Source organism: Ursus maritimus, unplaced genomic scaffold (assembly GCF_017311325.1).
Source record: "Ursus maritimus isolate PB19 unplaced genomic scaffold, ASM1731132v1 scaffold_14, whole genome shotgun sequence".
Lineage (NCBI taxonomy): Eukaryota > Metazoa > Chordata > Mammalia > Carnivora > Ursidae > Ursus > Ursus maritimus.
In genome coordinates this window covers 39425365-39548675 of record NW_024423786.1, presented here as the reverse complement: position 1 = coordinate 39548675, position 123311 = coordinate 39425365, and the positions used below count along the sequence as shown (strand labels likewise).

At 47.5% G+C, this 123311-nt stretch overlaps 5 protein-coding genes, 1 long non-coding RNA gene and 1 other non-coding gene across 14 annotated transcripts in view; 2 read left to right on the top strand and 5 right to left on the bottom strand.

The window, feature by feature from the left end:
- RHOA (ras homolog family member A) overlaps window positions 1–14586 on the bottom strand; it is a 56411-nt gene extending 41825 nt beyond the window's left edge. The window contains exons 1-2 of one of the 2 annotated variants that reach the window (XM_040628815.1): window positions 14394–14586; window positions 9942–10019 (exon numbers count right to left, since the gene is read on the bottom strand). The gene's annotated coding sequence lies outside the window, so the exon portion shown is untranslated. The remainder of the gene's footprint in view (window positions 1–9941; window positions 10020–14393) is intronic. The other variant, XM_040628816.1, reaches the window with a different exon arrangement.
- A 173-nt stretch (window positions 14587–14759) lies between these two features.
- On the top strand, window positions 14760–18076 carry TCTA (T cell leukemia translocation altered). Of its 3 annotated transcripts, XR_571716.2 has the most exons (4): window positions 14760–15217; window positions 15492–15594; window positions 16702–16842; window positions 17218–18076. XR_571716.2 is itself a non-coding variant. In XM_008703787.2 (3 exons), the coding sequence occupies exons 1-3, from the start codon at window positions 14995–14997 to the stop codon at window positions 16742–16744; spliced, it is 369 nt and encodes a 122-aa protein (XP_008702009.1). In that variant the 5' UTR covers window positions 14760–14994; the 3' UTR covers window positions 16745–18076. The 3 variants fall into 3 exon arrangements, 2 of the variants coding, with proteins under 2 accessions (XP_008702009.1, XP_008702010.1); XM_008703787.2 differs by having other exon boundaries at window positions 16702–18076; XM_008703788.2 differs by having other exon boundaries at window positions 14762–15217; window positions 15540–15594; window positions 16702–18076.
- A 319-nt stretch (window positions 18077–18395) lies between these two features.
- Window positions 18396–23536, bottom strand: AMT (aminomethyltransferase). Its single transcript, XM_008703786.2, has 9 exons — window positions 23014–23536; window positions 22745–22912; window positions 22152–22232; window positions 21133–21264; window positions 20656–20734; window positions 20206–20351; window positions 19942–20122; window positions 19443–19598; window positions 18396–19342 (listed from the first exon to the last, which is right to left on the bottom strand). Exons 1-9 carry the CDS (start codon window positions 23101–23103, stop codon window positions 19164–19166), a joined length of 1212 nt encoding a protein of 403 aa, XP_008702008.2. The 5' UTR covers window positions 23104–23536; the 3' UTR covers window positions 18396–19163.
- A 102-nt stretch (window positions 23537–23638) lies between these two features.
- On the bottom strand, window positions 23639–28103 carry NICN1 (nicolin 1). Its single transcript, XM_008703784.2, has 6 exons — window positions 27886–28103; window positions 26431–26607; window positions 26063–26176; window positions 25538–25609; window positions 25097–25201; window positions 23639–25022 (listed from the first exon to the last, which is right to left on the bottom strand). The coding sequence occupies exons 1-6, from the start codon at window positions 28015–28017 to the stop codon at window positions 24981–24983; spliced, it is 642 nt and encodes a 213-aa protein (XP_008702006.1). The 5' UTR covers window positions 28018–28103; the 3' UTR covers window positions 23639–24980.
- Window positions 28104–53781: 25678 nt separating this feature from the next.
- On the top strand, window positions 53782–119155 carry DAG1 (dystroglycan 1). 4 transcript variants are annotated; one of them, XM_040628811.1, is made up of 4 exons: window positions 53782–53929; window positions 60500–60556; window positions 100035–100416; window positions 114333–119155. In XM_040628811.1, exons 3-4 carry the CDS (start codon window positions 100141–100143, stop codon window positions 116733–116735), a joined length of 2679 nt encoding a protein of 892 aa, XP_040484745.1. In that variant the 5' UTR covers window positions 53782–53929; window positions 60500–60556; window positions 100035–100140; the 3' UTR covers window positions 116736–119155. The 4 variants fall into 4 exon arrangements, with proteins under 4 accessions (XP_040484745.1, XP_040484746.1, XP_040484747.1 ...); XM_040628812.1 differs by lacking the exon at window positions 60500–60556 and having other exon boundaries at window positions 53785–53929; XM_040628813.1 differs by lacking the exons at window positions 53782–53929; window positions 60500–60556 and adding an exon at window positions 54081–54099.
- Window positions 60208–60281, bottom strand: TRNAK-UUU. The gene has a single exon. It is a non-coding gene; the product is annotated as a tRNA-Lys (tRNA).
- LOC121102505 lies at window positions 81107–83197 on the bottom strand. Of its 2 annotated transcripts, XR_005834556.1 has the most exons (4): window positions 83083–83170; window positions 82807–82906; window positions 81883–82059; window positions 81107–81788 (listed from the first exon to the last, which is right to left on the bottom strand). It is a non-coding gene; the product is annotated as an uncharacterized LOC121102505 (long non-coding RNA). The 2 variants fall into 2 exon arrangements; XR_005834557.1 differs by lacking the exon at window positions 82807–82906 and having other exon boundaries at window positions 81107–82059; window positions 83083–83197.
- Window positions 119156–123311: the final 4156 nt, after the last annotated feature.

The window sequence follows — 123311 nt, the reverse complement described above, 5'->3', positions numbered from 1 at the left end:
AAAATCCATGCTTGGGTGAGAAAGAGGTGCAGCCTATGACAAGACACAGGAGACAGAAAACCCTGTAAATCAGGCTCAGAAATATAAAATGGGGAGCAAGAGAAGTGCCATTCTGGCCAGTCCTAAAGCACGCCAACATACTCCACAGATAGAACTCAAAAACTCTTTCCCTTAGGAGGAAAGACCTCAATTATTACACAGGGAAGCTTAAGTCTCAGATACTGCAAGACAGGAAAAAGACATCCACTACAGAAACAAAACAAAATTTAAAGCTTAAGAAAGCAAGCTTCAGTTATTTAGAACACAATGATACTATTTCAGTGGTTTAAGATCTCAATTTTCCCACATGAGCCATACTGTACCTAAACACACATGAATCCCATAAAAACTTAAAAGACGCCCTACAATGCATTCTCTGGAAGCAAAGCTATTAGAATTATGAAACTGAAAATAACGGTCAAAACACAGCCTTTTCTCCACTCAGTCCTAAAAGTAACAACCAAATTAGACCCAAATTTTTGTTCAAACAATAAACCTGGTTTAAAGTGTAGATTTTCACAGGCACTCCCTTCTCTAATACCTTCCATTCTACTGCTTTTGTCCTTTGTTAGAGTACACATGTAAAATGAATAGAATACACAGTACTTCATTAAGTCAAAGAAAATCACTACATTGAAACTGTTTCAGAGCAGTGAGCAGAAACCTGTCCTATCAACTCCAGGTTCACCCACAGCGGGTCTGTGCCTGGCACACACCATTAAACACCGGGAAATTAAATTGAAAACAGAAAGCCATTTATTTTATCTGCAGACAACATAGGAGACCTCTAGCAAAAAGGCTCAAACCATCTGTCCATTTGTTCATAATGCCCTTGAGCCTGGTATTGTCGTTATTTTGCCATCTTGATCAAGCAGCTGTCAAGGGTCGATGTCAGTTCAAGGGCCCTTAGATACGAAGAGCACCAGGCCTAAAACACATAAAGGCAAGCAGAGGAGAAGCCCACAAAGCCTGTAATATAAGGCCAAACGAGAACAACCCCAGGTTTAAATTCTTCTTTGGGGCTAGAGGAAAGAAACACTTCCTTCTGGCGTCCTACGTTAAGCACATCTTATCATTTACTTCAAAATGTAAATATTCCAGGGTTAACCTTAAATGGATGGGCAGAATCAGGACTTGACTTTGTGCAGCCTAATTCTCCACTTACATTGCCCACAAGACAATGCTTGTCTGGAGAACTGCCATACAGAGAAGAATAAACCAGGAGGTAGCTCCAGTGAGCTGCCTAGGTGTTTCAGCAACGACAATACACAGCCAGAAACCCTGCATTCTGGCACAAACATCTCTATTCCTCTCAAGGCTCCACAATTAGCAGATGAAAACTCTTCAGGATGAGGCCTCAATCTATTTAAAAATCTTTTTTTTTTAATTAAGGTTAAATATACATAATATAAAGTTCACTCTTTTAAAGTGTACAGTTCAGTGATATTTAGCACATTCACAATGTTGCACAACAACCAAGTCTATCTAGTTCCAAAATAGTTTCATTACCACAAAAGAAAGCCCCATACCTATTAAGCAGTTGGTCTTCAGTTTCCCCTCTCCTAGCACCTGGCGACCACCAAATTTGCTTTGTGTCTCTATAGATTTACTATTCTAGATATTTCATATACATGAAATCATACAATATGTGACCTGTGACCTTCTGTGTTTGGCTTCTTTCATTTAGCATAACACTTTTTAAAAAATTTTTTTTAAGATTTTACTTATTTATTTGACACAGTGAGAGAGCACACAAGCAGGGAGAGCAGCAGGCAGGGGGAGAGGGAGAAGCAGGCTCCGCACTGAGCAGGGAGCTCTAAGAGGGGCTCAATCCCAGGACCCCGGGATCAGACCTCAGCCTAAGGCAGACACTTAACGGACTGAGCCACCCAGAAGCCCCTAGCACAACACTTTTAAAGTTCATCCCTTTTGTAGCAGGGACTTCATCTTTTTAAACAGCTGAATAATATTCTATTCTATGTACATAACCACATTTATTTATCCACTCATCTGCTGGTGGACATTTGGATTGTTTCCACCTTTTGGCTATATGAATAGTGATGCTATGAACATTTATACGCAAGCATTTGTCTGAGTACCTGTTTTCAATTCTTCTGAGTATAGATCTAGGAATGGAATTGCTGGGTTCCAAATTAACTCTCTATAATATAAACTATATGAGGAACTGCCAAACTATTTTCCACAGTGTATGCTATTAAATATCTTGCCGTATAATCACCCAGACCTACTGTTACGGAGAAAGAATAACATCCTTAACACTGTGATGTGCAACAGTATGTATCTAAAAAAAGGAAAAATATGTAACATATAGACACAGTATCTCTAGAAGGATACACAGGAAACAGTTACAAGGTTTTCTCTAAAGGAGGACTTTGGGAGCCTAAAATGGGAGAAAGGCTTACTTTTCATGCATACCCCTTTTGCACTGTTTCATACACATGCTTCATCAACTTCCCTGCTCTAATATAATAAAAAAAAATTTTTTTAGGGGCACCTGGGTCGGTTAAGCATCTGCCTTCAGCTCAGGTCATGATCCCAGGGTCCTGGAATCAAGTCCCCCATCAGGCTCCTTGATGGGCAGGGAGTCTGCTTCTCCCTCTGCCTGCCACTCCCCCTGCTTGTGCTCTCCTTCACTCTCACTCACTCCCCTCTCTGTCAAATAAATTTAAAAAATCTTAAAAAAAAAAAAAAATCAAGGGGTGCCTGGGTGGCTCAGTCAGTTAAGCATCTGCTTTCAAGCTCAGGGTCCTGGGACTGATCCCCAAGTCCGGCTCCCAGCTTAGCAGGGAGCCGCCTTCTCCCTCTCCCCATGCTTGTGTGATCTTTCACACCTCTCTCTTGCTCTCTCTCTCAAATAAATAAAATTTAAAAATATAAAAATTAAAAAAATTAAAAAAATTTAAAAATTAAAAATTAAAAAATAATAATTAAAAAATTAAAAATTAAAAAAAATTTTTTTATTTTTAAAAGTAATCTTGGGGCATGTGGGTGGCTCAGTTTAGCATCTGCCTTTGGATCTAGCCCCACACTGGGAATTCCTGCTCAGCAGGCAGTCAGCTTCTCTCTCTCTCCCTCTGCCCCTCCCCACTGCTCCTTCTCTCTCTCTCCCTTTCTCTAAAATAAATAAAAATCTTAAAAAAAAAAAAGGTAATCTCTACACGTGGGGCTCAAGCTCACAACCCCAAGATCAAGAGTTGAATGTTCATGGGGTGCCTGGGTGGCACAGCAGTTAAGCGTCTGCCTTCGGCTCAGGGCATGATCCCAGCGTTATGGGATCAAGCCCCACATCAGGCTCCTCCTCTATGAGCCTGCTTCTTCCTCTCCCACTCCCCCTGCTTGTGCTCCCTCTCTCGCTGGCTGTCTCTGTCAAATAAATAAGTAAAATCCTTAAAAAAAAAAAAAAAAAAGAGTTGAATGTTCCAACTAACCCAGCCAGGTGCCCCAATAAAATATTTTTAAAGCCCCAAAGGAAGCAATACAATGAGAGAGGACTATGCTCTGGAATAAGAATACACATTTTTTTTTAAAAAGTAAACTCCACCCCCAACGTGGAGCTTGAATTCACAACCCCAAGATCAAAAATCACCTGCTCTACCAACTGAGCCAGCCAGGCACTCCCATCTTTTATTATAAACTTTTTTCTTTCTTTAAGATTTTATTTATTTATTTGAGAGAGAGAGAGAAAGCACGAGCAGGGGGAGGAGCAGATGGAGAGGGACAAGCAGACTCTGCGCTGAGTCCGGGCCCCTACATGACCCTGAGATTATGACCTGAGAGGAAACTAAGAGAGAGCTGCTTAACTGATTGAACTACCCAGACACCCCTTCTCTTTTTTTATTGCGGTAAAATACACATAATATAAGCAGCTAACTATGGATTTCAGCTCAGGTCTTGATCTCAGGGTCTGTGAGTTCAAGTCCATGTTCAAGCCTGGTACTGGGCCCCATGCTGGGTGTGGAGCCTACTTAAAAAAGAAAACTTTGGGCACTTGGCTGGCTCAGTTGGTAGAGCGTGCAACTCTTGACCTCGGAGTTGTGTGTTCAAGCCCCACTCAGGATGTAGAGATTACTTAAAAATAAAATTTTAAAGTATATTTATTTAAAAAAACAAAAACAAAAACTTTAAAGCTTTCAAAGAAATCTTTTGTATATTGATTGGGTGGCAATTACACGTGTACGTATGTACCAAAACTTGTCTCTTAAATAGATGCATTTTACTATGTGTAAATTTATATCTAAACAAAGGTGATTAGGAAAAAAAAAACAAAAAACAAAAAAACCCCACAAAAAACAGAAACAAAAAAACCCTCCCAAACTGACTCCAATTTTGAGACTTGGATCCCAAGTTTGGGATATACCGAGTTTGGGAGCTACTGTTCCCAAGCATAAGAGCCCTGCTGTATTTCCCTAAGAATTACATCTTAGGATGCTATCCCCCCCTTTCCTCCCCCCAAAAATCTCTTCCACATTGGGGTGCCTTGCTGGCTCAGTCAATAAAGCATGCAACTCCTGATCTCGGGGTTGTGAGTTCAAGCCCCACACTGGGTGCAGAATATTAAAACAAAACAAAACAAAACAAAACAAAAAAACCAACCAACCAAACAAAACACTTAAAATAACAATTTCTTCCACGTTCAATTAGTGTGATTATTGGAAGTACTACAAACCGTGGCCTGAATAGTGAAAGTTAAAGGGCTGCACATCTGGCACTGGAGCTAAGTGCTTCTCTCTCACTGAACTCTCATAGCACTCCGATACTAACCCTATATACATACTAAGATATATAGATACACACCTCTACAGAAGAGGAAACTGAGCTTCAAAGGGGTCATATTACTGTCCAGAGTCGTAAAGTGTAAGAACTAGGGGCACCTGGCTGGTTCAGCTGGTAGAGTATGTGACTCTTGATCTCAGGGTTATGAGTTCGAGCCCCATGCTGGGGGCAGAGTTTACTTTAAAAAAAAAAAAAAAGTGTTAAGAACTAGTACTTAACTGTCACAGCATCTCTCCAGACCCATGTTCTTACCCAACATATTCTACTGCCTTCCTTTTCTGAACTTAAGACCTTCAAGAGATAAACAGGAATTTCCTTCCAAGTAACTAGAAAAGCTAAAGAGACTTCATCCAGAAAAGAACTTTTCCACAAAAAATTAAATGCAGTATTTCCAACAAAACTGCCAAATCATGTAATAAAATTATCTCCTGGCAAAAACTGTATAGCTACAGTATTAAATATCCACCTTAAATATACTTCCTTAGGCTCTCAAAACCTAAATACCGAAAAACACAGTTACATAAAAGTACACCAGAAAAGTGACATAGCATTTGCTCTATGGATTCATGAGAGAGACATTAAGTGACCAACTGCTCTGCACCAGAGAGACTTGGACACAATGAGAAAAAGGTAAAAATATATATAAAAGCAAAAGTAGAATTCTCAACCATATGCTTAAAGTCTAAACAATTTTTGAAAGTAACAGAATTAAATCTCTGTGTTTTAAAATAGCTACGAGCTGGGCGCCTGGGTGGCTCAATTGGTTAAGTGACTGCTTTAGGCTCAAGTCATGATCTCATGGTCCTGCAACTGAGCCCCACATCAGGGTCCCTGCTCAGTGGGGACCCTGCTTCTCCTTCTCCTGCTACCCCTGCTTGTGTTCTTGTGCTCTCTGTCAAATAAATAAATCTTAAAAACAAAACACCAAAAAAACATTTTCCCATACGTTTTAGAAATTTGTTTTAGGTACACCTGGCTGGCTCAGTTGGAAAAGCATGTGACTCTTGATCTCAGGGTCATAAATATGAGCCCCATGATGGACGTAGAGATTACTTAAATAAATAAAACTTGAAAAAAAATAGTTTTAGTGACTATGGCCAGGATGCAGCATTACTAAAATTGGAAAACTTAATTAATGAAAAATCTAACTTCTAAAGAATAAGCCTAAAAGATAAATGAAGTGTGCACATAGCAGGTACATGATAAATAAATGGCTTCATGATTGAACCCTCTTAAGCCGCAGCTCAACACACGTGTACGAGTTAGCACGGGTTAGAAATTGTCCAAGAATCCTTTACTTATAAAAGGTAGTCTCAGCAGAAAAAAATCTTCACCCCACCATCTACTTTTCTGTCCACCTGTTGGAGGGTGCCATCTCTACCGCTAAAGAGTGGAACTAAATGACCCCAGAATTAAATAAAGGCAGAATCCTTACTACAACCCAAGAATGAATCAAGACAATTTGTGATTTATAGTCTCATGTTATCAAACTATTATTTATAATGTCAAGCAACATTTATAAAAATGATGGCAAAATCCTAGGACCTAAGTGCCAACATACTAACTCCTACAGTTAACCAAAAGACAAGAAAATGCAAACACCAAACATGTGCTTCTCCTGATTCAGTCAGGTGGCAGTAAAGAAATTCACATAACTTTTTGCTTTCTACCAATAAAATCCCTGTCACTCTGAAAGCAAATGGTCACTATATAAATACAATCCACTAATAACCTGAAAGCAAAATATCCTTAAAGAATCTATTAGAGTCAGAACAAGTATTTCCACCAAGGGAGAAAACTAGTATGCACTGAGCATTGTGCTCTTCATTATTATTTCATCTAAAATTCCTATAAAATGGGGGCACCTGGATGGGTCTGTCAGTTAAGCGTCTGACTCTTGATCTCAGCTCAGGTCTTAATCCTAGGGTCTTGAGTTCAAGCCCTGCATTGGGCTCCACGCTGGGTGTGGAGCCTACTTAAAAAAAAAAAAAAATTCCACAAAACTCCTATAAAATGAATGTAATCTTCATTTTATAAACTGGTCCCAAGGCTCACAGAAATGATCTGGTTTGGGGTGCCTGGGTGGTTCAGTTGTTAAGCGTCTGCCTTCGGCTCAGGTCATGATCCCAGGGTCCTGGGATCGAGCCCGGCATTGGGCACCCTACTCAGCCGGAAGCCTGCTTCTCCCTCCCTGCCCCCCGCCCCCCCCACTTGTGTTCCCTCTCTCACTGTCTCTGTCAAATAAATAAATAAAATCTTAAATAAACAAATAAATAATCTGGTTAAAATATCTGTGTGTGTGTATATATGTACACACACACCTCTTCTACGCCAATATGTACACACACACCTCTCCTATGGCAGAACTTCTTTGTAATTACAGGGCCATCAGCATTTTTGGTAAAGAATCTGATAAGCATAACCTTCCTTCCTTTTGTTTTGTTTTTACATACAATAATGTAGAAATACACAATTGAGAAAACAACTTTGAAACATAGTCTCCCCTCTTACAGGGGAGGCCATCAATCAAACCACTCTAATGCATTACTCAAAGTACTTAAAGGAGAAGGGGCGCTGGGCTAGTTGTCTTCCTATCTTGCCACGGATCAGAGATTCAGGAAGCCACATCTTTCAATTTATGAGCAAAACCTATGAGCACTCCTTTACAATATACTGTGAATCCCTTCACTTCCATGTTACCATTCTTGTCCAAGCTACTATCATCTGTCACTAGATTTAAAGAGCCTCCAATAGGGGTGCCTGGGTAGCACAGTTAAGCATCTGACTCTTGGTTTCACCTCAGGTCATGATCTCAGGGTCGTGAGATGGACCCCGCATCAGGCTCCACGCTCAGTACAAAGTCTGCTTGAGATTCTCTCTCCCTCTCCCATCCAACTGTGCGTGAGAGCACGCACTCTCTCTCTCTAATAAATAAATAGCTTCCACCAGAGCTCCCTGCTTCCATTTTTGCCACCCTACAGTTTATTCTCCATACACGAGCTAAAAATATAAATAAATCAGATCACACTACTCCCATTATAAAAACCCTTTAATAGCTTTCCAACACAATCTGAATAAACTCTAAATTCCCAGTTCCTACAACATCTGGCCCCTGCCTACCTGTTAAGACTTTATTTCTTCCTCTCTTCCCACTTGTTCTTTAGGTTCCAACCATTCAAGTTTTTTTGCTGTTCCCTAAAAAAAGGCAAGCCCATCCCTTACCTATCATCAGACTTCCCTACTATAACAGTAACTCTGAAAGCAGGACTATTAATATTTTTGTGATTATTAACACCTGATGTGCTTTCTACTTTCTTGTCAACAATATTGAGAAAAGTAGGTAAGATTCAAAATCAACAAACTTTTTAGTTCCAAACCAACTGTTCATATTTTTAGGAATGAAGATATCCTAAAACGAACAACTTCTTAAGGGTAGGGACCTTTTCTTTTCTTTTTTTTTTTTTTTTTTAAAGATTTTATTTATTTATTCAACAGAGATAGAGACAGCCAGTGAGAGAGGGAACACAAGCAGGGGGAGTGGGAGAGGAAGAAGCAGGCTCATAGCAGAGGAGCCTGATGTGGGGCTCGATCCCATAACGCCGGGATCACGCCCTGAGCCGAAGGCAGATGCTTAACCGCTGTGCCACCCAGGCGCCCTTTTTTTTTTTTTTTAAATGTGAGACTTACAGTTTATTTTCTTAAGTAAGCCCTATGCCCAAAGTGGGGCGTGATTTCATGACCCCAAGATCAAGAGTAGCACACTCTACCAACTGAGCCAGCCAGACACCTGGAAAGCAAGGACCTTTTTCTTCACATTGTCCCAGAACAGCATCTGACATACAGTAGCTATTCAGTAACTACTTGTTCAATGAATTAATGACAAAACCACAACCTAGCTTGGCCATTCTTTCTACCATGACATGGAGGAGTTCAAAGCCAACCAAAACCACTACCATTATATGCCTTCACTGCCAGGTAGCCCATCTCACCAAAAAATATTCATCCTCTTCACAGCTCACTTCTCCATATACAGAGTTCCCTCAGACCCAAAGAGAACTAGGAAAGGTGATTAAAAAGTACTAGACCAAGATATTTATCATGGTATCAATTAAGATACTTCCATTTCCTTTATTTGTAATTAGTTTAAATATTTAAACAACTCCTGGACAGGCTATTACACCAGCTGTTAATATTGCTCCCACCTAAGCCAATATGTCTCTGACCCCCTCTGGTAAGAGGAAAGACTGTCCTCTGATCTTCTTTCTCTAACTGGCTCATTTGTTATTGATAATTTGATATACCCAAAGCACAAGCTCTGGATAAACTATATTACAACCAAACTATTGAAAAAATGAAAGCTTAAAGATGAAAAACAGAAGGAGTAAGATGGGAATGGCCCAGAAGTAAAAGAATATGTGTGTAACACAGGGAGTCCAGTCCATCTCCTTAGGAAATATATCCTCATCTAAAAAAGAAATATCTTGGGAGGCCTGGGTGGCTTAGTTGGTTAAGCATCTCCCTTAGCTCAGGTCATGACTCCAGTCCTGGGATCAAGTCCCGCATTGGGCTCCTTGCTCAGCAGTAAGCCTATTTCTCCTCATGCTTGTGCTCTCTCTCTCAACCTGACAAATAAATAAAATCTTTCAATAAAATAAGAAAAAAGGAAATATCTTAGGGTGCCTGGGTGGCTCAATTGGTTGAGCGTCTGACTCCTGGTTTCAGCTCAGGTCATTGTCTCAGGTCATCATCTTGAGGTTGTGGGATCAAAACTCGTGTCAGGCTCTGTGTTGGGCATGGAGCCTGCTTGGGGTGTTCTCTCTCCCTCTGCTCCTCCCCCCCCCCATCAAGAAAGGAAAGGAAAGGAAAGGAAAGGAAAGGAAAGGAAAGGAAGATCACTTAGAAGTAAAAAGGGAAATTAGAAGAGTACCTTATGGAGACATAAGAAAATAAGACCAGAGAGCTTGGTATGGAATAAGATAAAGAATTCAAGATTGGTGAAGAGACTCATTAACAATAATGCACTCACATTTCCCTAGAACTTAACGTTAATATACAATAATCTGTCTTCCATGGGAAAAGGGGAGTAAAAGAGGTTTCTACTTACATACCTTACGAATGTGCTGCAAGACCCACAGCCTGTGTGGCAGAAGTTCTACAAGTGCCTTGAACTTCTCAAATGAAAGGCACTATAAAAATATAAAAATATCAGGAATTATGTCCATTCATTTTACAAGGAAAAAACAAAACAAAACACAGGATGTAAACAGGCTTGCCCAAAGTTCCGTTAAGTAATTTAGAATCCAGGAGAGCAAAAAAGTGTAGAATTTAATCTTTGATTGATATACCACCAAATTAATCACATTTATACAAGTCTTAACCTCCTTCAGTTAATAAAATGCTCACAATCAACATTATCTCGTGAATATTATAATACTGCCCTTTTAAAAGCAAAAATCAAAAGCAAATGAATCCTTTGCAAATTAATTTTCCAACATTATAAAGATTTTCAAACACATAGCAAAGTTAAAAGAATCTTACCATGAACACCTCTAATCCTACCACCTAGACTACCATGAACATTTGAATAACTTGCTCTATCTAATTACACATTCTTCTTAATATGGCATTACAGAGAAATTACAGGCTGAAAGGCAACTGTCAGAAAATCAATGGCTTCAAAAAATCAGGGTGAAGTCCTTAGGTCAAGGAAAATATTAGGAAATCTTTCTGATATTTTTGTCAGAAATGATCAATATTAGCTTACTACTTGGGACACAGTCAGGTTAAGCATCTGCCTTGGGCTCAGGTCATGATCACATCATCCTGGGATCAAGTCCTACATCAGGTCCCTTGCTCAACAGGGAGTCTGCTTCTCCCTCTGCCTGCCCCTCCCCCTGCTTGTGCTCTTTCTCTGATAAATTAAATATTAAATAAATATATATATATATATTAGTTTACTATTTGAAGTCAGAATGGATTCAGATCTACTCCTACTCTTGGGGAGTGATTCTAGTTATTTAATATCAGATCGTATCATTCTCCTGCTAACAAACATCTAATAAGGGGTGTCTGGGTGGCTCAGTCGATTAAACATCTGCCTTCAGCTCAGGTCATGATCCCAGGGTCCTGGGTTCAAGTCCTGGGATCAAGCCCCGCATCACGTCGGGCTCTCTGCTCAGCGAGGAGCCTGCTTCGCCCTCTCTCTGCCGCTCCCCATGCTTGTGTGCTCTCTCGCAAATAAATAAAATCTTTAAAAAAAAAAATCTAATGATTTCTCATTTCAGAACAAACCCAAAGGACTTCCCATTTCCTAAAGGCCCTACATGATCTGGTCCCTACCCACCTCTCTCATTTTACCTTCCACTTCTCCCTTTACTCCACTCCAAACAGTTCAGTTGCTTATGTTCTCCTCTTTCCCTTCACCTGAATAGTAAGATACTAGTATAAACATGCTTAAACATATTTACTTTACCCACGCTCTTCATTTAAAAAAAAAAAAAGCTCAATTTGGGACAAACTGCAAACTGGCTGCAATGTAACAGAGTGTATCTCATATTTTGATCATTATTAACTACAAAATGTTAACCAGGATCATCTGGAGGAAGCACCAATAAATTCAGACCAACACCCAGAATGAGCAGCTTCAATGCCTATCTGATTTTCTGTCACATGACTACCATAATTATGAGTATACAAGGCCTTCACTTAATACTACAGCACCACAGATTAAAAATGAGTCATTTGAAATAGAAACACTTGAAATAGGAATTTTACAGTAATTACGAACTTTAAACTGTCTTGGAAATTTTAATTTATTAATCTCCTAAGTACTTAGCAGTGAGCATATCCCCAAAGAGCACGTTAACACGTTTAAAATTTAGTTACATTTAAAGTGAAGGTGCAGGCAAACTAGGTTCCACTGGCCAGGGATAAAGGGATAAACTTAAGAGGTAAGGGAAGGTAAAATAACTTTCAGGTACCTTTTACAAGTACAAATGTATGTGATTAAAATTCAGTGATTATGTACCATTTATCATTATCACTAGTGCAATTAAACCCAAAGTGCTGTCTATAGAAGCTCAGCAAGCCCAAATTAGTTCTTTTCGAAGTTGAAGTATCAGTCTTTCTTCTGACAGAGTTAACATAAATCTCTCAGCTCTAGGACAACTAAGTCCCAAAGTAGCAACTCCTCCTCCTGTCACTGCTTGAACTCTACTCCATGGACAGGAAACACCTCAAGATCTACCTGTTTTCACTCTCCTAGTAAGAATCAGGACAACGAGAACACTCTACTACCACCACACACATATACACAGGGAACTATGTACTTGATATGCGCAGTTTCTCTCCATTTCACCTCAAATCAATAGGCAAAAGAGCCCTCAGTCACATGGTAACATCTTGGCCTGACCTAATTAAGTTGGATTTGGAACAGGGGAGTCTGGGCCTCCCTTTGGAAGAAGTTCTTCCCCCAAGAAGACCCAAACACCCAGGGGCCCCAGCTGGTGCAGTCAGTTAAGCATCTGACTCTCTGTTTTGGCTCAGATCATGATCTTGGGGTCGTGGGACTGGGCCCGGAGTTGGCCCGAGCTCAGGGAGGAGTCTGCTATGGTTTCTCTCTCCCTCTCCCTCAACCCCTCCCCACACTCACACACGCGTGTGCGCGTGCTCTCTCTCTCTCTCTAATGGATAAATAAATCTTACAATAGAAAAAAAAAAGAACCCAAACACCTAAAGCTAAAACTAGGCCAACCAAGGACCCTGTATATTTATTTATGTATTTCAATCAACTTCTGCAGGACCATCCAGTTTCAGGGAGGCTAATGTTGTGAAGCTAAAGAACTGAAATTTGTTTAGAAAATGAATTTTTCAGATTCTCACAACATATATAAAATCAGTAACACATAAAAGGAAAAAAAACACTGGAAATAAGTTACGTTCCGAATTTTACCTAACTCTAAGCAAGCTGTTTGAGAGCACAAGGAGAATACAGTAAGAGAAAATGGTTCTGGCCTGCACCTGACTGGACAAATAACCTTAGGAAATTTACATAAGTCTCTGGGACTCAGTTTCCTCATCTACAAATGGGGTTGAACCATATTAAGTCCTGAAGATTCCTTTTGGGTCTAAAATCCTGGATCTACGAAAAAGCTGGTGGATTCCTATTCTCTTCTTCCATCTAGTACAGATTTTTATGAGAACAGAAGCCATAACTCTAGGAGTAGACTCTGACTTACAAAGCAAGTTTTCTTCTATTTTGTTGGGTTCCTCAAGAGCCACCACTGCTCTACAAAAGTAGATGGAACTACTCTCCGGACAACTTATCAAGAGATCTTTAAGTAAGTTACCCTTCACAATTAAGAATTAGTCTTGTATTTTCAGGCCAAGCAATGTCACTTGTGCCCAATGCTCGTACCAGTATCTCTACCAACTTAGCCATACCTAAAGTGACAATCATGCAATGGTATATACATGTTACACATTTGGGTATCTGACACTAAGTGACTGAAAAATTCTCACCAAATTTAACATTTTTAAGAATTTTTTAAAAGTATTTTTTCCCTTCAAATCTGGCAGGGAGGACTATAATCTGACCGCACACCTGCAAGAAACATTTACTTCAAACACAAACTTAAAAATAACACAAAAAGAAGGAAACAAGTCGCCAATACTGGTAAAAATTTTAAATCAGGACCATTAAAAAACACAAGTGAAACCAACTCAGGCAAAAAGGATGCCAATTTTCCACCATAAACTACTAAACATTCTTTTGACCAAATCGGAGTGCAAACAGTGCTATTTAATAAAGACGGGTTGTAACTGGGTTCAATCGGTAACGAAGGACAGCTGTTTAGATGATTCCTATCAAGGCAGTAACTTAAACTAAGCAAAATTGCAAATTAATACTCTATTTCGATGCAACACAGTTTAAATCATGAAAAAAATGTTTTCAACTGGAAAATTCCCTTTTCAATACCCAAGAATCCTAAGCCATAAGATTTCAACAGTACTTTACTTACACAATCTCCGAGAATACTGCATTTAAAAAGAAAATCTACCCAAAACATAACTGGACTTCACCCTGTATAAAACGGTGATTCATGTTTCATATTCAATGTAAAAGCCAAGATGGAGTTGTAAAGAGTTTTTCTTTCCCATTTCAACTCCCCGACAGCCACGCGCGCTTCGCCGGGGCCGGCTGCACGGCGCGGTGCCCGGGCCCGGCTCGAAGCCCCCGCCCTGCCCGGCACAGCCGTGAGAGAGGAAGAGCCGGGGACCGCGGGCGGGCGGCTTGGGCTCCACCAGGCCTGGCCGGGCGGGGGAAGGGGCGCGGGAGGCCGCGGGGCGCGCTTCCGGGGACTGCGCGGGCGGGGCCGCCGCTTTGGGGAGCGGGGCCCGGGCCGGGAGGCAGGGGCAGAGGCCGGGACCCAGGGGCAGCCGGCTGAGAGCAGCAGGTGGGGCGCGGCCGCGGCGGGGCGGCGGGCCGGCGGGCGGCCGGAAGAGTGCCGGGCGGGCGGGCCCGGGGCGCCGCGGCGCCAGGAGGGAACCCTCTCGCTCACCTCAGGCGACGACTCGCAGTCCGGCCTCTCTGCGCCGAGGACGCCTGTCCGCGAGTCGCAAGCTCGGAGACGGGCGGGTGGCTGAGGAGACGGCAGCAGACTAACGAGAGAACCGACCGAGGACGGCGGGCGGCGGGCGGGGAGCGCGAGCGAGCGAGGGCGGTCGGCGGCGGGAGGGCGGGGAGCGACGTGCGCGCCCCCGTGTGCCAGCGGGCTCGAGCCAGCCCCAGCCGCGGCCTCGCGCGCGCGCGCGCACTCACAGCTCAGCCACGATTGCTCAGGAGCGCGTCCACGCCCTAACAGCAAGGCGCTTAACCAATCACTGTAGCCGCGTGGGGCATCACGGGAACTCCGGGGCTATAAAAGACCCGGTTGCTATTTTATGCTCCTCGACTCACTCATCCTTTAAGTAAGCAGGGTGGGGCTAGTGCGCGTGCGCGGTTTTAGTACTCCGCCCCAAACTGCCAACTCTTCGCGCAAGCGAAGTAGGCCCGCCTTGCCTGGTTTACGCGTGCGCACTAACGGGCCTGGCCCCGGAAGACCAGACGCCTGCGCAGTGGGGACTACAGTGACAGTCCCCGGGGTGGGGCATGGACCAGTCATGGCGGAGCCTTGGTCTGGGCAGTCCTTACAGGCTCTGCCGACTACGGTGCTGGGCGCGCTGGGCACCCTGGGCAGCGAGTTCCTGCGGGAGTGGGAGGCGCAGGACATGCGCGTGACTCTCTTCAAGCTGCTGCTACTGTGGTTGGTGTTAAGTCTCCTGGGCATCCAGCTGGCGTGGGGGTTCTACGGGAGCACGGTGACAGGGCTGTATCACCGCCCAGGTGAGGCTCCCCACCCCCACCGGACTGTACCATTGGGCTCCCCGGAACCCCGTAGACTCCCACTGATCCCCTAAGAACCTTATCACTACTTAACGCTGTACCCTGACCCATGCCAAGATACCATTTCATGCCAGAAACCCCGGTCCACCCATTACATTTTCATTGTTCCCTTGAACCTCCATCAGACACTACTATAGTCCCTTTAGGGCCCCCACGAGACTCCACCAGACAACACCACTGGCCTCTAACCTGACCTGGGCTGATACCTGCTCAGATCCCCACCCCCAGCCTGCTGCAGCTCTGGATGTGTTCCTGCCCCCAGGTCTGGGCGGCCAGAACGGATCCACACCTGATGGCTCCACGCATTTCACTTCGTGGTGAGTAAATCTGTGCCCATGGCAACCCCATGCTTGGCAGGCAGAGGACACGCCTGTGCTGGGACCAGGGAAAGGGGCAAGAAGTTCTCAGGGCAGGAGTCCACCAGTTTAGTGGCCTTTGCAGAAAGCTCCAAGGCCTGCAAGTAGAACTCAGGCTTCAAGTGACACCAATTTCTGAACAGCCCGTCAATAGGCTGTTCAGCAACCTGTGAGGCTGGTGGTGATTTCAGAGTTGAAGTGGCAAGTCTGTTGGATTCCACTCTACTGCAAGCCCCTCAATTAAGAAGGCAGGAGCCTCTGTCCTTATTGCACTGACTGGCCTCATCTGGGTCAGCCTCCTCATTTCTAAAACATCAAATCACTAATCACAGCATTCACTCAACTAATCTCTGAGCTCCTACCATATGACAGAGGCCACACTAGGTCCAGAGAACAAGAACTGAGTCCCTGTTTACAGGGGGAGCCAGAGATTTAAAAGGGAGGGCAGCAAAAAAATTAAAAAAAAAAAAAAAAGGGAAGAGCAGCAGAGCAGAGGGTGAGGGCAGTCAGAGTTTTCTCCCCAAACAGCTAAGCTGAGGGCAAAGGCTAGGGAGTGGTCAAGTGTACCAGGCTGAGAATGGATAGCACAAGAGCCAGGGCAAGAACAAGAGTGTCATGTTGGAAGACTAGACAAGGCTGTGACACTGCAGCTCAAACATGAAGGCATGGAGGGACCATGAAACCCTATCCTAAATCTCAGGAAACTATTGAAGGACTCAGCCAGGCTATGGCCTGATCTAATTTGTCTTTGTAACTGCCTGCTTCATGGCAAGAAGATAAAGGGTCCAATAGAGAAGGCAAGAAGCCAGTTAGGAGGCCTGCCACTGCCCAGATCCTGGGCAACTGGGGAAAGACAGGAACACCATGATAAGGCGAGGAACCAGGAGGAAGAATTTGTCAACAGGATAAAGGTGGGGGACCCAGTGTGGGCTGTGGGAACTCAGTAGAGCGGTCTAGGTTGTAGTGTGGCCTTACTGAGCCCACCTCAGCCCCTAAAGGGCTAGAGAGAGCCAATCAGAGACTGTTGGGCTGCCGGTGGAATAACCCCTCTCTTCTCTCCATTTTTAGGGAAACAACAGCAAACGAACCTCTCAAAACCCACAGAGAATAAGGGAAGGCAGCAGAGGGATCTCCAGGGACATCACCGGGTCTGCTGGTTCTCACACTGGGTTCTGCTGCTGCCCAGACCCCAGAGACAACGGCCGGGAGGTCAGGGTTGGGGGCAGGGAGTACCCCAGTGCTTGCAGGCCTGGGCCTCCACTGCTCTTGGCCTTGCCTCCAGCAGCCCCAAGCATTGGGCCAGTAAAATTTGCCTCTACCTTGATCTGGGTGCCTTAAGGAGAAGGCATGCTCCTCCCTCCTCTCTCAGGGGTCAGCTCAGGAGAAGCCTCTGGGTTGGGGAGGCCAACAGTCCATTTTCTGCTCTGGCTTTTTCCTGTCCCTCTTGCCACCCCCCTGGGATGTGACCCCATAGAAATTTATCCTGAGAGGAAACTTGAGGTTGACCAGCTCTGGGATTTGTAAGAGAAGTCTGTTGACCCCTAAGCTCTAGGTCTCTTGACTTTGTTTTTGCTTTGTGGGCAGGGAGCCAGGGAATTCTGGATCGGACATGGCCTTTCACTCTGTAGTTACTTAGCCGGCCATTCAAGTGTAAGGCAGGGGGAGCTGGACCATCCGGACTTGGAGGCACCAAACACCCACCTCCCTGGCCCATCCAGAGCTTTCCAGGTATGAGCCAGGCTATGGAATGAGCCACCTCATTCATACTCCTCTCAGTCGTTCTTGTTGGGAAGCTGGGTACCTGAAAGAGACTGAGCCCCGGGGGGTGACCTTCCACCCCCACCGTTTTAAGTGCCCATGGGGTTGTACCCTGCCCCTTCATAGGGAGACAGTTAATGTGGAGTGGCGCTGCCCCACCATGCCCTGCAGCTTCATCACTTCCCATCTTGACCGGGAACCACAGGAGCTTCATCCTAAGAGGCCACAGGCTCCCCACTAGCACCATCTCAGCCCCCAAGAACCCTCAACCGGGAAGAGCCACAGGCCTGCCACCTACACAGTGGGCCAGGGGAGCTTCCAAAGGTGTGGGTGGCATGTGCCATTTCTGAAAGCAGCGTACCGCTAGAACCGCCTCGTTTCCTGAAGGCCGTACTCCTACCCGCTTCTGCTGGGCTACCTCAGTGTCCCGCCGCCTGCTTCCTCTATTAGAGGTCACATTTCCAACCAGCAGCCTTTGGCTAGGCCACCTTGGCAGCAGAGGTGCACTGGGAGTAGGACCACACTGCACTGATGGACGTGTACCTACTCCGGAGCTACCTTCTGGCTGGTAGGATGACGGTTTTGCAGCCCCAGCCCCACCCACTGACACCACCACACAGAATCAGGGTCTCACGTTTCACCCCAGGTTCAACTGAGGATGTGGCTTATTAAATGTGTAAGTGCATCAGCTGTGTGATTATTCAGACAGGACAAGGGTGTGCATGCACAGGGGAAACTGGAGAGGGAACATGGGGGGCTACTGCCCCTCAGCGCCCAGAATGCAACGACTTGCAGAGGTGGAGAGGTGATGCCAGCCCCCTGGAGGAGCAGTAGTGAGTGCCCGACAGGAAGGGGCTTTATCCTCATTAGTTTTTATAGACCTGCCCCTCTCAGGGGGAACCCACTCTGAGCCTGCCTCAGAGGCCAGGCAAACTGGCATTGGGCTGGCACCCCAGGAACCATGTGGACAAAACACAATGAAGCTAGAGGCTGGCAAGCAAGAAGAAAAGAAAGCTCATTTAATGTTATTTTAGAAGTCAGTGGAGTCCAGTAATGGGCCCCAGGGGCAAAGGTCAGCCAGGGTAAGTCAAGTCCAGGAGGAGGCCCAGCCTGTCCTACAACAGCCCTGGGGCTCAGAACAGGTGGTGAGCCTGGCATGGTCTGCTACTGGGCAGTAGGCTGGGCTAACTCGGGAATGTGGACGAGTGAGTCTGTGCCTCCTCAGCTGTCCCCGAGTTTACACAGGCACAGCAGGCCTACAGGGCCAGCCCTCAGTGAGTCAGGAATCATTCCGACCCAGGGAGAGGCAGCAGTTTGCATTCATGGAAAGTAAACTGAAGGAGATGGCTGGCACTGCCCAAGGTAATAACCCTTTTGCAGTGTGAGAAACCCTGGTGAGGTAGGTTGGGCAGGCTTTATTCCCTAAATGTAAGCCTCTGCTCCACGGCCAGCACCTGGCCGAGTGGAAGGGATGGATGCCAGAACTAAAGCTTTCCACAGCCCTCCGGGAGGCAGACAAGAATGAGGTCGGTGGGGGCACAGGCTGACATTGCATGAGCTGGTCCCTTGCTCAAAAATGGGGTCTTGAAGTTGGAAAGGCACAGGAGGGGGGTGGGAATAAGTGGCATGGGCCCCCCCTCAACCAGACAACCAGAACCAACCTCCACCCTAGCCACCTACCCCCAGTGTATTCAGCCTTAGCTTCCTAACCCTTGTAGAATGCCCTCCAGGTCCAGGCTCCTGGATGGGAGGGGCCCTGCCCCAAGCCAATTTCACTTGAGGGTATAGTAATTTGTGGTCACAAAGGGCATCTTGCTGACCACAGCCATTTGCTGCTTCCGCCGCACCTCTACCAGCAGTGGGGTACCTGGCCGACTATACTCATAGGGCACATAACCCATGGCCACGTTCTTCTTCAGGCAGGGAGAGGGGCAGCCACTGGTCACAGTACCTGTGTGAGCAGAGGCCGTATGTCAGCATCACCTTGCCAGTCCAATGCCCACCTTCCTGGGGAAAGGACAAGGGCCCTCCAACTTCTCTGGTTCACCTACCAATCACGGTGCCCTCCGTATTCAGGATGGGGCTGTGCGCCCGCATGGGCGCCCCCTCGCACATTAACCCCACACGTCTCCGCTGCACCCTGCCCTTCAGCTGGGCAACAATGACCGAGGCTCCAGGGAAGTCCATGGCGGCTCGGCGGCGCTTCCCTGAAGCATGACACACAAGGATTAAGCCACAGTCCATAAGGCTCCTGGCCACAGCAGGTCCTAGTTAGTGGGACCCCAAGTAACATCCATCCAGAAGCCCCATTCCTCCCTTGCAATGCAGTCAGCCACCCACCGCCCATCCTCAGCTCTTAGAGGCTGTGCTGCCCACCTCAGCCAGCTGAAGATCCTCAGCGTCTAATGGGCAAAGCCACAGTGGCAACTTCAGGGATAGGAGGCTTAGGGAGGCTGAGTCACTTGCTCCGGGGTACACAGCCTTGGGAGCAGTCATGGGCTGGCCACTCCAGCCTTCAGGATTCTATCCCTGAGTACTAGCCCAACTCACCCAATGTCCAGCTGAGGCTGCCTTCCACAGGCGTGGTGTGTTCATCGATGTCACTCCCATACAGGCAGAGGCCTGCCTCCAGGCGCAGGCTGTCCCGGGCCGCCAGCCCTGCCAGCTTCACCTCTGGGTTTTCCAGCAGAGCTGTGGCCAGATGGACTGCCGTCGCAGCTGGCACGGAGATCTGCATGGGACACCAGAGAGCTGATGGGCAACTGGGTCCAGAGTGGATGCCCTGCACTACCCTACACCCACTTCTTGACATACCTCCACACCGTCCTCTCCTGTGTAGCCGCAGCGGGTCACACGGCAGCCAGACACACCGAACACCTCCATCACAGCACTGGTCATGAAGGGCAATTTCCTCAGGTCATCTGCCACGCCGGCCTGCAACACCTGCGCTGCAGTGGGGCCTGGGCCCAGGGAGCCAGTGACCCAGTGTCCAGGTCCCAGTTTCCCCTAAAACCTGGACCCAGCCCCTACTCAGGGGCCAGAGTAAGGACTGAGCAAGTCCTACTCTGCAGGTGAGTGAAGATGCTCTTGCCCACAGCCCCTGAACCTTATAGCAGGTAGAGGGAGGGCGTAATTCCAAACTTAGAATTAGGGCACACAAATACCACACCGTCCACACCTTCCTCCTGGAATGGTTCCTATGCTAAGCAGTCAAAAAAGCCAGCAAGGCAAAGGTCGACTCCAACCCTAGCCTGTCCTGCTCACCTTGCAGGGCTAGCAAGGCATTATCTACCACCTCCAGGCTCACATCACTGCCCTCGTTCTGAAGCTCCCCGACCTTGTCCTGAAAGGAAAGACAGAAACACCTCATCAGCTTCTGGGACCGCTTACTGAGCACCTACTGCGGGCTGAGAGCTGAAGAGCTGGGCAGAGTAGGCTTGTTCCCATCTTACAAGGTCATATAACTAAGTGGTAGGAATGACCCAAGCCCAGGTCCGCCAATACTCACATCGGGCTCCAGCCTCCACCTTCACCAGAGGATGCTTGCTTGGGAGCGGGGGCCAGTCTCATCTTCCCTACTCCCCCATCACTGAAACCTGGCATTCTCCATGGAGGGCCTGCTGTTCATTCACTCAAAAGAGCCATTGTCTGAGCCCCTTGTCCCTGCCAGGTCTGTCCTGGACAACAAGGATGCTGCTCTGTGAGCAAAGACAGGGTACTTAGAACACAAAGGGTGTGTACCTGCATGAGAGCCAAGTCCTTGTCTCGGCAGCCAGCGTTGGACACCACATACAGGTACCCCTCAGATGTGCTGGTCACAATCAAGTCATCTAAGATGCCTCCGGCCTCATTGGTAAACAGCGACAGTGTCCCCTAGTGCCAAAGTGGAACATCTTTGCCTCCAGGTCCAGGAGGCCCAGTTCAAGTATGAGTCAGACACACCCCTGGGCCCACTCAGCCACCAGAAATCCACGAACCCTCAAGCAAAGGGCTAGGAGGGGAGGAGGGGCAAGGAGCTAGGCTAGGTAAGCCCAGGCCCCCCGCCCAAGCCCAGGGCTTTTGATCCTCATGCGCTGAGAAAGTTTTTTATGCCTTCCCCATCTTGGGTCTGAGACCTCCCTGATCTGGTGGAGCCTCTGTACTTCTCCCCACTCAGTACTGACAGCCCCACTTCACACTTTATCCAGGGCATCTAGGACTTGCTTCATCCCACCCAGACCTGAGACAACTCAGTCCATGCCCCAAACCCCAAGACAGAGACTTCAAAGTCCATCTTGATGATCCCGAGAGTGCCACAGCAATACTCCAGAATACCATGAGGCTGGCCTCACAGCCTCCCCACTGGATGGACAGAGCCTGAGGTTGACGGATCACACGAATCACCTGGGGATCTTGTTAAAACGCAGGTTCTGATTCAGCACATCTGGAGCAGGGCCTGAGAGTGTATTCCTAACAAGCTCTTCGTGATGATGAGGCTGCTGGTTTAGGGACTACCTTTGCATTGCAAGGGGTTTGACAGCATGGAAGGTTACAAAACAGGTCATAGGTTTCTGGCTTCCCAGCCTGATGTGGTAAGGATGGAATAAGCCCCCTCCCTGCAGATAACTGGACATCTGGACTTGACTCAGGGACCCCATTCCCCAAGACTGCAAGCCCTGAGAAGCTGTGTCTGAGCCACCACTGTGTCCGCACCCTTCCCATTTGCTGGCTGAAGACTAAGAACACCCACTGAGCAGAAATGGGAGAGAACAGGGGCCCACCTGGTTTGGTCTTAGCTCTGCAATATCTCCAACCACTAGACTCTCCATCAGCTTCACCCGGTCACAACCAAGTATCTTGGTCTGGGAAAGAGATCAAAAACCTCAGGCCACTGATCAAGGAGGTATCCTCCCTGCTGTCCACAGTCCAGTCCAACCCAGCCAAAATGCCTGAGCAGTCCCTTGATTCCACAGGTGGCAGAGCCCCATCCTCTGATTCCCCCACATCTGCCAATACAGGAGAGGGTGCAATGGGGGAGGTTAGGGAACTTGAAAGGGCCCAGCACCATCCTGAAATACCCCCTTTTCCAAACCAACACCCAGGAGAGCCAATGGGAATGGGCGCCAGCCCCGGGGGAACCCAGGACACAGAGGCACACCACTGAGTGGGAGCAGGCTGAGGAGATTAAAGAGGAGACAACCAAGAGCCCTCTGAGGTAATGTCCTGGGGGCCATAGTCTATGCCACCGGAGACCTCTACCTCGTCTGCGAGGGTGGTGGCCCCTGGAACCCAGCTCCCCACAAAGCCAAGGGTTGCACCACTGTAGATGGGGAAGAAGCCTTGATTAGGCAGCCAGGGTGCTCCCCTGACTCACCTGCAGCATGTGGGACACGTCAAAGAGCGAGCAGTGCCGGCGTGTGTGCAGGTGTGAGTCAACGTGGCTGTCCCGGTACTGCACAGGCAGACTCCAGCCTGCAAACGCCACCATCTTCCCGCCATGAGCCAGGTGGAAGTCATAGAGTGGTGTCCTGCGGAGTACGTCCTGCGGGTGGCTGGGTTCAGGGCCACCAGTGTCCCGGCCTCCACCCTCCTCCCTCCCCCACCTCCAAAATTGGCACCATGCCCCGGCACCCTCGATCCCACCTGTGCGCAGCTGAGTGGACGGCGGAGGGCGGACGGGAGCGCCTGCAGCCGCAAGCCCAGCTGGGCCACCATGCTCACTGCCCGCTGCATTGTTGCCCGCAGCCAGTGCAGCCGGCACTCAGAGGCCACCACTCTGCCAGGCACGCTGGGAGATGTAGTCCCGGCTCTGCTTGGACAGGTCTGTCTCCCACAAAGGGGATCAGAAGGGGCGGGCAGCCCCAAAGGAGGGCAGCCCCAAAGGAAGGCAGCCCAAAGGGCAGGCGGGGCTTTCAAGCAGTGTGCAGTGACTCCAATCTGTAGGGAAACAGCCCCAGGCAGTTCCAGCTGATCTTCCAGGGTAGATTAGGCAATCCAAACCAGTTAAGCGGCTCAGAGACAGAGCTAGGGGCTAGACCTCCCCTTGCTGACAGCCCTGCCTCCAAAAGATCAAAGTTCTATAAAAGGCCAAAAGGCCTGAATTGCGCATTCAGGACATCAGCAGTGTAAGGTCACATGGGGGGAGGGGAGGGGGCGGAGAGGACGCAGGAGGGTGGAGCCGGCCTGGTGGGCTGAGCGCATCAGTAATCCCGCCTCTAGTGAGGGTCTCTGGCTCTCCCACTGGGAGGACACAGGCAACCAGCAGTCATGCATTCCACAAGTGTTTATTGATCTTGCTGCACACTACGCCCTATGCCGGGCATGAATGAAGCACGGTCCCTGCCACCGCCCCAGACACCAGCCCCCACTCTCTTACACACTACACCCCCAGGGACCTCCCCCCACTCTCTTACACACACACACACACACACACACACACACACTCCCTCTCTGAGGGCTGCTACTCCCTGAGCACAGGATCGTGGTCATTACCCTCGTAGCAAAAGCTGAATGGGGCTAAGTAAATGACCCTGCAGGCACGTGCAAGATAACTGCAAGACCCTGCAGATAACACCTGCAAGAACTCTGGTAAGAGCAGAGGGTGGCCACCAAAAGGGGGCTGACCTTCCTCCAGAAAGCTGTTGAGCCGCACAAATGTCCAATTTTCCAGGTCTAGCACAAGTTATAGAGTACTGCTGCATCATAGCCCCTGGGGGCAAAGCCAGAAAAAAACGGAGAAGGAAGATTTTCCCTTAAGAGCAGCCTGCCCTATTCAGCAGCAGGCCTGGGGTTGTAGCAGACCTCAGCCTCTTAGACACCAATAAGAGCGCTCACCTGGACCCACACCCTACCTAGGTTGATCTTTCATCACACTGAGCATAACTCTTGGAAGGGGGCAGCTGGGAGAACGGACAAGGAAGTACTTTGGGCACCAAGGTCCCAGAACTCATTCTCAGACCCCGGCCTTGCCGGAGACACCTGCCGGGGCTGGATGGGAAGACCCATTTGAACACACATCCAGGAGCCAGCTCAGGGACCAAGGGGTTCAGGCTGCCCAAATCTCCAGCTTTGCTCACTAGGTAGGCAGCAAGAGTTAAGAAAGGAAATTTCTTCTTACAGGCATAACACAAAGGGAAAGAAGACCACTAGAGGGCGCAGAAAGAAGAAATGGGCTCCTGTTTTTCCCTCAAGCTTCCAAACTAGGAGTGTGATGGCTACAGCAGCCTTTCAGCTGTAGTTAGAGCAGGTTTACTAGGTCACCCCAACCCACTGCACTCAGGGTGAAGCAGCAGGCAGGAGACTGGAGTGTGCATGTTGGCAGAAGGAGCAGAGGGCACAAGGGGATTCTTAGCAAATAGAACTGAAGTGTTTTTAGGGTAGAAAAAGGAGTTTCAGGTTGCAGTCGGATGAGGACAGAGTACACCCCTGCCGAGAGCTCATGCTGAAGCAACACAGTGAGCCCCAGGAATCCTGAATGGGTGAGCGCGGCCCAGACCCAGTGGGCATGCAGGCAGCACTCAGAATGCACGGGGAAAGCACTTCAGCCTCTGGTGGCCCAAACTGGGTCTGGGTGGGCACGGAAGGCCAACATCTTGGCTAACAGCCACGGTTCAAGTGTAGGAGAGCAAGTTCAGGTCATAACAGCCATCCACCTGCAAAACAAAAGACCATCATATCTGACGTGCTCAGGGCAATGGGAGCAAGGCAGAGGGAAGCGATCACTCACATCAAAGCGGCCGATCCTTGTGGAGGTGTGACTGGCCCGGATCATCTCTGTCAGCGCCCACATCTGCTGCACCTCGGAGGAGACCCTGCTGGGGTCTGGGAGACCCTGCTCCAGAAGGAGGGGTCAGTGGCCATGGGTATCTCCCCAGCAGTGCCCTTGAAGCTCCAGAGAGGCCAAGTTGGGCTATGGGGCCCTCCAACTGAGACCAGTAACATTCCCAGATGCCTTGTGAAACATGAGGTTGGTGCCTGATGTGCAGGAAGCAGCCCAGTCCCACTCAGAGACGTCTCAAATCCCATGGACCACCCAAGAGGAAGATGGCACAGAGTGAACAAAGGGCCCTGGGTCCAGCCCCAGATTCTTGCAGAAAGAGGCCCACCTGGGCCTGTGCTGGACACAAGAGCTGTCCACACATGGTTCTGACCCACGATGAGGGCTTACCTCAATGAGGGGAGCAGGCTGCTCACAAGGCACTGGGTGGGAGAGCCACTTGGGGAAGGTCATGGAGGGGCTCTGCAAAGCAAAGGCATACTGCCCTGAAGGAGGCAGAGTGGAAAAGCCCTAGGACCAGATTCCAAGGTCCTCAGAGAAGAGAAAAGGGCACCAGGGCCTCAGACACTGAGAAAACCCTGTCCAGGGGTCCATGAGGTCCACAGGGCAGTCAGACTACCTAAGAACCTAGAGACTACCTAAGCTCTTCTGGTATGCAGGAGCCCCCGGGAATACAAGGAACAGAAGTATCTCCCAGCACCTGAAGGCTCAAGCTCTGAGAGGGGCAGGTGGCCTCAAAGGTCAGGGGATACGAGGACATGACCTCACCTCTCACCCTTAGCTTCCAGCATTCTCTCCTGGCTAATTTCCTTCTGAGTCTTACTGTCCACTCCCAGCCCCCACCCAGCTCTCCTACCCATAGCTAAGAGCCTCCTAGCAAAAGGGCCAACCAACAGCTCTGAGCTGGTCACTTACCTTTGGTCCCTGCTGGTAAATCTGCAGTTCCTCCACTGTGAAAGACAGCCACAGTGGTGATGGCTGTCGCAGAATCAGGCGCAGCTCCAGTACTCTGGCCATGTCACACAGCATCTGACATAGATACACACACACACACACAAGGACCCAGCAAGGCCCTAGCTCACTGCCCAAGAGCCTGTCAACCAGCAATGAGCCAAGACGCTGCCTCCCCAGAACTTTAGGAAGGAAAGAACAGTAATCCCTCCAGGGCACAAGCCCAGGCCAGCCTTGCCTCCCCTCTTCCCTCCAGGTATCCTAGCCCAATCCCCAGACCCCCTGTTGAGCCCTCATTTGGACTTCCCTAGCCATGCTGAGTCCCAGCTGACCTGGTGCTTGAACAACGATACATACTCCTGGGCTCCCTCCTCACTGTGCGGGTCGGGCATGAGGCAATAGTCCCGCAAGCAGGTCACCCACTTGGCCGGTGTGTGCGTTGAGGTGTGTTGGCGAACACGGATGCTCAGAAAGGCTGTGTAGTAATTCTTAAACATGATCTCCTGTAACTAGAGCACACACAACCCACCGTGACAAATCAGACCCAGGCCCAGGGCTGGAGAGGCTCAAACATACCATCTCCTCCTCCCCTTAGGAATGTACTCTTCTACCAATCTAACAATTTCAATAAGCATCTACTGGGGCCCAAAGACAATTTCACTTTCCTAGAAGAGCTCACAGTCCAAATGAGCAGGTCATGCAAATAAACCATGACCGCATATCTGGTCACAAGTCTAAGATGCTGCCAGAATCCTAACTCTGGAGGAGGCAGAAAATGTACAAAATGAGGCCTCAAGAAGGAGGAGTTCAGGGGCTCCTGGCTGTCTCAGTCAGTAAAGCATGCAACTCTTGATCTTGGGGTTGTAAGTTCGAGTCCCACATTGGGCGTAGAGATTACTTAAAAAGAAGGAGTTCACCAAGTGGACTGGGAAAGAGACAGTGTAAAAGTAACATAAGCAAAGGGTCACCAAAGGGTGAGAAAACCTGGCACACTCCTGAAACAGCAGTGATTCAGCCTGGCTACAGCAATTCTCATCACTGGACACTCATCAGAATCACCTGAATAAGTTTTGTTTTTTTAGATATAAATGTACAGGCTCCACCCCAGACCTACTGAATCAGTATTTACAGGGCTGGGCCTTTTAGTGAAGTTTCCCAGCTTACGTAAGGAATTGCTTGTTAGAGGACCACATGCTACGGGACAAAGTGCATGGGGTCAAGAGGCAGGCGGGGCACAGACACAGAGTGGCTCCAAAGGCCAAGCCATTAGAAAGTGGGCTTTGTCCTGTGTGCTGAGGTCTTGTAGTGTCAGTCACTCTGCCAGCAGATGTGGACGGGCAACTGGAGATTGGAGACTGGAGCCACTGGGGGGATCCTGATGAGGAATGCGCTGAACCTGACCTCCAGCAGGGACGATAGGGAATGGGCAGGAGGCAGGTGTCGGAGTAACTCATTGTCTAATGATCCCCCGCCCAGTGGCCAGGAACAAAATTTCACCTTTCACCTCTGTTTGGTTCACAATTGTATTTCCAGCATCACTCTACTATCTTGGCACTTCTACGCCTGCCCTGTCCTGGACATTGGGGAGAGATGTTGAAGACAACAGGACAGAAAACTGCATTCCGGTAAACATGTGTTAACTGAAGTAATAAATAAATGGTTAACTGATTTGCAAGGGCGAGGACACTGCAGAGGCTTTCGGTAAAAAATTAAATGCCTGGGACACGCCCGAGTTCCCAGGGCAGCCCCGCCCAGGAGCCCCGGTCGCGCCCACGGGGCTTGCTCACCTCGAAGGGCGCGACGCTGGGGAAGGTGACATCGATGACCAGCACACCTGGCCGGCCTTGGGAGGTTCGCACGTCGCCCACCTGCAGGGCCACGGTGCCTTTCACATGGCAGGGCACCGACACGCGGGACATAGTGTCAACAGCCACGACCAAGCCCAACTGCCGCTCCCGGCCTCTGACCACCGGCCCTTCCCGGCGTCCCCAGCAGAGCCCCAAGAACTACAACTCCCGCGAAGACTCGCGCTGGGCCAGCCCAGCCAATTACTGATGTTTCGGGCCGGCCGGGAGTCGGAAGTGCCTGAGGAAGTGCTCCTTCGGCCAATCATGGCGCGAGCCTTCAGGAGCTGTGGTCCCTGCCCAGATTGGTTCGAGCCATTCCGTATCGGAGCGATCCCGTCCGTACTCCGCGGCCAAGCCTTGCACCGTTACTATCTCTGTACAGGGCGGTGGTTAGTTAAAACATATAAAGCCACGAGCAATAATGAGCATAGTGCCCGGCAGACATTAATTGCAAAAATAGGTATGAACACCCCCCCTTTTTTTAATGGACAAAGGATTTGAACAGATCATTCACAAAAGAATATAAATAGCGAATAAACCTGTGAAAAGATGTTTAATATGATTATTCATCAGGGCCGTTCTAATCAGAACTCCCACAACCCCACCGAACAGGCTAAAATTAAAGACTGGCGAGGATGTGGAGTGCTTGGAACCTTAATCCATTGATAATTTTCAGCCATTTTGAAAAAGTTTGGCGTTTCTTTAAAAACTAAATTCATACCTACAATGTGATCCAGCCGTTGTACTCCTCTAAGTATTTACCCAAGAGAAATGGATGTATAGGCCCGCTCAAGGACTGTTCTTAATAGCCAGAAATTGGAAATAATCCAAAGGTCCATGAGATGAACAGATGAACTAATTGTGGTGTATCCATACAATGGAATACTGCTTAGCAATAAAAAGAAATGAACAAATCCATGTATCTGTCAACATATGGATGGATAAACAAATCGTGGTATATACATACAATGGAATTACTCAGCCTTAAAGGTGAATGAAACTGATAAATGCTTTAGTGTGAACATTGAAAATATGCTAAGTGAAAAAAGAAAACAGACATGAAGGACAAATATTGTATTATGATTCCACTTACATGAGGTACTTAGAATAGGCAAATTCATAGAGACAGAAAGTAAAATAGAGGTCGCCAGGGACTGGGGGTAAGGGGAAATAGAGTTATTAACAGATACAAAGTTTCTGTTTAGGATGATGATAAAAATTTCTGTAAATAGTGGCGTTGGTTGTACAACACTACGAATATACTTAATGCCACTGACTTATACACTTAAAATGAGTAAAATGGTAAATATTATGTATATTTTACCAAAAAATTTTTAAAAAGGAATGAACAATTATATGCACACCACCACCACTAAATCTCAAATGTACTATGTTAAACAAAAAAAGTCATACCCAAAAGAGTACATACTGTATAATTCCACTTACGTGAAATTCTAAAAAAAGCAAAACTAATCTATAGTAATACAAATCAGGGCAGTTTTTCCTGGGGCAGGGAGAGAAGGGAAGAGATTGACTATGAAGAAGCACAAGGGAATACTTTGGGGGTGATGAAAAGGTTCTATAATTTGATTGTGGTGATAGTTGTATTTGTCTAGACAATTGTCAAAAATTTTTAAACTGAATGCTTAAGATTTGTGAATTTTTTTAAAGATTTTATTTTTAAGTAATCTCTACACCCAGCCCAGGGCTCAGACAACCCCGAGATCAAGAATCACGTGTTCTGTGAGCCAAGTGAGCCAGCTAGATGCCCCAAAATTTGTGCATTTTTATTATATCTATGTTATACCTCAATAAACATGATTTTAAAAGGAAAAAAAGAAAGGGCGCCTGGGTGGCTCAGTCAGTAAAGTGTCTGCCTTTGGCTCAGGGCATGGTCTCAGGGTCCTGGGATGGAGCCCTGCATCGGGCTCCCTGCTCAGGGGGGAGCCTGCTTCTCCCTCTTACTCTCCCTCTGTGCTCTCTCTCTCTCTCTCTCTCTCTCAAATAAATAAAAATCTTTTTAAAAAAATAATAAAAAAATAAAAGAAAAAATAAGCAAAGCAAAAAATGAATGTTAACCATTATGTTTATTGTCATTACCATCCTTCCAGGCACTTGTGGAAACAATGCTTCGGAGATCATTCATTAGTTACGTCTGTTTTATTGATAACAAAGCTGAGGCCAGAAGTGGTCTGGTGATTTCCTAAGACAATAAAGCAGTATGCAGTAGAGCTGGAATAAGGGCCTCTTTGGGGCTCCTTCCTCATAGGTCAGAACCCTCCGGGTAATGGCCAGCTTTGGTGACCTGGGCCTATTGAGGAACCCAAAGACACAGGCCCAGTATAACCCACAGGGCTCTCAGAGGGGTGTATCAGACAGACACAAAACCAGGATTCCAGGCTAGCCCAAGGAACAGCCTGGAAGACTTATGCCTTCCCAGTCCAGGTGCCCCCAGAGACTTCTAGTGACAGAAAACATTCCCTGTCTTTTCATTGGCTGTTGTCAAGGGAAAATAATTTGTGTCCTTGGGTCTCCTGGACTGGCCATTGCTGTCTCCATTTGGACTCAGACTAATGATCCACTGCCTGGGTCTCTCCAGGTTCCTGAGAGTTTCCTCTTTATGAAGACCACCCCATGCTAGAGCAGAGGCTTTCTCAAATCCCACAAGATTATAGGCCCCCTGGAAATCAGGAGGATACACACAAGTTCTGGGCTTTAGGACTCAGCTCTGAGAGCATAGTCCTAGTGTCACCAGCTAGAACTCAAGACTTGACCTTTACTGCTCGCCTGTTAGTATCCATCAACTTTTGTCCCACATTTTTCTCTAAGCTTTCCTTTCCAGCTTATCTTTTAACTCAGGCAAAAGACCCCATGGACACAGCATCCTGTGATGGAAACCAAAACTACCCCTCAAGCAATAACGACTGCCTGGATGAAGAGCTCTGGCAGCCCAGATCACCCAGACCAGTTTGAGCTTAACCTCTGACTCATGCCTGGGTGGATGGACCATGGAGTGACCCATGGAGTCACTGACAGTTACCCTTACCTCATCATAATACTAACGTCTCCACCCAAGGAGAAGCACAAACCTCATTTACATAACATATAAGATATGTATAGGCATGTTTCCTTAAGGCACATGCATGAGCTTATGCCTACTTCTACATGCAATGACAAGGCTCCCATTTCTTTATCTTCTTCTTTTTTTTAAATTTATTTATTTATTTATTTATTTTTAGTAATCTTTACACACCCACTGTGGGGCTCAAACACACAACCCTGAGATCAAGAGTCACATGCTCTTCTAAGCCAGCCAGGCACCCCAAGGCTCCTATTTCTATGCATCCTAACCCCAGGGGGCACCTGGTTGGCTCAGTCAGAAGAGCATGCAACTCTTGATCTCAAAGTCGTGTGTTTGAGCCCCACAGTGGGTGTAGAGATTACTTAAAAATAAAATCTTTAAAAAAATACATGAAATAAGTGAGTAAACAAATATTTATCCTAACCCTAAATAAAAGGAACCCATTCACACTTGCTCTGGGAGTCAAGGTTGGAAGTTATTCCCGGTGATCTCCTTCTTTACTGCAAGTAAATTTTCTTTGTATGACAATTCCACCTGGATAGTTTCCATGACTCACCAAGGAGGGAACTCATGTAGTTCAGTTACAATGGCAGACACAGAGCCGTGTGGCCCCTCACTGCAGATGATGAGTCTCACCTCATATTTCCCTGGTAGACAGCCACCTCCACTCCAGCCCCTCCAATCCATTACTTACTCTGTGGCAAGACAACCTTTTCAGTGTGAAATCCTCATGGAATTCTTCTGCTTCAAGGTAAAAGCCAAAAGCTCTGGGTAAGTCCATGAGCCCAAAGCATGAATGGCCCCTGCCACAGGCCACTCAAAACCTGCTCCCTAGCTCCCTAGCTCCCTAGCTCCCTGACTCGCTCATTCAGAAGAGCATGTGACTCTTGATCTTGGGGTTGTAAATTTGAGCCTCAAGTTGGACATAGAGATTACAAAACAAACAAATAAACAAACAAAAATAACTTAAAAAATAAACAATGAACCTGCCCCCTTCCACATCCCTGGCACCTTCACTCCAGTTCCTCCCACATGGTGCCCGCTCTCTTCTTCTAGCCTGCTCACAGAACACTCATTAGATCACTTCTGCCCTACCACCAACCACCTATCTACTCTTCAGTTCTTGGTTTAGATTTTGATTTTTCAGGGAGTACTTTCTTGATCTCTGGGACTAAGTTAGATCATGGTACATTGTCAGAGCCTCTCCACATTTTATTGTAATCATCCCCCCAAAGCCTGTCTCCCACACTGGGCTACATGGGGTAGGAATTTAGTCTGTTGGCTTGTATCTCACATCTCCTAGCATCATGCTGGACATAGATGGCGCTCAATGAATACATTCCAAATGAACAAATTGTTCGATTTTAGATACTTCTACTTCCAGCTAAGATGGAGTAAATAGGAAAAGATTTACCCTCCCACCTGACCCAACCAAAGGACCAGACAAAATATACAAAACAATCACTTTCAGACACTGTCCATCAGGCAGCACAGAACAGCGATCCCTAAAAGAGGAGAAACAAAATAAGCTCAATGATTGTCTCAGTTTACTGTCTGGAAAGAGTTTCCAAATACAGTGAGGAGGAACCCAGGTGGAGTGGCAGGCTCCTTGAGTTGAGGAGACAAAACTGGGAGTTTGGGGAGCAAAGATGGCTAGAAGCTAGACAGAACAGAGCTGCACAGAGAGATGACTCCAGAGATCTCTAGGGGGATCCCCTTGAGGCTTCAGCTTAGTAATAACCAGCCCATGCATGTAAGGAAACTACCCAAAGCCAAAGAAAGAACTACCCTAAAGAAAAAAAGGTGATAACACCAAATCTTACTTAGAGCCAGAAAGTTTGTGTTCCCATCAGCCATTAGTAAAAAACAAAACAAACAAAAACAAAACACTAATGAGATGGAAACTGAAGGAACCCCACAAAAATAGCCATTTTTTTCTTTTGCTCGGGCTTCTTTTTTTTAAATTTAAACTCAATTAATTAATGTATAATGTGATATTTGTTTCAGGGGTATAGCTCTGTGATACATCAGTCTTATATAATACCCAGTGCTCATGACAACACATATCCTGCCCAATGTCCATTACCAAGTTACTCTATCCCCCACCCCCCTCCAGCAACCTTCAGCTTGTTTCCTAATATTAAGAGTCTCTTGTGGTTTGTCTCCCTCTCTGGCTTCGTCTTGTTTCATTTTTTCCTCTCTTCCCCTATGATCCTCTGCTATGTTTCTTAAATTCCACATATCAGTGAGATCATGTAATAATTGTCTTTTCTCTAATTGACTTATTTTGCTTAGCATAATACTCTCTAATTCCATCCACGTTGTTGCAAATGGCAAGATTTCATTTTTGATGGCTGCATAATATTCCATAGTTCATATATACCACATCTTCTTTATCCATTAGTCTGTCAAAGGACATCTGGGCTCTTTCCATAGTTTGTCTATTGTGGACATCGCTGCTGTAAACATTGGGTTGCAGGTGCCCCTTCAGATCACTACATTTGTATCTTTGGGACCTTTGCCCTGGCTTCTAATCTTACTAGGACCAGCACCCTCACCCCACTCTACACATACCTGGTAATGCAAAAAGCGTATGTCTTCCTTGTAAGGAATAAAGAGATAGTGATATCTTTCGAGTCTTCTTTTTTTTTTTTTTAAGATTTTATTTATTTATTCGACAGATATAGAGACAGCCAGCGAGAGAGGGAACACAAGCAGGGGGAGTGGGAGAGGAAGAAGCAGGCTCATAGCGGAAGAGCCTGATGTGGGGCTCGATCCCATAACGCCGGGATCACGCCCTGAGCCGAAGGCAGACGCTTAACCGCTGTGCCACCCAGGCGCCCCTCGAGTCTTCTAGCACAATAGATCACATCTAAGGAGTGATGGGGCAGGATCATCATGAACGTTCTCCAAGACCACTGACTCCAAACACCTTCACATCAAGGACCTTGATTTCAGGAAATGAATGACTTCTGAAGAGCACCTGGACCCTCTCCTTGTTCTGACCAGATCCTGATGTCTAAGAGGACATGTGCACCAGACCACAATCTCCAATAAAAACCCCAGGCCTCAAGCAAAAACGAAACTCATGCTTTTTCCAGGTCTCCTAGACATTCTGTCCGTATCATTCTGTATACATATATCTTCAATAAACTCTGCTTTCACCTTCTGCTGGCTCGCATCTGATTTCCATCCTTCATGAAGCCAAGACCCTCTTAGCTAAATTCAAGAAAGTAGAAGACAATATTAATGTAGTTTTTTTGAATGTTGCTGTATTGTGTTGGTGAGGTTTGGAGCCAATGGCCAAGAAAGAATTCTTGAGACCTCTTCAATGCAAAATGGTTTTATTAAAGCACAGGGACAGGACCCATAGGCAGAAAGAGCTTCTGCGTGCTGCTGCCTACTGCTCCCTGCTGCCCCAGGATTGTGAGGAGCAAATGATTATATACCTTGGGGTTGGGAGAAGTAAAGATAACGGAAGTTCCAAAAGGTGAGGTAGCAGCAAGCAGAGGGAGAAGCAGGCTTCCTGCTAAGTAAGGAGCCCGACGTGGGATTTGATCCGAGGCGCCTGGGATCATGAGTTGAGCTGAAGGCAGATGCTTAACCGACTGGGCCACCTAGGTGGCCCATCTTTTTTTTTTTAAGATTTTATATATTTATTTGTCAGAGAGAGACCGCACAAGCACAAGCAGGGGGAGCAGCAGAAGCAGGCTCCTTGCTGAGCAGGGAGCCTGACGCTGGCACGATCCCAGGACCGTGGGATTATGACCTGAGCCGAAGGCAGTTGTTTAACGCGGACTGAGCCGCACACGCACCCCCTACCTTTGTTTCCTACACCAAATAGAACACTGTATGTTAGCTACACTGGAATTAAAATTGAAAAAAGTAATTTAAAAAATTAAAAGTTAAAGAGAAATGTTGAGCATATTTGTTTTTAAAGATTTTATTTTTAAGTAATCTCTATACCCAACATGGGGCTAGAACTTACAACCCCAAGATCAAGAGTCATATGTTCTACTGACTGAGCTAGCCAAGCACCCCATGGTTTGTTTTTGTTTTTTGAGCATGTTGTATTTTACACAGATGGAGAGAGAGAGAATAAGGAATTGGCTCATGCAGTTTTGGAGCGTGAGAACTCCCTAAGACTCGCAAGATGGTAAGCTGGAAACCCAGGAGAGCCAATGTTCAGTTCAAGTTCAAGTCTGAAAGCCTAAGAATGAGGAAAGTTGATTGCATAAATTCTAGTCCAAAGCTAGCAGGCTTGAGACCCAAGAAAAGCTGATGTTTCAGTCCCAGTCGAAAGGCTGGAAAACCAATGTTTTGGCTCAAGCAACCAAGCAGGAGGAGTTTCCCCTTACTAAACTTGTCTGTTCTTTTCAGGTTTTCAATTGATTGGATGAAGCCCACCATATTAGGGAGGGAAATGTGCTTTATTCAGTCTATTTGAATGCTAATCTCACCCAGAAACACCCTCACAAACACACTTATCCAGAACAATATTTAGCTAAATGTGTAGATATTCTGTGGTCCACATAAAAATTAACCATCACAGAGTATGTTTTTTGTTGTTGTTTTTTGTTTGCTAAGATTTTATTTTACTATTTTTTAAATTTATTATTATTTTCTAAACAGGCTCCACCTCCAGCATGGAGCCCAATGCGGGGTGAAGTCACAACTCCCAGATCAAGACCTGAGCTGAGAGCAAGAGTCAGACACGTGACTTGATCTCGGGGTTGTGAGTTCAAGCCCCATGTTGGGTGTAGAGATTACTTAAATAAATAAACACTAAAATATATTTCTTTGTCTCTTGTAAGCTGTTTTGATTTAAGTCTATATTGTCTTATAATAACGTAGCTGCCCAGCTTTCTTTTGGTTACTATTTGCTTGGAGTATATTTTTCTACCTTTTTTTACTTTCAACCTCTCTGTGTCCTTGTATCTAAAGTGAGTCCCTTATTGATAGCATATAGATAGATCTGGGCTTTTATTTTTTATTTTTATTTTTTTATAGATCTGGGCTTTTAAAATCCGATCTTCCAAACTTTTACTAGTAAAGTTTAATTCATTTACATTTGTTGTGATTACTGATAAAGGATTTCTTATGACACTTAGTTTAGCTATATGCATTCAGTATGTTGTTGTTGTTGTTCCTCAATTCCTCCATTTCTGCCTTTTAAAATTTAGTTAATTTTTTTGTAGTGTACTACTTTGTTTTCCTTCTTTCCTTTTTTGTATTTATTTTCATCTTTTTTGTATATTTGTTCTGTTTCATTTTAAGTAAGCTCTACACCCAATGTGGGGCTCGAACTCACAACCACAAGATCGAGTCTCACACTCTACCGACTGAGCCAGCCAGGTGCTCCTTGTATATATATTTTTTTAATTTTTTTTTTAAGATTTTATTTATTTGACAGAAACAGACAGCCAGTGAGAGAGGGAACAGAAGCAGGGGGAATGGGAAAGGAAGAAGCAGGCTCCCAGCGGAGGAGCCTGACGTGGGGCTTGATCCCAGGAACCGGGGATCATGCCCTGAGCCGAAGGCAGACTCTTAACGACTGAGCCACCCAGGCGCCCCCCCTTGTATATTTTTAAACTATTTTCTTGATGGCTAACTTGGGATTACAACTGACATCTTAAATTTATAAGAAGTTAATTTAAATAATACCAACTTAGTTTCAGCAAGTTTATAAGCACTCTATGCCCATACATCTGTTCCTCCCCCTTCATATTGTTATTGTCAAAAATAATATCTTTATACACTTTATGGCTACTGACATAAATTTATAATTGTTCTATGCATTTGTTTAAAAAAATTTTTTTAAAAGATTTATTTATTTGAGAGAGAGAGAGCACTTGCACAAGTGTAAGTAGGGGGAGGGGCAAAGGAAGAGACTCTCAAGCAGACTCCCCCTTGAGTGTAGAGTCAACCCGGGGCTCAATCTCATGACCCATGAGATCATGACCTTAGATGAAATCACGTGTGGGACCCCCTAATTGACTGAGCCACCCAGGTGCCCCAAGATTTTATTTCTAAGTAATCTCTTAAACCCAATGTGGGCTCGAACTCACAATCCTTAGATCAAGAGTTGCATGCTCTACCAACTGAGTCAGCCAGGCGCCTTTTATTTATTTATTTATTTATTTATTTATCTTCCAAGTATTTAAATTCAAGTTATTTAACATATAGTGTAGTATTGGTTTTAGGAGTAGAATTCAGTGATTCATCACTTACATATAACACCCAGTCCTTATCACAATAAGTGCCCTCCTTAATGCCTATCACCCATTTAGGCCATCCCCCCCCTCCAGCAACCCTCAGTTTGTCCTCTATAGTTAAGAGTCTCTTATGGTTTGCCTCCTTCTCTGTTTTTATCTTATTTTACTTTTCCTTCCTACCCCTATGTCCATCTGTTTTGTTTCTTAAATTCCACATACAAAGAAATCGTATGATATTTGTCTTTCTCTGACTGACTTATTTCGCTTAACATAATACCCTCTAGTTCCATCCATGTCATTGCAAATGGCAAGATTTCAATTTTTTTATGGCTGAGTAATATTCCACTGTATATATATACTACATCTTTATCTATTCATCAGTCGATGGACATTTGGGCTCTTTTTGTAATTTAGCTATTGATGATAATGCTGCTATAAACTTTGGGGTATATGTGTCCCTTTGAATCAGTATTTTTGTATCCTTTGGGTAAATACCTAGTAGTGCAATTGCTGGGCAATAGTTTTATTTTTAACTTTTTGAGGAACTTCCACACTGTTTTCCAGAGTGGCCACACCAATTTGCATTCCCACCAACAGTGTAAGAGGGTTCCCCTTTCTCTGCACCCTCGCCAAGATCTGTTGTTTCCTGAGTTGCTAATGTTAGCCATTCGACAGGAGTGAGGTGGTATCTCATTGTGGTTTTGATTTGTATTTCCCTGATGATGAGTATGGTTGAGCATACTCAACTCAACTTAGCCAATTTGTGTGTCTTCTTTGGTGAAACATCTGTTCATGTCTTCTGCCCATTTCTTGACTGGATTATTTATTTTTTGGGTGTTGAGTTTGGTAAGTTCTTTATAGATATTGGGTACTAGCCCTTTATTCCACATGTCATTTGTAAATACCTTCTCCATCCCATAGGTTGCCTTTTAGTTTTGTTGATTGTTTTCGTGCCTGTGCAGAAGCTTTTTATCTTGATGAAGTCCCAATAATTCATTTTCGCTTTTGTGTCCCTTGCTCTGGAGACGTGTCTAGTAAGAAGTTGCTGTAGCCACGGTGAAAGAGGTTGTTGCCTGTGTTCTCCTCCAGGATTTTGATGGTTTCCTATCTCACATTCAGGTCTTTCATCCATTTTGAGTCTATTTTTATGTATGGTGTAACAAACTGGTCCAGCTTCATTCTTCTGCATGTTGCTGTCCAGTTTTCCCAACACCATTTGTTGGAGAGACTATTTTTTTTCCCATCAGACATTCTCTCTTGTTTTATCAAAGATGAGTTGACCAAAGCGCCCCCACCTTTTAAATCATATAGAAAAAAAAGAGAAGTTACAAACTAAACCAAAAAATACAACGATACAGGCTTTCATATTTACTGAGTTGCCTTTATGAGTGTTCTTTTTTATTTTATTTTATTTTTAGAGAGAGTGTGCTCTAAGAAAATTTAAATTAAATTTTAAAAACAAATTTAATTTTAAAATAATAAAATAAAAATAAACAAGCAAATAGTTTAAATTTTCTCAGTTTTAATTTCTAATAAACATCCATAGATATCACTCACATAAAATCTCTCTTAAGTCCTCAGTAATTTTAAGAGTGTAATGTTGTTCTGTGATTAAAAACTTTGCAACTCACTACTGTAGGTTTATTTCATTTTTTAAAAGTTATTTATTTATGGGACACCTGGGTGCCTCAGTCGGTTAAGTGTCTGCCTTTGGGTCAGGTCATGATCCCAGGGTCCTGGGGTAGAGCCATGTATCAGGCTCTCTGCTTTGTGGAGAGCCTGCTTCTCCCTTTGGCTCTGACTACTTGTGATCTCTCTCTCTCTGTCAAATAAATTTTTAAAAAATCTTTTAAAAACTATTTGTCTATCTATCTATCTATCTATCTATCATCTATCTATTTAAGTAATCTCTACTACATCTAACATGGGGCTTGAACTCTGGATCCCAAGATCAAAAGCCACATGCTCCTGTGACCAAGCCAGCCAGGCGCCCCTCTGGGATTTATTTGAGTCAATCAAATTGCTGGATACGCTTATAGGAGAAAGCATATCCTTAAGTTTTTTTAAAATATATATTTTTAAAGATTTTATTTATTTATTTATTGACAGAGAGAGAGAGCACAAGAGGGGGAGTGGTAGGCAGAGGGAGAAGCAGGCTCCCCACTGAGCAGGGAGCCCAATGTGGGACTGGAGCCCAATGTGGGACTCGACCCCAGGACCTGGGATCATGACCTGAGCCAAAGGCAAGATGCTTAACCACTGAGACACCCAGGGGTTCCTTTTTTAAAAAAGATTTTATTGATTTGTTTGAGGGGGAGGGGCAGAGGGAGAGGAGAAGAAGACTCCCTGCTGAGCAGGGAGACCAAAGTGGGACTCAATCCCAGGACCCCAGGATCATGACCTGAGCCGAAGGCAGATGCTTAATGGACAGCCACCCAGGTGCCCCTGCATGTCCTTAAATTTATCAATAACATCATACTTCTTCCCAAATGATCATACAGCAATAATCTTTTTTTTTAAGATTTATTTGTTTATTTGAGAGAGTGCACAGTGCAAGCAGGGGGGAGGGGCAGAGGGAGAAGGAGAGAGAATCTTTAGGAGGTTCCCCGCTGAGCACCAAGCCTGCAGTGGGGCTCCGCTCTATCTCACCACCCTGAGATCACAACCTGAGCCAAAATCAACAATCGGATGCTTAATCGACTAAGCCACCAGGTGTCCCAGCAATAATCTTTTAAACTGTGCCACTGGCCCTCTTCTCCTTACACTCCTCACTCCCCTACTCTGAGCACACTGGCCTCCACGCTATCTCCAGGCTCATGTGTTTATTTCTACCCGTTTGTTCACTCATTTCTGTCACTTCTCGGCCCCGACAGTTCCCCAGCTGACATCGTATTGCACATTTATTAATTTGTATGTTGTCTGATTCACCTTCTACAACAGAGGGTGTCTGTTCAATGGAAATACAATGCAGGGGCACGGCCCTTGCTCAGTCAGTGGCACATGTGACTCTTGATTTCATGGTTGTGAGTTTGAGCCCCATGGGGGCTCAAGAGTACTTAAAAATAAAGTCTTAAAAAAAAATAGGGTTGCCTGGGTGGCTCAGTCAGTTAAGTGTCTGCCTTTGGCTCAAGTCGTGATCCCAGGGTCCAGGTGGTGTCGGGCTCCCTGCTCAGCAGGGTGTCTGCTTCTCCCACTCCCTCTGCCCCTGTCTTGTGCTCTCTCTTCCTCTCTCTCAAATAAATAAATAAAATCTTTTTAAATCTTTTTTTTTTTTAATCAATGTTTGCTCAATTCATGAACGAATGAAATGGCGTTGCCCTCCTTGGTGCTATCTCCTGGGCCTCGTGTAGGCTCCAGCCTTAGGAAACAGCTCCAAGCTGGCAACCCTTACACATAGTCAGGACAGCAGCGCCACCTGCTGGGAAATGGAGTCATTCTTCCATTAGAATTCGGCTTTCTCCCTTCAAGGCTGGTGGGACTGGCACAGGCTGGAGGTGGACACTGGAGGTCCAGAATGGAATTCTTCACTTGAGCCTTGGACCCTCAACTTGCCAAAGGTCTTTTCCAGACGTTATCAATATCACCAGGGCAACTATTTGTTTTAACTTCATTTATTATTTTTTAGTAATCTCTACACCTAATGTGGGGCTCAAACTCAAAACCCTGAGATCAAGAGTCTCATGCTCTTCTTCTTTTTTTTTTTTTAAGATTTTATTTATTTATTTGACAGAGACAGCCAGAGAGAGAGGGAGCACAGCAGGGGGAGTGGGAGAGAAAGAAGCAGGCTCCCAGTGGAGGAGCCCGATGTGGGACTTGATCCCGGAACGCCGGGATCACGCCCTGAGCCGAAGGCAGACGCATAACGACTGCGCTACCCAGGCACCCCAAAGAGTCTCATGCTCTTCTGACTGAGCCAGCCAGGTGCCCCCCAACACAGCTATTGTATTGAGAATCTCATGCATAACTAGAAACAAGACCACGACAGGGTTCTCATTGCATAGCCTCCTCCAAGATTGTGCTGTGTGTGTATGTGTGCACCCTCTCTCTCTCTCTCTCTCTCTCTCTCACACACACACACACACACACACACACTCTTTCTCCCTCTCTCTCACGTACACAGTTGTTCTTGCTCGTAATGTTTGGGGATCCAGAAAGAGTAAGTCTGTCTAAACTTGGACTGAGTGAATGGCACTGCAGTCCAATGGCATAGTGGGTCTCTAACAGCAACCAACTTTCTGATCCAGGTGGGGAAAGCTCCTGGCAACGTTAAAGGAACAAATCAGGATAAGAATAGTAATGATAATAATCATCACTAACGCGTACCTAGCATTTACTCTGCGCCAGGCACTGCTCTCCTGATGCTCGCGTTCTTCACTCCAACCACTCCACTTTAAGGTAGAAATCGTAATGATTCTCACATTGCAGGTAAGAAAACTGAGTGGAGGGGCGCCTGAGTAGCTCAGTCGGGTAAGCGTCTGTCTTTGGCTCCGGTCATGATCCTGGAATCCGGGGACTGAGCTCTGCATTGGGCTTCCCGCTTAGCGGAGAAACTTCTTCTCCCTCTCCCTCTGCCCCTCCCCCCACTCATGCTCTCTCTCTCTCTCTCTCTCTCTCTCTCAGCCTCTCTCTCAAATAAATAAATAAAAATCTTAAAAAAAAACTGAGTGGAAAGGTGAATAACTTGCCCAAGGCCATACTGCCAGTGAGCTGCCATGCTGGGGTTCAACTCTGGCAGACGTATACCTCGTTGCATAGAGAATCTGGTCTCAACCTTGTGAATTTTCTTATTTAGCAAATATTTACTGAGCATTCTTTTCACAGAGACATACAGCAGTAAACAGTCTCTGCCCTCATAGAGATTTCATTCTAGTAGAGAAGATAAGACAAATAAAACAGTTTACATATAATGTCTAGTAGTGATAAGCACTCTGAACAAAACAGCAAGAAACGCATCCAACATACTCTTGCCAGGATTCAGCCAGGGCACTTTGTTAAAGGTCCCTGGATCCTAGGGCAGACAGAAGTTCTTTCCTCATTTCCTACTGTGGGTTCAAAGTTGCTGGTCGGCAGTAAGAGGTCATAAGAAATGAAAGAAGGGGCAGGCTCTGCCTAGAGGTGACCACTTGGGCAGCCCCCCAAAGCCCCAGATGAGTGGAAGAAGGATTCGGTTTCAAAATGAAACCAATTGGGAGGGCTGCACCGGGGCAGGGATGGGGTGGGGGGTAGTGGTCAAAAGTTGGGAGGACACGAGATTCGGGCAGGACCCAGAAGTATGGGCATGATTGGGACTTGTGTCTCTTGGAGCCCCAGGCCTGATACCTAGTAGGTGCTCAGTAAACGTGGTGAATGACTGTTAGAGACAATAAATGCAAAGAAAAATAGAAGATGTGTTAAGTGTATACGGGAATGAGAGCCCAGAACCTCAAAAGCTCCCAGAGGCCCACATATTGGCAGCCAGACTCATCTGGATGGGTAGAAGGAAGGCGGGCAGCAAATACTGCTGGGAATCTGGGGAAGCCTAGTGTGAGTGGGACAGCCCACCTCTGATAGTGAAGGTCTAGATTCTCAGCCGGGTTTAAAGCTGTTCTTTCTTTTATAGTCTCCAATTGGACGGTTTGAAATAGCTCCAAGGTGATGGCAGAGCCAGTGGGCCCCTTGAGGCTCCCTAGCCCAACCCCTCAGGCTCTAGAGGGCAGTGCAAGTCAAGATGGCCAGGAGATGGCCCATGACTCACAGCCAGTAGAGGCAGAAACAGCCTGGAATTTCACCGACCTTAAGCACACTCCAGAGGCTCCTAGCCTGGAGTCCCTCCAAGCACTGCCAGATGTTTAGGACCGTTTTAAATTATAGGCAAGATGGTGTGTGTGGGGCGTGTTTGTCTGGGACAAGTGTTAATAACTTTCTCAGATTATGGAGGTAAGGAAAGTTGGGGACTCTTGCCACAGGGAATGAAATCCATGGTACCCCCTTCCCAGGCTCTGTCCCAGACAGGACCTAGGCTGCCTCTCCAAATGTTGACTGGCAGGCCCACCTTCTCCCTCGGGGTTGAGTACTCAGCCTCCCCATCCAGGACTCTCTCTGTGTCCAGTCAGAGGGATGGTAAGAAACAAGACTTTCTCCTGTCCATGGGGGCTGCTGGGCACAGCTGGGAGCTTGGAGCAGCTTTCTGCAGCTGCTGGGGACAAGAAGCCAAGGAATGTGTGTGCTTCCCTGGCTTTCCTGGGACCCAACTGTCCTGCCACTGCAGTCCCTGGGCTCTACCAGGCCCCACTCTGGGCCTCACTGTGGGTACATTTTATCCCATTATGAAAGGAATCTGGAACAGATGACTCTAGTGTTGGGCAATGCAGGTCCAGCTGCCTATCTCGTTAGTGCCCCTATCTCCTTCCCTGGGCTCCCCTTACTTGGCCCTCACTCCAGACCATTCTGCTCCGAGCCAGGCAAGTTCCAGCAAAGTCTAGGAGGCCTGGTCAGGGCCTGCTCGGGCAGGGCAGTCACCTTTGCCCCTTTCTTGTCCATCTGGCCAGGCCTAGACAGGCTCTGCTACTGCTGAACCCCTCCTGGGAATTTACCAAGCCAGCAAAGCCAACAGGAAACTCAGCGGCTCCCCTCCCCAAAGACTCAGCTGCAGCGACCCCTCCTCCAGGTGGCCCCCTCAGCCCAGGCAGGCTGCTTGACTCCCCTCCACACACCTTGATTCCTGTGTGTAACTTTCCCCACTGCCGAGTGGAAACACGTGCTTCTTAGTTGTCCCAGCTGTGACTTCTACTTTTCTACTTTGGGCCTTCTCGTGTATCTGGGGACAGACCAGATACTCAGTAGAGAGGGCTTTGTGATTCGACTTGCCTACTTCCCTGCCCTCCACCCAGTTCCTTACCCTTTAGAATTCAGAACTGAAGTGAGCTTAGATTCAATGCCAGAACTGCATAATCCTATAATCCTGCAGAAATTTATAATCGGGGTATCCTGAGAATACCTCTGTCCAAACACTGGCCCCCAGGCCTTTTTGCTGCTTTTTGAAAAAGGCTGGCTGACCTGGAGGCCTCTGCCTTTCCTTCTTCACTGAGGTTGTCCTGCAGCCTCTTCCCTCCCTTACTGGTTCGTGACTTACTCTCACGGCTCAACAGTGTCAAGACCTTAATGAGGTGAGGCCGAGTGGCCACTGGCTATGTGCCCAAGTGGGGAGGGAAGACAGGGACCTGGTCATGTTTCTTCCATGTCTGGAAGCCCCTCTCCTGAGTCCAAGGTCTCTGGGTCCTGGGCTCCAGGGTCATGCTACTTGAAGTTTTGATGTAACTGTATCCATTTGTTCACTCATTCGGCAAGTACTAGTGGAGTCCCTTCCTCTGGGCCAGGCACAGTGAAGGCTGTAAAAGTGAACACAGATCCATGGCTTGGCTACTTCCTGTGTAACGTTTGGTAAAGTGACTTAAATCTTGGGCCTCCGTTTCCTCATCTGCAACATGGGGCCAATAACTGCCACGGAGGGTTGTTGGGAGGCATGGAGAAATTCTGTGTGTCCTGGGGTGCCAGACAGAGCCCAATGATGGCAGATATTATTATCAAGGGCCATCTTCCCCCTCTAGGAGCTTGGGGTCTCCTAGAGACCATGGGAAGTCAGGTGCTGGGAAGGCTTGTGGGTGTTGTTCTTGAGTAGGATAAGCAGGACTTGGGTGGGTGGAGGGAGAGGGCCCCTCACAGGTGGTACTCTGCAGGGAGTTGGGGAGAGGGGATGAGACTGGTGGGTTTCGACTAGCCTGGGGCAGGTCCCTACTGCCCGCAGTAGTGTAGGGTGGGGCTTAAATTTATTCTGCAGGTGGCTGGAATTCCTGAAGGTGTATTGGCTTCTGGAGTTTGGGCTCCAAAATGCCAATTGGATTCTCTGGCAGATCTCTCCAGAAGGCTCTAGGAAGCCTCATTTTCAATCAAATATTCATTCACTCATTCATTCATTCATTCATTCATTCATTCCAATTTTATTAGATTCATTCTAAGTGCCGGGCACCGCCTCAAGTTCTAAAGGCTCTGGGGATAGAGGGGTGGGGAGTAGACAGACGCAGATCATCCAGTCTGTGCAAGGGATAAATTGTAAATCTGACATACTATTATGGTGGGCTCAGCAGGGATCCAGAGCAGGGACACCTGCCCAGTCCAGAAACTGAGACCGGGATGAGCAGGAACGAGGTAGGCCAAGTGGGTGAAGAATGCTGGGGGCAGAAGTGTTGCACGTGGGAGGGCTTGAGAGGAGCTGGCAGATGCCTGGCGTGTTTGTAGCAACTGAAAGAGGCTCCATGTGACTCGGGTCATGCGCAAAGAAAAAACTGGGGTAGGGGGTGCCTGGCTGGTTCAGTCAGTAGAGCAGGGGACTTTTGAGCTCAGGGAGGTGGGTTCATGCCCCACGTTGGGCATAGAACCTACTTTTTTGGGGGGGTAATATTTATTTAAGTAATCTCTACACCCAACATGGGGCGTGAACTCACCACCCTGAGATCAAGAGTCCCCTGCACTTCTGAGTCAGCCAGGCACCCCTGGGCATAGAGCTTACTTAAAAAATAAAAATAAGGGGCGCATGGGTGGCTCAGTCGTTGGGTGTCTGCCTTCAGCTCAGGTCCTGATACCGGGACTCTGGGATTGAGCCCCACATTGGGCTCCCTGCTCCGTGGGAAGCCTGCTTCTCCCTCTCCCACTCCGCCTGCTTGTATTCCCTCTCTCGCTGTATCTCTCCCTATCAAATAAATAAAATCTTAAAAATAAATAAATAAAAAATAAAAATAAAAACTGGGATACAAAAGAACTGGGGGTAGTATTGAGAGAAGCGGAATTGGAGATGTATGGGGAGGATGCAGGGTGGAGAGGTGAGAGGGAAGGTATTGGAGGGGAAGGGCCAAGCTGGGCAGGTGAGGGGGTTGTGAGGGGAGAGTGAGGAGTCCCTGTCCTCCAGCAGCAGGAAGTCAGGCAGAGCCTTGAGTAGGACAGGTAGGTTGGAAGTTGGCCCTGGCTGCTCCCACATGGGGACTGGGTCAGTGGGTAGTGCAAAGGCAGCCTCCAGCAGAGGACAGGGCCCCACAGTCCTTCCTCCCCGAAGCCCCTGTGTTTTATGGGAGAGGATGCTCAGAAGACCAAGGCCCGAGAAGACAAGGGAGATCTGCAGGGTAGGGGCAGGCACCTCACCCTCAGGCTGACAGGAGGCAAGGGGACCTTGGCCCTGGAGGAGCCTGGGAGAAAAGGCAGCTGTCGCTTCTTGCAAAGGTGCAGGTGGCCCACAGCTGTGGCAGGTCTCCAGGACTGGGGGTCAGGACGTTTGAAAGACAGGGCTGTGGGTGGGCCTTGGGGCCATCAAGACAGGGGAGGAGAAGGTCCTGGCAGTTCAGCCTGAGGCAGTGCCTCACAGAGGTCCAGCTGTCAAGGAACAGCTGCAGGCCCCGGAAGGGGGAGGGAGCCCGGGCAGCAGCAGGTGAGGAAGCTCCCTGGTTGCTGGGCCGTGGGAATGGAGAATGGCAGCCAGTGAAGAGATGGGGGTTGGGGTGGGGTTGGGAAGGGGAGCATCTGCTTGCTCCCTTGCCTTCAGATGCAGCTGGAATTCCTCAGGGAAGCAAATGCTAGGGTGGAGAAGGGAGCTAGGGAGGCAGGCAACCTCTTCCAGAGGTTCCCCCAAAGTCCGTCCTTCTGGGGTGCATTGCCTCCTTTGGGACCCCTCTGGACCCCTAGCCCACACTAGTCCCTGGGTTGCTTTTTCCCTCTCCTCCCCTGCTCGGCTCTCCGGCTCTTCGTATGCACCTGTGTCTGGGCCCTTCTAGGAAGGAGAGGAAACAACCATGGGCCTTTTGTAAAACCTTGGCCCACAAGGGTCAGAAAGGGAAAGGGTTTGGAGAGGGAAAGGGGTTTACTCAAGTGCCCAGTCAGTCAGAGGCAGGCACCAGGGCCCCTGCCTGCAGGTGTGCACACAGCCCTCAGGGCCTCAACCCTGGACTGCCCACTAGTACCCACCGGCCTTAAGTGCAAGGAAGACTGGGGTACCCTCAGGCCCTGCCTCCTGTGAGCTGAGGAGACTCACTGAGGGTGAGATTGGTCCCAGTGTTTGTGGGTGCAGCAAAGAGGCCTGTAAAAAGGCCCAGTGTTCTGCTTACCTCAACACTAGGGCCACTGATGTTGAACCAATCACCAAGGGTCCCAGGCAGCAGGGTACAAGGAAGTTTCAGGCAGAAGGAGGGTAGGGGTCAACTGAGGTCAGCCTTCTTTCCTGGGGCCCCTCCAACATGGAAGAGCAGCTGCTGGGCCCTGGCTCTGAGGTCCAGGATATCCCTTTCAGGAGCAGCCTTCCCTCCACACCCCCTCCCGCCTTTGTATTACACCACTGATGTGCCTGGGGGCATGGGGATGGGCTGGGGGAGGCAGAGAGGAAAGGTTTCTTAAAAAAAAAAAAAAAGAAAGAAAGAAAGAAAAAGAAAGAAATGTTTTCTTTTCACCTTTTCTGGAAAAACTCTCCACCCATCATGAATGGGTCTTTTTGTATAGGACTTGTCAATGCCTCCGCAGCCATCACCATGCTTGCCGCCAGGCATGCCCACACCCAGAGGTTCAGAGCTCTAGCTTCAAGCCGGGGTATCTCTACCTCAAGGGCCCATACTGAACCCAACTTCCAATGCTTCCCACTCCAGGCCTTCCTGGTCTCTGGGGTCCCTTGTCAGGTTCAGCCTACTGATGGAAATAGACCCTCTTTTCCTCATTCACGGGTGACCCCAGCCAGGACTTCAGTCCAGCTTGGGTAAATGGCAACTGCAGGGAGGGACGTTTGAAGGTCATCGGCCTTCAGCAGTAAGCTTGAGGGAGATAGATGGGTCAGCTGATCAAGGCCTCCCTTACCTGCCAGATGACACCCTACCTGCCACCCTACCTGCCTTCTTTGCACCTGTGTCTGGCAGCAGCCTCCTCAGGGAGTTGACCCTGTCTTGGAGCAGGACCCTTCCCCTACTCCACACTTCCTAACCCGCCCTCCACTCTCTCCCACCTCCACCTTGGCCCAACGCATGGACCTCCCTCCAACCAGGAGTTGGTGCTAGGTGCTCTGTGCTCCGGGTGGGCTCTGCAGGGTCTCTCCTAAAGCCCTGACCCGTAGCACCCACTCGGAGCTGCCCAAGCCCAAGGGAATGGATGTTTCTCCCTTCTCCTTCCTCCTCTGGAGCTGGGAGGAGGGGTGCCACCTCTCTGCATTCCAGGCGAAGGTGGAGGCAGGGAAAGTGAGAAATGTTGTCTCTAAATGCTTGTTCTGGCTTGACTTCTCTGGTGCCTGATGCCCCTCCCCCGCAAGACCCCATCTCTGCCCCTACCCCTGCCTGCTCTCCCACCTCTCTTTCCCCACCTACCAGAGGCAGGAGCGGCTCTGGGGCTGGGGCCAAGCTGCTGCCCTCTAGTTCCTCACCCCACCACATTCCTTCCAGGAGGCCTGAGGGCACCATCCCCGCTCCCCTCCTTCTTGCTCCCACCCTTCAGCTTCCATGCCCCTGCTCTTGGGACCCTATACTCCTGGCAAACCCCAGCCCGGTTAAATCCAGCTTTGGCGCCTTCCCTCCCACCAGTTGTTCTTTGTCCTTTGTTCACTGTTCCATTCACTGTTCGGTCCATGGCTACCTCCGAGATTCCTCAGACCTGCCTGTCCACTTCTTCCCCTGTTTTACCATGGTCATTCCCTAGGCTTGTGCTATTCCTTCCCTAGGAAACCCTAGGGCTCCCTCCTTCACCTTCTGCAGGACATACTTCCCAGATGAACTGGACCACAGACCAGCCCCTGGCCTGCCCTCCCATCCCCTGACTAAAGAGACTGACTTACTGCCGGGTAATCCCAGCCCCTGATTGACTTACTCATTCAGTCTCTACCTTGTTACACTTGAATTTGGGCTCCACAACAGCAGTGTTTGTTCCTTTCATCCCTTGCCGTGTTCCCAGCATATCATAGACTCAGTAAATATCTGTGCATTGACGACACATGATGATGTTTCATCCTGGTCCTGACTCAGCCACATAAAGCAGTCTTCTGTCACTCTCAGTGAGCAGGCAGTTCGGAAACCCACAACACCGGGTCACTTGATGATGGGATGACCAAGGGGCTCAGAGAAGGCAAACAACTTATGAAATATCACACAGTGAACTCAGCTCTAGGTCCCAGTGGGGACTTATTCTTCATATGGACCCAACACAAAGCTTGGTTGAGGAGCCAACATTCACTCTTTATCCTTTTATTAGTTTCCCTCAAATTGGCTCCCAGAAATGTTGGGGATTCCCAGACCACAGGTGGGGTTCCTAGAGGCCCTGTCTGTCTCTGTCAGCACTGAGCCTAGAACAAAGCCTGTCTACTCGGGTCCAACACATTCCAGTGTTCCAAGGGCATACCCAACAGCCATGATAACAGAATGAGAATCAGTGATTGTTGGGAAGCCCATTAATGTCTCTTGACTAAAGGGCCACCAAGGCGAGCCCAGGCTGATGAGACAAACAGGCCCAGGTCTTAGACCCGCTCTGAGAGGAAGAGGTGTTTCTGTCCTGCATGAGGCAGTGGCAGAGCCCTGAGCCAGACCTAGACGCATGACTGAGAGCACAGAGGGACTGTCCATCTGGCTGAACCAGAACGGTATGGGGAGCTTCGCCCACTACTGGGTTTGGGGGCTAGCTGGTCAGTGACTGAAGAGAATGAACAAATAGGACCTTCAGTTTGCTTGCTTCCACTTGCTGCCTGGCTAAGACCAGACAGAATCTGCTGTTTAGTCCAGTGTTCAAGGCCACAAGCCCAGTGTTTTAGGAACAGTCGCCCAAGTCAGCCTTGGAGGACTGTCTTATCTCAGAGCCAGCAGGGAGTGGAATGTGGCTGAGACATTTGTGTCCACCCAGAGGGAAGACGTGATCTTCAAGCATGCAATCAACACTTATTCTTGCTGTGGGGTTTATGTCCCCACAGGACTGTATACTCGTGGATGGACAGGTGTGGAAGCTGCCACCTGGCTGACTGGAGGAAGGCCCTGTGCCAGACACAGAGAAAGGGCCCTACTGGAAGTGCTGGAGTGGAGGGCCCTGCAAGAGAAGGAACTGGCTTCTGGGAAGGCTGGTGGTGACCCGCAAACACGCCTACTGGCAGTTTCTCCCGGATGAACTTATCAGCCCTTTCTTTCTGCCAGAGCTGCCAGACAATCTGCCTTCTGTTAAATCCAGACAAAAGGGACCCCTCCCTTGCCCTGACTTGGCTGGCCCTGCTTGGGCATTTGGGTCAGGAGCCTCCATCCTCAGCTAGCACTGCCCCTTGCCCCTCTTAATTGGGCCTGGGGGAGCAGCAGCGGCAGGAGCCTCCCTTCCTCTGGAAGAGTCTGAAGCTGGGCACTTGCCCTTAGCCTTCAATTCCTTGGGAACATGCCAGAGTAAAAAGTCCTGGAATCCTAGGACCAGAGCAAAGTTTGGTCCATGTCGGTGTCTGCTGGATTTTATCTGAGCTAGAACCAAGGCTTTAGCTTAAATCATATTGGCCCCCAGGTAAACATTGCGGCATTTGCCTTGGGCTTTGCCCAGGGCTTGGACCCTTGGTGGTGACTACCAACCAGGAAGTGAAGCAGGCAACATCTCATTCTTTCCTTCTCAAACAGAAATGGAGCCTCTACTATGTGTAGGTAGTTAGGTGATGGTTGTAATATGGCGCTGAGCAGATTGGTCTCTGGCCTCAAGGGCTCATGTTCCAGTGCAGGAGACGAACCTTAATCAGATTATTTTTCTGGAGCCTCTGGCTTGGGGTCTAAGAGGAGGACGCACTGGAGGCTGAAGGGCCAGGAGAGTTGAGGGCTGTCAGGCCTGGAGAGCCCTGTTCTCAGCTTCTGATCAATCCTCCCCCAGCCCATACCACATGGGCCCCGTGGGCAGCTCCTCTTGGGTGTTCTCTGCGCCTCACTTTTGGCTCTGCCCTCCAACTGGTTGTGAGCACCATCCCAGGTGGTCTAGGCCCTCCTGGGATTCCAGAATAGCCCCCAAGGTGAGTCACTGGGGACCTTGTGCTGAAGACTACGATGGGTTATTCAGTTCCCTGGGAGGGGAAAGGCTTTGACCCTCAGGACTACAGAGAATAACAGGCCTTTCCTTTATAGCCCCCACTTAACCTAGGGGCCCATGAAGACGGCTGTCCACCTCCCTCTTTACTTACTTTCCTATGGGCTCCGTGGGAGCTGATTCGGCTCCAGCTGGGGCTAGTTAGGCCCCAAAAGGCTGGTCAACTCTGGCCAGCCAGGCCTTCTGCCTTCCAGTGCCTGGAATAGGGGGGTGGGAGAACTCCAACTCCAGACAAAAATGAAGAAAGCCAGCAATGACGCCCAGAGGTTAGAGCCATTCTGGCTTTGGGGGAGGAAGACATGTGAGATCTGCCAGGAGTGAAGGGCTAGGGAAGGGGGAGAGCATTAGGGCCAGCCTGGGGGACTCAGTGCCTCCAACTGAACTCCAACCTAGAGAGGCAAGGACTGGAAAGGATTTGGCTGTAAGGGCTTCAGGCACGCTCTGGTTGTTGATGCCTCCTTCCAGGACTAGCCCACCTTCTGGCACCAACTAGTTAAGGCCCCTTCCTTGGTCAGAAATCTGGGGGCTGCTCAGGCCTGGGGCACTGGGACTCTGGAGGCCAGAATGAGGCCTGTTGCTTCATCTAGGAAGACCTGTCCCAAAAAGGAAGAAGGGGAGTTACTCCGGCATCCATGGATGGTCAGTGAGGACGAGAGTGGCTAGCAGCTTCTGCGAGGATGGTAGGAGGGAGGTACCTTAGGAGGCCAGTGCCCACTGATGTCTTTTGTTTTGGAAAAACATATATATAACTATACAGTTAGGCACTAAAATACCAGCAGAACCTAGGGCTGCAAACCAGTGCCTGGTGTATGTTGGGTTGGGGGTGGGGTGTGTGTGGAGACTTAGTAAACTGAAGGAGTGAATGAGAGAATATATTTTATTTAGAAACCCAAGTAATTTTTCACATTCTTAGTCTTTTCAAAGCAGCAGAATTTTAAATTTGGATTTGAGAGGCCATTAATTTTTTAGTTTTAACATCTAAAGGATGGTTTGGGGCCTTTCCCCTGGTTTTTAGTTCCTTTTCTAGTCTGTGGGAATGAGGTTTGGAGCCTATGTATTTAAGCATAAAAAATCAAGGGGCGTCTGGCTGGCACAGCTGGTAGAGCATGAGCCTCTTGATCCGTGGTTGTGAGTTCGAGCCCCATATTGGATGGAAAGAGTACTTAAAAAGAAATAAAATCTAGGGGCGCCTGAATGGCTCAGTTAAGTGTCTGCTTTTGGCTCCCGTCATGATTGGGGTGTGCCGGGATCCAGCCTCACATCAGGTTCTCTGCTCAGTGGGGAGTCTGCTTCTCCCTCTCCCACTCCTTTCTGCTTGTGCTTTTTCTCTCTCCCTGTCAAAAAAAAAAATCTTAAAAAAAATCTAAGAAAAAGAAAAAGGAATCACAAACAGGTATGCGCGTTTGGGAGATGACTTTCCTTTCAGCTCTCTGAAATTTATTTCTTCCAAACACTCCTTAAGGAGGGGAGAAGGCAGGGGAGACTCACACCTGTCTGGATTCAGGGAGGACTGCCAGGCAGGCAGCAGCCAGTTCTGTGTTCAGAATGTGCTCTCTGACAAAAGTGCGGGCTTGGAATTCCAACCTGGACACAGGCCCAGGAGGGAATGGACACGTTCTGAGCAGGATTTGGGAGCGAAAGGGAGCAGAGCCCACCATGGGTGCCATCCCCAGACCCACCCTGTAATTTTTCAGATCTCTGGGGCATTTGGGGTTGGAGGCCATAGGTAAGCCCTGGGGGAAGCGAGAGCACCTTTAGGACCCTCCCCTTGAAGCGAGAAGGACCTCAGCAGTACCTCCTCTCCTTACTCCCCCACCCCCTGAAAGAATGCGGGCCACAAGTAGTGAGTGACCAGCGCCAGCGGGTCAGAGCTATTTCTGGCGCCAGAGGAGGCATCGGATTCCGGAGTTCGGGGGCAGGGGGAGGGGACAGGGTCAGGCCCGAGGCGCTTTCCGGACGCCCTCGACTGCTAGGGGATAGGCCTTTGGAGAGAGGCCAGCTTCCCGCCCTTCGGGCCCTCGCCTCAGTTTCCCCATCCGTGTAAGGGTCAAGCAACAGGGTAGTCATCCTTAGCGATTTAGAGGACGCTTCCTGATTGTTTTCATGGCTTAGAAATACCTCTTGATATTGTGTTTGAGAGAAATCAGGAGGGTCAAACGATAGGTGGTCATTTGTGGCAGGACCAGTTCTCCAGCCCGACCACCCTGGGTCGGTCGGACGAGTCTCAGAGGCCGGAAGGCCTGAGATTGGGCGGGGCGCCCCTCCCCCACTATCAGACCAGAGGGCTGGGGGCAACCGGGACGGGCCGGGGCGTGTCCCGGGGACGGACCCTGCCGGCCGCGGGGCGGGGCCTCCAGGGAGGGGCGTGTCTTCTCTGGTGGGGGCGTGGCGGACCAATGAGCAAAGCGGCGCGGATGGAGGCGGGGCCTGCGCGCGGGTGCGGCGCGCTGCGGGGCGGTGGACGCAGGCAGAAGCGGGCGTCGCGCGGACTGCTGGTCGGTGCCGCGCGGAGCTGGCGGCGGGATTGGCTGCGGCACTCGCGTGTCAGGCGGTTGCTAGGCTCCGGCCGCGCGCCCCGCCCTCGCGCTCGGCGCCCTCTCACCGCCCGGTACGTGCTCGCGCGGAGGCTGCGGTGCGGCGCTCGCGCTCCTCGGGCTCGGCGGCGGCAGCGGCGGCGACGGCAGCTTGGCGCCGAGTCCCCGGGGAGCGGCGGCGGCGGCGCGGCGTCTTGCGGCCGGGAGGAGCAAGCACCTGCCGCGGCCCGCCCGCCGGCGCTCGGTGAGTGCGCCGCCCGTCCCCTGCCGCCGAGCCTAGCAGCCCAGGCCCCCATCCCCGTGGCCGGCCGAGCCTCTCGAGGAACACCTGCTGCTGCTCGTGGTTTGGCCCGGGGTGGGGACACGGTTGCGGACGTCCTTGCGGGTGAGGCAGCGGCGCGGCCCGGGGAGAGCCGCCCCCCTCCTCTCGGCCCCTCAGGCGAAGGCTCAGGGCGTTCCGCGGCCGGGCCCGGGCTCCGCGCCGCGGCGATGGGCCAGGCCTCAGCCCGGCCCGCGCTCCGGGGAACGCGGGGCCTGCGCGTTGGCCACAGGCGTGTGCGGCCTTCCAGCCGCTCCCTTGGCTTGCAAAGAGGGTCGTCGCGCGGCCCAGTTGGGCGGAAGCCCGAGGATGGGGCACTGACCCCCCGCAGGAGGCGGGGAAGGGCGCCGCAGCCGCTGGGACCTGAGCTGCTCAGAGCCTTGGGGTCAACCCCCCCCCCCCAATACACAGACACACACTCGAGCTTCTTTGAAATCTTCCTGCCTTTTCACCTTTTTACTTGGTGTTTGGAAAACCAGATTCACCAGCGGGTGTATTTGTAAAGTGTCTCCAGAGAAAATGCTGTCTCGGCTTAGAATCCTGCCAAGAATTCCAAGTTAATTTCATACAAACTCAAGTGCTAATTAAAAATGCATATTTTAATCTCTATGACATGTGAAGCTCTTAGATTTGTAAACTGACTTACTTCAGAATTAGTTTTAGTGATGATCATGAAGTTTTTGCCTTGGTGGAAGCTAGAGCCTGGGACAGCACGTTTATAGCTTAAAGTTCTAACTTAAGAGCCGGCCTGCTATTTCCCTAAATAAGCGAGGAGAAGCGATTCCTGGCATGGAACCCAGACTCCGCGTAGGGAGGGTGGTGTTTATAGGACATAAGCCCAGATAAAGAGTTGGATGTGCTACCAGGTGTTTTGGAGTCTGGAGTAGATGGGCTATTGTAACTTTATCAGGTTGTTCTATGCTTAGTGTTCAGAGACATGATAATTTCGGAATGTCCCTGTTTTAAAAAAGATTCAACCTTGGAGGCGTACACATCTCTAGTTGGAGTGTGGAGAAGTTGAATGGAACTGTGTTTGCTGTGGAGCGGAGGAAGAAGAGCTCGTGGCCTGCATGTTTAAAGGAGGCCGAGGAGCCATTTCTTGGAGAAGTCAGATTTGAGGAAGAGTAGGATGCAGAGTGTGAGCCTGTTCAAAGCCTGTGGGCTACTGTATGAAAGGAAGAGTAAGCAGTACCATATAGGCAGCAAACACCTGGTTGGAACATGAAAGCTCTTGTTGATATGAGCCTTGGTTGAAAGAGAGAGAGAGCAAGTCTTTACTGTTTTGGAAAAGTTGATTTGACAAAATACATTCATTCATTTAATATATGGCTTCACTACTTGCCTAATTTTGTGGTAGGTTCAGGGGACCCGGGTAAAAGAAGCTGGTTCTGCCCTTAAGGAACTCAGTTTCAGGGACAGTGGGGATTCAGGAACCTATGATTGATAGTATCTGCCCACTAAGTGTGCTCACATGGCTCTCTGGGAGCCTGAGGAGAGGGAATTCCTAACCTGAGGCTTGCAGGGCCAGCAGGAATTAGCTGGGGGACAGCAAGGTCTGGACACAGGGAACCACATGTACATGAGGTCCTAAAATAGCACCTGTGCGTCCTCCAGCTTGGCGAGTGGAATCTTAAGGCCTTTCTCATTGTGCTTGGGAGTTCAGAGTTTATCCTCAGGGTGCAGAAGCCTGAGAAGGCTTTTAAATTAGTGGAGTGGCATGGTCCAGACCTGTGTTTAGAAAGATCTTGCTGGTGGCCACTTAGGTAGTGTTAGGGAGGGGAGAGGTTCAGGACCTCTGCTGTGAGGTCAGCCAGTAGAGGAGGGAGGAGGAGACCTCTGAGAGGCTGAAAAGGTTGAGCAGAGGGAATGCCAAGCTGGGGTTGGGGTGGGGGTTGCAGGGAGAAGCCTGTATTCAGGAATGTGTGGGTCAGAAGAGTAAGCATGACCAAGGATTTAACTATATCTTCTGCAAGTTTGCTGGTTAAACACTGTTAAACACTGTTAAACACTGAGAATGGTGGAGTAAGAGGGGGTCCCTGGAGCCATTTAGACTGAGATTGTTTAGGAAAGAAGAGGCTGGCATTTGATTGTTAAAAATCTTATCTCTTGAACTTGAGGCATTGCATTTCCTGTTGGGCAGGGCTGTTGTATTGATCCCAGAGTAGAGGAGTGTTCATTCCTTTTTTTTTTTTTTTTTTTTAAAGAGGTATGTTCATTCTTGACGCAGATGAGTATGTTCAATCCTTTACCTCACAGTTGTTCCAGCCTTTCCTGCTTTCTAGGTCAGTGATGTGATAGAATACATCAGCCACAGTCAAGGGCCTTCTGTTTCTGTTCTATGTGCACCATTGCTAATGGCTATGAGAATCCTTTATATTGACTGAAGAAGCAGAGTCCTAGATGAGGGACTGTTCCCAAGGTCACACAACTGTCCTATGGCAGAGTCAGGATTTGAATCCAGATTGAACATTTGGCTATGTCCACCTGTGTTTCTGTTGCATCAGGCCGATGATGATAGCCTTGGTTGGGAGCTTCTCAGGTGAAGACCAAGCCCAGATGTTGGGTGGTGGGCACAATGCCAGGGCAATATGGGAGAAGTGATCAGGGACTCCACGCAGAATTCCAGGAACATGCTGTGAGGGACCATTCTCAGAAACTATGGTTTGTCTGAGCCTTCTTGGGGCCTCTCCTGGTGCTCTGGGCACCATGCTGAAGTAAGCCAAGGAGCCTAGGTCCCAGGCTGGGGAGGACAGGCTTTAGGGTGGGAGTTCAATTGAGCAGGACCCTCGAGAAAGTTTAGTGCTTTGATTGGCGAAGGAGTTGATGGCTGGAAAGTCACATCTCCGTTGAAGGAAAATAAGTGAGCAGAGGCAAGGGGTGGGAGAGAGAAGACTGGGCACCTCTTCTATATGTTTTAGAAGGTTGGGTTGGAACCAGAATGCTCCATGGTGGAGTTTGGGGGTATGCAGGAACTTGGAGCACAGCTGTGGTGGTTTTAAGGTCTTGGAACACAGCTATGGTGATGGTTTTAAGGTCTTTGAGCGCAGCTGTGGTGGTTTTAAGAAGTGACCCTGTGGTGCCAGCCTGGCTCAGTCAGTGGAACATGGGACTCTTGCTCTTGAGGTTGTGTGTTTGATCCCCATGCTGGGCATAGAGTTTATTTAAAAACATTAAAAAAAAAAAAAAAGCCCCCATTGTGAGTGTGGAGACTGGACTGGAGGCAGATTGGTTACTGCTGTGGTCCAGTAAGGAGATAGGTCAGCGGGGGAGTGAGGAGAGAGAAAGAAGGTTCAAGATGAGGCAGTTCAGCAGACATTAGGGACCTGACTGGTGCTGGTATCGTCAGGGATCTCCCATCGAATAGAAGGGACAGGAGGTGACAGTGGAATGTAAGGCAGCATCAGCCAAACACCGGTTAGGACTTGAGAGACTCGGAATAAGCAGGGGTGTGCCTGAACTGCAAGATGGGGAAGGCTGAGTGTGTGGCAGGCAGGCAAGATGAGTGGCTGTCCTTGGGTGAGCTGAAAAAGGTGGAGGAGTGAAAGACCAGGCCATGCCCGAGGACCAAGGAGTAGAGCCAAAGGAAGTGTCCCTTGGGGAAAAGTGGGGCAAAAGGCTGACCTGAAAGACTGAGCTGAGCCAGTGGGCTGTCCCTGGAAGTTCTGAGTGGGATAGTGCTTGTGCCCCAGTTTTGAGTCTGTTGCAGGGGTGCATTTGAAGGAGGTAGAAGGTAGAGGTATAAAGGAGGTAGAAAGGGTGGTTGAAAGAAATGGCAAGGAAGGGGTGTACTCAGGGAGGAGAAACCATGATTTGTTGACCCACTTGGTGGGTAGGGGAGTAGTGTGTTTTAAAATGTCTGCTGTTTAAAAATGAATTCCAGCCCTGTGTTGGGCCCCTACTTAATAAAAAATATGAATTAAAAAAAATTGGTGGTGCCTGGGTGGCTCACTTGGTTAAGTGTCTGACTCTCAATCTCAGCTTAGGTCTTGACCTCAGGGTTGTGAGTTCAAGCCCCACGTTGGGCTCCAGGCTGGATATATATACACACACATACACACACACACACACACACACAGTACATATATATGTATATATAAAATGTCTGCAGTTTGGGAGACTCAGAATGATAGTAAGGATGGTGTGGCTTTCGAGTGGCTTCATTGAAAGAATGTCATTGGTTTGCAGACTTGACCTGTGCAGAGTAAACTAGAGGTGGCCTATGATAGTGTGAAGTTGGACCCCCTTTACCTTGCTTGCCTTTTTGTGTTTTTATTTTGGTCATAGCCTTCTTAATAAGAGATGTGCACCTAGCCTAGTAGAATGGAAAGTAATGATAGATCCATTTAGTGGATGGGCAAGAATAAGAGGCCTTGTGAGGGTCCCCCCCTCCAAAGATTTATTTATTTATTTGAGAGAGAGAGCTAGTGCGATTGTGTGTGCACAGAAGAGGGGGTGGGGCAGAGGGAGGAGGAAGGGGGAGAGAATCTCAAGACCTGAGATCATGACCTGAGCAGAAACCAAAAGTTGGATGCTCAAAGGACTGAGCCACCCAGGTGCCCTGCCTTGTGAGGTGTTTTGTGTTTTTTTTTTTCCCCTAGCCTATACAGGAAGTCAGTGATGAGAAGTTTGATTCAACATCCAGGTTTTCTGGGTGTGTTGTTTAGATTGGAGCCACTGAGGAGTGTGACTGCTTGGAGGCTGGAGGCTTCCAGAGTATCAGAGAAGTAAGAAATGCTGGTTTGAACATTGAAGGGGTCCAAATGGGGATTAGAGAGTATTGAACCTCAAGGGAGCTCAAAGTGAGAATAAATTCAGGTAGTGTGTTCTTCGGTGTGACCTGTGTGTTGGTCAAGGATTTCTCCATCCTTTTCTGGAGGAAGTTTTTTTCTTCCTCCCCATTAAAGAGCGTTTCTGTGCCTTTGCTGGTGTTACTCTGCTGTTGGTTCTTACCCCCATCTTTTTCAGCTTTTGCTGTGTTGACACTGGAGTAAGGTGATAGTGGTTTTGAATATACAGGTGATTAATCTGGTCATTTCCCAGTGGGTCTTTCTGAGTCCATGCCTTTGGGTACTAATTGAAAGCGGTCTTCCTACGAGTCACGGAACCTGCTTTGCCTTTTGACCGTCCTATTTCACTCTGATCATTAGTCAGTAATACTGCTCAGATAGCAATTTCTATAAATAGGATTTTAGAGTAGTTTACAAAATTACACCAGCCAGAGGGCTTAATTTAGCTTTAATGAATAGGATTTCCTATTTTCCTATTTCTTGGGTTTGATAGCTAAGCATTTTCTTAGCTTTGCTCAGGGTCCAGCGTGGGAAGATAGATGGGACGCAGTGGGACAGTATCATAAACTGAAGGTGTCTAAGTTGGTGAAGCTGTTCTGAGTTCTCTGTTGGAGTGAAGTAAATCTGAATGAAACTTTAGCAGTATGCTAACTTAATTTATGCTTTTATTTTTAAAAAAATTTTAAATTAAAAAAAATTTTAAATTTATTTACTTAAGCGATCTCAATAGCCAGTGTGGGGTGTGAAATTATAGCCCTGAGATCAGGAGCCACATGCTCTACTGACTGAGTCAGCCAGGCCCCCAATTTATATTTATATTTTATTTATCTTTAAATTTTTTTAAACATATTTTAAAAGCAGGCTTCTAGTGGGAACAATCAGCTGAATATAAAAAAATCACTTTTATGACTGAATGTCTTTGTCCTACACATCATGGGGTGCATTTAATAGCATTGAGGTTAAAATATCACTAAGTTTTAGATATTGGAAATTTTAAAATTTTATTAATTTATTTATATTTTAAAAGATTTTATTTGTTTGACAGAGACTGAGAAAGTGAGCACAAGCAGGGGGAGCAGGAGAGGGGGAAACAGGGTCCCCACTGAGCAGGGAGCCTGACGCAAGGCTGGATCCCAGGACCCTGAGATCATGACCTGAGCTAAAGGCAGATGCTTAACCTGTTGAGCCACCCAGCTACCCCAGATTTTTTTTTTAATTTTTATTATTTTTTATTAAGTAATCTCTGTGCCCAACATGGGGCTTGAACTCATGACCCTGAGATCAAAAGTCTCATGCTCTACTGACTGAGCCAGCAGGTGCCCCTATAGGAATTATTTTTTATCTTTGAAATTATTTATAATTTTTGGTCCCAGATTAATTCTACAGAAAACATTTAGTTTTCTTTGTCACCCTTTGATGAAGAAGGGTGACTGATTGGTGGGGTGGACAGGAGACTGAGTGGCATTCCCCACTTCCTTTGGTGTAATTCTATTTTGGTTGTGGGCATTCACCAATTTTGAATCCTTCTTTTCCTGCAGGGCCTCTGCTCTTCAGGAAGATAAGGCTTTTAAAGCAGCCTAGCACTAGAAGGCAAGGTAAGGTACTTGAAAATTTCAGAGAGATTTCTGCAAAAGAAAGATGATGGATACTTTCATACTTGGCAAAATGATTATGGAATTTTAAAACACTGTTGTGGGAAAAAGCTGCATCAGGTAATGCATATATTTAAAATAAGAAATTTCGGGGTGCCTGGGTGGCTCAGTCGTTAAGCATCTGCCTTTGGCTCAGGTCATGATCCCAGGGTCCTGGGATCAAGCCCCTCATCATCGGGCTCCCTGCTCGGCGGGAAGCCTGCTTCTCCTCCCACTCCCCCTGCTTGTATTCTGTCTCTTGCTGTCTCTCTCTCTGTCAAATAAATAAATAAAATCTTAAAAAAAAAAAAAAAAAGAGAAAAAAATCTGGGGGGCTCCCGAGTTGTTCAGTTGGTTAAACTCTTGGTTTCGGCTTAGATCATGATCTCAGTGTCTTGAGATCAAGCCCCCTGTGAGGCTCCGTGTGTGGCACTGAGTTTGCTTGTCTCCCTCCCTCTCTGCTCCTCCCCTTGCTCTCTCCCTCTCTCTCTCTCCCTCTGAAATAAATAAATAAACAAATAAATAAATAAAATCTTTAAGAAATTTGGAAAGTAAAAAGTAGAAAAGAAAGGAAAAATCCTTTGTCTCCTAATTTTAGTCTTTTTTTAAAGTTTTATTTAAGTAATCTCTACACCCCATGTGGAGCTTGAACTCACAACCCCAGGATCAAGAATCCCATCATGTTCTTCCGACTGAGCCAGCCAGGTGCCCCTAGTCTTTATTTAAATAGGAAATACCAACACATGGTACAAACTCAGAAAGTTCAAAAGGATTATACAGGGGAAAGCTTTTTTCCACCCATCCCTTCAATCCCCAGTTCTCCCTAGGAACAGCCATTATCCCCTGAGACCTGGCTGTCCTCCAGTAGACCTTGGGCAGCACTTTTACTGAGTTTAGGTTACAGCATAGATTTCATTTTTATCCTGCTTTTCTGCTAGCATTATAGCATGAGCTGAGTTCTAGAAATACAGCATTTCTTTCTTTTTTTTTTTTTAAAGATTTTATTTATTTATTCGACAGGATAGAGACAGCCAGCGAGAGAGGGAACACAAGCAGGGGGAGTGGGAGAGGAAGAAGCAGACTCATAGCGGAGGAGCCTGATGTGGGGCTCGATCCCATAACGCCGGGATCACGCCCTGAGCCGAAGGCAGACGCTTAACCGCTGTGCCACCCAGGCGCCCCAGAAATACAGCATTTCTAATGGTTAACCTGTCCCTAGTTCTTAGATGGTTGTTTCTTACTTTGGTTATAATAGGTAATGTTGCTATTAACATCTTTGGGCATTAGGGTTTTTTATAATCTCTCTTATCACCATATTAAATATAAAGCTTTTGAAAAGAGTGTGATGTGACTTACAGTTTTGCAGGAGCACACCTGTAATGTCAAGTGAGGCATGTTTGTATTGGTCTTTATTTTATGAATGTTATGGAATGTTGAGGGCCCAGCAAACAGTCCCTTCCTTCCATTATGAACGTTTTCCCTAGTCCCTTTTCTGTGACTTGCATGGATGTGCAGTCGTTATAGCCATGCAGAGGCCCAGCCTCAGTGTTCTCTGCCATTGAGGGTATGTGTAGCCACAGATTCATTCTTCTGAGGTGTTCACAGCCCTTGAATACCCTAAGTGTAGGGGAGGGTGTCAGTTGAGGGGAGCTCAAGGACAAGTGAGACACTTGGAAGGATGTGTCATATTCAGGGAGATAATGGCCGGTGCCCAGCTTGGTCCCCTGTTTGGCATTTGCTTTTCTTTTCTATGGGCGTTGAATTTTTGTATATGGAGGATGGCAATCTATAATCTTCTTACCAAGTTCTTTCTTTTTTATTTTATTTAATTTTTAATAATTTTTTATAAGCTCTACACCCAGCATGGGGCTTGAACTCACGACCTGAGATCAAGAGTCGTATGCTCTACCGACTGAGCCAGCAAGGTGCCCCCAGATTCCTAATAGTTGGTATCTATGTATTGAAACAGATTAGTGGACTTGGAAGATGTTTGTTTTTGCAAATGATACGGTCGTTTCTGTTTTACCTCTCTGTGTGCTGGGAACATTTCTCCCCAAGCATTCTGGGGGTTGATACAGGTTTACTTAAGATTCCCAAGGCTGTCTATAGCAGAATGAACCGGTTTTGCCTTGGCTGACATAAATGCCTCTCTTAATTAGCTCAGTTGTTCTCCAGGACTGGGTTGATTGTCTAGCCAATTTTTGCCAAGAAAAATTATACAGTCAATAATGGAATTCCAAATAGCATTTCCTTTTAATTTGACTATTAATCAGAACCTGAGACATCATCCATTTTCTGGGCCTTTGTTTTACTATGGAATGCCTGCATAAAACATGCATCTCTCATCACTGTAAAAATCCTGTGTATACTCTTGTTTGGGCTGGTAGGTTGTCTTTGCATCAGATCTGCCCTGACCTCAGAGAGTCTTGCTTACTGGATTTTTTAATAACGGAGACCAGTCTGCTGAGTAGCCCTTGAGCAGAGGTGGATTCTGTGTCTTATGGAAAATGAGGAAGTCTAGAGAACTTTATTCTACCTGTTATGTTAAGCATGCCTGAAGAAGTGTCATATATATTTTTAGACTGAGCAGTATTGGGAAGATTGAATTGCCCGAGTAGAGAAATTTGGTGGGAGGAGACTGGAAGAGAAGCTCTTTATTAAAGATCTAAAAATAGAATTCATTAAAGTCACAAATAGATAACAGTAGGATTCCTGTCTCACTCTCTCTTCTGGGTTTGTGCTACCAGCTGTTGCTTCTGCTTACCTGGAAAGGATCACAATATTTTGTCAGAAGGGTCAACAGTATAGACTTAAAATACTGTGTTTGCCAGTCTGAAGATGTGCTTTTTCCAGTTTTCAAGTACTTTAAAAAAGGTACTGGATTCCTTGGTGCCGGGAAGAAATCCTTAGCAGTAAAAGTTGATTCTTCTGCTTGCAGTGCCAGCCCTGAGCTGACAGGGCCTGTGGGGTCCCTTGTCCCCTCAGAGCTCTGAGTTGTATTCCCTTCTGGCTGGGCACTGCTGACTAGAGAGGGGGCTCTTGTATAAGCCATCTAATTTACCATCTAAGGCCACGTTAATCAGATGGCACTTCAGGTCTCTCTTCTGGTTGCTTTTAGGAAGGGTTTCTTTTTGATTCTGAAAGCTGGAAAGGAAAATGGCTGCTCATGCTTTCTTCTTCTGCAGGCCTCTGGCGCCCTGGGCTCCCTGTGCCCTTTCTCTCTGTGTGAGGGGGTGAAGGAATGTCCTGGCCTCCCCTCTCCCCTTCTGCCATGAGCTTCCAGGGAGAATGGGGCCTATTGTGGGCTGTGCCTGCAGGCACCGCCCTCCACGGCAGTGTCAGGTCTGCTGTGGCCTCTGCCCTGTCTGCTGTGGTTACTGGGTGTTGAGGGCCCAGCAAACAGTCCCTTCCTTCCATGCTTCCCTGCCTTTCAGGACTGTTCTGAGGGATGGTCCTTGTGCTTTGTTTGCCTCTAGGTCTGCCCTCTTTTGTCGCGTCTTGATAAACATTCTTGAGGACCCCTTTGCAGGCCTGAGCTCACGCTTGCAGCAGTTTTGAGGCCATATTTGGAGAAGCAGGCCTGCTGCTCCCAAGGGTGGCTTAGTGCCTGGTCACAGGAGGCTGGGCACTCCCTCCAGGCCTTTCTTATGTTTGGAATCCTCTGGGAAGCATAGGATTAATCTATTTGTGAATGAAAGTATTTTTATAAATTTTTAAAAATTATTTTGGCCTTCAATTATATCTCCTTGAAGCTGGAAAATATTTGTTTTAGCTTTAATCAGCTGTAGAACTCGTTGAAGATGAAATGCCAGAATACGATTCTCCAGATAGGGGAAGCCAGAGGGACTCAGCTTTTTAAAAAACAGGTTTGTCTGGATATAGGTGCTCCGCTGATATCAAGCTGCCTTTCTGACCCATCAGGCAGTTCTCTTGACCCCAGGCCAGTGTGTCCCTGGAAAAAAGAAGTATGAGGTCCTTAGAGTTTTGGTGAGTGGACGGACAGAGCTGCTTCTTTTCGAGGGGTGTTAGCTGCCGACAGGGAGCCAGATGTGTGGTCAGCTGTTGGCTTTAGTAGGTAGAGTCTGTGAGGAGTAGGTGAGTGAGCTGGTGGGGCAGGAAGATGGAAAAGGCCTGATCAAGTCCCCTTGAAGTTTGCCAAGGGGGTTTCTCCATGAAGTCTATGTGATTGCGTGGATGGCTGCTGAGAAATTTCTTCCTCTAAAACCCAGATTAGGGAGACTTCGGAATGGTCTTGTAAATTGTTGTTGATTATCTGAATAAAAAAATTCCATTCTTTCCATGATGCTTCAGTATGTATGATTTCTTTGTCTTCTGTGGAAGTGTCTTATGAAAGGAACAGCTGGCACTAGCACTACCCTGGATGTTTGCCTTCCTCCTACCTTTTTTTTTTTTTTCCTTTTATTAGAGGGGGGAAAATCTAGCTTATTTTATCCTCTTGCCTGAGCAGAGTGATACATTTCTTTTTCTCTGTTTTAGAATTGGGACTTGATTTTGTTTTTATCAAATAAAGGAATAAAACATATTTGCCATGCTGAGGCCCCACTGCAAATGCCAGCAGTTGTTGTAAGGTGGTATTGAGTTCTAAAGGAGAATTTCTGGGGCGCCTGGGTGGCTCAGTCGTTAAGCGTCTGCCTTCGGCTCAGGGCGTGATCCCAGGGTCCTGGGATGGAGCCCCACATCAGGCTCCCTGCTCCGCTGGGAGCCTGCTTCTTCCTCTCCCACTCCCCCTGCTTGTGTTCCCTCTCTCGCTGGCTGTCTCTCTCTGTCAAATAAATAAATAAAATCTTTAAAAATAATTAATTAATTAATTAATTAAAAAAAAAATAAAGGAGAACTTCTTTCAGATAGTGCCTGGTCATACATAGTATTTTGGGTCAGACTTCCCAAGATGTGAGGTCTCCTCACTGAAGGTCATTGCATTTTGGGAAGATCAGCAGGAGTTTTGGCACCAAAACTGAGGTTGGACAATGAAAACACTGAGTGTCCTCAGCAGTAGAAATGTGGGCCTGAGGAAGGAGCCTACCAGATGTACTGAGTCCCCTGGGACCCTTGTATCCTAATGTGGCCTTAAGTAAGACCTTTGACCTCTCTGCCTCAGTAAAATTGGGATAGAATATCCTTCCCATGGACTGTTGAGAAGGCGCCTGGCTGGCTTAGTCAGTAGAGCATCTGACTCTTGATTTTGGGTTCGAGCCCCATGGTGGGTGTAGAGATTACTTAAATAAATAAAACTTAAAAAAAAAAAAAAGGAGCTAAAGGTTGGCTGGTCATGTGCTCTACACCACTCTAATTGCCGCTTGTTAATATTATATTTGTCATTTCCTTTCTAATGTAAACTACGAATCTAATACTTAATAAAGGCTGGCTGTGTTTCTTAGGTTGAAATAGGGGCTCGGGGATATTTTTTTTTTGTGTTTTACAATTACATATGTAATAGGTGATTTTTAAGGTCTTATTTATTTGGGAAAAAAAAAGATTTGAGAGAGAGACAGAGCGGGAGCCTGGGTGAATACGAGCAGGGGGGAGGCGCAGAGGCAGAGGGAGAAGCAGACTCCCCGCTGAGTGTGGAGCTGCGTTTCAGGGCTCCATCCTAGGACTCTAACATCATGACCTGAGCTGTCCGATGTTTGACTGAGCCACCCAAGTGCCGTGATAGGTGATTTTATAAGTAGCAGGTGTTTGATAGAAACAAACCCAGACACAAGGGCACTGGTGCCTCCCAGAAAGCAGCTCTGCCTTGACTGCTCACTTACCTGTGGAGCTTTGAATGCTGTGGTGTCTTGTTGGGGTTGGGGGCATTGTCCTTGGAGGCATTGGCCCCTGTCAAGATGAGTAGAGGACTGAAATAGTTTGAGGACCAAGGTCTCTCCGTTAACTAACCACCATTGTTTAGATTTTCTTATTTTAAGTAATCTCTGAGCTCAGTGTGGGGCTCAGACTCACGACCCTGGATCAAGAGTCGCGTGCTCTATCAGCTGAGCCAGCCAGGCGCCCCAACATTGTTTAGATTTTTAAGGTGTTTCTTTGGAGATTGTGCTCAGTTTTTTCTTGAATCTCACCAGTGAAGTAGAAGGAGTGTAGACTAGCAAGGTCGCCATGTGAGTCGAGTGACCGGAAATGCTGTTTTCTTTTTCTGTATAATGTTGGTATCTTTTCTAGTTATCAACAGCAGGGCATGCCTTAGAGAGAAAGAGAAAGCCCTTGGTTTTCAAAGGACTACACCTGTATTTATTTTTTCCCCCGCATGACCGTATGACCTCCTGACTGGGTAACTTATAAAACTTTGACTTTGCCAGCATGAGCTCTAAGAGACCTGGAAGCAAGTGGGTGTTTGCAGCAGCGGATTCTGTACCTGGAGCATGTAATTCAGTAGAGCTCTAGGGTTGGAATTCCTTAGAACAGGAATTGTACTTTTTTTTTTTTTTTTTTTTTTTGTGGTTAATAGGAGGAACTTAGTATGGAATGTCTGAACCTTACTCTGTAAAGCCAGCATCCTCCCTGGAGATCGGAACTGTTTGGGCTTCCTTGACTCCTTGAGGGACAAACTGAGCACAAATCTTTGGAGTGTGATGAGAGTACGGGCAGTGATGCCCAACTTCTAAGCAGGATTAATTGTCCTAAAGGCAAAAATTGGGTTCCAGCCTCTAGGTGATACAGGTACTGTGTTTTATGATTTCTGTGTTGGGTGGGAGCTGCCTCTGGGTTTCCAGTGGGGAAGTCTCCAGGTGATTTCCGGATAGTGGAGGCATTTGGTTTCTGACCTTTGTGTTAGAGGCAGATGAGGGTAGAGCTGTTGGTTGTTATCAGATAAGAAAATGATCTGATATCACCAGAGGGGAGTTGAAAATCAAGCTGTAAATGCTCGCTCTAAATCCTCTAAGAGGCCAGAGGGGAAGCAGAGCCCACAGGGCTGCTCCCAGCCTGGGAGTCGTCCCAGACAGTGCAGAACCAGTGCGGTCCAGAGGAGGCCACTGTATAGGAGCTGATTCTCAGTAGAACAGGAGAAACCCCAGTGTGGAAGCAAGTCCATTTCTCGTTATTGTGGGGGGATTATTGACCTTGGGAGTTTTATTTCAGATTTGGGTCTGAGGTGGAGCAACCAGGACACCCAGTGGTATACAGAGCGATGCCCACATTCCTTAGCTAGTCTGTTCCCGTAGGTTGTCTAAAGCACAGAAATACTACACTCATATGAGATGATGGGCGACTGGGTTATTTGTATTTTGTATGTATATTTTATTTTATTTTATTAGACTTTATTTATTTATTTGAGAGAGAGAGTGAGCGAGAGAGAGCACAAGCCAGGGGAAAGGCAGAGGGAGAAGCAGACTCCCCATTGAGCAGGTAGCCTGAAGTGGGGCTTGATCCGAGGGCCCTGGGATCATGACCTGAGCCGAAGGCAGACGCTTAACCATCTGAGCCCCCCAGGCGCCCCTGTGTGTATATTTTGACGCGTTTATTTTGTGTCAGCTCCTTACTGTGCTTTACGTGCATTAGCATACCTAATGAATCTAGGCTTATAATTGGAAAAAGTTAAAGACAAAAGGAATTGGATCTAGGAGTGTATAAGATTAAATACTGACTATTAAGCAGTCTTACAAGACAGGCTAGCCTTTGGGCTGTGGAGAGGACTGTCTGCTGGCACGCACGGGCAGGCCCTGTTGGTGCTGGGTTTCAGTGATTTGTTCCTTTATTCAGCAGGTGTTTTTTTTAGTCCCTGTCCTGTCCTGGGCACTGTGCGAGGCTCCAGGGTTGGATCTGGTGATGGGTGAGACAGGTATGGGCCCCGTCTGCACCAGGCAAAAGAGGGAAGAGAAGTAAAGATTATTTCCTCTCCATTGGTATTTTTCAGAAGAAAGTGTGTTTTGGAGAGGCTGAGGATCCCACCCTGGGGAAGTGACCACAGGCGGTCAGTGTGCTTCTGATTCATCATAAGGGGGAGTGGGATGCTAGGCCTGTCTCAGAGGCTGATGTGAGGGATCAGGGAGAGGATCTTGGAGAGCCTGGGAGGCAGTTCTAGATGATGGTGATGATGGTGATGATGGCGATGATGGTGATGATATTTTTACTGAAGTATGGTTGACACATAGTGGTACATTTGTTTCAGGCATACAACACAGCGATTAGACAATGCTACAGTTCTCGATTATTTCAAAGCCAGGCTGACATTTGGGCACACACAGATGTGTCTGACCCGTTGGGCCAGTTTCTGGCCCTGATGCTGTGCCTTAGGTGACCCTGGTGGGGCCTGCAAAATGGTGTTTCAGAGACTGGTTAAAGTGAACTACGGAGCCCTCTTGGTTTGGTGATTTGGATAAGGATGTGTGGGGGGATTTGGGGGATAATTGAGGAAGCTGCAGTAAGAGATGGGAGGGGAATTAGAGAAAGGGGAGGGGAGGGAGAAGATAACAGTGAGAGGAGGAACTTTGTTAGGTTTGTTCTGCTAATCCCCAGGTCAGCTGGAGGAGGTAGAAGGCACAGGGGACAGGGAGGGGTGGGGACTAGAGACCATTGTGGAGTCAAGTTGGCTAGCAGTAGGGATGCGAGGTGGGTGCAGAGACTTTGGCCAGCCCTGACATGATGGGTTCATGGTGGTATAAATAGAGGTAGCTTCTGAACAGAAACTGAGGCAGTGAGGTTGGACTAGGCCAGAGCTGAGGAATTGTGGAATCTGAAAGGCAGTGCTGGTATGCTTTACCAGGGAAGCAAGTTAAAACCCTTCAGGCTGTGGGGGTCAGGAAAATCAGCAGTGGAAGGAATAATGCCTGGAGGGGACATGTTTTGGTCACCCACTTAAAAATAAACAGCACACTTGGGACACCTGGTGGCTCGGTCAGTTGAGTGGCTGCCTTCAGTCAGGTCATGATCCCAGGACCCTGGGATTGAGTCCTGCATTGGGCTCCCTGCTCAGTGGGGAGCCTTTGTCTCCTTCTGGCTGCTGTTCCCCCTGCTTGTGTGCTCTCTCTTTCTCTCTGACAAATGAATAAATAAATAAAATCTTTAAAAAAAAAATAAACAGCACACCTTTACTCTATCGCTGGGAACCAGTTGAGCGATGGCTCAAGGAGCCACACAGGTGACTGCAATATCAGCTTAGTGCCTAACCGCTGTTGGAGAGTGTGGGCCCAGGGGAGTAGACTGGGGGGTTCCTAATGCCAAACCCCAGATTTAGAGGTCCCCACCTAGTTGCCTGTGGCACTACCCTCTGTGTTCGCCCTCCTGGCTGGGTTCTCTTTCTGCGTGCGCTGCTTTGCGTGGTCTTCAAGCTCTTCCAGCGTTGGTTTGGGTTTGTTTTTTTTTTTTTAAGATTTTATTTATTTATTTGACAGAGAGAGATGGCCAGCGAGAGAGGGAACACAAGCAGGGGGAGTGGGAGAGGAAGAAGCAGGCTCCTAGCGGAGGAGCCTGATGTGGGGCTCCATCCCAGAATGCTGGGATCATGCCCTGAGCCGAAGGCAGACGCTTAACAACTGCGCCACCCAGGCACCCCTAAAAATATATTTTTAAACTGTTTTTAAACTTCACTAGTATAAAATAAAACAAAAATAGAGAAAACAAGACCCCCCCCAAAAAAAAAAAGTATAGCTTAGTGAGTTATGAGGTCAAGAAATAAAGCTTTGCTGGCCCTACCAGAGGCCCCTTGGTGGGTCCCATCCCTGCTACAGCCCCCCTCTCTCCTTCCTTCCAAAGGCCCCCAACCTACCTTTGTATCCATTTCCTTCTATTTCTTTTTGGTTTTATTTCCCAAATGTGTATCCCTAGGCACTGTAGTTTAATTTTGTCCATTTTTAAAACTTCATATATCTTTTAAGACTCTTTAATCTACAGATACCCCCTCTATCCCTTTTCCTTGCAATTATCTGCTCAAGACCCTGGACCCTCAGACCCCCTGTGGGAATCTTCCCACAGTCCAGATTTAGCTGATGCTGTCTTAGGGTGCAAGTCAGCGTGCTCTTCTTCCTATTTCCTGTGAATTGGCAGCTAGATCCAAAGCCTTGATCAGTGTCAGGTTCGGACCCTGTGGCAGAGCTGGGGTGGTTTGCGTCTTTCCTCTGGAGGGCTGCTTTCCTCTGGTTCCACACTGCTCATAACTGGTACCCAGGGCACCACTTCCCTGAGAAGAGCTCAGGCCCAGCCCAGCCTAGCCTCTCAGTGGCTCTGCAGTCCTCGTCCAACCCGTCTCTCCAGTACCGGTGTGACAGGTGTTGCAAGAGGAAGAGCCTGGATGTTTCCTCTGGCCTAATTCACCTGGGTGGGCTCACAGCACCATCCACCTCTCAGGCCCTCCCTTCCCCCAACTCCCAGTGCCTCTGCCTTTCCCTGTCTGTCCCTCTTGTCACCTCTCTTCAGCTTTCCTCTCTTCCTTTCTCCCTTTGTTTATCTGGTGTTTGATGGGAAAAGGTTTGAGGCTCAGGAGCGGGAGTCTCATCCTGTTTCATTGCTCACCATCGCAGGGACTGTGGGCCTCATTTTACTGATCTGTAAAATGGAGGTGTTGGTCTTGATGATTTAAACGGTTGCCTCACACTCTGTCCCATGACTATTGTGTTTTACAAATTTTCTCTGTGTTTGAAAGCTGTTTCAGAGGATTTTTTTCTCCTTGTAGAGCACAGCCCCAGTGGTAAGGAAATGGAGAAATGGGTAGAGCATAGACAATGGCCAGAATCCAGTCTTTCCTCCTATCTGTGCCTTTAGGCCAGTGGGCTGCGTGAGCAGTGGAAGGCTCATGTGGGCTGTGGTCGTGGCCTCACTTGCTGGTCTCAGGCTCTGGGTACAGAAACTTGCCTTTCAGAATAGGGAAGTGTGTCAGCTGCCAGTGCTGCCATGCCAGCAGGTGGCTAAAGATGTGGGCAGGTGGAGGGCCAGAGATGGTTTCCGCGTGAGAATAGGCCCAGGCTCCAGGCCCGGAACCTGTCAGCTGGCCCTGGCTTTCTGGTTTGCAGGCCCCACCCAGCTTACCCCAGAATTGGATGGGCAGCCCAAGCCTGTGTCTAAAGTGAGGGTGACTCTGTGCTTACCTCAGACAGCAGCTGTCTGATCCACTGTTGCTGGGAGGATCTGGAGGTAAAGGACTGTGCTGGCGGCTGGCCTAAACCTTCCTGTATACGTGTACCGAGCCCATTGCCCTACCAGTGGGAATTGCCCCCGAAAAGAGGTATCATGTACCATACCAGGATTTATCTGGCCTTCCCCTAGTGCCGAGACACTTAACGTATGCCTGTCGTGTTTGTTGTATTATTTCACGCATTCAAGATTTCATTTATTTTATTTTTTTATTTTAATTAATTAATTTATTTTTTTAAAAGATTTTATTTATTTATTTGACAGAGATAGAGACAGCCAGCGAGAGAGGGAACACAAGCAGGGGGAGTGGGAGAGGAAGAAGCAGGCTCATAGCAGAGGAGCCTGATGTGGGGCTCGATCCCACAACGCCAGGATCACGCCCTGAGCCGAAGGCAGACGCTTAACCACTGTGCCACCCAGGCGCCCCTCATTTATTTTAGACATAAATAATTTTGAAGCCAAGTAAATTCAGATTTTTGCATGCATTATGTCTGTCCACTAAGGTTGCTTAGGCCTAAGGAGGTAGACCAGGTTTTGTTTTCTTGGTTTGAATCCAGGTTTTCTGAGGGTTGTCCTTCAGGGAGGAGAATGTAAGGAATTCCAGAGTCAGGGGGGTGTGGGCTGCGCTGGAGGAAGGGCTGCCGAAGCTGCTTAGCCATGCTCAGGAGCTGCCCAGAGGAGTGGGTGTCAGGCAGCTAGCATGGTGCTGAGGGGAGTGCTGACTCCCCTGTGTGAGAGAGATCTTTACCATTTCATTTAAAAATTGAATTACTCAGGGGGCGCCTGGGTGGCGCAGTCTGTGGAGCGTCCGACTCTTGATTTTAGCTCAGGTCATGATCTCAGGGTCGTGGTTTCCAGCCCCGTGTGGGGCTCTGAGCTCAGCAAGGAGTCTGCGTAAGACTTTCCCTCTCCCTCTCCCTCTGCCCTGTACTTGCGCTCTCTGTATCTCAAATAAATAAATGTCTTTAAAAAGAATTGAATTACTCAGATTTTTGTGAGATACATCTATGGCTACTTGCTTAGTGTGGTAAAGCAGGAGTTAAAGCCATGTCTCCTAGTGTTGGCTGCTCTGGTGTTCTTTGGTGTCCGTGGTCAGCTAGTGGTGAAAGTACTTAGAGGGAGTCCCTGCTTTCACCTCAGGTGGTCAGCCGGGAGTAGGCCCTAGCCAATTTATCCTAGGCCAGAGCTGAGTTTTCTTATTCTTCAGGCTTTGAAAATGTATTCTTTTATAGCTAAAGCTGTTTCACTGAATCTCCTGGTAACCAGTACCTGGTAACGAGTACATTTTTTGATGTCACCATTTTGTAAAAAATTGACGCATAATTTATACATGTAGCAAAATGCACAAATCATGGATGTATAGCTCAACACATTTTTATATATGTATATACCACTCAGATTAAGATATAGAACATTTCCAGAAGGTTCCATCATGCCTTTCTCCAGTCAGCATCTCCCCAAAATAAACCACTCTTCTGACCTCTGTCCATGGGCTTAGTTTTGATGCTCTTGACCTTCATGTAAGTGGAACGATCGAGTGTGTGTGTGTGTACTCTCATTTGTCTGCTTTTTTCTTGCTGAACATTAGGTCTCTGACATCTGTGGGTTCTGTACAGCAGTTCTCTTTTGTTGTATAATATTTCATATGAATATATCACAATTTACTGCTCTTCGTGTTGGTAGACATTTGGGCTATGTCCAGTTTTTGACATCATGAATACTACTGATACTAATATTCTTGTTCATTGTCTTTTTTTTTCTTCCTATAATGTATTTCTTTTTTTTTTTTTAGTTTTTTTTTTTTTTTTTATGTTAGTCATCATATAGTACTTCATTAGTTTTCGACGTAGTGTTCCATGATTCATTATTTACATATAACACCCAGTGTTCATTGCAATATGTGCCCTCCTTAATACCCATCACCGGGCTAACCCATCCCCCCGACCCCCCCTCCTCTCTGAAATTCTCAGTTTGTTTACCGGAGTCCAGAGTCTCTCGTGGTTCGTCTCCCCCTCTGATTCCCCCCCTTCATTTTCCCCTTCCTTCTAATGTCCTCCATGCTATTCCTTATGTTCCACATATGAGTGAAACCCTATGCTTATTGTCTTTCTCTGCTTGACTTATTTCACTTAGCATAATCCCCTCCAGTTCCATCCATGTCAGTGCAAATGGTGGGTATTCATCCTTTCTGATGGCTGAGTAATATTCCATTGTATATGTGAACCACATCTTTATCCATTCGTCTGTTGAAGGGCATCTTGGCTCCTTCTACAGTTTGGCTATTGTGGACATTACTGCTATGAACATTGGGGTGCACGTGGCCCTTCTTTTCACTACTTCTGTATCTTTGGGGTAAATACCCAGTAGTGAGATTGCTGGGTCATAGGGTAACTCTATTTTTAACGTCTTGAGGAACCTCCATACTGTTTTCCAAAGTGGCTGTACCAACTTGCATTCCCACCAACAGTGTAAGAGGGTTCCCCTTTCTCCACATCCTCTTCAACATTTGTTGTTTCCTGCCTTGTTAATTTTTGCCATTCTGACTGGTGTAAGGTGGTATCTCAATGTGGTTTTGATTTGAATTTCCCTGATGGCTAATGATGTTGAACATTTTTTTTTTAAAGATTTTATTTATTTTAGAGAGAGAGCATGCACAAGCAGGGGGAGTGGTAGGCAGAGGGAGAAGCAGGCTCCCCGCTGAGCAAGGAGCCCGACGTGGGACTCGATCCCAGGCCCCTGGGATCATGACCTGAGCCAAAGGCAGATGCTTAATCAGCTGAGCCACCCAGGCGTCCCTGAACATTTTTTCATGTGTCTGTTAACCATTCATATGTCTTCTTTGGAGAAGTGTCTGTTCATGTCTTCTGCCCATTTTTTGACTTGATTATTTGTTTTTTGGGTGTTGAGTTTGAGAAGTTCTTTATAGATCTTTGATATCAGCCCTTTATCTGTAATGTCATTTGCAAATATCTTCTCCCATTCTCTGGGTTGCCTCTTAGTTTTGTTGACTGTTTGCTTTGCTGTGCAGAAACTTTTTATCTTGATGAAGTCCCAAAAGTTCATTTTTGCTTTTGTTTCCCTTGCCTTTGGAGACGTGTCTTGAATGAATTTGCTGTGGCCAATGTCGAAGAGGTTATTGCCTATGTTCTCCTCTAGAATTTTGATGGGTTCCTGACTCACATTGAGGTATTTCATCCATTTAGAGTTTATCTTTGTGTATGGTGTAAGAGAATTGTCGAGTTTCATTCTTCTGTATATAGCTGTCCAATTTTCCCAGCACCACTTATTGAGGGGCTGTCTTTTTTCCATTGGATATTTTTTCCTGATTTGTCGAAGATTAGTTGACCATGGATATGAGGGTCCATATCTGGGCTTTCTATTCTGTTCCATTGATCTATGTGTCTGTTTTTTTGCCAGTACCATGATGTCTTGGTGATCACAGCTTTGTAATGTAGCTTGAAATCAGGCATTGTCCATGTCTTCTATTGGCGTATACCTAAGAATGAATTGCTGGATATATTTGATGTTTTAATTACTGGGAATTTTGTATATATGCCTCTTACTGTATTTTATTTTTGAACTTTTTATTATGGAGAATTTCAGGTACACTCAAAGACTAGTACAGTGAATCCCTACTCACACTTCCAACCACTACCCCACCCCACATAATTTTGAACCATGTCTCAGGCACCGGTCATTTCCTCCCTCAGTAGTTTGGTGTATGGCTCTAGAAGATAATGTAACCATAATGTCTGCTGAGGGGCCTCATGCTCCTTCTCTCTAGTCCTGGTGTTCTCCAGGGTTTGTATCCTGGTCCTCATGGCAGAGTATGGCTCCCAGTTCCTGTTACTCCTCATCTTGGTGAAGTTGCCTAGGTCACCCGGTTTTTCCAGGCAGCCTTTGAACCAGGAACGAGCATGAAAATAGAGTTGGGAAGGTCACTTTAGGACTTTGGAATGTCCGTTGCTGTTGTGGGCACCACTTTCTGTTGGGTCGATTGTCCATGTATATAAGTCAGGCTGATCTGAGAGAAAGATGAGCGTGAACTGGTGAGTACTTCTCTGCTTAGGTGCAGACTGCCTGTCCCAGATGGCTGCACTGGCTTGGGATAGATGGTTCTTTCCCCAGGGCCCCAAGAGTGGAGCGTGCCACCTCCAGAACAGCTGGGCTCCAGCATTCCTTGTCAGGCCCTGCTCCGCAGTTGAAGGACAGCAGGCATCAAACTTAGATTTGGACCTAATGCTGTAAGAAGGTTAATGTTTTTCAGAACAGTGAAACCACAGGATGAAGATTAGACTTGAGAGCCCCAAAATAGTCTCTGCTTCCCTCCCCTGTCCTTGTGTTCAGCACTGGAGTTGTTCTGGGGTGGGCCCAGGAGGTGGCCTGGTTCAGAGGGCTGGTCCAGGGAAGCAACAATGGGAGCAAAGAGCACTACAAACACCTTATTATTTGGAGTCATTCGCCCATAAATTCTCCATAGCAATTTTCCTCTGAGGTAGTCAAGTTTGACTAGAAAAACATAGCACATGTTTTGATTCATTAGTCGTCTGGATGCTCACCCTCCCATACTGCCATGCTGACTGACCATGAAGCACCTCTACTCCCGGTTTGAATGTATGGTACCTGCTGCCCATCGTGGCCAATAGTCGAGCAATACGAGAGGGGCAAACTGCTCTCTCCTGTGTTTCAACCCGTCCCACCCTCCTTCCTCTTATGTTGTTAATGAAGGAGTTTGCCAATACTTCAGTTCTAGTGAAAGTAAGGGAAAAGTCACTCAATCTTTAAGGCAGAAACCTAAATTGAAGGCATTTTGCCAATATTTGTCAATTCTAATTTGATTTGATTTCCACATCGAGGATTTTATGTTCAGATTTCCTCCCAGAAGAATGCAGGTGTAAAAGTGAGAGCGTCCTCGAGAGCAGAACAGGCAGGATGCAGACACCTAGATGTGCTACAGGCAGCTAGGGTGAGTGAGGAGGTCGGTGCAGCCAGGGGGCTGAGGTCTCCCAGTTCTAGTAAAATTTAAAGAGTAACAGTTATGAAATACGTGATTTCATTTGAGCTTTAAGAATGAATTAAAGAGGGGCGCCTGGGTGGCTCAGCCGGTTGAGCGGCTGCCTTTGGCTCAGGTCATGATCCTAGGGTCCTGAGGTTGAGTCCTGCTTCGTGCTCCTTGCTCAGCAGGGAGCCTGCTTCTCCCTCTGCCTGCCACTCCCCCTGCTTGTGCTTTCTCTCTCTCTCTCTCTGGCAAATAAATAAAATCTTAAAAAAATAAAGAAAAGAATGAATTAAAGAGGGGCACCTGAGTGGCTCATTCGGTTGGGCATCTGCCTTCGGCTCAGGCCATGATCTCAGGGTCCTGGGATCAAGCCCCGCGTCGGGCTCCCTACTCAGTGGGAAATCTGCTTTTCCCTCAGCGCCCCCGCCCCCCCCCCCGGCTGCCCCTGCTCACACTTGCGCTGTCTCTCAAATAAATAAAATCTTTAAAAAAAAAAATGAATTAAAGAGAGGGGTGCCTAGGTGGTTCAGTCAGTTAAGCATCTGACTGGATCTCAGCTCAGGTCTTGATCTCAGGGTCGTTAGTTCAAGCCCCTCATTGGGCTTGCATGGAGCCTAGTTTTTTTTAAATTATTTATTTATTCGACACAGAGAGAGAGGGAGCGAGAGAGGGAACACAAATGGGGAATGGGAGAGGGAGAAGCAGGCTTCTCGCTGAGCAGGGAGCCCCATGCGGGGGTCGATTCCAGGACCCTGGGACCATGACCTGAGCCAAACGCAGAAGGTTAACCGACTGAGCCACCCAGGTCCTCCACATGGAGTGTACTTTAAAAAAATGAATGAATTAAAGAGAGATGTACTTGTTTATAGATTTAGAGACACATTAAATATGTCATTTGTGGACAGCTTAACAAAAAAAAGCCTAGTGTGGAACCTACTTTAAAAAAAAAAAAAGAATGAATCAAAGATTGATGTACTTATTTATGGATTTAGAAACACATTAAATGTACCATTTGTGGACAGCTACTGAAGAAACCCAGCTTGCTCACCAGAGGGCCTGGGAAAGAAGCCTATTTTTCACTTGTGCCCTATTGTATTATTGGAATTTGTTTTACCTCCATATGAATTACTTGTTTTTTTAGAAGAAGGGGAGGGGCAGAGGGAGAGAATCTTTTGTTTTTTTGTTTTTGAAGACCTACCGATTTATTTGAGAGAGAGAGAGAGCATGCGCACACATATAGGGGAGGGGCAGAGGGAGAGAATCCCCAAGCAGACTCCCCCCCACCTCACCCGACACAGGGCTTTACCCCAGGACCCTGAGATCATAACCTGAGTCTAAACCAAGAGTTGGTTTTGCCCCCATATGAATTAGCTTTTGTTGCATTAAGCCTGCAGGACAGCTGATAGCATCATTGTGAGGCTTGCTGTATATCTTCCAAGTCGTGATCGAAAATTGTTAGTGGGAATCTGATGCTGAGATACACTAGGTTAAGCCTGCCTAGATCTTGGCATGTAGCTCTGGGACCTCTGAACTTGGTGATGGTCTAGTCGGGGTTTTTTCTTCCAGGAGGGAAGGCTCCTGGGAAGGGAAGATGAAACTATTTTTAATCTTAAGCAAACATAGCCCAGTGTAGTAATTTCAGGCCCCAGTGTGACATTTTCTTCCATTATAACCCAAGTCACTTTTAAAACAAATAAACAAAGCCCTTTTTTTGTGTTTGTAGTGTTTCTGGGAGGAAAATGCTTTTAAAATACCCCCATTTCCCCTTATAAACTTGGAGGGCTCGGGGGCCTAGTGGGATGTGTGTTTTGAATCATGCAGTCTGGGAATTTGGTGCCTGGACCCTGGAATGCTAGTGGGCAGAGTGCTGGGGTGTGAAGTAAGTGGTGGGGTTAGGGTTCCATAGGCTGTCACAGTTTACAGAGCTCAAGTGCTGACTTTGCCTCACAACCGTTGATGAATAGCCCTGCTCTGCCAGGGAAGAATTGAGGTCCTGAGAGGGGAGGTGGACCATGCCCCACATTCCTTTCTTTTTTTTTTTTTAAGGATGTATTTGAGAAAGAGGGTGGGGGGGGCAGAGAGGGAGGAAGAGGGACAAGCAGACTCTGCACTGACTGTGGAGTCTGATGTGGGGCTTGATTTAATGACCCCGAGATCATGACCTGAGCCAAAATCAAGAGTCGGTCACTTAACCGACTTGAGCCACCCAGGCGCCCCTCTGTTTTTCGTATGGGCAGGGGCAGAGGGAGAGGGAGTGAGAATCCCAAGCAGACTCCACACTGAGGTAGAACCCAATGCAGGGCCTGGGGCTTGATCTCAGGACCCTGAGATCATGACCCGAGCCAAAATCAAGAGTCAGACGCTTGACTGACTGAGTCACCCAGGTGCCCTGAGATGCAGCTTGTTTCTGATGATCAGCACTGGTTAAGAAGTTTCTCTACTTTAAAGTTGCTGTTTTTCCCTTTGCCATTAGTAAGTAGTTTATGGCGGGACGCTTTGAGACTGTGTAGCTATCCTGTTTTTCCTTAAACTTTGACCTTCTACCTGGAGCATCTGTTGATACTTCTAAGATCATTCCTTCTGTATTGGTGTCATCTTATCCTAAGAAGAGCTTTCTTGGCTCCCCCATTTATTTATTCATTGGGTTATTGGCTTATTAGTTCATATTGCTAACTTAGTATGATTCTTGTCATTATTTTGATGCCCAGAGTGTCCTAGGTTTGGTAGCAGGTGTCCCTTCTGTGTTCTTTTGACATGTCCCCATCGTTGTTGGAGCACTCCCTTTCTGATGCAACTAGACATTCCAGCCTCCTTGCCCCAGCCTGATATCAGCCCTTTCCACAAGGAGCCTTGGTGCCTTTTAGTTGAAATGTCATTTAAAACCAAGGTACAGATGCAGGGTACATCTTTTTATTTACTGAAAGTCTTCTAAAACTAATTTTGTATTCAGTTACTTAATCATGTTGCAGTTGAATAAAGGAGTTTTGTGAGTGTCCAGTTTTTGATTTTTGTTGTATGTGGAACAAGTGAACATGGTATCATCAGAGTAAGCTGGACTCTAGCAACAAAATAAAAGAACACCCTGCCTGCTCAAAAAGAATGTATTGCTACTCAATTGGTAGGGATATTATCAGAACCACTGAACTGATCTCTAAAGAGGAAGGCTATCCCTGGATGTCGATACCAGGGACCCTGAAATCCAGCTCCCCAGGCAGTGTCCATGACTGTTTGAACGAATGGTGCAGTGTCCCTTGAGGCAGTGGAGCACATGTCCCCTGTGTTTCAGGGGGTCTTGACATAGTTCTCCCCCAAGCGGATGCCAGTGTCATGGGAAGACTTGGGTCTGACCCGTGTCCTCCCTGTGCCATCATTAGACTACGTGGGCAAATCAGAGCTGAGAATTTAACAAAGTAGGAAAGGCGTGTTGGAGGGCTCGTGAGATACTAAAGGGCTGAGTTTGGCAGATTCCCGGAGGAAGCAGCATTTGGGGACTGGGAGCGGGAGGGCGAGAGGGAGCTAGAAGAAAATTCCACTTAATGACCGCTTATGAGTACTTCTTTTTGTGCCAGGTGGTGAGGTCTTTGACCTATTTTTGAACTTGACTGGAAGGCTGGGTCTTGACTCACATCATTGGGTGGTGACAGTGGGCTCATCTCCCACGAAAGACCAAGCAAAAGCAGGTGTCTGCCTGGATCCTCCTGTCCCTTTCCTTCCCAGTGTTCTTGGATGGACAGACTGGTCTAGGAAATAGAGGCCATACTCTGAGGCCTTGGCTTTCCGTGGTTGGTGCTGACCTACATTCTCCTCCCCTCTGTCCAGGCCTTGCTGTTTGTCTCCCACTGAACCAGTCTGAGCTTAGGACCCAGGTGAATTAGGCCCTGTTCTGGCCCTCAGTGGACATTCAGTCTAGTGGGGCAAGTTTTTATTGGGAAACAAGAGAAGCTCATATAATTTTTTTTTGAGACTTTGATCTTCTAAGTAAGAAATAGGCATTTTCATTTTATATTGTTCTTTCTGGAGAGATTGAAACACAAATGGAATGGGTTTGGAATTAAAGAACAGGTAGGGAAGGTAGGACAGTATCTGATACTGAGTACGTGGTCCAAATTTGTTGAATAAAAATTATCAAAATATTCCTCTCATGTATGTTCTTGTTAGAGCAAGGTGCTTATGGAGAAAGAAAAGTAATTACTGGGGTGCCTGGGTGGCACAGCGGTTAAGCGTCTGCCTTCGGCTCAGGGCGTGATCCCGGCATTCTGGGATCGAGCCCCACATCAGGCTCCTCCGCGATAAGCCTGCTTCTTCCTCTCCCACTCCCCCTGCTTGTGTTCCCTCTCTCGCTGGCTGTCTCTATCTCTGTCAGATAAATAAATAAAATCTTTAAAAAAAAAAAAAAAAGAAAAGTAATTACTGCAAAAGCGAACAGTACGTGTTTCTGTAATATTTATCCCGTGTCTTTCATCTAAAGAGCAAAATAGATACCAAGTATCATTATTTAATTTGCCATTTGTCCAAATTATATCTGTCCATGCTATTATTGTTGTAGTTGGTGTTATTTTATTCTGTATTTGCCTAGAAAAAAAGGCTTCTGAGAATGAACTTAGATTATAAAATAATTTTAAAAAATTAGATTATAAAATAATTTTTAAAAAATCCTGTTGGCCAGAAAAATCGCTGTTGCCCCATTACCCCTCTGTTGCTCTGTTCTCTGGAGTGCTGGGACCTCTGATAGTCACTGACCTCTTGCCTGCCCCATACCCAGAGGACAGTCACACCTGAGGTTCTGTTGGGCAGGACTACTTCTTTGCTGTCGAGGGGTGAATGAAGTTAGAACATGTTCACTCTCCTTCAGAATGTTTTGGAAATGATTTCTTTAAAGCCCGCTGTGTCGAGGCCCATCATTGCTGTGCACTAACCACTTGCAGGCCTTGGTATCCAGGCGCCGCAGTCAGTGTCGTGGAGTCATCCAGCAGGGCATGAGCCACGGGGAGGTAACCAGTACCAGGCAGGTGCACACTGGTCCTGTGTGAGGTGCTTAGTGAGTCGGGGAGGTGAGCCCTCTCACTTCCTTAGCTCCACGGTCAGTGACAAATTCACTACCAAGTAGTTAGTCTGTCAAAGCAGAAGATAGCTGAGATCCCTGGATGCATTACAAGTAATCTAAAAAATGGATTTGCAGACTTTAAATTAGCCCTCTGTGACTTACCTATAGTTGCTTGCTTGCTTTATAGGGTTACCCTCCCAGAAGCCGCTGCTCCGATTTGCCGCTTCACTAACCCTTGGGGTTTGAGAGGTGGAAACTCTGGTTTCAAGAGTGTGCTGGCTGACTTCCTGCTTCTTAGCCTTTGTGCATGTAGAGAGCTTGAGTGACTTTTTGAGGTGTCTGTGGATTATGAGAGCTTGATTATTTAAAAAAAAAAAAAGACGAAACTCTAACTCTCTACATGAATAAACTGGTAACTGATGAACTTGCTATATTTTCAGTTCTTTGTCCTAAGGAAATCTGGATTCTCCTTTAAGCACTGGTTGCACATGGTTAATGACCTAAGGCCCGCAGAGGGACTGGAGGGCCGCTCCCTCCCTTGGGATGAGAATCGGCTCTAAGGAGCCTGTGGCTTCCTGTTTGCTCCCTCTCCTGTTCTGAGGGCAGGTTGCTGGGTGGGACACTTAATTTGGGTTGTAACAGTCCGTGAGATCCTGAAGGGTTCCTACAGAGGGATCGACAGAGTGAGAGTGAGGGCTGTGGTTTTTGTGGTCATTTTCTCAACCAGGTAAGAAATGTCTCAAGGCCAGCCTGTCTTAACTGCCCCAGGATGAACAAGTCAGCAAGGGTGTGGAGGGAACTCTCCCCCATTCCCTGTTGGTTGCTGCTTTGACTGTTTTATCTCTGCATTTCCCACTCTTCCCTTATAGAAATCTTATCAAGAGATAACTAAGGTGGAGGGATAAGTGGAGGGACAAAGGCCAAATCCTGTTTTATCAGTCAAGCTCTGCAGGGCAGCTTAATGTGAGGCAATAGACATTAGAGCTCTCATTCTCTCCCTCTCTCTCTCTCTCTCTCTCTCTCTCTCTCTCTCTCTCTCTCTCGCCTGTGACCTCTCTACCTTCCTGGTCTTTTCCTCTTACTCACCAAGCAAGTTCTGAGCAGGGAGGGCAGTGACTGTCCCCATGGCTCTGAGAGGGGCTAGCCTGGTAGGTGTGTGTTGCTGTGAAACCCCTGATAGCGTCCTCTTGATTCATGCATGAAAGAAAAGCAAAGAGGAGGTTCCTGACTCTTAATTAGGTCTATTCTTAAGGCCCCAGAGCTTAAAAAACAAAACAAAACAAAACAGAACTACAGAACTTTTGATTTAAGATTCACTGGACTGGTATACAACGAGAGGACAAAGATAAATTTTCTGCTTACCGAAGAGGTCCTTTAAGTAGTCAGCTCCCAGTGCAGATAACTACATGGAGACTGGGAAGGGCAGGGTGCCTTTGTGCTCACTGTGTGTGTGTGTGTGTGTGTATGTGTGTGTGTGAAATGTGATCTCTATACCTAATGTGAGGCTCTGACTCGTGACCCAAGCGGAAATTATGAGTTGGCCGCTTAACTGACTGAGGCGCCCAAGACCTGCACTATATTGATAAGATGGAAGATCCAGCATACCTGGTGGGGAGGAGCCTGAACTGGATACATTTCTCTAAATCTGAGCAGAAATGAGATTTCGATTCTCTGAATCTCCTTGAGGAGTGGCCCAGCATCCTCTGCTGGAAAAGGCTAGCAGTGCAGGAACCTGGCCCAGGAGTGTTGCCTTCGCCCGTTCGCTGGGAGCCGGTGCTCTCAGGTGCCACTCTAGGCAAGCCTGGTTGTGAGGTCCGTGCGTCAGGCGTCCCTGTCCTGCCCAGCATTGGCCTTGCCTACTCCTCACTGCCTGATGATGGCGTAGCCGCGGCTTTACAGAGCAGAAGTTCCGAGAGTCTGCAAGGCCATCTTTTGGCTGTTTTTCTACAGCCTTCGGAAGCATGCCTCTAAAACCGACCAGAGAGGTTTGTAATGATTTAGATTTTATAGTTGTTGCAAGGCTGAGGTGGGTAGAAGGGCCAATTAGAGCCATATGTGGGAGGGAAGGAATTCAGCTAGCAAGAAAGCCTGAGCAAATGGAGTGGGTGCTAGTTGTGTCTTGTCCTTTCATAAACAAGGTTTGTAGGTCTGGCAGTTTCTGGCATGGCTGAAATACTCTTGGTGGTTGAGCCGTAAGAATGTGGCCCAAAACAAGAGCGTAGCCAGAGCAGGTCATGACTTTAAATACTGAAGGTTGAAGTATGTGCCTAGATAAACACTGGGTGCAGCGGCAGGCTTCCAGGGAAGGTGCAAGAACCCCCGTTCACCAGGGTGAGGACGCCCCTCTCTGGCATCTGTGTTGTGAGGCTGCTGGCAGGGCCAAGGGCTGGGTAAGGAGGGACCGGACTAGGGAGCTGGGGGTGCTGGGCCCACTTCGGTGTTTCCTCTCACTCCTCCGTTTTGGAGTCTGATTAGCCAATTAGGTCAGGAAGGCCAGCCGTCAGCACACTTTTTCTCAGCTTAATTCATCGAAGTCAGATGAGCATATTAGTTTTGAGTGATGGCACTTATTTGTAATCTTTTGTAGTATAATGGAAAAAAATCAGGAAAGTCCGCTTTTAACTTCAAAGTGTGAAATCAGGTGGTGACTTCTTTTGTGCTTAGTGAATCATTTCAGGGATTCAGTGGAAACTGGTTCCCTATACTCTGACGTCTGCCGAGTGCCTGCTTGATGCTAAGCATCTACTAGGGGAGAGGGCAGGAGAGGACATGTTGCCGAGACCCCAGCAGTGGACCTCTTCTGCCTCCTTTCCTCTCTGGGCAGCCCTCGGCATCCGGCCTTGACGCAGACAGACATTGACCATCCTGCCCTCAAAACGTAGTCCTGCTCTACGTTCGTGCTGAGATGGAGAGGGGTTTGGATAGCCGGGGGGATGTCTGGGGAGTCACAAGGAAACTTTTTAGTTTCCAGTAAGCACCTACTTGGTGTTTGTAAATTTGCCGATTTATAGTATATAAGTACTTAGTTTTCTCTCTTGTGCTTTATGACTTAGTAATGTGTGTAAATCTTAATTGAGTATTTTTGTATGAAATTTGAGAAGGCTGCATGCATAGCAGATGATGCTTCACTCCGAGCACAGGGTAGGTAGTCGGTAAATATGCACTGAAGAGTAATTATTGTTGGGCTGTCTTGAGATAATTGTAATTTGCTTTAATTGGGTTCTTGGATGCCACACGGGTACGCGCATGTGGTAATTCATTCTCACTTGGATTCTGCTGAGTCTGGCCGCCGACCTCTCACACTTACTCCCACCTCCCCCCCACCTCTCGCTCCAGCTGCTATAGCCAGATGGTCCTTGTCTTTGGGCTCAGTTATCCGTTTCTGTTCTCAGTGCCCTACCTGGGCATCGATTAAGACTGGACCTAAGCCTCAGAAGTGTTTTTTCTGAAGTCTAATTGGTGTGACTCTGAGTAATGTATGTGTGGGGTTTTTTTGTTCTTTTAAGATTTTATTTATTTATTTGACAGAGAGGGGGAGAGAGAGAGAGCATGCACACACAAGCAGGGGACTGGCAGGCAGAGGGAGAGGGAGAAGCAAGCAGGTTCCCTGCTGAGCAGGGAGCCTGATGCTGGGCTAGATCCTAGGATCCTGGGATCATGACCCGAGCCAAAGGCAGTCACTTAACCGACTGAGCCACCCAGGTGCCCCAGTAATGTATTTTTAAAAAATATTTATTTATAACTGTGATAAAAATACATGACAAAATTTACCATGTTACCCATTAAAGTTTTTTTTAAGTTGTGGTAAAAAACATCTAACAGAATTTACCATGTTAATCATTTTTAAGTGTTCAGTTGAGTAGTGAGTAATGTTTAACAGCACACGGCATACTGAGGTCAGTGGAGTGTAGAATGAACTGTTTCTCAGTGAGTTTTGTCACAGAAGATGTGAAAAATTGACCCAGATGAAAAACCACGGTCCAGTGGAGAATGGCCTGCAGCCCTGGGTTTTTGAGCCTATTCCTTCTCGTCCTCCAGGACATGTTTGCACCTGAGTTTGTACCCAGGTATTAAACCTTTGCTTCCTTCCTGCCTTTGTTGAAAAAAACCAAACCACCATCAGCAGAAACCATTGCCCTTCCTGCACCTCTGTGGTAAGTGAGAATTTGCAAAAGTTTTCCAAGTGAGAAAAGTTTGAAGCAGCTTTTCTAGTAGATGATTATGTAGTGCTTGCTTCTCAGAGGTAATTTTTTTCTTCCACATATTTTTCCTTTAAGTGTCTTGCTGTGTATTTAACCCTAGACTCCTTTAGTGGGTTCTCCAGCTCCCTGATGGTGTCTCTGTGGGTCTGCCCCCATACCTCTGGCGAGATTCCCACAGCGCATGGGCCAGGCAGGAACGTGCCTCCTGTCAGGGAGTCCTCATCTGCCTCCAGAGCTGTGAGCGCTTTTGAGGTAACACCTTGAATCTTCACCAGTGACTTGGTTCAACACCTTTCTCATCTGATGCTAAAGAGTGAAAAAGCCTGTTTTTAACTCAAAGCAGAGAAAGCTGCCTGTCTTTTTGGTATTCAGAACCCAAATAAACAGTGACTTCACACTATTGTTTTCCATTGTGTGGAGTACATCCTGTTGGCCATCAGTTTGAGCAGTTTTAAACTGGTTAACCCTCCAGAATTTTTATATTAATGTTAGACTGACATTTAACTGACATTTAATTTTAACTTCCGAGTGTCTGCACAAAAGCTTTTATTTTATTTTATTTATTTTTTTAAAAGAGAGGGTAAGCATGCACACGAGCATAGTGAGGGGTGGGGAGGGGCAGAGGGAGAGGCAAAGAGAATCTTAAGCAGGCTCCACACCCAGCAAGGAGCTGAAGGGGGGGGAACCTCGCATCCCTGAGATCATGACCTGAGCCAAACCAAGAGTCAGACGCCCAACCCACTGAGCCACTCAGGTGCCCCTGGACAAAAGCATTTTTGCTAGATGGAACCTCAAGGGGTTGTTTCAGTTGGTTTTACTTTTGACTTTTTCAAAACCATTTGAAACAGGGACATGGAATTTTATTATTTGTCTGGTTTAAAAAGATAGTCCCATTTCCCTTAAATGTTTTAATTACTACGGCGAATAGAAGCAGTTTGAGAGTTTAAGTACAGTTTTTAGGTAACCTGGCTATTGGGGAGTAGCAGTTCCTGGGAGTGGTGGGGTGCCCTGCCTCAGCCTCATTTTGTGTAGTTAGTAATGGATTGAGCTCACAACTTTTCCTTCATTCTTAGAAAGCAAAAACTAGTAGGGAGCTGTTCTTCCAGAATTTTAGTTAAGATATCTTAGTTTCATTTCCCTGTGGGCTTTTTTGCATATGAGGAAACATTAAGTTTACTATGAATTGAGTCCGTGCCACATATGCATTTGTTCCTTGCATTTACTGAGTGGAAAGCGTTTACTGACTGAGCTTCCTGTGTGCATGGGGCACTCATTAGCTCTGGGGAGGCAGGCTGAGCAGAAGAGAGCTGCTTTTTTTGCTGGAGCTGGGCTTCCAGTAAAATCTTCTAGTTCCCAGGGACCTGAGATTGTCTAGACAGAGTAGGGTCACAAGGCCTTGTTCCTCACGGGCATATATCCTCCCCCTCCCCGCCCCCCCAAAACAAGGCATGTACTTCAGTCACATATAGCTGGGGATTAGTATTGGTGACAGGAAGGGCCAGAAGGATTCCTGCTGAACTTGGCCCCCGGAAGCTTGGGGTCCTCGCCTATTGCTCTATAATGCTTTTGATTCCCTAGTTGTGTCCCTTGCTGACTGACTTGGTAAACTTAAAGTACACTTTCCTCCAAGGCAGATGTTAAATATTTGGTTTACGAAGGACACCACCTTTTAGGCATTGCTGAAAACTTGACTTTTTTTTTTTTCCCTTATCACTGGCAAGTCCCCAAAGTCACAGTTGGAGAAAGAAAGCATTGGCATGGCCATTGGGAGATGCAGGGGACTGCCAGCTCCAACCCCAACTAGATCTGGTTCCTGAGAGTGAGGACACTTATCTGAAATGAGTCTCAAGATCTGGGGCCCCTGGGCTTCCTACCCCAGACTGTCCTTTCATTGTTGGGGGCCCATACCCCAGGAGCCTGGTGCGGGGTTCCCCTGCTCAGATATTCTTGGACAGCGCTGTGGGAGTGCTGCCTCAGTGGTGCTGTTAGGTGCTGAATGTTCATCTGGCCCAGGGAGGGGTGGGATGGGTACCTAGGGTATCGTGGGGCTCTCTTCCCTGGTGCTGCTGGCGCTTGGGGCAGGAGCGCAGGGTTTTACCAAGAGAAGGAGGAGAGGGCAGCCTGAGTGGCTGCTGTGGGATAGCAGTGTCCCAAAGGGCTGTGCTGTGCCCAGGTTTTGCAGGCTATATAACACTTTTAAGGTTTCTCTGCCCCCTGGGGTGGAATGCCTGGAACTAAGGGATGGAGCTGCTGCCTGGCAGCTATGTCCTTTTTTCACACTTTTCTCATGGCTGTTGAACATGTGTTTAGAGAGCCGGGGGCTTCACCAAGGCTCTGGGAAGGTCCCTCTTCACAGAGTTGTATTTCACTGGCGTCGAGGGCAGCACCGAACTCAGACTTAGTGGCAGGCACTGCACTGGGTACTGGTACAGAGGGAGTGAGTTACCCATTCCCACTACCCATTTTTCAATAGGAGATCTTCGGCAGCTTCTGTTAGCCAGATAGTGGTGAGTTCAGCTGAGACATAACGTATTCTTGGGCTGCCCTGAGCACTTCCTGGTGTTCTAGAGGGTATAATGTGAGTGCACGTATGCAGTATTAAAATGAGTGGCTGTGTCAGGAAGACTGGGTGATTCTGCCTGAGTCTTTCTCTAGTTCCTGAGCACCTTCTCCATATTCTGGCCACAGACTCTGTGTGACCATGGTTGAATGTTACCTCTCTTGGGGCCTTGTTCCCTGAAAAAACGAGGAGGAGGATCTCTGGAGTGCCTCCATCTCTGAATGATCAAGTGTGTGAGTAAGAGACTCTGTAAAAACCTTCCAATGGGATGTCCTAGTTTGGGTGTTTGAAAGCAGCCTGCCAAGTTCTTAGCATGGGGAGAAGTGACCCTTGCTTATAGGAAGCCAGCGTCAGAAAGACACAAGGCTGCTTTTTGCCAACTTTCCAAAAGATCTTTTCTCCCCAGAGCATGGAAAACTAACATATAGCAGTTGGAGTTGTGCCCTGGACATTGCCTGCTTGCTAAATGTAGAGCCGCTTAGTCATGCCCATGAAACAGATACCCCATGTCGTCATGTGTCCGCAGATAGCAGACTGAGCTTATGTTCTTGGTAGGACAGGGTGTGTCTCATACTGTTGCTGTTTTCAAATAAGCTGAGAATTTTTTAAAAAGAGTTTTATTCATTTATTTGACACAGAGAGAGAGGGAGAGAGAGGGAGCACAAGCAGGGGGGAGCTGCAGAGGGAGAGGGAGAAGCAGACTCCCTGCTAAGCAGCGTGCCCCACCTGGGGCTGGATCCCAGGACCCTGAGATCATGACCCAAGTCGAAGGCAGACGCCCAACCGACTGAGCCACCCAGGTGCCCCTAAGCTGAGAATTTTTAAATGGAGAATCAGATTAGAAAAGTAAAAGATCAACTGGATCTAAGAAGTAGAAAATAAGTAAATTAAAGAGTGAAGACTCAGGAAGAAGCTAAAAAAACCCCATTCCTTCATTGGGTGTGTGTCTGAAACTGTGTGTGTGCTTGGTGTACATTAGTGATTGTGACAGATGTGTCCCTGCCCCTCCACAGCTTCCAGTCTTGGGGGGTGTTGGATGAGTTGAGCACTTTACTAAACAAGAGTTAAAATGTACAAGAAAGGAAAGGCCATTAAGAGAAGCACTATGCAACAGTAAACTCTAAAGTTACAGTTTAAAATGGTATAAAACAGAAGACCTAGACAATTTTAAAAATTGTAAGTGATAAAATAAGCTATAAAAGGGGTACAAAGGCACAGTCAGTCAGGAAACTGGGAGATACACACACACACACACACACACACACAAGAATTCAAAGAAAAACCTTTAACTTGGGGCACTTGATAGGGATCTGAGGAGAAGACCTCTACCCAGAGTGCAGTGAACCTGCGTGTTGAGGAGTCAGAGTGTTTCCTTCTTTGCCTTTCCTGGTGGAGGACTCTGCAGCGATCACAGGGAGTTAAGTGGTTCTTGGAGCTGGTGCCCACAGGACCCCAGCTTCTAAGTCCCTGGTCACTTGGTATCCCTTTGAGGAAGTGTGGCATTCAACACTGCTGGCAAGTCTGTGCTGGGCAAAAGTGACACAGCCAGTTGGCTGGAAGAAGTCCCTTTTGGGGAAATGGGTCTGAAATCCCGTGAGAACTGCCTGGTTACCTATGGCCTTAGGGTGGAACAAGGTAGTGGAAACAGGAAGGAGGACAGTGTTATACCTAGTATTTATCTAGCACTGATGAGGGGATGGGATCATGCCAAACGATAAAATGTCTTTATTGACTTTCTACGGTAGGTAAATTTCAAATCCCTTTCCATACCTTTGTAGAGCAGCTTCATGTGTTTTTTCCTGAGCCTTTAGGGAGCAAGTGCTGTCCTAGAAACTGGGAGTGTGTAAACTTGAGTGACATGGGCCCCAGGAGGTAGAGGTGGACAGAGATGGGGTTGATGGGTGGGGTAGGGTTGGGGTGGGGCAGTAGCCCCAGGGGCTGGGATCTGGATGCCATTCAGAATATGCCAGACACATGAATGAGGACAGGGCTTTCCAGTCCTGAGAAGGTGGTGAAGAAGACACAGAGCAGGAAGTTCTGACTGTTTTAGGATTTTTATTAGTTGGGAGATGACAGTACTCAGCCAAGCCCTTTACGTTTCAAGTCTTCAGAGAGCACAGGCTAACATTACACATAACCTGAGTATCAGCCACCCAGCTTTGTCATACCTTAATGTTCTGTTTTGTTTTGTTTTAAGATTTCTTTATTTTTTAGAGAGAGTGCATGGCTCTGAGTGGGGAGTCTGATGCAGGGCTTGATCCCGTGACCCTGAGATCATGAATGGAGCTAAACTCAATAGACTGAACCACCCAGGCACCCCTGTTCTGTTGTATTTTTGTAAGATCCTATTTTAGGAAATAAAGCAGTTATAAATTTCGAGACCCTTGTGGCCCTTTTAGAGCTATACCTACTTCCTTCATGCCCTGACTGCCTCTTTAACCCCTGGCAACCACTAATCTGTTCTCCATTTCTATAATTTTGTCACTTCAAGAATATTATAAAAATAAAATGTATGTAATACATATATATAATGTATGTATAAAAATATAGTATGTAACTTTTTAGGATTAGCACTGTACACTCACCATAATTCCCTTGAGATTCATTCACTTTCTCTAGTGTATCAATAGTTCATTCCTTTTTATTGCTCATTAGTATTCCATGATATGGATATACCACAGTTTGTTTAACCATTCATCCATTGAAGGACATCTGGGTTACACTATTTGTTGAAAAAGCTATTTTCCCTCATTGAATTCCTTTTGTATCTTTGTCAAAAATCAGTTGGGCATTCTTGTTTAAATCTATTTCGGGATTCTAGGGGTTCCTGGGTGGCACAGTGGGTTAAGTTGGTTTCTGCTCAATTTGTGATCTCAGAGTCATGGGATCGAGCCCCACAGCGTTCAGCATAGAGTCTGCTTAAAAGTCTGTCTCTCAAATAAATAAATCTTAAAAAAAAAATAAATCTATTTCTGGATTCTCAGTCTGTTCCATTGATGTATGTGTTTGTCTTTCCACTAATACAGTCTTGATTATTGCAGCTTGCCAAGTTTTTATATTGGGTAGACTAATTCCTCTTTTTCTCCTTTTTCAAAATTGTTTTTTGGCTATTGTAGTTCCTTTGACTTTCCATATAAATTTTATTTTTTTTATTTTTTAAGATTTTATTTATTTGAGAGAAAGAGCATGAGAAGGGAGGAAGGGCAGAGGGAGAGGGAGGAGCAGGCTCCCTGCTGAGCAGGAAGCCCGATGCCGGACTCTATCCCAGGACCCTGGAATCATGACCTGAGCCAAAGGCAGATGCTTAACTGACTGAGCCACCCTGGCAGCCTCCATATAAATTTTAGAATGGTCTTGTCTATATATACAAAATTTCTTGCTGGAATTTTGATAGGGGTTGCATTAAACCTTAAATTAGTTTCCTAGGGCTGCTGTAAAAAATTACCACAGCCTTAGTGGCTTAGAGTAACATACATTTATTCTCTCATTGCTCTGGAGACCAGAAGTCCCAAATCAAGGAGTTGGCGAGGGCTGTACTCCTGTGGGCCCCAGGGAGGAATTTATTCCTTGTCTATTATACTTTCTGGTGGCTGCTGGCATTCTTTGGCTTGCGGCTGTATCTCTCGAATCTCTTCCTCAGTGTTCACGTCCCCTTCTTCCTCTGTGGTGTGTATAATCTCCCTCTGCCTCTTTCTTATAATGACAATTGTGGTTGGATTTAAGGCCCACCTGGGATCTCCCTATGTCAAGATTCTTAATTTAGGGGCGCCTGGGTGGCTCAGTCATTAAGCGTCTGCCTTCAGCTCAGGGCCTGATCCCAGAGTCCTGGGATCGAGCCCCACATCAGGCTCCTCCGCTGGGAGCCTGCTTCTTCCTCTCCCACTCCCCCTGCCTGTGTTCTCTCTCTTGTTGGCTGTCTCTCTCTCTGTCAAATAAATAAATAAAATCTAAAAAAAAAAAAAAAAAAGATTCTTAATTTAATTAATCTGGGAGACTCTTCCTGTAAACTAACATTTATAGATTTCATAGTTTAGGACGTAGTATCTTTGGGTGGCCATTATTTAGCCCATTACAAATCTGTATAATAGTTGGCAAGAACTGACACCTTTACTGTGTTGAGCCTTTCACCATTAACACAATATGTCCCTTCGTTTGTTTAGATCTTTGATTTCTTTCACCAGTGTTGTGTATTTTTCAGTGTTTGACCTGTATGTGTTTTGTTAGGTTTACACCTAGCTGTTCATTTTTTGAGTGATTGAAATGGTATTATATTTTAAATTTGGTATCTACATGTTCATTTCTAGCATGTAGAAATACGAGTGATTTTTGTATAATTATTTTGTATTCTGTGATCTTGCTAAACTCACTTATCTAAGATTTTATTTTGTAGATTCCTTGGGATTTTCTGCATGGATGATTATGTTATCTGCAAGTAGGGACAGTTTTTTTTCCTTTTTAAAAAAATTTTTTCCTTTCTGATCTATATGCATTTTGTTTCCTTTTCTTGCCTTATTATTGCTGTCTAGAACTTCTAGCACTATGTCAAATAAGAGGGTAAGAACAGGTATCCTTGCCTTGTTTCTGATCTTAAGGAGAAAGCATTCAGAATGTTACCATTAAGTATAATGTTTTCTGTATGTTTTTTGTAGATGCTCTTTATCAAGTCAAGAAAGTCCCCTCTATTCCTGTTTTTCTGAGAGTGTTTATCACAAATGGGTATTGAATTTTGTCAGGGACCTTTTCTGCATCAGTTGATACAATTATGTGATTTTGTTCTTTAGCCTGTTAATATGGTGGATTATGTTGATTGAGTCTCAAATATTGAACTGGCCTTTCATCCCTGGAATAAGTACCACTTGGTCCTGGTCCTATATACGTTTTTTTATATATTGCTAAATTCTGTTTGATGAAGATTTTAAGTAATGTCTACACCCAGTGGGGCTCGAACTCACAACCTCAAGATCAAGAGTTGCGTGTTCTATCGATTCAGCCAGTCGGGTGCCCCTGATAATGTTTTGTTACAGATTTTTGTGTCTGTTCATGAGTGATATTGGTCTGTATCCTTATTACCCCCCCCTCTTTTTTTTTTTTTTTTTTTTTTTTTTTGGTGCTGTCTTCGTCTGATTTTCATATCAGGGTAATGCTACCTTCATGAAATGAGTAGGGAGGGGTGCTTGGCTGGCTTAGTTGGTAAAACGTGACTCTTGATCTCAGGGTCATGAGTTCAAGCCCCATGTGTGGCATAGAGTTTATTTAAAATTAAAAAAAAAAAATGAATAGGGAAGTGTTCCCCCTTCTACTTTCTGGGAAAGATTATGTAGAATTAGAGTTAATTCTTTAAATACTTGGTAGAATTTGGTAATGGAGCCATCTGGGCCTGGAAGTTTCTTTTTGTGGGAGTTTTTATTTTATTTTATTTTATTTTTTTAGATTTTATTTATTCATGAGAGAGAGAGGGAGGCAGAGGCAGAGGTAGAAGCAGGCTCAACACCAAGCAGGGAGCCCGATGTGGGCTCATGACCTGAGCTGAAAGCAGACGCTTAACCAACTGAGCCATCCAGGCACCCCTTTGTGGGAGTTTTTAAATTACCAATGCAAATGCCTTAATAGTTTCCTTTAATACAAATTGTTTGTATGATATTGGGTGAATTGTTGATAGTGTGTATTTTTTAAGGAATTCGTCTGTTTTGTTTCTATTTGTCTAGTCTTTTTTTTGTTAAAGATTTTATTTATTTGACAGAGAAAGACACAGCAAGAGAGGGAACACAAGCAGGGGGAGTGGGAGAGGGAGAGGGAGAAGCAGGCTTCCCACTGAGCAGGGAGCCCAATGCAGGGCTCGATCCCAGGACCCCGGGAAGGCAGACGCTTAACGACTGAGCCACGCGCCCCTAGTCTTTTTTTTTTTTTTTTTTTTAAGATTTTATTTATTTGAGAAAGAGCAAGAGTGAGAGAGAGCTGGGGGAGGAGCACAGGGAGAGGGAGAAGCAGACTCTCCACTGAGCAGGGACCCGATGTGGAGCTCGATTGCAGGACTCTGGGATCACGACTCAAGCCAAAGGCAGATGCTTAACCTACTGAGCCACCCAGGAGCCCCAAAGCTTTTTTATTATCTTTTTTTTTTTTTAAAGTAATCTCTCCAGCCAATGTGGGACTCGAACTCAGGACCCTGAGATCAAGATTACATGATCTGCCAACTGAGCCAGCCCCTCATTAGTTTTTGATATCTGGATCTATAGTGATATCCTGTTTGATTCCTGATATTGGTAATTAGTGTCTTTTTTCTTTGTCAGTCTTACTAGAGATTTGTCAATTTTACTAATCTTTTCAAAGAATCAAGTTTTTTTTTAAATTGATTTTCGTATTTTTGTTTTCAATTTCATTGATTTCTGCTCTTTATTCTTTCTTTCCTTGTGCTTGCTTTTGGTTTATTCTGCCTTTTTTTTTTAAGGTTATTTTGGTGGGAGCATGTTGAGATTTTTCCTTTTTTTCTGGTGGATTTAGTGCTATAAGTTCATCTCTAAGTACTGCTTTAGCTGTGTTCCACAAATTTTAACATACCCCACAAATGTATTTTTATCTTCATTCAGTTCAGTATTATTTTTTATTTCCATTGATACTTCCTCTCTGACCCAAGGATTATTTAGAAGTATGTTGCATAGTTGAGTGTTTGGAGATTTTCCTATTGTCCCTCTGTTACTGATTTCTAATTTGATTCCATTGTGGTTAGAGAACACATTCAGTGTTATTTCATTTCTTTTAAGTTTTTCAGGGTTTGATTTATGGCCCTAGACATGGTTTTTCTGGATATATGTTCCATGGGCATTTGAAAAGAATGTGTGTTCTGCTCTTGTCAGGTGGAGGCTGTCTAAATGTTGACCAGATCATGTTGATTGATGATATTTTTGAATTCTTTTGTATACTTGCTGATTTTCTTTCTAGTTGCTCTCAGTTGTTGAGAGTGTGGTGTTGAAGTTTCCAGCTAGAATTGTGGATTTGTTTATTTTTTTTTCAATTCTGTCAGTTTTTGCTTCACAAATTTTATTGCTTTGTTGTTTGGTACATGTACACTTAGGATTGTTATTCTTGGTAGCTTTGATCCTTTTATCATTTTATAATTTTCCTCTGTCTCTGGTAATTGTCTTTGCTCTGAAGTCTACTTGATCTGATATTGATAGAGCCTGTCTTGCTTTCTCTTCATTAACGTGTGCATGTTGTATCTTTTTCTGTTCTTTTACTTTTCACCTATCCTTGTCATCTCGGTATTGGCATCTATTGATTGTTCTTTAAATTCTGTTCGAGATCTTCCTGGTTCTGAGCGGGGCGGTGGGCAGAGGGAGAGGTAGAGAGAACCCCAAGCAGGCTCCACGCCCAGCACAGAGCCTGATGTGGAGTTCAATCCCACAACCCTGAGATGATGACCTGAGCTGAAACCAGGAGTCAAATGTCTAACCAACTGAGCCACCCAGGCACCCCTCATGAGTGATTTTTGATTGAAACCTGAACAGTTTTGTATTTTGTTCTGAAACTCTGGTTCTGTTTTACCTGGCTTTTTCTTTTTCTTTCTTTTTTTTTTTTTAATTTTATTTATTTATTCGACAGAGATAGAGACAGCCAGCGAGAGAGGGAACACAAGCAGGGGGAGTGGGAGAGAAAGAAGCAGGCTCCTTACCAAGCAGGGAGCCCGATGCGGGGCTCAATCCCAGGATCCTGGGATCAGGCCCTGAGCCGAAGGCAGACGCTTAACGACTGAGCCACCCAGGCGCCCCTAAGAGCCCAATTTTTTTGTTTGTTTGCCCCATTCATCCTTTTTTGACACCTGAAGGCTGGTGATGTCCTTGTTAACTGCTGGGTAGGAGTGGGAATTCTAGTTCCCTAGGCCTCTTTACCATTGAGCAGTGGTAAACCTTCTGACACCAGTTTTCCTCTGACACCAGACCCACAGGTAGTGGGAGATACTCCTGGTTACTGCTCAGATGGGCATAGAAATCTAGGCTTGGTTTCCACTGACACTGAGGGACTAGAGGAGTAGGCATGGAGGTGCATTGTTCCTGGCTGGTGGAGGTAAAAGTCCCAGCTCCCAGTGGGGATATCAGGGAGCCTTGTTACAGCCTCAGGAGGGTGGAAGTCTAAGGCTCTCCATTTGGCCTTTGCTGGCATGGGTAGGAGTGGGGACATAGTTTTTTCTGTGATGTTTGGCTAGAGTAGAGCTGTTATTGTCTAAATGTTTTCTGTCTTGCTAGGCTACCCCCTTCCTGCTCCTTTGGCTAAAGAGAGCAGACTTTTGTTGGGACTCTCTTTTGTGTCATCTGTTGGCATTTCTGGGTTGCCAGCGTCTTCAGCTTCAAATCTGGGATGTTTGAGGCAAAAAGAAAACCTAGGGGCGCCTGGGTGGTTCAGTCGTTAAGCGTCTGCCTTCGGCTCAGGTTATGATCCCAGGGTCCTGGGATCAAGCCCCGCATCGGGCTCCCTGCTTCTTCCTCTCCCACTCCCCCTGCTTGTGTTCCCCCTCTCTCTTTCTCTCTGTCAAATAAATAAATAAAATCTTAAAAAAGAAAACCCAGGGAACTCACCACTGTGTCTTTCCTTGAGTCCGGAGGTGCCTCACTCATCTGCCTTCTTCCCTTGACTTCTTAGAGTCTCATGTTGATATACGATGTCTAGGGTTTTTTGTTGTGTTCAGTGGGAATCTAGGGGAAAAATACATCTACCTCATCTTCTTAGACGTGGAAGTCCAGTTTTTTTCTTTTAGGCTTTATTTTTGATGTCTCGTTAAATGAAATCCTTTGTTATCCTGACATTCTACTATATTCTGAAATTTTGGGATGCCTGGGTGGCTCAATCAGTTAAGCATCTGCCCTCAGCTCAGGTCATGATCCCAGGGTCCTGGGATGGAGTTCCACATCTGGCTCCCTGCTCAGCAGGGAGCCTGCTTCTCCCTCTCCTTCTGCCCCTCTCCCTGCTTGTGCTCTCTCTCTCTCTGTCAAATAAATAAATAAAATCTTTAAAAAAATAGGGCTAGGTGTAACTGCTGCTTATGAGGTTATTTTCATAGAAAAATACGTATAAATCAGGAATACCTGGGTGGCTCGATCAGTTAAGCGTCTGCCTTCAACTCAACTCATCATCTTGGGTCCTGGGATCAAGTCCCGCATTGGGCTCCCTGCTCGGCGGGGAGTCTTCTTCTCCCTCTGCCTACCACTCCCCCTGCTTATGCTCTCTCTCTCTCTCTGACAAATAAATAAAAATCTTAAAAAATAATAATAAAAATTTTAAAGTTCTGCTTTTTACATTTGTATATCTAATCCACCTGGGATTTATCTTATTTATGATGGAGAAGTTAGGAGGACCCTAATTGTATTTGATTTTCTACATAGATGGCCACTGGTCCTGGTGCCTTTGAACAGCTCCTTTGCAAGCTCATTTTGGGCTCTCCTTTTGGTTCCACAGTCCACTTCTACTGTACCACTGCAATGCTGCTTTAAATATAATAGCTTTAAGGGGCGCCTGGGTGGCACAGCGGTTAAGCATCTGCCTTCGGCCCAGGGCATGATCCCGACGTTGTGGGATCGAGCCCCATGTCAGGCTCCTCTGCTGGGAGCCTGCTTCTTCCTCTCCCACTCCCCCTGCTTGTGTTCCCTCTCTCGCTGGCTGTCTCTATCTCTGTCAAATAAATAAATAAAATCTTTAAAAAAAAATAAATAAATATAGTAGCTTTATGATAAGTCTTTGTTTGGTAAGCTAGGACTCCGAACCTTCAAAATTATTTTACTTGGGTTTTGACTGTCTCATGAATTTTAGTTCAAAAACAAAGTAGGAACAGGAATGGCAAAATCAATAGCAAAAGAAAAAAAAACCCCAACCCTGTTGGAATTGGCTTGGATTTGCATTGACTTAACAGTACACTGCCCACTTGAGTGACCTTGTTTTTTTCAGCAATATTATTTACTTTGCATTACCCCAGTCAAAAAAAATATCATGTGGCCCCTCAGCAGCTTGGCTCAGGGCAGGGCTTACTTCTTTTTTAGAATGGTAAATTGCTTATGATGACTCTGGTCACCTTGAGGATACCAGGCAAGTCCCACAATGCATCTGGGTGGCTGTCAGCCTTGGGGCAACTGTCCTGAGCTGCCTACTGAAGCAAGTCAGGGGTATGAGGGACAATGTGCAGCGTTCTAATCTCTTTTTTGGGGGTGGGGAGCAAGAAAGGCCAAATAAGTTTTGTTCACTGGCACTGAGTTTGCAAATATGGGCTTAATAAACCAGTCCTGTGATTAGTGCTTGGGCTGTGAGGAGTGGGCAATTGCTGAACTTGTCTGTGCAAATACTTGGTCTTCTAGTCTCTTCAAAAGCATTGTTTTTTTTTGGGTTTTTTTTTTTGCCGGGGGGGGGGGAGAGGCAGAAGGAGAAGGAGAAAGAGGATCTTAAGCAGTCTCCATGCCCAGCATGGAGCCAGTTGGAGGGCTCGATCTCACAACCCTGAGATCATAACCTGTGCTGAAATCAAGAGTTGGACACTTAACCGGTGCTTAACCAACCACCCAGGCGCCCCAAAAGCATTGTTTTAAGACTTAATAATTGTTACATTAGCCACATTGTTTGATCTCTCTATACAGAAGAAAATTTTTTCCCCTTGAAATATTGCAAAGTAAATTGCAGAGATTTCTGATACTTTATCCCTAAATCCTTCAAAATTAAGGATAGCCTCTTATAGAACCACACTGCTGTCATCTCACCTAAGAAAATTAACAGTAAATCCAGTCTCCACCCCAGTGATAAAATTCCCCAATTACTCCTTTTGAAGCTGGGCTTATGAGTTTTTTGTTTCTTAAAGTTTTTTTAGTTTTTTGTTTTTTGTTCTAAGTAAATCCATATCCAGTCAAGATGCACACAGTACATCTGGTTGCTGTTTCTAAATCTAGAACAGCCCCCTCGTGTTTAGGGGTGTCAGCATTTGGACAGACCAGGCCAGTTATCTTGTAGAAGGTCCCACATTCTAGATTTGTCTGATTGTGTCTTCATGACTCCTGTGTTTGCTATAAATTGGGAGTTAGGCCTAGAGCAGCCCTGCCCAACAGCAAAATAATGTGAGCCACACATGTGATTCAATATTTCCTGGTAGCCACGTGAAAAAATAAAAATAAGAGGGAGGAATTAATTCCAGTAATATATTTTATTTAACACATTTCTTTATTTATCATTTATTAATATGTATTATTTACTTAACATTTTATTTAATAATATATTTTATATCCAAAATAATATCATTTCAGTATGTAATCAATATTTTAAAAGTATTAAGGAGACATTGTACGTTCCTTTCTTATGCTAACTTTTCAAAATTTAGTGTGTATTTTGCCCTTAATGGGCTAGCCACATTTCCAGTGCTTAATGGCCACATGTAGCTGGTGCCTCTGTACTGGACAGCACAGGGTGAGACTTGATCCAACTCAGGGTAGTTGTTTTTTTCAACACTTAGGGGGTAGTAACTGCCTGTGTACAACTTGGAAACCATGGGGTTTGCTTAAGTCTGAGTCTACTCTCTTCTTTTTCAGGCCCTGGGATGGAGCAGGTGTGCAGAGGGTGAGGACCCAGCTCTGGGACCAGGTCACTTGCCTCCTTTCTTAGTGAGACTGTCGGCTTGAGCAGATCCAGGCCGGGATGAGGATGTCTGCGGGCCTTTCGCTGCTGCTCCCCATGTGGGGGAGGACCTTTCTCCTTCTGCTTTGTGTGGCCATGGCTCAGTCCCATTGGCCTTCGGAGGCTGGCAGGGACTGGGAGAACCAGCTTGAGGCGTCCATGCACTCAGTGCTCTCAGACCTTCACGAGGCTGTTCCCACAGTGGTGGGCATTCCTGATGGCACGGCTGTCGTTGGGCGCTCATTTCGAGTGACCATTCCAACGGATTTAATTGCCTCCAGTGGAGAACTCATCAAGGTGAGACTGGATATAAAGCTTATATAAATGAGGAAGAATCCTCACCTGCATTTTGGTTTTAGTTGTTTTTTGTTTTTGTTTTTTTAGTTTTCCATTCTAAGTTCCAGTAATTCTGAGCTCGGTTCTTCCAGGACCTGTGCAGTTACCATAGAGAGGGACAACTACTGATACTCACAGGGGGGGTCCCCAGATATCTCCAAATAGCATCCTAAACTTTTATTCTTGCTCCCGTTTTTGAAGGTGTTACCATTAAAAAGCCTTTACATCTGTGGTTTGGAAAATTTCATGGTCATTGGGGTAGGATTTGATGGAAGGGCTTATGTGTAGGAAAAGGTCTTCTTTCATTAACCATGGCATTAAACCCAAGAAATACAGAACTTTGAAATGATTTTAACCTGTTTTTATAAAATAAGGTATGAGTAAATATAGGAGTCTTGCTCTCATTTGGTGTTGTATGTTTACTAACGTATTTGATCACCTAAGAACTGGTATTAGTACCCAGACTTCAGCCTTGCCCCATCTCCTTTGGGGAAGCAGTCCAGAGAACAAGGGGATCAGAGACCCATGTGATAGAAGAGTGTCTTGGCTGGCCCAAGATGGAAATCAGGTGAAATAGGAAGCTTTTGTGTCAAGAAGTACCATCCCTTTGTCTGGGGTTGTGGGTCCTTGGAATTTCCCCTGGATCCTGGGTGAGTTTGCACAGTGGCCACATGATGGGTTGGGTATATCCCTCAAGTTATGAACATCTCTTAGAGCAGAAGTCAACTCTTTTTCTTAGAGGGCCAGATAGTAAATATTTTAGGCCTTGCAGGCCATGTGGTTTCTATTGCAGCTCCTCAGCCCTGCCAGTATAGTACAAAAGTAGCCATAGATAATGTGTAAATGAATGGGCATGAGCACGTTCCAATAAAACTTTACTTATGGACGCTAAAACTAAAATTTGAATTTCATGTAATATTCACATGTCAAAAGATATTCTTTCGATTTTTTTTTCTCTCAATCATTTGAAAATGCAAAAACCGTTTTTAGCTCATAGGACTTACAAAAACAGGTGGTAGGCCACGTTTGGCTCTTGGCCTAGTTGTCCTATAGCATTCTTCCCCTAGAGGTGTGGCTTGAAAATGAACCAAAAATATCCCAAGATTTGTACTTTGTGATGGTAGTTTTTATATCTCTTTTGCCTTTATTTTTTTAATTTTTATTTTTTTAAAGAACCCATTTTTCTTTTTTTTTTTTTAAAGACTTCATTTATTTGTCAGAGAAGAGAGTACAAGCAGGGGGAGCAGCAGGCAGAGGGAGAAGCAGGCTCCCCACCGAGCAGGGAGCCCGATGCATCAGGGCTCCATCCCAGGACCCTGGGATCATGACCTGAGCCGAAGGCAGACGCTTCACCAACTGAGACACCCAGGAGCCCCTCTCGTTTGCCTTTAGACTTCTGCAAACACATAGTGTTCTGGTTATCTGTTGGTGTGTTTAAACTGCCAGAAGTTAGTGGTTTAAAACTCCTGGTTTGTTTTGCTCACAATTTTGTGCCCAGGAATTCAGGAAGTCAGAGCTCATCAGAAACCTCATTTCTGCTTCACATAGTGGCTCATCTGGGGCCAGAGGGTCCACTTCTGTAAATGGCTCATTCATGGCTAACAAGTTGGTGCTACTGTTGACAGGGAGCTTAGCCGGGGCTGTTGGTCAGGGTCGTTGGTTCCTCTCCGTGTAGACCTTTCCATGGGCTGCTTGGATTTCCTCACAGCAATTAGCTGGGTTCCAAGAGTGGGTATTCCAAGAAACAGGAAGTGAAAGCTGCCAGTCTCTTAAGGCCTGGCTTAGTAACTTGTACAGCAACACGTCATTGTACTCGTTGGTCAAAGCACATGCAGCCTCTGGTGGGTCCTTACCAACTTTCTCCCCTCTGACCCACAAGCCCCAGGCATCTACATTAGACATGGTCACAAACGCTATGCCACTCTTCCCACTGAGATGTGGATCTCTGCCGCTTTCCCTTGAATCTGGGTGGACCCACTCCTTACCTGCATCTTCCCTGTGCTCCCCTCATTTTCCCTGGTGGCCCCCTTCTCTTTAGGTCATGGCTTGTTCTCAGGGTGGCTTTCTGATCTCAGATCCTGGCTTAGTTCCACAGAGCTCATTCTAGTTTGCGAAGTTTTCCATGTCATCTTTGTAATGCCCCAGCAAGCCAGATGCTAGTCTGACCATTAGGAAAAGAAGAGTGGCAGTTTTGGAAGTACAGTCCTTGTCCACCTTCACATTTGATCTTCTGAATATCCAAACCCTGTAGTGGTTGCCCTTCTTCCGGTGGTCACTGGAATGTTTTACACAGATTAGTTTTGACGAGAGCTGCCTTGAATCAATACAGTGAGCTGGGTATTTGCTGTATCTGGCAGAGAAATATTTAACAGGCTTATTCACCAGGGGAGTAAAGAGATTTTACTGGGAAAACAGGATTTTATGTGAGCACATTTATCTGTAGAAAGCAGACCATTTAGTAGCTGATCAGCCTGTAGAAAAACAGATGAAAATGTGTGACTGTGTCCCAGACGGTCTTACCATCAGGGTTGTATGGGGTGGGAAATCAGATCAGAAAGCATGACTTCATATCTGGATCTTCGGTTTCCCTAGATGTAAAACAGATTAATAAATCTTTATATAAAAAGAGTTGGGTTTTTTTTCTCTTTGTAATAATGATATATAAATGTGTGTTGTAGAAAAGGGAGAGAGAAAAATCTCTTGTAGTTCCTACCACTCAGAGTGAACTCTTCTGTCATTTTCTGTGTTCATGAGGAGCTGTCCATCTCACACACACACACACAGACATCTTAGACCTGGAATCATACTGGCCATGTATTTTTTTTAATTTTTAATTTTGTTTTTGTTTTTTATATATTTAAAATCAATTGACATATAGTATATTATTAGTTTCACAGGTAGAGTTTAGTGATTCATCAGTTGCATATGACACCCAGTACTCATCACATCACGTGACTTCCTTAATACCCATCACCCAGTTACCCCATCCCCCCATCCGCCTCCCCTCCAGCAACCCTCAGTTTATTTACTATAGTTAAGAGTCTCTTACGGTTTGTCTCCCTCTCTGATTTCGTCTTATTTTATTTTTCCTTCTCTTCCCCTGTGTTCACCTGTTTTGTTTCTTAAATTCCACATATGAGTGAAATTATATGATAGTTGTCTTTCTCTGACTTATTTCACTTAGCATAATAACGTCTAGTTCCATCCATGTTGTTGCAAATGGCAAGATTTCATTCTTTTTGATGACTGAGTAATATTCCATTGTAGATATGTACCACATCTTCTTTATCCGTTCATCTGTTGATGGACTTCTGGGCTCTTTCCATATTTTGGCTGTTGTGGACATTGCTGCTATAAACATTGGGGTACATGTGCCCCTTTGAATCTGTGTCTGTACTCTTTGGATAAATACCTAGTAGTGTAATTACGGGGTTATAGAGTAATTTTTTTTTTTTTTTTTAAGATTTATTTAGAGTCTGGGGTGCCTGAGTGGCTCAGTTGGTTGGGCATCTGCTTTTGGCTCAGGTTGTGATCCTGGGGTCCTGGGATCAAGCCCCGCATCAGAGCTCCCTGCTCAGCGGGGAACCTGCTTCTCCCTCTCCCTCTGCCTGCCGCTCCCCCTGCTTGTGCTGTCTCTCTCTGTCAAGTGAATAAATAAAATCTTAAAAAAAGAAAAGAGTCGGATGCTGTACCAATTGAGCCACCCAGGCGCCCCCATACTGGACATCTTTTTAGACCTACTTTTTTTTTTTTTTAAAGATTTATTTATTTATTTTAGAGAGAGAGCAGGGACAGAGGGAGAGGGAGAGAGAATCCCAAGCAGACTCCTGCTGACGGTAGAGCCTGACACGGGGCTTGATCTCATCACCCTGAGATCATGACCTGAGCCAAAACCAAGAGTCAGATGCTCAACTGACTGCGCCACCTAGGCACCCCTACACCCACCTTTTTTTATTCACTGTAGCTTGAGTTTTTTCCTCAGGTCATCCATGAGGACTTCCAAAGGTATCCATTACAACTACTACTATCATCCAAGCTACCACTTATTTGCCTCTTCCCAGGCTGCCTCCTTCTGTTCTTTTTTTTTTTTTTTTCAAGATTTTATTTATTTATTTGTCAGAGCGCACACAAGCAGGGGGAGTGGCAGGCAGAGGGAGAAGCAGGCTCCCTGCTGAGCAAGGAGCCCAACATGGGACTCGATCCCAGGACCCTGGGATCATTATCTGAGCTGAAGGCAGATGCTTAACCAGCTGAGCCACCCTGGCATCCTGCTTCCCTCTGTTCTTGACCCCAGACTGTTTTCCACACTGAGGCAAGAGACATTCTTATCTTCGTAAAGCTTAAATCTGCTAACACCTCCCCTTCCCCCAACCAGTACTGAGCTGCACTTAGGATCAAGGCCCATGTGATCTGGCCTCTGGCCTCCTCTCTCTCCTCTTTCCCTTTGCATATCATGTCCCAGCCATACTAGCCTCTTTCTTGACCCACGGACATGCCAAGCTCAGGGTCCACCCTGGCCTCTGGCACACACTTTCTTCAGCCTAGGTCCTGGGTGAGCGTTGGTCTTCTGGCCATTTTGGACAGGGCCAAGTTGCCTAATGAGGATTCACAGGCAGAGCATGGTCCTCTCCTGAGATCAGATGAGATTTGATAGTGTGGTTGTCCTTCTTGCTGTGACTGGTCAGGGGATGTGCATGGGGGATTGGTGATGGAATAAGTCAGTGTTTGCAACAGACTAAGCAATCAGTAGTCTATTGAAGGGATAGAAAAGTGAGTCTCATTCTAAGTGAGCTGCCCTGGCCACCTAACCAAGCCTTGTTTGACCTGCGTGCCTCGAACCTTTGTGGTTACGCTGACTATTTCAGGTCGTGGCAAGTCTGGGACTCACAGTGGCAGAGGGTGTATTGCTTTGCATGAGTCACATGTGCCCATCAGGTAACATCAGCTTCCCAAAGCAAGGGCTTCCCTGTACTTTATACACCAGGCCACAAGGAAATAAGAGAAGAGGGGATCCACCTGCCTGGAGGGGGTAGCCCTGAGGTCCTGGACCCTCTGCTCTGCCTCACGCCTGACACCCTTTTTTGGTGTCCGGACAGCCCTTGTTCAGTTGCAGCTTGCCCAGCGGCTGTTACTTCCCCTGCTGTTCTCTGGCTCTGCCTCGAGAATGGATTTGCTGTTATCGACACCAGCTTAACTCCCAGATGGATTCTGTTGACCTGATGATGCCAGCGGGGGCTGTGGGATACCTCCAGGCCCAGGGGCCAGCATGACCTTCTGGAGAGACTTGTGTCCCAGTACTCCATTCTCTCCTGCAGCCTTAGAACACTCTAAAGCAGGTGGTCCTTGCATGTGCTCCCTTGGACCAGACTGGATACCTGTATGTAAAGCTCACCCCAGGTCAGCTGTCCTTTGCCCTCACAGATGCCTTGGGACCCTAGAGCACCCTCCCTCCTTTGTGTGGATGGGTCCCACAGAAGCCAGCTTGGCCTTTGTTGGCTAGATCATCACTGTCCCAAGTTGGCCACAGTATAAGTTACCCATCTTGACTCTTGCCTCCCTCAGGAGTGGCTCCAGCTCCCTGCAGATGCCTCTCCTCTGACTTGAGTGAGCGAGGAACTGGCTGAGGAAGGTGATTATGTGCCTGGAGACGTTCTTATCCCTCCTTTCTAGGGTGGTCAGGAGAGACATCATTACATCTCATGAAATGATTGGCTGCCCCTTCAGATGTCTCATTTTGGTAGAGCCCGCAGGTTGGCTTTTCATTCCCACTTCCCCTTATCCTCCTAGCCTGGATACAATGTGGACTTACCCTCAGCCCAAGATGTCGGCAGACTGGGAGCAGCCCTTCCTGGGACTGTGCTCTCAGCTGCTGGCGTGGGCCCCCAATTGTTCCCCTGAGAACAATGGGTACTCTTTTTGGCCAGGAAGGGGAACTCATGAAAGGACCGTTTCTTTGGATGCTTGAGAGCTTTGTGGCAACCCCGCCTGCATGAGATGAACTGCAGTTTCTTCCTGCCTCGAGTGGGTGTTCCCTGGCTCTGAATGGACCCCTTGTGAACACAGCACACCGGGAAATGCGGGTTGGCGAGGGAAGGCATCTTTGAGGGTGGGTTGTAAGAATGACATTTGCCTAGACACATCAACTCAAATACTTACTGAGGTGTAGACTTGACTTCTGTATTTAAAAAAGAAAAATTTATGGACAAGGGCTGAAGGAGCATGACAAAAGTAAAAATAGATGACTTTGGAATTGGGGGACTGACTAATTCTGAGGATTTTTATTAATGGCTGTAACTATGCTAAGCTGTCCCTTTCGGGGGAAAAAAGATTAATTTTTGTTTTTAGATGAGAACAGTTAACATCAGGTAAAATGATTCCTAACTCAGACCTGAAGGGCACTGGCTGGACTGGACGAGTTGTGTTCAGAATGTGATCCTGTGGCCTTGGCCTTTGTGGCAAGAGCCGTGTGCTGGTTTGAGGCTTGCATGTCTACCAAAGCTCGTCTCTCGTGGGTATGGCTCTGCTTTACTCAGCAAAGCAAAGGCCTCTTGTACCCACTTCCACCATGGTTCCTCATCTTATGTGGGGACGGAGTTTCGGCTCTTTGATCTCAAACCAGAGGCTCTTCCGGTTGACCTGTGCCATCTCCCTGCAGCCTAGTCATGTGACTGTCCGTGTGTGTCATTTACAGAAGCTGAGCTTGGCCACAGAGTAGATTTGTGTCATTGTCATAGTCCAGGGCCCAGATATAGGATCACCCGGATGTGAGTCTGCACCATGGGGGCTCTGAAACTGGACTGGAGGCTCAGACTCCATCAGAGGGACAATTTCCTCTCTCCCTAGGCAGAGGAGAGCACATAGTAGGCCTGCGCAGAGGATGCCTTGATTACCTCATGTGTCAGTGCCTCTAGGGTGTTGCGTATGGTACTCAGCCATAGATGGCTCCAGGTTGGGCCAGCTTTGCAACTTGGCTGAGGAGTGGGGAACCGAAAGGTCAGGAGTCAGTAACCAGGTCTGAGGGATGGCAGGGACTTTGCCAGGGAAGGCTGCTAGAGGCCTAAGCGGTGGGGTATCCCAGGGCAGCAGTCTGTGCCACTTTGAAATGGACCACTGAGGGGCACCTAGGTGGCTCAGTTAGTTAAGTGGCTGACTCTTGATTTGGACTCAGGTCATGACTGCAGGGTCATGGGATCGAGCCCTGTGTCAGACTCCATACTCAGTGTGGAGTCTGCTTGTCCCTCTCCCAATTTTTAATTGGATTCTTTGTGTTTTGGGTGTTGTGTTGTATAAGTTTTTTATGTATTTTGGATACTAACCCTTGAATGGATATGTCATTTGCAAATATCTTCTCCCATTCAGTAGGTTGCTTTTTCATTTTATTGTTTCCTTCACTGTGTAGAAACTTTTCATTTTGATTGTAGTCCCAATAGTTTATTTTTGCTTTTTTTCCCTTTGCCTCGGGAGATCTATCTAGAAAAATGTAGCTATGGCCAATGTCATAAAGTACTGCCTGTGCTCTCTTCTAGGGTTTTTATGGTTTCAGGTCTCACATTTAGGCCTTTAATCCATTTTGAGTGTATTTTTGTGTATGTGTAAGAAAGTGGTCTAATTTCATTCTTTTGCATGTAGCTGACCAGTTTTCCTAACACCATTTGTTGAAGAGACCGTCTTTTTTCCATTGGATATTCTTTCTTTCTGTGTTGAAGATTAACTGACCATATAACTGTGGGTTTATTTCTGGGTTTTCTGTTCCATTGATCTGTATGTCTCTTTTTTTGTGCCAGTACCATACTATTTTGATTACTACAGCTTTGTAATATAACTTAAAGACTGGAATTGTGATACCTCCAATTTTGTTTTTCTTTTTCAAGGTTGCTTTGGCTATTCAGGGTCTTATGTGGTTCCATACAGATTTTAGGATTGTTTGTTCTAATTCTGTGAAAAATGCAGTTGGTATTTTGATAGGGATTGCATTAAATCTGTAGATTCTTTTTGGTAGTATAGACATTTTAACCATATTTATTCTTCCAATCCATGAGCATGGACTGTCTTTCCATTTCTTTTTGTTATCTTAGTTTCTTTCATCAGTGTTTCTTTTTTTTCATTTATTTATTTATAAAGATTTATTTATTTATTTATTTATTTATTTGACAGAGAGAGGGAGAGAGAGACAGTGAGAGAGGGAACACAAGCAGGGGGAGTGGGAGACGGAGAAGCAGGTTTCCCACTGAGCAGGGAGCCCGATGTGGGGCTCGATCCCAGGACCCTGGAATCATGACCTGAGCCGAAGGCAGACGCTTAACTGACTGAGCCATCCAGGTGCCTCATCAGTGTTTTATAGTTTTCAGAGTACAGGTCTTTCACCTCTTTGATTGAGTTTATTCCTAGATATTTTATTATTTTTGGTAGAGTTGTAAGTGGGATTGTTGTCTTAATTTCTCTTTCTGCTGCTTCATTATTAGCATATAGGAATGCAACAGATGTCTGTACATTGGTTTTGTATCTGGCAACTTTACTGAATTCACTTATCAGTTCTAGTAGTTTTTTGGTGGAGTCTTTTCTATATATAGTATCATGTCATCTGCAGTAGTGAAAATTTTACTTCTTCCTTACCAGTTTGGATGCCTTTTATTTCCTTTTTGTTGTCTAATTGCTGTGGCTATGACTTCCAGTACTGTGTTAAATGAAAGTGGTGAGAATGACATCTTTGTCTTGTTCCGGACCTTTGGGGCCAAACTCAGTTTTTCCCCATTGAGTATGATGTAAGCTGTGGATTTTTCATATACGGCCTTTATTGTGTTGAGGTATGTTCTCTCTAGACCAACTTTGTTGAGGTTTTTATCATGAATGTATGTTGTACTTTGTCGAATGCTTTTTGCATCTGTTGAAGTGATCATATGATTTTTATCCTCTCTCTTACTGATGTGACATATCACATTGATTAATTTGCTAATATTGAACCACCTTTGCATCCCAGGAACAAATCCCACTTGATCCTGGTGAACGATTTTTTTTAATGTATTGTTGGATTCAGTTGGCTAGTGTTTTGTTGAGAATTTTTACATCCATGTTCATCAGAGATACTGGCCTGTGGTTCTCTTTTTTGGTGGTGGCTTTATCTGGTTTTGGTATTGGAAACTTGCTTTTTGATGAGGGATTAAGTACTGGAAGCTCCTCTGTCCATTTGCTCTCTGTCCAGGCTTAGAATCTGATTTGCAGTGAGACATGTCGCTTGGGTTGCATGGTGTTTGGAACAGGTGCTATATCTTTATCAAACCGGTGTTTACTACGTTCTACTGTGTGAGAGAGAGGGCAGCAGTGAGGCAGTTGGAGAGAATGCCCCAGAACTGAACTGGGAGTCAGTTACTAGTTTCTGCTAATATAGACGAAAGAGTGACCCAAACCTTCACACTTGGCAGTTCCCCAGTCGTTGGTCATGGTGATTCGTTGTGGGCATTGCCGGGTGGGTAGTCTTTGGAGCTCCATGTGGGTCTGCCCAAGCTTTGTGGTTTTGATTCTTATTTTTTTTTTGTTTTGTTTTGTTTTTAAAGATTTTATTTATTTATTTGACAGAGACAGCCAGCGAGAGAGGGAACACAGCAGGGGGAGTGGGAGAGGAAGAAGCAGGTTCATAGCAGAGGAGCCCGATGTGGGGCTCGATCCCAAAACACCGGGATCACGCCCTGAGCCGAAGGCAGACGCTTTAACGACTGCGCTACCCAGGCGCCCCTGATTCTTAGTTTTTGGATGTACTTTTATGGACCAAGATTTCTAAAACGGTGTGGGGCAGTTGGAGATCTTGTTTTCTTCAGTGGTGGGCTTGCCTTCTATCTCAGAAGCATGTCTTCTCTGAGGGTTGCTGAAATTGGAAAGATTTCTGACTCTATGTGAGCCTGTGAGCTAGAGCCTATGATCTTAAATCAGCCTTCTTCCTGCAGTTTCTGCCTCCTATAGGTGTTTCCACTGACAGCCTGAAGGCTTCCTTCCAAGGTGGCTGCTTTATGAGGTCAGCAGGCCTTGCCTCCCCCAATTCCAAGGTCGTGTTGGTATTTGGTGATGGAAGGCTGAGTGATCTGAAACCCTGGGGGAGTCCCCTGACCTGGACCAGCCTGTCACTCAAACACACGGACTGGTGCTGATGAGCGCTTCACACAAAGCTCTGATTCCTGCCTCTTGCCTGTCATTCCTGCCATTAAGGGTTAGTTGTGGGTGGTACAGCTGGGGCAGAAATCTTTATTTGACCCAGAGACCCCCAAGGATAGTCTGAATCTCATGTGCAAACGTGCCGGGATAGAGCACATCTGTTTGAGAACGAAGAGGTGAATGCTGGTTTTTGGTTTGCCCCTGCAGCAAGTTCTCTCCTCCCCCAGGCCCCTCAGGGTTTTCATCCACTGCTGGCAGACAGGTCCCAGGGACTTGTTTCCCTGTAGAGTCCTGGCTTTCCCTTCCTGTGGCCTCCCCACTTCCCTTTGATTCTTTGAGCTTCTGCTTTGGGGGATGACCAGGGAGAGAGGGCCCCAGTGTGTGCTGGGTCCAGGGCCAGAAGGAGGCCTGGGGGGTGGGCTGTCCAGCTGTTGCTGCAGCGGCCTCACAATGCATACTGGGTGCTCCTCTCAGCCCAGACGTGGGCGGGGAATCAGCACCCCCAGAGAATCCAGCAGCCTGTGCCTGGCCCTGTGATTGTACAGGGAGGTCATCGTTTCCCCTTTTTACAGATGAGAAACCGGGGCTGAGGTTGGGTCAAGCCCCAGCCTGCCTGGAACCGGGATTCAGCCAAGGACTCCCGGAGATGGGGCTTCCTGTCGCGTCTGCTGTTGTTACAGGGAACTATGAGTCCTGGCTTGTCGAGGGGGCATCTCTTTCCGGAGGAACTTTCATATCCTGCTTCACCCTTAGGCCCTGAGAGGAAAAGCATTCTAGAGCCTGGGAGTTTTGGAGGCTTGGGAAGGTGTGTGGAGTTCCCGTGGGCAGAGGGGCTCCCGCTTTGACGGGGCAGAGCAGGTGCTACAGTTAGCAGCCGCTCAGCTGAGCGCCCTCAGGAGGGAGGGACTGTTAGTGGAATCCGTCAGGGACTGCGGACACTGCCAGCCCCTTAGGCATGTTCAGGCTTCCCAGGTCAGGGGCTTTCCCCAGATGGCCTTGAAAATGCAGAGACACCAGCTTGCTTGGGACTCGGCTAGGCTCCTTGTAGAGCTCGTATTTGTTTTGCTTCCTGTGGCCCTTTATTGAAGCGAATCACTGCCACTTAAACTGCTGTCTGGGCCTGACGTTCCCAGTACCAGCATGCTCAGAGATGCATGGATGTTAGAACTTTTGGGTTGGTACCTTTCCTTCCTGTCTGAGGAGTCCCCAAGACCCTGGGGACTGTCTGCTTCAGGTTTATAGATCCGGGTCAGACACCTGTTGTGGGGCAGGGCATGGCCTACGCTCCGGAATCCTGAGGAGCCCGGATCTGCAGAAGGAAAGGCAGAAGTGTAGGTTGGAGAGGCTGTTACATGTTATTAACATGTAATAATGTTACTTGGCATAAAGTAGGTGTATGTCTTCCGAGGGTGGCCGTGTGGGAGCCTTGGCCAGAGAGCGGCTTGGGCTTAGTCCTTAGGAAATGTCTGGCAGCGAAGCTGTGGCTGTTGGGGTCAGCAGAATAGGAATTGAGCCAGGCTGGGAAGCTTGAGGAGGCGGGGCCCTTCTCGGTGTTCTCTGTTATAAAGTGCCCTTGTGTAGCTGGTGAGACTTGGAAAAGCACTGGGACTACTTACTCATCTGTGCGGAGGGAACACACAGGGCTGGGCACAGGGCCTGGCTACTCAAGAATGTCCCACGGGATGACTTCACCTGGAGCTCTCCATTCTAGGCCCTCCCTCTGCTGGGTGTGCTGTCATCCTGGTGGTGGCCATTGGGATGGAGTGCGGTGAGGAAACATACTTAGGTGGCTGGAAACCTCGCTACACCCTGGCTCACCTACTGCCCGCCTCTCAGGACCCCAAGCCATACCCCACCATTGTAAAACATTTCATGGTTCCATGACTACTCCATTTGGCCCTTACAGCTTTGCTTCCTGTTTTTTGCAAAATGAGAGCATTTAGCCTTTGCTTTACATGTTTATATGTGGATGTGACAGTTTTCATATTTAACATAACTGAACTGAAAAAATTTAAAGCATAGGCTTGTAACCAAAACATTTGAAATAAGTATTATTTTTGTAGCTAAAAAAGATTTTAAAGGAAAAATATATTTAGTGTTTTTCATGAATTTGAAGACACCCATGTTTACAGATATTTTACCATTTCTGATGTTGGCAGCATTTGCAGTAGATGGTGACTGACAGGACGGGTTCTTCGTGGTGCCTTAAGTAGACGGTGGAGCACCTCAGGCACTGTGATGTCGCAGAGGAAGCTCTTCACAGACCCTCTGTGATCTCAGTGGCTCAGAGCAGTCACTAAAGGACAGCTCCAGTAACAGTAACTTCTAATAATGTCAGATGTCTTCTCGTGGGTTTTGCTGGAGGTGGGGAATCTGTTTATAGGGGAGTATCTAGTCTCTGGTGAGATTAATGGAATGACAGGTGCCTGGCTTTTGGCAAGAGGAATCCTGAGGAACCAGAGCCTCTAGGGAGCCCAGCAGGCATGGCTCTGGCCTTCCTGCTGCGGGCAGAGAAACATTTTAGTGTCCCTCTGCTGACAAGCAGTGGCCGTGCAGGGCCATCCCTGGGCTGAGGCTGGCAGTAAGACGTGCCGTTTGTTGGCCAGTGTTGGCTCTGGGCTTGATGGGACAGGACCGTGGAGCTGAGAGTGCCTTTCATTAGACCGGAGAGTGGGTGCCACCTTTCTTGTGTTGGGGGCAAGAATAGGTGTTTCCCAGAGGTGAGAGTAGTCATGGATAGGACCTGGGCAAGAGACAAGCCTTGTTTCCCTCTTGTCAGTTGATGGTAGAAGTTTCTCTGGCAGCATTCCTTTGGGTACCTTAATTATTACCAGTTATGTCCCTGCGGAAAAGGACTTCTACCCTAAAATAGGAGCACCTGGGAGGTGCTGTTCGGTGGATTATGGGGGTGAGCTCCTTAGGCCTGCTTCTGGGCCCAGCTCTCCCAAGGACAGAGGTGGGCTCTGTATATTTCCCAAACTTAGTTGACTAAAGAACTCTCCCTTAGACCAGAGCTCCTTGGACTCTGATGAACACTCTTCTAGAGTAGTTTCCAGTTCCCCACCCTGGGGGTTGGCAGTTTTTCTTGAGGTTTGAAAAGCCGGGGTAATTAAGACATTAGATATAGCTAACTGTATTTGCTCCCCAAATGTGTCCCACTGTACTTGAATGTATGTCCCACTGACATGGTAGTTGTAAGTGAGGCGTCTGGGGACATTGAGTTGTCCCTTGCACCCAGGGTCGTGTGCATTTCCACTTCCGGGCAGGAAGGGCATACAACTCCAGCAAAACTGTGATGTCTGCAGAGGGCAGGGAGAAGGCTGAGACAGGGTTGGAAAGGAGTGCTGAGGGTTGAGACACTTGGGGCCGACTCCGCAGGCCAAGTGGGCGAGCAGGTGGCAGGGTATATCTCTGTTGTGGAAACCCACAACATTTTGAGCTCCATGGCATCAGTTCTCTGGGACGAGATATGTGTCTGAGTGCCACTGCTGCCGTCTCCCCGTAGTGTGGCCTTGGGCAGTCATTTGCCTTCCACGCTAGCCTGTCTGACAGCCCCAGTCTTTCGTGACAGGTGAATGAGAGCTCCAGGAGAGGAGTTGGTTCCCCCAACAGACATTCTGTGTTACACCTTCAGCCTGTCGCACGGTTCAGGCTAGGCCGGGGAGGAACTGTTGTGATCACTGTCAGCTTAAGCATCGACAGTACCACTGAACTCACGCTGGTGTCTCTTTCAGGTGTCAGCCGCGGGGAAAGAGGCCTTGCCGTCCTGGCTGCACTGGGACCCGCAGAGCCACACCCTGGAGGGCCTCCCTCTGGATACCGATAAGGGCGTGCATTACATTTCAGTGAGTGCCACGCGGCTGGGGGCCAACGGGAGCCACGTCCCCCAGACCTCCAGCGTGTTCTCTATCGAGGTCTACCCTGAGGACCACAGCGAGCTGCAGTCTGTGCGGGCGGCGTCCCCAGACCCTGCTGAGGTGCTGTCCTCTGCCTGTGCTGCCGACGAGCCTGTGACTGTCCTGACGGTCATTCTGGACGCTGACCTCACCAAGATGACCCCAAAGCAGAGGATTGAGCTCCTGCACAGGATGCGGAGCTTCTCCGAAGTGGAGCTTCCCAACATGAAGCTGGTGCCCGTGGTGAACAATAGGCTGTTTGACATGTCAGCCTTCATGGCTGGCCCAGGCAATGCGAAAAAGGTGGTAGAGAACGGGGCCCTGCTCTCTTGGAAGCTGGGCTGCTCCCTGAACCAGAACAATGTGCCTGATATTCGTGGTGTGGAGGCCCCCGCCAGGGAGGGCGCTATGTCCGCCCAGCTTGGCTACCCTGTGGTGGGTTGGCATATCGCCAACAAGAAGCCCCCTCTCCCCAAACGCATCCGGAGGCAGATCCATGCCACCCCCACACCTGTCACTGCCATTGGGCCTCCAACCACGGCCATCCAGGAGCCACCATCCAGGATCGTGCCTACCCCCACGTCTCCAGCCATTGCTCCTCCAACAGAGACCATGGCTCCTCCAGTCAGAGATCCTGTTCCTGGAAAGCCCACGGTCACCATTCGGACTCGAGGTGCCATTATTCAGACCCCGACCCTAGGCCCCATCCAGCCCACTCGGGTGTCAGAAGCCGGCACCACAGTTCCTGGCCAGATCCGCCCAACAATGACCATTCCTGGCTACGTGGAGCCCACGGCCGTCGCCACCCCTCCCACGACTACCACCAAGAAGCCACGCGTATCCACACCAAAACCAGCCACGCCTTCTACTGACTCCTCCACCACCACAACTCGAAGGCCGACCAAAAAGCCACGGACACCCCGACCGGTGCCGCGGGTCACCACCAAAGCTCCCATCACCAGACTGGAAACCGCCTCCCCGCCTACTCGCATCCGCACCACCACAAGTGGGGTTCCCCGTGGAGGAGAACCCAACCAGCGGCCAGAGCTGAAGAACCACATTGACAGGGTGGATGCCTGGGTGGGCACCTACTTCGAGGTGAAGATCCCGTCGGACACCTTCTATGACAACGAGGACACCACCACTGATAAGCTGAAGCTGACCCTGAAGCTTCGCGAGCAGCAGCTGGTAGGTGAGAAGTCGTGGGTGCAGTTCAACAGCAACAGCCAGCTTATGTATGGCCTGCCCGACAGCAGCCACGTGGGCAAGCACGAGTACTTCATGCACGCCACGGACAAGGGGGGCCTGTCCGCTGTGGATGCCTTCGAGATCCACGTCCATAAGCGCCCTCAAGGGGACAGGGCTCCCGCACGGTTCAAGGCCAAGTTTGTGGGTGACCCCGCCCCCGTGGTGAATGACATCCACAGGAAGATCGCCCTGGTGAAGAAGCTGGCCTTTGCCTTCGGGGACCGCAACTGCAGCACCATCACCCTGCAGAATATCACCCGGGGCTCCATCGTGGTGGAGTGGACTAACAACACGCTGCCCCTGGAGCCCTGCCCCAAGGAGCAGATCGCGGGCCTGAGCCGGAGGATCGCGGAGGATGACGGGAAGCCTCGGGCCGCCTTCTCCAACGCCTTGGAGCCTGACTTCAAGGCCACGAGCATCGCCGTGACAGGCTCAGGCAGCTGCCGGCATCTGCAGTTTATCCCTGCGGCACCGCCCAGGAGGGTGCCCTCGGAGGCGCCACCCACAGACGTGCCGGACAGGGACCCCGAGAAGAGCAGCGAGGATGACGTTTACCTGCACACGGTCATCCCGGCCGTGGTGGTCGCGGCCATCCTGCTCATCGCTGGCATCATTGCCATGATCTGCTACCGCAAGAAGCGGAAGGGCAAGCTCACGCTCGAGGACCAGGCCACCTTCATCAAGAAGGGGGTGCCTATCATCTTTGCAGACGAGCTGGATGACTCCAAGCCCCCACCCTCCTCCAGCATGCCACTTATCCTGCAGGAGGAGAAAGCCCCTCTCCCCCCTCCTGAGTACCCCAACCAGAGCGTGCCCGAGACCACTCCTCTGAACCAGGACACCGTGGGAGAGTACACGCCCCTGCGGGATGAGGATCCCAACGCGCCTCCCTACCAGCCCCCCCCACCCTTCACGGCCCCCATGGAGGGCAAGGGCTCCCGTCCCAAGAACATGACCCCGTACCGGTCGCCCCCTCCCTACGTGCCCCCTTAACCCACAAGCGCCTGGGTGGAGGCAGGGGTAGGGCAGGGCCCTGGAGACAACACGGTGTTGTCTGTGGAGACCGGTGGCCTGCAGACCATCGCCCACTGGGAGCCGACACCTGACCTAGCACACACTGACCCGCGCGAGGCCCGGCCGAGCCCGCCCTCTCTGGTCCTCCAAAACCCCAAAGCAGCTGGAGAGACTTTGGGGACATTTTTACTTTTATTTTTTGCCTAACAGCTTTTTGTTTGTTCATAGAAAATTCTTTGCTGCGGTTTTGATGGCTGGCTCTGAAAGCGCTGTTTGGAGTAGAGGTAGACGGAGGGAGCGAGGAGCCGTGAATGAACTCGCAGGCGGTGCTGGGCGGCCTCCCGGCGCTCTGCGTTTTGCCTTTAACACTAACTGTACTGTTTTTTCTATTCACGTGTGTCTAGCTGCAGGATGTAACATGGAAAACAGTAGCTAAAGATTAAATTCAAAGGACTTTCAGAAGTTAAGGTTAAGTTTTTACATTTAATCTGCTGTTTACCTAAACTTGTATGTATAATTTTTGGGTGGGTATGGGAAATTGCTTTGCTAAAAATAAGCTCCCAGGGTGTTTCAAACTTAAGAGAAGACCAAGGGACAGTATTTTTTATCAAAGGAATCCTATTTTTTCACACTATGTAAACTTGGTGGCTCTGATAGTGCAGAGCCTGACTGGGGGCCTCCCGGCTGTGGCCCTGGGGCCGGGGTCCTGGTGCTGGGCTTGCTCTCCCGCTCTTGCCAGGGGCCGGAAGCTCGAGGGGCCTCTTGGCCGTGGACATCCACCCCCCCCCCATGCACGCTAGTGGCCCACCACCAAGGGGTCTTCATTTCCATGGAAAAGGGACTCCAAGAGGCAGTGGTGGCCGTGGCCCCCAACCTAGGTGCTCCAGGGTGGGCCGGCTGCTCGTGGGGTGGCTGGGGAGGTCGAGGGACTCGACCACATCAACATACTTTCTTTTACCTTCTTCTGTGTGTTTTTTTACCCCTCCTGAAAGGAATATCATGGTTTTTGAAACACTCAGTGGGGGACATTTTGGTGAAGATGCAATATTTTTATGTCATGTGATGCTCTTTCCTCACTTGACCTTGGCCGCTTTGTCCCAACAGTCCACAGCCCCGCCCTGACCCACCCCACCCCTCTTCTCTGGCACTGCAGTCCCGGGCCTTGGGCTGGGAAAGGTCTGGTGGCGGGTGAGGAGTGCCAGCAATAGTTCATAGTAAAAATCTGTGGGCTCTCAAAGCTAATTTTTTACTAAAGTTTTTATACAGCCTCAAATTGTTTTATTAAAAAAAAAGATTAAAAATGGTGATGCTTACAGCAGTTTGTACGAGCTCTTAGTGTTGATTCCATGGAACTGACGGCTTTGCTCATTTTGATTTTTTTTCCCCCTTCTTTTCATAACGGTTTAAATTCTCAAATTACACTGGGCTTCTTTTGCCTTTTTTAGCAGAACGTCCGTCCGTCCATCTGCATCTCTGTCCCGTGACTCAGGGGTGCCCACTCTGCTTTGATTCTCCTCCTTTGGAAGAAACCATTTTGAGCATGACTTTTCGTGATGTCTAGGAGTTATTTTGGGTACCTTTTAGGGAGGAATGCCTTTTGCAATAATGTATCCCTTCTGCGATCCAGGGCTGGTGGGTGGACCCAGGCTCCCTTTGCACACTGAGCAGCCACTTCTAAGCCATATCGACTGTTTCGCAGAGGATTTGCGTGTGCTGCCTCGGGGTGGGGGGGCTGGTCAGAGAGGAGGGGGTCTCCAGCCTGCCCTTCTCAGGAGGGCGTTCCCCCTCTGCCTTTCCCCACAGGGCCCAGCCTCTCTCCCCTGCCCAGCCCTTGGTGGGGTACTCCAATGAGCAGGGCCCCTGTTGGGGGGGGGAGCCTGTGGATGAGGGCTCAGTGGACCTCTGGTGACTGGGTCTCGTGCCTCCCAGCCCTGATCCAAGCCAGAGCTTCCCCATTGCCCCCGAGTCAGGAGCACAAGTGGGGTCTGACCCGGTGAGAGTATTTTTGATGACCTCGTCAAAAAAGAAACAATTCCCAGTGTTCCAGGTGAGGGCTTTGAAAGGCCTTCCAAACAGCTCCGTTGCCCCTAGCAACCCCACCATCAGGCACTGCCATGCAGAGACGTGGCTGGCCCAGAATGGCCTGTTGCCATAGCAACTGGAGGCGATGGGGCAGTGAACAGAATAACAACAGCAACAATGCCCTTGCAGGCAGCCTCGTCCCCTGAGCGCCGGGCTGGCGATGGCCGGTGGACTCTGTGAGACAGAACCAATCTCATATTCAGCTGTTCACCAACCACTGACATGTTTTTATTTCCTTCTATATGATTTTAAGATGTGTTTTCTGCATTCTGTATAGAAACATATCAAACTAAATAAAAGCAGTGTCTTTATTACAATGCCATTGCCTCCAAGCATCTATTTCCCCGGCCCCTGCAATGTTCTAGGGTATGAATGGGGTTCGGGTCTGGTGTCTGCATGACAGGGAAGACGGGACCCAGCCAGGCCCATTCAGAGGACTTGGAGGTGGCCTTTGCGCCACTGACCTGATAGGCTCCATGCCTTACCATTTTTGTGCCCCCGAGAGGGGTGGGTGTGTGCTTCCGAAGCCCTGCCGACAACACAGCTCTCCTTAGCCACTCTTCTGCCTGAGCCGCAGAGAAATCGGGAGCTTCAGTCTCCTCATCTGGGAGGACGTGGGAAAGGTCCCGCCTGCCACAGGCTGTCTACCCCAGAGTGAGGAAGTTCCTGCAGTTCCACCCCAACTCTCACTCCCACTGTCTTGCGGTCTTGGGCCTGGTCAGTCTCCCAGGTAGTCTGCAGAAGGCAGTTTGGGCCTTGGCCTTTTAGTGGGGGAAAGGGGAGAATGGTTTCTGGCCTGACTGTTCTGCCTTGGTTGGGCCTATGGATTCTGGGGGCCTGCCCCTAAGCGCCCTGCCTGGGATGGACAGGCCAGCTGGGTAGCATGACTCAGTGCCCAGGAAGAGGCTGGGTTGTCCTGGGACACTGTCCAGGGTGTGGGAGGCAGGGGACACAGCAGCTGTGTCCAGTGGCAGGATCAGGAGCCATTGGTCACAGAACAACTGGTGCCTCTTCTGGCCTTGCTCCCACCCCCACAGGGTCCTCACTGTCTCCACCTGTGGCCCCCAGGGCTGCTTCTCTGCCCAGAGCCAGACTGTCTCCTATCATAGGAGGAGCTGAGTTCCAACAACTACTTGTAGAAAAGCACTCTGATAAGTGCCAGGAAAGGCTGTCCCCAACTCAGGGACGGGTGCTTCACCCCCTGGGCCTAGCAGCAGAGGCCCAGGAAATAGCCCTGCCCTTGCTCTCTCGGCCTCAGGAAGTTCTGCTTAATGTTTAACCCGAAACTGCTGGGTTATGAGTGGACTTAACTATTCTGAACTTCGGCAGAGAATAGTAAGGTCTGCAGGGCCAGGAAGAAGAGAAGCCACAAGGGCTTCTGGCCTCTGCGTTGCTCTGCTCTTTGGGAATTTCTGATGTTTGGACCAGCAGGCCCCTGCTCCCCAGCACTCCTGCAGAGTCTGTGACTTCTTGGTAGGAGTGGGACTGTACTTACGTCTGAGCTGGAGAGAGGGTGATGGAGGAAAGGAGCAGGAAGGAAGGAAGGGACACAATTGAGGGGACAGGCCCACAGGAATCTACCTTCCCATATACCTCTGACCCGGGGTAAGTTCCCAGGCTCCCTCTGCCCTGGCCTCCTCGTGTATAAGGTGGGGACAGAACTGGTCTCCTAGGGGCTCTGAGACACTGAGAATTGGGATAGAGTCACTCCAAACACATCTGCCTGTAAAAGGGACAGAATCCGAGCGAGGCTAAAAGAATCTGCATTCTCTCCTAGTGTAAAAGCACTTCATCGGACCGAGATCCGTGGGCTAGTCTTGGACCAAAGCTGTTGGCTGGGAAATACTGGGGTGTCTAGGAGCTCCTCTAGAGCACTGCTAGTGTGGTGGGAGGACCCCACATGACTCACCCCCCTGCAGCCCCAGCCTGGCCTCCACTTGTTCCCAGGCTGAGCAAGCTCCTGTGAGAGGCCCTTCCCCAGCTCCTCTGAAGCATGGAAGGCCCCACTCCAGTGTCAGCCTTTTGAGGGGGAGCTTCACTCCTTACTAAAGATTACCATCTCTTAAAAATGCCAATGCGCTGGGGCGCCTGGGCGGCTCAGAAGGTCGAGCTTCCAACTCTTGGTTTCAGCTCAGGTTACAATCTCCGGGTCATAAGATGGAGCCGCTCCATGCTCCGCGCAGAGTCTGCTTGAGATTCTCGCTCGCCCTCTGCCCCCCCCACCTCTCTCTCTCTCTCTCAAATAAATTAATAAAATCTTTTAAAAAAAACCAACCGGGGCTCCCTGCTCAGCGGGGAGTCTGCTTCTCCCTCTCCCTCTGCCCCTCCCCCTGCTCGTGCTCTCTCTCTCTCAAATAAATAAACAAAATCTTTTAAAAAATACCAATTGGGGCGCCTGGGTGGCTCAGTCATTAAGTGTCTGCCTTTGGCTCAGGTCATGATCCCAGGGTCCTGGGATTGAGCCCCACACTGGACTCCTGGCTCAGTGAGAGCCTGGTTCTCCCTCTCCCTGTCTCTGTTCCTGCTTGTACTCTCTCTGTCAAATACATAAATAAAATATTTAAAAAATAAATACCAGTTGGCTAATGACTTAACTCTTTTCCTGCTTTGCTTACCTTCTTGATCGCCATCTTGAGGCAAGGTGAGTGAGGCCCAGAGAGGAGAGGCGTCCACGTCCCGCGGCTAGGTCAAGGCAGGTTCAATTCTGAACACTTCAGGTTTTTTCCCTGATGGTAAGATTTTGTTCATACTGTGGAGCAGCAGACAATTATCTGAAGTCTCCTCCCACCCCCCTGGGGGGTGCTGGGTACCATGTCTCTTGTAGGGACCCTAAAGAAGACCCAGAGAAGATAGGGCAAGAGATTTAAAGTGGGGGTTCCCATCTGCTGGGGGTGGAGTGGGCCCGCGCAGGAGCAGCCTGTGAGGCGGGCAGTATGAGACCTGGCCTCTGGGGCCCTACTGCCCCCAGCTTTGGCGAGAGTGACCCTGAAGTCCCAGCCGGGATGGAGCAAAGCTAGTCTGATCGCGTTCCTGCGGAAGGTTCCATGTAGCCAGGACGATGCCACTAGGTGGGTTCAGGGCAGTGATGGGGTAGCTCTCAATCTTTGTTGTTGCTTGCAGGTGTCCCCCACCCAGGTGAGCCCGGCAGAGTGGATTGTCTGCAGCTCTGGGCCCAAGAGGCGGACAGTGCCCGCGGGCTGCCACGAGGTGGCGCCAGAGGCCGGGGTAAGGCGGCAGCGGTGAGCGGGCTGAGGAGGGCGTGGGGAGAGGGAAAGCTGGGCGGGGCCGCTGTGGGCGGGGCTCAGGCCTCTCTGGGGGCGCCCGGCAGAACCCGGCCTAGAGAGCGGCTGAGGCGGCCCCCGAGTGGACTGAGGCCTGCAGGAGGGCAGGGCTGAGCCGAGCTGGGGCAGGGCCAAGGCCGCAGGGGAAGCGGCTAGACTGGGGATGCCGCCGGGCCGGTCATTTTCACTCCGCCCCCGCTGCACAGTCCCCCGAAGGCGCCGGGACGAGTGTAGCTGGGGTTCGGAGCCTGCCCTTCGCTGCGGCCGTGCTCCTTCGGAAAGGGAAGCTGGCAGGGAACAGGAGGGGTGAATCTGGGGCCCAGGCTTTCGGATGGCCTCGGCTCCGGGGGTCCCCGCGGGCAAACCTCGAATTCCAAAGTATGCAGGCGGGAACCAAAAAGGATGCTTCCTTTGCACCCTCGCTCGCCTTAGCTTTTTTGTGCGGCGCCTGCACGCAGTAGGGCTCAGCGCTTGAAGGATGCTCCCCGAGACTCCCCTTCCTCCGGCCTCAGAGCTCCTGAGGGCATAGCCTACAGTACTGTGGGGTCTGAAAGGCTCCTGAATGGAAGGAGGGCCCCCCAGTTGCATAGTTGGGGGTTCCCCTAGTCTGTTCCCCTGGGGGGACACTTGGCATTAGAAGCAGACAGGGATGGGGCCGGAGATGATTGATTTTCTCTGGGTTGATCCTGGCGTAGAGGCACCCTGAAGCCCCAGGGAACACCTTGCCCAAAGCTGCCTCCACAGCACACAGTGGGGCAGCTGGGAATATCCAGGTGGCAGCTGGCCAAGGCTCCTGGGGCCAGAGCTGCCGTTCCTGTTGCCTTCTTCTTCATGGTGTCACAGCCTCAGGGACTTGCGGAAATGGCTGGGAGCTAGGTCAGGAGAGCACCTTTTCCAGGGATCACGCCTCACTTCCCTGCCTACTTCCCTGGGCACCTCTGTTGACAAAAGGTCTTGGGAGAGAAAGGTGAAGAAAGGCACTGGCTAGTGGTGGCGGGGGTGGGGAGGTCCTGCTGGGAGGTGGCAGCGCTTGGCTCTGGGTGTGCCACAGGGAGGACCTGCTTTGTCCTGGATGAACTCACCCTCAGGGCACAGTGGGCCTGGTTGGGCCGGGCAAGGAGCTGGGCTTGGAGGATGCGAGAGAGATGGGTCCTGCTCTTGTTTGAGGAGCACGGAGTGTATGGGGGGGGGG

Coding starts and splice junctions, on each gene's coding strand:
- TCTA (XM_008703787.2), top strand. CDS start 14,995: ATGGCGGAGCCTTGGTCTGGGCAGTCCTTACAGGCTCTGCCGACTACG. Junction 15,218..15,491: donor AGGGCTGTATCACCGCCCAG/GTGAGGCTCCCC, acceptor ATACCTGCTCAG/ATCCCCACCCCCAGCCTGCT. Junction 15,595..16,701: donor TCCACGCATTTCACTTCGTG/GTGAGTAAATCT, acceptor CTCCATTTTTAG/GGAAACAACAGCAAACGAAC.
- AMT (XM_008703786.2), bottom strand. CDS start 23,103: ATGCAGCGGGCAGTGAGCATGGTGGCCCAGCTGGGCTTGCGGCTGCAG. Junction 22,913..23,013: donor GTCCACTCAGCTGCGCACAG/GTGGGATCGAGG, acceptor AGCCACCCGCAG/GACGTACTCCGCAGGACACC. Junction 19,343..19,442: donor TACGGAGGGCACCGTGATTG/GTAGGTGAACCA, acceptor CTGCTCACACAG/GTACTGTGACCAGTGGCTGC.
- NICN1 (XM_008703784.2), bottom strand. CDS start 28,017: ATGTCCCGCGTGTCGGTGCCCTGCCATGTGAAAGGCACCGTGGCCCTG. Junction 25,610..26,062: donor TTTACCAGCAGGGACCAAAG/GTAAGTGACCAG, acceptor TTTGCTTTGCAG/AGCCCCTCCATGACCTTCCC. Junction 25,023..25,096: donor CAAGGATCGGCCGCTTTGAT/GTGAGTGATCGC, acceptor TTTGTTTTGCAG/GTGGATGGCTGTTATGACCT.
- DAG1 (XM_040628811.1), top strand. CDS start 100,141: ATGAGGATGTCTGCGGGCCTTTCGCTGCTGCTCCCCATGTGGGGGAGG. Junction 100,417..114,332: donor CCAGTGGAGAACTCATCAAG/GTGAGACTGGAT, acceptor TGTCTCTTTCAG/GTGTCAGCCGCGGGGAAAGA.